General features: G+C 33.8%; 6 protein-coding genes and 1 non-coding gene across 7 annotated transcripts; 6 read left to right on the top strand and 1 right to left on the bottom strand.

Moving 5' to 3' along the window:
* The first annotated feature begins 3,302 nt into the window (after nucleotides 1-3,302).
* On the top strand, nucleotides 3,303-4,893 carry LOC123660857 (28S ribosomal protein S2, mitochondrial). Its single transcript, XM_045595884.1, has 3 exons — nucleotides 3,303-3,356; nucleotides 3,871-3,957; nucleotides 4,147-4,893. Exons 1-3 carry the CDS (start codon nucleotides 3,323-3,325, stop codon nucleotides 4,785-4,787), a joined length of 762 nt encoding a protein of 253 aa, XP_045451840.1. The 5' UTR covers nucleotides 3,303-3,322; the 3' UTR covers nucleotides 4,788-4,893.
* Nucleotides 4,789-14,442, bottom strand: LOC123660856 (leucine-rich repeat-containing protein 58). Its single transcript, XM_045595883.1, has 4 exons — nucleotides 13,815-14,442; nucleotides 9,104-9,320; nucleotides 6,352-6,541; nucleotides 4,789-5,259 (listed from the first exon to the last, which is right to left on the bottom strand). Exons 1-4 carry the CDS (start codon nucleotides 14,309-14,311, stop codon nucleotides 5,084-5,086), a joined length of 1,080 nt encoding a protein of 359 aa, XP_045451839.1. The 5' UTR covers nucleotides 14,312-14,442; the 3' UTR covers nucleotides 4,789-5,083.
* A 24,628-nt stretch (nucleotides 14,443-39,070) lies between these two features.
* Nucleotides 39,071-59,985, top strand: LOC123660904 (glycogen synthase kinase-3 beta-like). Its single transcript, XM_045595923.1, is given in 9 exon segments — nucleotides 39,071-39,394; nucleotides 39,564-39,626; nucleotides 49,371-49,561; nucleotides 49,818-49,943; nucleotides 52,719-52,829; nucleotides 53,754-53,991; nucleotides 55,432-55,529; nucleotides 59,241-59,336; nucleotides 59,769-59,985. Coding segments are annotated over 9 exon segments (1,140 nt in total). The 5' UTR covers nucleotides 39,071-39,252; the 3' UTR covers nucleotides 59,844-59,985.
* A 993-nt stretch (nucleotides 59,986-60,978) lies between these two features.
* Nucleotides 60,979-63,752, top strand: LOC123661256 (nematocyst expressed protein 3-like). The gene is made up of 10 exons (XM_045596243.1): nucleotides 60,979-60,990; nucleotides 61,691-61,930; nucleotides 62,038-62,112; nucleotides 62,184-62,258; nucleotides 62,330-62,404; nucleotides 62,476-62,550; nucleotides 62,622-62,696; nucleotides 62,768-62,842; nucleotides 62,914-63,133; nucleotides 63,643-63,752. The coding sequence occupies exons 1-10, from the start codon at nucleotides 60,979-60,981 to the stop codon at nucleotides 63,750-63,752; spliced, it is 1,032 nt and encodes a 343-aa protein (XP_045452199.1).
* Nucleotides 63,753-78,143: 14,391 nt separating this feature from the next.
* LOC123661024 (vam6/Vps39-like protein) lies at nucleotides 78,144-93,070 on the top strand. The gene is made up of 13 exons (XM_045596039.1): nucleotides 78,144-78,216; nucleotides 78,298-78,447; nucleotides 80,529-80,656; nucleotides 80,899-81,102; nucleotides 81,431-81,617; nucleotides 83,318-83,435; nucleotides 83,852-83,978; nucleotides 86,452-86,832; nucleotides 87,569-87,791; nucleotides 88,225-88,680; nucleotides 88,952-89,181; nucleotides 89,848-89,982; nucleotides 92,877-93,070. Exons 1-13 carry the CDS (start codon nucleotides 78,147-78,149, stop codon nucleotides 93,030-93,032), a joined length of 2,565 nt encoding a protein of 854 aa, XP_045451995.1. The 5' UTR covers nucleotides 78,144-78,146; the 3' UTR covers nucleotides 93,033-93,070.
* Nucleotides 93,071-100,364: 7,294 nt separating this feature from the next.
* Nucleotides 100,365-100,437, top strand: Trnar-ccu. The gene has a single exon. It is a non-coding gene; the product is annotated as a tRNA-Arg (tRNA).
* An 860-nt stretch (nucleotides 100,438-101,297) lies between these two features.
* On the top strand, nucleotides 101,298-116,431 carry LOC123661136 (homeobox protein Nkx-2.2a-like). Its single transcript, XM_045596130.1, has 3 exons — nucleotides 101,298-101,446; nucleotides 110,717-110,928; nucleotides 115,842-116,431. The coding sequence occupies exons 1-3, from the start codon at nucleotides 101,301-101,303 to the stop codon at nucleotides 116,429-116,431; spliced, it is 948 nt and encodes a 315-aa protein (XP_045452086.1). The 5' UTR covers nucleotides 101,298-101,300.
* Nucleotides 116,432-144,179: the final 27,748 nt, after the last annotated feature.

Genomic DNA, 144,179 nt, shown 5'->3' on the forward strand with positions numbered 1-144,179 from the left:
CACTTATTATGAATATTAATACATTTTACTAGAATTACTTGATGATGTGAACTTCGACCATACTGTTTTATATAAAAACTAGCTGTGCCCGCGGCTTCGCCCGCGTTGAAATTAGTGTGTCACAAAGTTTTCTTAGCAAACTTACAGTGAAACTCTCATCAAAAATGGCTTAGCCGTTCCATAAACCTTCCTCTTGCCAATGGTGAAGCCCTCTCTCCAATGATGAAACCGCATGAAAATCTGTTCAGTAAATTTTGAGCGAATCGATCACATACAATTTTGGGGACTTTGATAATACAATTACTGTTGCCCGCGACTACGTCCTCGTGGTTATGAAGATATGCATTACTATTAAGATGTTTAACGCAAATTATTTTTTTATTTCAGTCACTTGAAATGCTTATCAAACTGAGTAACTTTTTAAAAGGCACAATTTAGTATAATTTAATAGTTATTTTTATAAAATCTCTCTATACACCACATTTTTGGTTTTATTTTCAGGCTTTGTATGTTTCATAAAAACTACTAACCCCAATTAAACCCCTTAGCGATGGAATATCGTAAAATCCGTTCTTAGCGGACGTCTGCTAACTATAATCTGCCTCCCTGCCAAACTTTATCTTTGTCCAACCTGGATGGATAGACCATCCAGCGGTTTTTGAGTTCTCGTGATGAGTGCGTCAGTGACCTTTCTCTTTTATATATATAGATTACGATGCATTATATTTGGGCACCTTCTCACCATCTAATGAGCGTACATTTTAAATTTCATGTCTCTTACTTCAAAAACATAGGACTTTCATACAAACTTCCAACCCCCATTTTACACCCTTAGGGGTCGAATTTCGTAAAATCCGTTCTTATCGAATGTTTACACCCTAAAAGGGCCTTTCTGCCAAATTTCAAGTTTGTAGGTGTTATAGTTTCGGAGATTTCGTGATGAGTGAGTCAACCTACCATCCCCCGTTTTAACCCCAAAAGGGAGTTGATTTCTAAAGACACATTATTTGGGTACCTTCTCATCATCTATAAGGCATACATTTTAAATTTCAAGTCTCTTCAAAAACATGGGACTTTCACACAAACTTCCAATCCCCGTTTTACCCCCTTAGGGGTCGAGTTTCGTAAAATCCGTTCTTAGCGGATGCCTGCGTCTTATAAGGAACCTATCTGCCAAATTTCAAGTTTGTAGGTGTTATAGTTTCGGAGATTTCGTGATGAGTGAGTCAGCCTACCATCCCCCGTTTTAACCCCAAAAGGGAGTTAATTTCTAAAGATACATTATTTGGACACCTTTTCACCATCTATAGAGCTTACATTTTAAATTTCAAGTCTCTTACTTCAAAAACATAGGACTTTCATACAAACTTCCAACCCCCGTTTTACCCCCTTAGGGGTCGAGTTTCGTAAAATCCGTTCTTAGCGGATGCCTGCGTCTTATAAGGAACCTACCTGCCAAATTTCAAGTTTGTAGGTGTTATAGTTTCAGAGATTTCGTGATGAGTGAGTGACCTTTCGCTTTTATATATATTATAGATTATAGATTTGGCAGGTTTTCTAAAAATCCAAATTTAAGGGATACATGGAAAAAAATTGTAATAACAGACTAACCTGGACGCCCACAAAAAATAGTGTAATTTGTTCAGATCATATTAATACCACTAACTTTCAAGTGTTGGCGAACAATAGAAGGAAATTAGTCGAGGGCACCAAACCAACACTAACACCACACTGTTTTTGTCCCGTCAGTTTTTTTTTGTCTCATGTACAAGGTAATCAAGATATGGTTCACCTTAGTCATAGTAGTGAAATGAAGCTTAGATTTATCAACTTTGAAAATGAACAATGTCCATCCTTTCAGAGTCATCAACAAATCATTCAATCTAGCAGATGACTAGCGATCTTATGATGACATTAGTGCTACGCTCCCTATTCCCGATTCATTGACATCATCGTGTACATTATCAACTCCTCAAAATGTATGTTAACTTTAAATCGTTTATTGTAGACTGGCATTGTTTGGCACAACAACGTTGCACCAAACGTATTGTGACATATTTATGATAGTTAGACATATGCTATCGCGATACTTTTTAACCGACTTCCAAAAAGGGAGGAGGTTCTCAATTCGACTGTATTTTTTTTAATGTATGTTACTTCAGAACTTTTGACTGGGTGAACCGATTTTGATGATTTTTAATTTAACAGAAAGCTGATGTTTACCATGTAGTTGCGTTCAAATTTCATCGAGATCTGATAACAACTTTTTGAGTAACCTTTGATAACGCGTATATATTACGTATATCGTATTACTTGTCGATGTAATTGAAGTCGGTTTTTTTTTTCGTTTGTGAGCAAATACAATTATTGTGGATAATAATGTATTCTAAAAAGTCTTACTACATTATATATTTCTATTATCATTATTTTTTGCAGCGCACGCAATGTAAGGCATTTTTTAGGTTATTTTTTTATCCCTTGGGTTACATTATTGGAGTTTTAGTAAGGATCACAAATATTTTTGAAAATATAGTATAACCTATGTCGCTCAAGGATAGCGTAGCTTCTCAACGGTGAAATAATTTTTTGAATCGGTCCAGTAGTTTCGGAGCCTATTCAATGCTAACAAACAAAAAATCAAATCTTTACTCTTTATCGTTTATTTTACATGAAGATCTTTGATTTGTAGTATATAATAAATTAAGTCTATTTTATAATAACATCTTACCTTTGTATCACTTTAAAAACCTTATTTCCCTAACCGAGTACTTGAATTTATCGATAATGCATATCGACAGTTGTTACAACCACGGCTGTAAGCAACTTGTTAGTGTAGTTGCGGCGTGTCATTATACTGTAATGACACAGAATGTATCTATGTGTGTGTGAAAAATGTAAGTGGGATTTTAATTTAGTATGTGTGAGTTTCGTAGTTCGTCGTCGCGACAGACGATTATTTTTGTGTGGGGAATTAGATAAAGTGTGCATGTGTGTAATTTCCCCCCGCAAAAAATGACAGACAGTTTTGTATCGGTAACAAACGCAATGGCTACTCCCCTCCGTGTTGATCTATGCCATAATACAAACTAAAGTAATATAACGTAGTAACTGATGCTGTGTACAGAAATAACTAGTTACGAAAAATAAGCAGTTTCGAAACTAGTTACGCGTATCCGCGAAACTACGTATAACCGATTACACATAAAAGACGTTACGACCCACGACTACATCCCATTGTCTCATGTACCCTATATTCACAAAGCATAGTAATACTTACAGAAACCTATATTACATTAATTACGGTCTATGGTCTCATGAAGTTATGACTCGTAAGTCGTCTCGGACTAAGATCAAAGGTAAGTCGTATTCGTATAAGAATTTGACATTGACATGATTTGTACCAAAACTATCTGTATATTATATTTCTTTGGAATAGTCTTAAGTTGTTGAACTTTGTACTACTCAGCATCGCTTTTTGTGTTTTTTTTTAAATAATTACTTTCGTAAAAAGACAGTAAGAAATCGGTGAAGAAGAATGTTGACAAAGTTTTCCATTTTTGAATGAAGGTGTACAACAAGGAATGTCTTTGGCATTAAGTTCGTTTTTTAAGAAACAGTAATAAACTATTATTTATTCGTAAATATTGGACATCCCTATTCGTTAAGTGACATTTCAGTTCTGTCAATTATCATGTGGTACCTGTAAATCTAACTGGCATACACACAGTGAATTTACATTTTGTTATTTTAAGTGAAATTCGTGAAAATATTTATACATTATGATTCGGAGGTATAAATGTAAGTAAAGTAGCAATTTGTTTCTTTTATTATGATGAGATTATTTCTCAACATAATATTCTATAATTTCAGTTCTTCCTTTGAGGAATGGTATTACATTCTGCCGTAATAATTCAACAGCTACTCAGCCTGAACAAGTTGAGTCTGCTGTACAAGAAAGTAAGTTTTCTATATTATACTAATATGTAAAATAAAATTACAATGTCAGAAACTTTTTCTATATACTTTGTGATATTTTTGAATATTATTAAGTTAAAAAACTTGTTAATATACGAGTTATTAGTACAAAAATTAGCAATTGAATATTACAAACTTTTTTATTAATTTAAATTGTTTATGTCATTCCAGGCAACACATCAAAAAGTCCTCTAAACCATCCGGATTATTTTCAAGTACATAACCTGTTCACTGTCAAAGATTTATTTGATGCAAGAGTTCATTTCGGACATAAAGAAGGATCACTAAATGAATTTATGACTCCTTACATTTATGGTTCAAGACAGGGCCATTTAATATTTGATTTAGATATTACAGCAGAACATTTACGTAAGGCACTTAATTTTACAGCACATATTGCATACAGAGGTGGTATCATTTGTTTCTTTAATAGAAATGCTTTGAATGCTCATTTGGTTGAGAAAACAGCTTTAGAATGTGGCGAGTATGCTCATACAAGGTTTTGGAGAGGAGGTATTTTTACAAATGCGAATCATCAATTTGGTGCAGTCACAAGATTACCTGATCTCTGTATATTTTTAAACACCCAAAATAATATTCTCAATCAACACACTGCAGTTAGAGATAGTGCCAAAATGTTAATACCTACTATAGGTATAGTTGATTCTAACTGTAATCCAAATTTGATTACCTACCCTGTTCCTGGAAATGATGATACTCCAGTAGCAGTTGAATTGTATTGTAAACTATTCAAAGCAGCCATTACCAGAGGAAAAGAGGCAAGGATGAAATTTTTACAAGAAAACAACTGAATATAATAATTTTTATAAAACATTTAATTTTAAAAATTATAGCAACATTTAGATTAGGAAAAATATTTGTTTTGTAAACTATAACAATAGATATATTCTTAATTTACTTACATGGTTTAATTTATTTATTTTATATGGTCCTTTATATCATATTTTATGTAAAATGACTATACAAGATGATACATGTTTTTAAATACAATATTACATAAAACAAAAAAGTTGACTATAAAATAGGTAATGCATTGGAATATTATGCAATAAATTTATTATCAATTTAACAAATTATGCTGATTAGTTTAGCCCAAAAGAACCTTACTCAACAAATGAGGAGTTGCATTGCTGTCTATTTCGCGACTTTCCCAACTGCCTGTGATACATTTAGAGCTGCATAGATATTGTAGAAGTGGAATTCGGTATTTACCGCAAAAGTCCACAAACTTGATATGTTCAACACGGTTGTCAAAAAATACACCTAAAAGTAAACAAAAATAAAAGTAATAAACATATTATTGTGATTCATGATGGTGTTTTTAATACTAAACTAGCCACTGCCCGCGACGTCGTCTGCGTGAACGCTATACAGCACCAAAAATACCTACGATTATACCTTTAAAAATAACATTCATTTACCCGTTTTTTCTTTAAAATTCATATCTACAGAAAAATCTCATAGATGGCGCTGCTTTAAAATTGTCTTGTCTACTTATATTCATTTAATTATGTTCATCGGCTTAGTTACTTATATTGCGTAATTTTTATAGTGTGAAGCTAGCTTATATAGCATGGTTATTAACATAATAACAACAACATTCAAATATGCGTCGTTAGATTACACGTTGTTACAGAATGCGTTGAGGAAATAAAAGGTTCACTGCTCGTTCCCGGTAGGTGATAGCATGGTGATAGCATGATAATATGTAGCCTAAATATTGACCCGACTTCTTAATAATATTCGTGCCAAATTTGAAGTAAATCCATGCGGCGCTTTATGAGTGAGTGAGAAACAGACAAAAATTCTAAATACTATATTTTTGGCTTCAGTACCGACTGTAGATCACACCCCAAGTATTCTTTTAAAAAAATATTCAATGTACAGTTTTGACTTTCCTACCATTTTTTATATGTATAGATAATAATATTATGAAATTCTCATTGTGTATATAAAATAAAGGTCATTAAATGTTTTGGTGATTTTTTTTTATGTAAGTATGTTTACAGTTCTCGTATAGCTGTGTGATCAATCCTTTAATAGTGACATCATGATCATGGGTTTGATTCTTGATAAAATATTTATTTCTGCTCTGTACTCTTGAGTTTCTCGTTATCGGTCCCACCATATATTTGTCGTCAGTGGGACTTTGAGGTGTAATGTAGAGCATATAAATTCATGGGTCCTAATTGTTATCTTAAACACTTAATAACTGTTACATTTCTTATCCCTATTTCCCGCTCAGGACAAGCGTCGCGTATTAGGTTTCAAGTCTTCTACAAAAGAAGAGGATACCTTCGACCAGCAATTAAGATACAGGCTGAAATTTTTTTTTTTTGCTTTTAATTTATTTACCTTTGCACTTTGGGTTGACACAACACTGAGCTGCTTTTAAATATCTATTCAATGTTGTAGGAATATCACCTGGTTGAATCGGAATATTGTAAAGTTTGATAGTTCGAGCAGCTAATTCAAGCAAAGAAGCTGGCTGCAAAGTCATATCTCTTACAAATCTCACCACGAGAGGGTTGTCTCGAAGACTTAACTGAAAAAATAAAAACGTAAATATATATATAGGCAATAATAGTAACAAAACGTTATGTTGGTGTTGTGTATGGGATGTTGTAACGTATGTTATGTAAGGATAATATAGATAAGTATATTTTGTGCCACTCATCATCAGATTAGATCGTAAAGTTTGGCGAGATGATCATTAGTTAATCGATACAACTCGTTCCACCCTTGTGCTACATTTATAGCACTAAGCAGACAAAAAAAAAATGGTTTTTGAGCTGGAAAAACAATGATTAGAATTAACATTTTTATCGCCAACTTACTCGGACTCATGGCCAAGGAATAAATTAATGATTAAACAGATGTAAGGCAAAAAAATAATGGTTATACTCGTATACCTATAATATTTTAATCCTAACTAGATCGATTTGTCGCCCCCCCAATGCACTGCATGTATATATATGGATAAAAAATTATCGTGTCACAATGTTTGTCACCATACTCGTCCGAAATGGCTGGACCGATTTTTATGATAACAATTTTATGTCAACACAGGCAGGACGCATGCTCGAAGATTTTTGTCTTAAAGCATTGCGGAATTTTCGAAGTACACTTGATGAAGACTTGATGAAGCCGCTCAGTTAAACCGAATTTTCCTATCGGCTTCTTTCTCAAAGTTGTTGCGGCCAAGTTGGATGGTATGACCTGGATAGACATGATCCTAAACAACTTCGAGAAGTTGGTATAACTTGGTTGTTAAACATAACTTTCGTTGTGTCCAAGTTCATACCGAGATCGACTCATCGGGAGAACTCGTTTAGGCCACACAGAATATAGCCTAGCTTCTCCAACGTCTCTGCAAAGATAACGATATCGTCGGCGAAACGAAGGTGCGAGATGTATTTGCTGTTGACGTTGATGTTTTGTCTCCCCTCCTCCCAATCCAACGTCTTAAAGACATCCTCCAGCGCAGTGGTAAACAGTTTCGTACGGTCATCGTCGCCGCGTCATACATACACCTCAGTACCTCGATATATCATCGCCAGTCGATTTGACATCTCTGCAGAGTATCCAGGACAGCTCAAGTCTCGAATTAAAGTCAAAGGTTTCTCGTAAAAATATGCAACAAATGCCATACAAGGCGGCTGATTATACTGTTGATTTTGGGGTTTCAGTTGGAACTACTCGGAACTACATGTTTTGTATTTGGGGCAGCGTAGATTGGAGAATTGCTGTGTGGCTACGGTAATAAAGAATATAGCTACCCCCCTCTCTTCCCGTGGGTGTCATAAGAGGCGACTAAAGGATTCACTACCACCTTGGAACTTAAAAAGCCGATCGATGGCAGGATAACCATCCTACTGCTGGCTTTCAAATACACAGGCCGAAGACGGGCAGCAGTGTCTTCGGTGCGATAAAGCTAGCCCTGCGGTCACCAACCCGCCTGCCCAGCGTTGTGACTATGGGCAACACACATGAGTTCACGCCATTTTTGGTGCGAGCTTGTGGAGGTATGTGAGTATTGGTATGTCCAGCAGTGGACTGCGATAGGCTGAAATGATGATGATGAATGATGATAAGGTCGGAGAAGAGATTTCATCAAGGGGTTTTAGGGGTTACTCCCAGCGTTGAAGTCTCCTATATCAACGTTATAAAATGCCGAAGTAGTCTAATGTTTGACTTTTGATATATCCTTCAGACAAGATTGCGACCTTAACGTCCGATAGCGTGCCGAGGTCAGCGCATATACCTGTATTACTTGCAGGAAGTACTTGTCAGTAAGTTTAAGTGCAAGATACGCTACCGATCGATACACTGCTGGCTTCCACAACGTTGCTAATGAGTTCTTGTGTACCAGAAAACCGACGCCACCTTGGGAAAACCCATCACCTTCACGTAAGTAGAACTATTGCCCAGAGCCCAGTCTCAGCGTGTCCTCGCCCTCTCTTCGGATTTCAAACAACCGCTGTATGCTCTACCTTAATGTGACTCAGTTCTACTCACAGTGCCCGTGGGCGCTCTATGGACGAAGGCCCGCGGACATGGCGGGCCAACCATTGGGACGTCGCGGTAGCATGCGAAAGCGATCCCGTGGCGCCCCGCTATGTTCATGAGGGCACCGCTAGGTTTTAGTAGGTAGTCTGGGTTTTTCACCGGGCCAGGAGCCCCACATTCCCACCGGCCTCGTCAGCGGGGTGCGTAAAAGCATTTCCCCGCAAAAAAAAATGTTGTAGTATTGGGTAGCAGCCTACCGTAACCTAATGATTCCTAGCACCCTCCTCAGTAGCCGGGAATAGTGGGGCTGCCGGGAACTGAGGGGCGGAGATTTCTGCCGCGAATTCATAAAGGTTTTGGCCACATAGTCACCACGGTGTGCAGGTAGATTGGTGACCACAGGGCTGACTTTATAGCACCGAATACTGCCCGTCTTCGGTCTGTGTATTTAAAAATCCAGCTGTAGGATGGTTATTGTGAGTTAACATTTTTCAATAAAGGTAAAGTTTAATAAAAATTAACAAAAATGTATAAATTGTTGAACAGTTTGAACTGAATTTAAGTTAATAACTATACATAAGTACATATTTAAACTTACCTCTGTTAAGCATTTTAATTTTATGATTTGAGTTGGCAACGTTTTCAATTTGTTTTTATGCAGTAGCAGTGATCTTAATTGTTTGAGATTGGCGATGCTAGGTGGTAGTTGCTCTATTTGATTATTACTTAGAACCAAAGCTTGAAGAGATATCAAAGCTCCCACAGAATCAGGTACTTCTGATATTTGGTTGGCACCTATCGATAAAATTTGTAAGCTGAAAATAAAGAAAAACACTTTTATAAATATGTTAAACTAGCTTCTGCGCGCGACTTCGTCCGCGTGGAACAGAGGCGCGCGCAAAACTTAGGTAATCATTATTTTACTGCGATGTTATTTTAAAACTGCGATATCTCCTGAGTTACTCATTAAAATCGAATTATGTAAATGGTAATTTTGTTTTAAATTAAATACTTGTGATGAATAACGTATTTATTTAGATAAGGATTAATATCATGTTTATAAAAACATCTTCGCAAATAATGCATTATTTTAGAACAAACTTGGTTAGCATAAAAAACGTTATAGTGAGCCAACCTTAAAAGATAGATATATGCTGTCGCGGACTTTTTTTAGAACTTTTAAAGAGGATCAATTCTGTCATACATGATTTTTGCGAAACTTTAACTGTTTTCACAGCGCACGCAGCGGAAGCTCTCAAAAGGAAAAAAGAACCCCCGATTTTGAAACATTTTCTTTGGTTCTCAGCTCTTTTTGGTCTGAGCGTAATGATATATAGCTTATAACCTACCTCGATAAATGGACTATCTAACACTAAAAGAATTTTTCAAATCGGACCAGTAGTTTCTGAGATTAGCGCGTTCAAACAAACAAACAAACAAACAAACTCTTCAGCTTTATAATATTAGTATAGATGTCTTTCGTTATCTAGTAAAGAAATAATCATTATTAAACTTTAAATTAAAATTTAAATTTTCAGATAGTTTTGACTGTATAAACTTATGTGCCACAGTCAACTGAGTAATCAATATAAAAGTAATTTTATTTAACATCAAGCTCATTTACCGAAACTATGAAAAGTAGATGTAAAAAAAATGTTAACTTTATTGAGGTAGGGCACATCAGGTAATATCTTCCGTAAATTTGGAGCAGCCCGACAGAGAAAGCACCTCAACTTTACAGTCGATCACGGATAAATAACACTGCTCGCGAGTAGTGTTTTGTTACTGTGGTGAGTAAGGTACTCATAGTTCCTGGGAAGGATCCGCAACGCACTGGCAATGCGTCTGGTGTTGTTAATATCCATAAGCTTGTGGATGAAATGTGCTTTACACCACACGACTAAAGTAAAACTTCTTTAGTTGCCTCTACAGTAATATACGAAACGTTACTCTCTCTCTTTTTGTCTTCACTAACTTATATCTCCCTCTCAACTTCCGTTCTCTTTGCCTGATCACACCTTTCGTCACGCATTCATCAGCTTACTACCTAAGTCAAGCGTGGTTAAAGAAGTTTTACTTCAAAAATATAACTAGCCTACGAGCTGAATACAACGTTTTAAAATATTCACAGCTAATAGATAACGACGGTTGTCAATTTTTATATTTATGCATAAAGATAGCCTGACGAGCAAACGTGCGTTGTAATGGTTGAAAGTGCGTCAAACAGGATAGTGTATCTTAAAGGTAGGTTACGTTTACGTGGGTATCTTAGACGCTATATTATATTTTCGATCATCCATCACAACGCCGTGATGAGAAATTTAGGCACAAATCAACACGAGAGAAACGAATGACAATCGAAATGACACAGCAAATGACGAACAAAGGACGATTTAGATAACAGATCCATAAAGGGCTATTGCCGATAAGCTTTATATAAAAACTAGCTGTGCCCACGACTTCGTCTGCGTAGAATGTAAAAAAAAAAATGTTGTTCAGTTTGCAAAGTAACAAAGTAAAGAAATTTGTACAATAAAAGTAGTTAAGTACTCTTAGTACTCTAGTACTAAGTTACTCCTTGTTACATTAGCTATCTGCTAGGGAAAATCCCGTCAAAATCAGTCCAGCCGTTTCAGAGATTAGCCGGAACAAACAGACAGACAAAATTGTAAAAAATGTTATTCGGGTATATGTACCGTGTATACATTCATATGCATTTAGTAAAAAGCGGTTATTTTAATATTACAAACAGACACTCCAGTTTTATTTATTTATTGTTATATTGTATTGATGAATAGATTATCGTATACAGTATACAAGGATACCTTTATAATAAACCCATATTGCAACTAATGCATTTTTTTTATTAACCTAATTAAACTTAATAATATTATATATACTACTATATTATATATATTATATATACTTATAACCTAATTAAACTTAATAATAAACCTTTTTGATAATAAGTACATGAGTAAATAAAACATTCTGGGTACTATATGGGTTACGTGTTGATGAGTTTATGTGTTGTTATATATATAAATGAATGTTTGTCGGTATGTCCTTTATAGAATCGTAAACTATGCATTTGATCATGTTATGATCTTCAGCAGTGTTGTGCATGAGCCCACAAAGATTTCTCAGTTGTTAGGACCAAAAAAAGCGTAGCAATGCGCGCAGGTTACCTACAGCTAGTTGTGTATATAATTTTTTAAAAATTATTCACGAATACAAAACTTACTTCATCTATTTCACGAAAACAGGAATAATTAAAACATTAAACTATCATTTTATTCAACAAAACGCCGCGTTGGCGCAGCGGTCACAGCCATGGATTGTACCTGTTGCGCTGGCGGTTGCGGGTTCGATCCCCGCACATGACAAAGATTTGTATTGGCCATACAAGTGTTTGCCGTGGTCTGGGTGTTTGTGCAGTCCTTGTGGGTCTCCCCACCGTGGATCGGAGAGCACGTTAAGCCGTCGGTCCCGGTTGTCATCATGTACACCTGATAGCGATCGTTACTCATAGTAGGGAATATATCCGCCAACCCGCATTGGAGCAGCGTGGTGGATTATGCTCTGATCCTTCTCCTAGATGGGAAAAGAGGCCTATGCCCAGTAGTGGGATATTACAGGCTGAAGCGATTCAACAAAAGCATGTTAATTAATATTTACGGTGTGAGACCAAATAAATTATACTTTTATAGGAATTGTATTGTATACCAATAAGATAAAGTTACCCGCTCGCCTGCTTTGATTTTTAAATGACTTTATAAAAGGAGGAGGATCTCATTTCAACTGTATTTTTAACCGACTTCCAAACAAGGAGGAGGTTCTCAACTCGACTGTATTTTTTTTATTTTATTTTTATATATGTTACATCAGAACTTTTGACCGGGTGGACCGATTTCGACAATTTTTTTTTAATCGAAAGGTGGTATGTGTCAATTGGTCCCATTTAAATTTGTTTGAGATCACAAATTATGTATTGTGCTCCCGTTGTTGCACGTTTTGTTCACGTGATTTGTAGCCTAAGTTAATTCTGGATAATATAGTTTTCTAAGGATAAAAAAATGAATAATATCTGTGCAGTAGCTTGAGAGTTTGCTAATTACTTTCAACAATTAACACGCCATTGGGATTTTTTTTTTTGGTATCGCAGGGGAACCCATTTACGGGTGATATCCAGGATGCCCGGGTAGGCATTCCTAGACCGTATGTCGGCTTCAGCACTTAGGGATGCAATACCGACCAAAACCCCTACGAGAGCCTTCAGCCGCATTAATTGGACGGTCCCGGATCTGCAGGCAACAGGATCCCTCCAGTGACCGGCTGGCCTCGGCGAAAAGGCCAGACTTCTCCTCCATGGGGACTGTCCGGCTCACCTCTGAACAATCCCGACGACGCCATGTCTAGCAGGCCAGGATCCCAGCCCGGTCCGACACGAGCACAGGGGCGTTACTGGAGACGCATTAAGTAGCGCCTCCTAAGCACCCCCGTTCGTCGCCTGCGGACGGAGGGCTCGTCGGTGGCCTCCTCTCTCATCCGCTCGTCGTTCTCCTTCGGGACATTCTCGTCTCGCAGAAGGAGATCATTGCCGTCCAGGACTCGTCGTCGCCGAGCATCGCGGTGATGACGCTAGGCAGTGACAAGTCTTCTCTAAGGACTGTCGTCAGATCACGACGCAGCGCCGCCCATCTCGGGTACACCTCGAGGGTGTGCTGGGCAGAGTTCACCGCCGCGCCACAATCGTGACATCCAGTCGTCGGCTCCCTTTGGGCCATCCGACACAAGTATTCACCAATCAGCCGTGCCCGGTGAGAAACACCATTGGGATAATAGGAATAAAACAGTGACTAAATTGATAGAAAAAAAAGGATATTAGCGCATTTTAGTTTACGTCGTATCTCGTTCTTTTTTATGAGATTATCCTGAATAGATGTAACCCCTTCATTAGAACAAACAAAAATAAGAGTGTGTCGTCAATATGGACTTTAATAATTCATTATTAAAATAATAGCTTATCTCATTCGGAGAAATAATGTACCTGTACAAATAGAGTAGTAGCATTTTGATAATTTTCAATAAAGCTCGTGTAATTTCTCAACACGTTTCTTTCGATTCTCAAGTTATCCAAACCAGATAATATAATCAGTTTATTTTTAAAATTACGATAAGCGCACGCGTACGGTTTTATTTGCTTTAATCGTTACAAAGAAATAAAGATAATTTAATATATAGAATCATATTTCAAAATCAATAAATTTAAATTATCTTTTCGTTCATCGTATCGTTTTAATACCAACCTATTTAACTTCCATATATCCTTTGGTATATTGACGATGTTGTTGCCTCCTAAATAAAGATATTTAAGTGACTTTAATTGTAATACTTGTTCTGGAAAGTAATTGAGCTTATTTCCACTGAGGTTGAATTCTCTTAATGTATTTTTCGTTGAATAGAAACACTTTGGTAAGGACTCATTGGTTAATTCATTATGCTTAGCTATTAATGATGTAAGTGGACAGTTTCTTAATACATCAGGGAGTGAAGTTAGTCTATTGTTGCTGACATCCAAGATCTTAAGGTTGCAAAACTTATTAATAGCATCCGGCAAAGACTTGATTCGATTGCTGTAAAGTAGCAGTATTTCGTAATTATTACTATCTGCACAATCCTTCTCGTCTATTAAGCTCTTCAATTCCGATGATACGGTCCTGCAGTCCAATGAACGATTTGAGAGGTCGAGTGTTTTTTGTTCTCTGCTATCGCTGTCGCAACTATCAGACGTATAGCACTCCATCTTTGTTCTGATGAGACTGACGGGTATTTAAAATAGTGAATTTGGAAAAAAAAATGTTCTACAGCTTACATGTTCGGGTAAACTATAAACTACAAACGGGCCACCGACCCGTTTCGCGGTGCACGCGCAACTAATGTGATTTTTAATGCCTCCTTGTGAAACGATAACTTGCTGTTGTTAAACACAAAGAAAATACGGCTGTACGTACAATCACACACACTGTGAAGCGATAACAGAATTTTCTACTGCGTAGATACAGTATCTATGTCATATACTTTAGCATCTTAAATTCTTAATTAACTAGGACTTTTATTTTCAAATCTTTATTAAGTTTCTGCTCTATGCTTTTTTATAGTTTTCAATCAAACAAATTATTTAGTCATCGGATACTTTTTTTTATCTAGGTCGGCAAACAAGCGTACGGCTCACCTAGAGTAAGGTAAGTTATTACCGTAGACGCCTGCAACACCAGAAGCATCGCAAGCGCGTTGCCGACCATATCCCTAATCTCCCCCCCCCCCCCAGGAGCTCTGGTCACCTTTACTCACCAACAGGAACATAATACTACTTGAAAACAGTAACATTTAGCTGTGGTCTTCTGTAAGGTCGACGTACTACTCCAGTCGGGCTGTTCCATATTTTAAGCAGGAAATTATTGCTGTGCCCTACTTCCTTACTAAGATGTATTTAATAATACATATTAATAGTGCTACTATAGAGCTAAGTAGCTGTACCTGATTTTTTTATAAATAATTGTGATTGCAATCAAACGTAAAAAACTGACTTCAATTAGGTACATCGACAAATAATATAACGTACACATTATCCGAAATAACTCAAAAAGTACTTGTTAAATTATGGTCAAAGTTAAATTAGACCAAAGGACACTCACAAGTTTTCGAATAAAAAAGATCATCAATATCGGTGTACTCAGTAAAGTACTGAGAAAAAAAAACCAACATAAAAATACAATCGAATTGAGAATCTACTTCCTCCGTTCATATTAATTGTATTTCTGTGGGTACAATACAACCATTTTAAACCATTATTTTATTTTTAACCGACTTCAAAAAAAGGAGGTTTTTCAATTCAACCGTATATCTTCTATCTTCTATTCTTCTTTACATATATAAAAGCGAAAGGTCACTCACTCATCATGAAATCTCCGAAACTATAACACCTACAAACTTGAAATTTGGCAGGTTGGCTATGCATGATGTTCAGGCCATCCACCAAAAACAAATCCTTATAAGACGTAGGCATCCGCTAAGAACGGATTTTACGAAACTCGTACCCTAAGGGGGTAAAACGGGGGTTGAAAGTTTGTAAGAAAGTCCTATGTTTTTGAAGTAAGAGACTTCAAATTTAAAATGTAAGCTCTATAGATGGTGAGAAGGTGTCCAAATAATGTATCTTTAGAAATCAACTCTCTTTTGGGGTTAAAATGGGGGATGGTAGGTTGACTCATTCATCGCGAAATCTCCGAAACTCTAACAGCTACAAACTTGAAATTTGGCAGGTAGGTTCTTTATAGGGCGTAGGCATTTGTTAAGAACGGATTTTATGAAACTCGACCCCTAAGGGGATAAAACGGGGGTTGGAAAATTTATATAAAAGTCCTATGTTTTTGAAGTAAGAGACTTGAAATGTAAAATGTATGATCTATAGATGGTGAGGAGGTGTCCAAATAATGCATCGTAATCTAAAAATATAAAAGGGAGATGCCACTAACTCACTCATCACATGAACTCAAAAACCGCTGGATGGTCCATCCATTCAGGATGGACAATGTTGAAATTTGGCAGGGAGGTAGATTATAGTTAGTAGAAGTCCGCTAAGAACGGATTTTGCGATATTCTACCGCTAAGGGGGTTTAATTGGGGTTGATAGTTTGTATGAAACATATACAACAGGGTCGGTTTAAAGGAAAATAGCCGCGTTTGCAACCTTAAGTGTTCAAGAAACATTTATATTGATCACTTATAAGTAGAACAAAAAAATATATTTTATACAATATCTAACCTTTACGTTACTAGGATAATATATTACTAGGATATTTTATATACCCCTGTCGTCACGGAGTCACGGAGGAGCGTGCGTTACGCTATTCCGTGGCATATATTTACGTAGAACCATATTAAAAACTAAATTGCATGCAGTATATTTTAAACATATTTACACTACAATACTATATTATTACTACATTATTTTATACCACAGTTCTGATGAATTCAACAAACCATTTTGTTCGACGCGACGCGCTCTTCACGCGGACGTAGTCGCGGGCAACAGTTAGTGTATTATAAAACAAAGACCCCAAAAATGTATGTGATCGATTCCCTCAAAATCTACTGAACGGATTTTCGTGCGGTTTCACCAATGTAGAGAGGGTTCTAGAGGAAGGTTTACGGAACGGTTAAGCCGATTTTGATGAGAGTTTCACTGGAAGTTTGCTGGGAAAACTTTGTGACACACTGATTTCAACGCGGGCGTAGCCGCGGACACAGCTAGTATATATATACTGTCTGTGTATATATATATATTATTTTTTATTTTTTTATGTATGTTCGGGGATAACTTCGTCGTTTATAAATCAATTTTGATAATTCTTTTTTGTTGGAAAGGAGATATCCCTTGTGTGGTACTATGATAAGGAAAAAATCGAGGGAAACTCAAAAATCCGCATAACTTTTTACTGGGTGTACCGATTTTGATAATTTTTAATTTAATCGAAATCCGATGTTTATCATGATACTTTTACATTTGATCGAGATCTGATTACAACTTTTGGAGTAATCTTATAATGCGTATTTAATTGACTAATTTTTCGTCTACTTACGTTGTATCGTTTGCCTGCAAACACAATTATATTTCAAATGAATAATGTTATTATTATCTGTAATTATATCTGTTTTATCGACATTTAAATTTGATATTTTAAAATAGATGGTGCTTATGTGCATCAGTTTCATAAAATTGTGATGTCATTTTTTTCGTTCCTATTCTAGCAATTTAAATATATTGTTAAAATTATTTTTAGAATTATGTCAAATCAAGTTAATAAAAGATAAGTTAAGAATATATTTCTAATACTTAAATTTTCGTTATATGCAATTAATGTCAGTGACAATAAATATTTCTTATTTTTTCTTCTGTATTGGCATGAATAATTTACTATTTCCATTTCAATAGTTAAAACAAAATATCAGCGTTTTTTTTTCTGTATTAGCTTCGGAAATGCCGGTAAAATAAATTTTAATAAATTTCGTATTAAAGAACTTTGCATCAAAAGAAACGTTGGCTATTACGTCACTGATCGAAGGTCCGAAGAAGATCCGAACGAAAACCGAAATTAGCCGAACGAACGAGCGAGCATAAAGTCTGTGAAGTCCAATGAAACTAAAAATTCGTCGTTCACATTATTGATGTAAAATTAAAAAATCCAACAAAATGAACTTGTAAAGCGTTATAAAGACAATTTTATTGTTATTTAAACAATATCGTAGTGATATAGTTTTGACTATTGAATCCTTAACTTTGTATTTCGTCGGCAAAGTGAGAGAGTTCAGTGCGAGTGCAAGGGTGGTAACAAGAAATGTGAAGTAGTATCTATGAAGTTCAGGATTCGGTCGTTTATTTTATACCTATAATAATGAGCGGACGCCCTAGGACCACGTCATTCGCCGAGGGCAGCAAATCCGTTCGAAAAACATTTGAAAATCAACCACCAAAACCATTAGGAGGCGTAAAAATTAGCAGTGAGTACCACCTAACCATTCTTTGTCGGCCATCGTGATTTCTTAGTGTGACATTTCTCTGTACCTGACACTTAATTGAGGCTGGTCTTAAATCGACGTAAACTTTATTAAACCTGTAATGTTTTAACGAAATCGATAGCGATGTCTTAATGTCCATCGAAAATGTCGAAGTTTAAAATGGCTACAAGTTTTGGATTAGGTTTGCCACATAAGCCCTAGTTGTTAAGTGACATATCATGTCAAAATAATATGACCATAAAAGAATTGAATAATCTTTCTGAATACGTCATTTTTTACATTCTATATCCCATAAGTAAATAATCAAATAATTTTACTATGCGTTACGTTTTGTATATACTCAATAAATTGTTTTTGAGGTTACTTTTTAATGACGTAATTAAAGATAGGACCACTGATTGTAATTTTTAGTACACATTTTTTAAATTAAAAAGTACATACTGCAGTAATTGTAATTTGTTGGCAGTTTTTTCAATTATAACGTAGTATTTATTAAATTTTTATTCTTTTTTACTCACAACCACAACACCTTAACATTATGATCTATTAATTTTATTGCTATATTGTCTTCCAAAATGTTTTAAGGTATATTATCAATTATTTAATTTTTTTAAAACAAAACACGTAACTGCTTTATACTGGAGTTAAAAGAAAAAATACATATAATCCTTTCATTTCAATAAGAATAAAAAAATAAACATATTATTTAAAATATGTTTATCACAGTGTTTTTTTATTACATTTATATAAGTAGGTTGTCAATGTTATATTTACTAAACCTAACTTTAGAAATAATTATATATGTTAATTTATTCTTACATAAATTCAGTACTTACCGTTCTTTCAAAACGTTGGCTATAAGACATTTACAGTACATTACTATGGGTGTCGTAAGAGGCGACTAAGGGATAACACAATTCCACTACCACCTAAGAACTTAAAAAGCCGACCAATGATGGGATAACCATCCAACTGGTGGCTTTGAAATACACAGGTCGAAGACGGGCAGCAGCATCTTTGGCGCGACAAAGCCAGCCCTGCGGTCACCAACCCGCCTGCCCAGCGTGGTGACTATGGGCAAAACACATGAGTTCACTCCATTTTTGCGCGAACTTGTGGAGGCATATGTCCAGCAGTGGACAGTAATAGGCTGAAATGATGATGATGATGAAGACATTTACATGAGAATAGGTTAGTTGTACTTTTATAGCCTATTTACCTTAAGCCTTTTGTTCCTAATGGTACTTATAAGTAAATTTTCCTTTTTCGGTGGATTTATTATAAAAGAAAACAATTCATATTTATATTACATGACAATCCATGAGAGTACTGTTTGTGAATAAAAATTGACACAGCATTGATTGATTTGCCACGAAGAGCTAGTTAGTAATTTGTATAGCAAGTGCACCTTGCATTATAATGTTTTTGTAAAAAAAATTATAAAGATCATCATCATCAGTTTTCATAAACTTTTATTTCAAAAAATTTAAATCATGTGTTTATTACTTCATTTGATATGAGTAATTTACATAAGCTTATGTAGACTAAAAAGTACCATCAGGCATTTTCGGTTTTGTAAGTAAAGTTTTTTATGAATTATTTTCATGATAGTTATTCAAAATACACGATAAATCAGGTATTTTCTTCCTATTTCAAGAGCTAATTATTTATTGTTATTATTGTTTTATTACTGGCTTCATATTATTTTAGGTTAAATATACAAATATAATTTTATTGTCCTAAGTAAAAAATATCAAAGAAACAAGTACAAAAATTATAGATATAATAAATGACTATCACTGACATCATCTTAATTATTTTTGTTTTATTATAATTTCCATAACTAGTGTGGTCGACGTCCTCATCCATGTGATGCAGATCATATATGTATTACATGCCTCCGAGGAGGCTGTGTTTTACTCTCACATAATAAAAATATGCAAATCGTTTACTCTAAAACCTCTATATTTTATTATTGGTATACTATAAAATACACACTTTTAATACAGAATGCACATAAAACTATAAATTAAATATCATTTGAAGTCTTTTTTATACAATTATAGTAAAAAGTATCATTAGTAAGTTAAATAACCTGGCAGAATGTCGCTAATGGCGATCGTATGCCAAAAATAAAAGAAGAAGAAGAAGAAGTTAAATAACTGTGCGACCCGCCCCGGCTTCGCACGGGTGCAATGCTTTTACTAAATATACTACAGAATGTCTTTATTTATAGTGTGAATGAAATATACATTGGTTGGGCCGTAGCCATAATATGTAATATCTTTGGCGTTTAAAGGTTAATCATATTTGAAAAAATTGTAATTACTAGTTAATTTTAGATTATTAGAATAGTGCTATTGTTCTAAGTCCCATGCTAATTATTTGATTTATTAATATGATTTCATACATCTTGTTTTGCCTCTAATAATTTAGGCTTTCCAATAGCAATGTTCTTTTCATGGTCCTTAGCAACCAACATAAAATTCCATAGCAATCACTTGAGTAGCAAACTACGAGAATATACAGATTGAGATCTTAAATAAAATTAAAAGTATTTTTTCGATAAAAGAATGTAGACAGTGCTCCAGCATGCTGACATGAATATTTGGCTAAGGAGATTTTTTTGTATTTTGTATATTATAATTAATAATTTAGGTATTACTAACTTCATACAATGAGAGGGTTTCGTATGTATATCTTTTGTATTTTGCTGGTAACCAATATTGCAATATCTTTTTTTGCTTGAAAAGATCGACAGTAGAAAAATTATCTTAGAGATAAATTTGATTCAATTGTTTAGTGGGATTCTTATTCGTCATCTCAGACTAGGAAATTTGGAACATTGATAGTGTTCAATTAGTATATTTTAGTTATTTCCATATTGTTATGTTTAACAGATTGTTATTATGGGGTAAAGCCAGTTATTTAGATTATATTTATCCTAAAGCTGTTCCACTAATATTGCTGAATTTATGATCTTAGACCACGATAAGGATAATATATATATACTTGCAATTGCATACAGGCATATAAATATCAATTGCTTAAAAATGTAACAATTTTGGTAAAAACACACAGAAGAATCAAATTGTAAGTCCCAAGTTTCTGACTTAGCAAAGTTAATGTTTCATTTCTAGGTGAAGGTACTTGCACATAATATAAATAAATCCCACAAATAATTTTAGAATTGCCAATAAATAAAAAAAGTTTATGTTAATGCTTTAAATATATACTTATGTGTTATATAGATATAGACTTATAGATATAGATAGATAACTATCTATACTTATAAAGAGAAAAAGTTTTTTGTTTGAACATGCTAATCTCAGGATTGACTTGATCAAACTAAAAATTATTTTTGTTTCTGACAGTCCCTTAACCGAGGAAAGCTATAGGCTATATAATATTTTAGTATGTTTTTTCCTTAAATTATTGCGGGTGTAACCACAGGGCACAGCCAGTAATATAATATTTAAGCCTTTATAGCTAATGGATATTATTTGGTACAAGATTCATATCATCATTACTTCATCATCATCATCATCACTTCATCATCATCATCACTTCATCATCATCATCACTTTATCATCATCATCGCTTCATCATCATCATCATCATCACTTCAGCCTATTGCAGTCCACTGTTGGACATAGGCCTCCCCAAGTTCACACAAAAAAAGTCGCGTTCGCGTTCGACATTCGAAAAAGTCGCGTTTGACAGTGTATCTCAATACTACCAAAAAAAAAAAGAAAATAATTTTTCTCTCTGTCTATGTTTTTAACTAGGATCAACTGATCAAGTATGCTACTAGGATACTTGATCCTAGGTTTTTAATTTTTCGGCTCACTGAATTTAGCCCCACTTTTTGATTTTTGAACTTTTTTACTTTTAATTTTAATTGCTTGTTCGTCGCTTGTTCGTTAACGTTCGAATGTAAAAATTGTTTGTTCGTCTTTTATTTATTTATAATTAATTTAACAAATGTTCACCCTTAAGTTGGCCCCCCTAACTAGATATCTTGATTTTTGTCGGTTAAGTCCTCATCATCACTCATCATCACTTCAGCCTGATACACTCCACTGCTGGACATAGGCCTCCACAAGTTCGTGCCAAAAACGGTGTGAAATCACGTTTGTTGCTCATAGTCACCACTCTGGGCAGGCGGGTTGGTGACCGCAGGGCTGGCTTTGTCGCACCGAAGACGCTGCTGCCTGTCTTCGACCTGTGTGTTTCAAAGCCAGTATTTGGATGGTTATCCCACCATCGGTCGGCTTTTTAAGTTCCAAGGTCGTAGTGGAACTGTCTTATCCCTTAATCGCCTCTTACGACACCCACGGGAAGAGAGGGGTAGCTATATTCTTTATTACCGTAGCCACACAGCAAAAAACAAGAAATATCACTGAATTTATACCACTATAAATGTGACCAAAATATTAAAGATTTTTAAAAGTGTTACTGTTGAGTTTCTTGCATGTTCTTTGCAGCACAATCTACTTTCTGAATTGGTGTTAGCTTGACAATAACGATTCAAATTAACAAATTTTTTTAGTGACAATTCAAAACAGCTTTCAAATCTACTTGCCTAAAGAAATTTTCGATTTTGACTATTACTTTTTCCATAAATCCGGATACACTAACATGTGATAATTTTCCGATTTGCTAAGCGGATTTTCGTAATTCTTTTTATTTAAAAGAAGATACTTCCTGAATCTCCTGGGAATAAGGTGATGATCTAAGAAGTAATCCTAAGGCCTATTTTTTAAGTAGGCTTTTTAAAATGGACTTACTATTCTGTGAAACTCTCTTTTATAATATTTAAGATTGTTTTGTCTGTTACGTTGCCTAGGCAAGTGAAGAAGGATAATAATGTAAAAACAGTTTGTGCTTATGAAGCCGTATAAAAGGGCACCTATAAGCTGATGTGTTCACGAAATAAATTAAAATGTGATTGTTATCGATCATCAAACAATTACTCAAAAAAATCAATGCTTGTCACTATAGAGTTGTTCCTAATACGCATATATTATATATATTATACATTCTTTATTGCACTTAAAAAAAACATAATTAAAAGTCATTTTTACTAAGCACGTTGGCAAGGGCGAACTTATCTCCACCAGTCTACCCATGGTGGTGAGAAATGATGTTACCGCGGGACTCATAAGCGCAATTGAGATTTAGTGAAAAAAAAAACTGAACAAGAGGGTTAAAAATAATAAAAAAGCCTTTTTATAGAAAGTTTACTTAATATGTTTTTTAAAACTGTTGATATCATAAAAATCGTATGAACAATATTTATCTGCATTATAAGGTAGAGGTAAGATTTTCTATTAAATATTTTATTATTATTATTATTTTATTTCGTTTTAAATAAATGAAAGTGAATAAATTCGTTTATAAATAATTCACTGCCTAAACTTCCATATCGGTCAACACCTTGCGGGGGCGAGGTTTAAATTTTTGATAAAGTTGCAACGCAACCTTGGCGCCAACGAGTCATGGTTTACTAATGAGGTTGTTACAACTCCGGTAAATATTTTCAACGTGGCAATTGATATTAATATTCGTACTCGAAATTTTGCTAATCACAACCAACAAAATTTAAAATACCTATAAACTTATAATACTTCGCGGATTTTGCGGTTTCACTAATTTTTGGTTTTACTGCGTTTACTATATTGAAAACAAAACTTTTATACAAAATTCGTACTTGAGAAAACAATTGTATGAACAGTCTTTTTCAACCTTAAGTCAAAGTTTGAACAGGCAATGAATTGTTGAAAGGATCTCCCTACTTGTATGATTTTAAATAGATTATTATAGACCATATTCAATATAACATTCTCATACTATTGAATTATAACTGATTAGTCTTCTATTACGATTGACAGAAAATGATCGGCGCTAGTTACTAATAGTGGTTAACTCGACCATTTGTCAACGTTTATCGGGTGCGTTATCAGTGAGTGTCGTCGATCTCACTATCTCGCGGTCGAGGCAAGAGCGCTCCATCCTGTCATTCGCGTCATAACTGTGCCAACGTACTCTCCGGTTTTCGCCTTTCGCTTAGGCAACCGTTCAAACTTGCGTCGCGGACGTGGTCGCCACAGGTGGTGCATGTTGCTACTTCACGGATTTTTCAGTAGTATATTTTAGTTCGTGATTATTTTTATACCATGTAACATTGTAATGATGCACTCATTTCATTAGCATTACTCGATGCGTTCATTGATTTGTGAGTGATGTTACTTATACATACGTATAATTCAATATATCCAACCGTACTGATTTTTACAAATTGTGAATGAACATGATTAAATACCTGGTGAGCGTGAGTGGTTTAATGTTTTGTAGCAATTGTCGAATTTGCATTAAAGATGTTGCGGCGTCGAGGTACTTATACAGTGAATGCCGAATCTGACATACGTCATGGACTTACGAAGACTTCCGAGTCAACAACAGTTGTATCTAAAAAAACTGGTACGTTTTTTTACGTTTTAGTAAAATGTAAGAAAAATAGCCTCGATATTAGTTACGAGGTTTATTTAGAGATCCCTTAATTACGTAATGTGATTTTATCACAACAAAAATTTCGTTCTTACGATTTCACATTTATTTATTCACAGTGCTTAACACATAATGTAGTGTTGCTTTTACTTTGCATTTATTTATTTAAAGTTAATAAAACACGTACGTTGTCTTTTATTTATATAAATGTAACTTACCCCCTTTAACCTTTGAATATTTTAGTCTTACTGGTCTTTAGATTGGAATATAAGTGTTTTGAGTTAGTTGAAATTGAAAAGAATTTATGTAGATAAATATCTATAAGAGTTTAATAACATTTTAACGGATAGTGCACTAATACGATAAAACCATTGTCATCACAGTTTTATGACTGATATTCTAAATTATGCGATAACGTTTTTGTAATCTGATAAGATCGGATATGTTGTCAATAAAATATAAGATAAAATCACTTTGCCGATTCAATAATTCATCGTTATATAGATCACCAATTCGCGCACATTAAAATGTTTGACATAATTAAGTGCCCTGATCATAAATTGACTTCATAACGCCGCTTTTATTTTATTAATAATTTTTTTTTATAACAAATTTTAACTTTATTTTTATTAGTTGACTAGCTGTGCTTGGAATTTAACTAAATATTTATTGTGCACGCAGCTATAAAAAAAAAAAAAAACAAAAATACACATCATTTATTATTACATCAGCTATCTGCTAGTGAAAGTCCCATCAAAATCGGTCTAGCCGTTTCAGAGATTAGCCGGAACAAACACAGACAGACATAAATTATAAAAAAATCTTATTATGGTATAGGATTTAGTAAAATATTACAAAGAGACAATCCAATTTTATTTATTTGTATAGATTATTGAATATAAAATTAATGACATAAAACACTGTTTTTTTTCAAACTTGTTTTTTTGGATGTTAGCAGTTTTAAAAAGATGTTATTGTAACGGACACCTAAGTTCAAGTATCAATTGTGGTTGAAGACTTGAAACAAGTACCAAAAGTGGGTGACAGTACTAAAAAGGTGACAACTTGAAACCAACACCTATTTAGTATAGATAAAAAATCAATTTTTTACGTGTACAATGTTATCATGTTATTAATTTCAGTTGTTCGCTTTTTAATATGCAGTGGAACTTTTTTTACTGAGTCTTCCATGTGAACATTATTGAAATTACAGAATTACGCAACTATTTTTTTATGCACTTGGAAATACAAAAAAAAAGTTGATATCCTAACAAATAAGCAGTAGGAGTACAACTAGTATACCTATAGAATCTGTAAAGAAGATCTGCTGTGTAAATACGGATTACGATGCTACTTGTTTTCCGAAAAAAAAGTTTTTTTTTGTAATGTACCTACAATATTTCCTGGCGTTTTAGCCCTAACCTTTATAACTGTTTTTTAACCGACTTCAAAAAAGGAGGAGGTTACTCATTTCGACCGTATCTATTATATAAAATTCTCGTGTCGCGGTGTTTGTAGTTAAACTCCTCCGAAACGGCTTGACCGATTCTCATGAAATTTTGTGTGCATATTGGGTAGGTCTGAGAATCGAACAACATCCGTTTTTCATCCCCCTAAATGTTAAGGGTAGTCCAACCTTATTTTTTTTTTCATCATCATTACAGCCTATACATTCCACTGCTGGACATAGGCCTCCACAAGTTTACGCCAAAAATAACGTGAACTCATGTGTTTTGCCCATAGTCACCACGCTGGGCAGGCGGGTTGGTGACCGCAGTACTGGCTTTGTCGCACCGCAGACGCTGCTGCCCGTCTTCGGCCTGTGTATTTCAAAGCCAGCAGTTGGATGGTTATCCCGCCACCGGTCGGCTTTTTAAGTTCCAAGGTGGTAGCGGAACTGTGTTAATCCTTAGTCGCCTCTTACGACACCCAAAGTTTTTTTTTAATTTTTAGATAAATTATTTATACATATAATCACGCCTCTTTCCCGTAGGGGTAGGCAGAGACCACTTCTTTCCACTTGCTACGATCCTTACATACTTCTTTCGCTTCGTCAACTTTCATTATTCCCTTCATACATGCTCTTCGGTTTAGGGTACTCATGACCTGGCCTTTTTTCAAGACGTCCCTTATTTGGTCTCGGAACGTCCGCCTTTTTTTTACGCTGGAAAATGCATTTACGTACTAACCCCGCCGCCGAACTGGGCAGCGGAGTGTGGGGCTCCTGGCGGTAGGTGCAATGCCGGACTACCCACTAAAAACCAGCGGTGCCCTCGTCGTCCTAGTGGGCGCCACGGGGTCACTTTAGTATGCAACCGCGACGCCCCGACGGATGGCCGCAAGTGCTGTGCCGCCTTCACTTTTAGAGGCCGGCCTCCGCCACAGCCTTCGCGGCAGGGATCGGACACCTTAGTATAGAAGCGCCTATCCTTCCAGCCATTATTTCGCCAGTTTTGATGGCGCCGACATCGCATTTGCTTGTCTTGGTTGCCGCCTCGTCCACCATTTGTTTAGTGACGAAGTTACAAGTATATAATGCATATGTTGTAAAGATTACGAATGCAGCACTGTGACTCGTGTAACGGAACCCCAAATCCAATGCAGATATAATTAAGGTCAAACCATCCTTGAAATTGTCTTTGCTGTTGCCTTGTCAATAATCCACTGGGAATTTCCAACGTTTTCCCCTGTTGTATAGATTCGTTCAACCACCTACCCGCGGTTATTTACCATTACATTTAAGGGGCTACACTACCTCAGCTCGAATTCAGATTTCACCCGTACTAGCACACATGACAATTGAGAGCGCTTGGTTGCTCATCGCGCGAGTTATATGTATTTTCTCCCCACAAATATTACTAATAGTTATTTTAAAAAAAAACGCAACATATAAAATGTTTTTCATACTTATTTCAATTACCATGCTTAATCTCAAGTCTATATATTTACTGAGATATTAAGGTTTTAATACAAAAATAGAGGTAACTTTGCGATTTTTTTGTATCGAGAAAATTTTATGTAATCGTGTTTTCGAAACATATAAAAGATAGTTTATGTCCTGAACTTTACCATACATAAATTTCAAACTTAAATATTCAGTAGTTTGGAAGATATGGACATCCTGCCGAGTGGAAAATAAGCAATTTGGGGTAGCATACACTCTTAATATGTGGAAAAATAACCAGATACTTTAAAATGTGCTGTTCTTTAAATAGATAATATCTAGTCTTTTGTTATTTACGAAAATGCAATATCTTCATCTTAATAAATATTATAAATAATATATAGACGTTTTTGATAGTATAATCTCTCATCACGCATTTCAAGGATAGGATGTTAGGTTAGGACTCTTGATAAGATCGAAAACTGCTTTTTAACACAAATAATAAGAAAAAAGATTCGATAATAGTGCATCTATTTCAACTTATAAACTTTGAACGTTTATAATCGTGTAATACTGTTGTATAATACTCTGTAATACTTATTGTATCCATTAATTGCGCCTAAACCTTAGCCACCAATGGTCATCGATGAAAATGTGCCAGCTGAAGTGAGCAATTGCAAAATTTTGTTATTTTTACACTACGTATTTTAAATAATTTTGCATACTTTTGACCATCTCTATTCGTCGTGATCTTAATTTTAATTTGTCGTGATAGAGCGTTAAATAGTGCATCTAGTGACGTAGGGGATGCGTCAGAGACGTGACCGGTTTCTCTATTATACGGGGATAGTGTTTCGACAACATCGCCTTCGTTATATTAATAAGCGACTAGCGTGTGCCATGCTGCATGCAGGCTACGCCTACGTGTCACCTTACATTAATAATGGATGTGCCACGGACTATGACTAGGAAATGAACTAGTCTCCTTAAAACGTTCTATTAAATATCTTATACTATCTGTGTATTTTCCTTTCAACTAGTAAGAATTAAAATATTTTTGTATACAATTTTTTATAAGAATCAATTTAATAGTTTCCACACAGACACAACAAGACAATAGTTTCAGCAGCTACAACATACGTTAAGAGATGAATTTTGATTAACCAGGGAGCCATAGATACTGCGTAGCCACATATAAATCAATACTCAGCTAGAAAACGAAAGCGTATCGTATTCTCGTGGATTATCGCGTGCAGAGAATCCTTCCAACTTCGCCAAAAGTTAAAATCCAATTGTCTATGTTTTACCTACAGCAACAAACAATGCTTCTTTTTATCATTCAATATTTACGCAATCATGTTTTGAATTAATTATGTTACAAATAAAATATACTTATCGACCGCTGGCGCTGTTAGAATGCATTCCCGACACATGTTATTAACGATTATAATTAATAAATAGTACTTATGGTACTAGAGCTGCTATACTCAAACTGCGGCCCGCCGGGCTTTTGTTGTTGGCCCACCTGAAGTTATCAATTTATTGTAAGCCAATTTAAATTTTGTTCCCATTAGAAAACCGGCGTTCTGATCAAAAATTTTTGGATATTTGGTTTTTTTTTTGGATCTACGTATGTGTGCGAATCGGCTTTTTCAAAAATGAAATATACAAAGAACGTTTATAGAAATACACTTACAGATTCTCATCTGGAAGATCTAATAAAGATAGCACGTAGCGCTAAGCCAGATCTTGCAAAAGTTTTAAAAAGTGTTCATAAATACAAAAATCGCATCAAAATACGAATTACATTGTTCTGTAAATTTCGACTTCGAAACAATATTATTTAGTCATATTTTGTTATTCGCCATCATATGACACGTTGATAAGACTGATTAGAAAACATTATTTTTTATGTTTAGTTTTAGCTTGATAAGAAAAAAAACCATCTTTATCAAAATAAACATCTTGCTTTGCTAAAAAAATGTTACTTTTTAACATCTCTTGATTAGTTGTATAGACTGGTCACTTATACCACCTGTAGTATTTAACAATACAATTCTGAACTACAGCAAGAATGTTAAGAATTTGAGAGTAACTCTAGATCAGTTTCTCTCCTGGTCACCTCAATTAACTGAACTTAGTAGAAAGATATTTGCAGCCGTCGGGTCACTTCGTCGTCTTCAGTTCTTTCTTCCTTTGCCTACTAAAATTGCACTAGCCCAATCACTCCTTTTGCCGATTCTTGACTATGCAGATGCATGTTTCTTAGATCTTACAGAGGAGCAACTGAATAAGCTTGAGCGACTCCAGAATCTTTGTATAAGATTCGTATTTAGGCTTCGCAAATACGACCACGTCTCCGATTTCCGCAAGAAACTCAAGTGGCTCCCGATTCGTTTTCGCAAGAATACTCATGTACTTTCCCTACTTTACTGTGTACTTTTCAATCCTGATGCCCCTCAATATCTTAAAGAACGGTTCACGTATCTTTGCAATTCCCATGAACGTTTCCTTTAGATCTGTTTACAATTTACTTCTAAAAGTTCCTTCCCATAAATCCTCCTTCTATTCTAATTCCTTCACTGCTAAAGCTGTCCGCCTTTGGAATTCTCTTCCGCTTTCAATAAGACGTTCTTCTACTCCAGCCTGTTTTAAGCAACGTCTAAAGAAGTACTATATGTCCCTTAACATATAATAATATTCAGATTTTAACATGCATATTTTATATTATCAATATATATTTTACATTTATACACGTATATTAATACTATTTTGATTATTTATGTATGGATATTTGTACTTATATGTGTATTTGTATGAATTAATGAATCTATCATACACTATTTTTATTCATCCTTAAGGATATTGTACACTTCCTATCCGTCACTACTATATCATGTCCTGTGCCCAAAGGTTATCTGGAAGAAATCGCTCTTCAGCGATAAGATCGCCTCTGTACATCTTTTTTTTTGTAATTACTACTGTTTGTTTATATTTTGGTGTACAATAAAGAATATATTATTATTATCTCTTAATAGTCCAACTATAATTTATAAATCGTTGTAAAAGTATACATTGGCTTTGCTATAGTGATCACTATTAGGAGCTTAATATACCTTTTGTATTGTTATAGATCAGGCATTTAATAACATATTGTTATTTTTATTTTATTTTTTATTTAAGAAAATTGTGTTTGATGGTTATATCACACACACACACGCTTCAGCCTATCGCAGTCCACTGCTGGACATAAACCTCCAAAGGTTCGCGCCAAAACTGGTGCTCACTCATGTTTTTTGCCCAGAGTCACCACGCTGGTCGGGCGGGTTGGTAACCGCAAGGCTGCTTTGTCGCACCGAAGACACTGCTGCCCGTCTTCGGCCTGTGTATTTGAAAACCAGCAGTTGGATCGTTATCCCGCAATCGCTCGGCTTTTTAAGTTCCAAGGTGGTAGTGGAACTGTGTTATCCCTTCGTCGCCTCTGACGCCACCCGGAATAAGAACCACGGAAGAGAGTACTCTTTATTGTCGTAACCACACACACACACACACACACATATATATACAGCACACACATATATATATATACAGCGCACACATATATAGGGTATATTGTAGTTTTGTATTTTTTGTTGTAGCCTATATTAAAAAACGAATTGACGAATTGCAAACCCACATTATTTTTAATTATGTATGAGAAATCTTCCTTTCTAATACTAACCTCTTTCTCCAATAAAGTAACAATAATAATGATTTTCTTTTATTTTCAACCGACTTCAAAAAAGGAGGAGGTTAGGTATATATTTTCGGGGATAACTCCGACGTTTATGAACCGATTTTGATAATTCTTGTTTCGTTGGAAAGGAGATATCCCTAGTTTGGTACCATGATAAGGAAACCAGGATCTGATGATGGGATCCCAGAGAAATCGAGGGAAACTCTCGAAAAGCCGCATAACTTTTTACTGGGTGTACCGATTTTGATGATTTTTAATTTAATCGAAAGCCGATGTTTATCATGTGGTCACATTTAAATTTCATCGAGATCTGATTACAACTTTTGGAGTGATCTTTGATAATGCGTATTTACTCGACATTTTTTTTGTCTACCTACGTTGTATTACTTGTCGATATAATTGAAGGCGGTTTTTCTTCGTTTGCCTGGAAACACAGTTATGTTAACTTCTGTGCCGTTTTTGGCACTGCCACAGGAAATGTGGTTTCTAATTTTTTTTTTGGTGAACCAGTTTTTTTTTTTTTTTTAAGAACTGCAGCCAAAATTTAAACTGCTCTAATCCTAGTATTTTGTTTTAAAGTTAAAGCATGTAAACAGAATAAACGTCGAGTCGTCTCGAAAGAAACTAGAGATCGTGAAAACTGAAATTAATAGTTTACTTTTACTTATTAAAATGTATTCAGTAAGTGGACAAGTGGAGAGTACTTTAAATTACTCCGAATACCAACTCTTACATTGTAGTTTAGCGTTATAATTTTACATGTAGTTATGATATTTGGTACATATTTTCTTAAGTTGATAGTAAGGAAACGTTAAATAATTGAAAAGTTAGAGTATGGTTTACGATCAGCTTTAAACAGGTCGGGTTTATAAATTTGCAGAATTTGCTACAACATTTTAACCTTCTAGTAAACAGTAATAAAGGTACACTGTTATATAAGTATATTAAGCTTTAGTAAAAAGATGGATTACTTAGTAACTATTGAATATTTAAGTAATACATTTATGTATATTATTATGTGACTACATATATAGCATTAGCATGACGTAAGCTATCACCTAAACCCCTACAATACAATAATTATACTTGTAAGCCATGCGTAAGAATCTTGCTTGCATGGTTTACATTACTATGGGATCTTTTTGTGTTCGGTATTACATTTGTTCTTTAAAAGCGTTATTATTTAGCTTAAAAAAACAAGGTTACGGCAAATATTTAATGTATTTAAAAGCAATGGGCTATTTTACAATGTGAAAAATAAAGTGTAAATTACTGTTATCAGTATATATTACGAATTTCAAAATGGTTATTCAATAATGTAAGTTGAAAGAAAATAATTAATTAATTTAAAAATCAATAAATACAAATTCATTTTTTAAGTGTACGTGACACAGAACGTTCCTGATTAGTCGGGTTTATGATGGCGCCACTTGCTTGTAACCGCATTTATCTGCTTGTTGTTTATATGCTTTCGAATTTGTTTTAAAAGATTATCCTATATTATCCATTGTTTTTGTGTGATTTATTTGGAATATTTTACAAATTCTGTCAACTTTATCATGGATAACGATTTTGTAAAAGCAGACAGCAGAAACCTACCCAACTCGACGCAATCATGGTCAGATTATTTTTTTAAAATAATTTCGATTTCTTTGCTTCGGAATTAAATAATTGTGTTTGCTCGCAAACGAAAAAATACCGACTCCAATTACATCGACAAGTTGTAGTAGTGTGTCGTAAAACGTAAGTAGACAAAAAAATTAACAAACGCACTAGGCGTCCCTACTATTTTCGAGGGTTTCTCTCGATTTCTCTGGGATTTATACATCATCATATTATAGTTTCCTTATCACGGTACCACACTTGGGATATCTCCTTTCCAACAAACCAACAAAAAAAGAATTATAAAAAACGGTTATCAGTTATCGAAATAGCAAAGTAAGTATGATGACAGTTCAGCGGTAACTTAAATTATATCATAAAAAGGTAAAATAATGATGAACTTCACCGCAAGCAATAACTTTTATAGGTTGTATTATAAATGATGATAGAATCTTTTTATAAAATTTTGAACGACTTTTTTTTGTTCTCAGGAACAAAAAAAAAGTTTTTTGAGGTTTATTCACCGAACGGAATAGTTTTATTTAAAACTCGCAAATATAAATTAATTAAAACAAACAGTCCAAAATTATCTTCATGTTCAGAAAAAGTACCATTTAATTTAATTTTTTTCAAGCATATTAATATATGTTCATGTGCTATTTGGGTGTGTTTATGTATTAAATGAACCAAAAAATAGCAGTCAACAGGGATTCTAATAAACATCATTGGCTTCTTTTACTATTAAGCGCAAAATACTCTGCAAACATTGCATTTAATCAACATCTTCATTTGTGCGTGCAATGCTCATACTGGATTCAGTATGAGCATTGTAAGGAAGAATCTTCTTGTAAAGGATTTTCTTTATATAAAGATACATCACTGTCTGATTTTTCGTCATCCATGAAGTTGATCCTTTTCTTTATGTTAATAGCACCAGATTGCAGATGGCTTTTTATGGAAAAAGCATGAATTAATTTACAATGGAGAAGTATAACTATACAAAACAGTAGGTTTGAGAGGAGAAATAGCTGTATCTCTTGTTAGGGACTTAGTTTGTTTCTCTTGCTTCTTATACGGACTTTATTTAAAAAATGTCACTGGACTGATTTTTCAACTGTTACAACAGGTTCTGTTAACGTACTTTTCTCACATTTTTAGGAAAATTCTGAAATAAAAAAGGATTTAGTAATTTATCAATAATTTAGAAATTATCTGATATTACTGTCTTAGTTAACTGGTATAAAACTCTGGAAGCGTAGAAATAATTTCAGTATGATGTAGAGACTACTTTTGCACACTTTTTGTAGCTTTGACTGCAGTAGCAGTAGGCTCATCATTGTTTATTGTAGGTTTTTGAATATCTTCACTTTATTTAACAAGTTCCATTCTTTGCCGTTTGACAATTGCAGATATGGAAGTACCAGCATCATGCATTCTTTTAATGTGATCTGGTTGGCAATGAAATTTAGAAGGCAAAACTTTATCTTTTAAAATTATATACTGGCTGAAACCCATTTTGTACTGGTAGTACTTTGCCATGTCATTTTCCACCTGTGACAAACAAACAAGTTTGGCGGGACCTTTAAGTATAATGCTTTTTGAAATCATAAGTATGTTACAATTCGTAATTAATATTATTGAAAACAGCAGAAATATTGTAGCAGTGAAGTGTTGCAAGAGACATTCTGTTAAAAACATTAGTGGTGTTATAACCTCAAATCAATACAAATTATTTACATTCAATATTATGTTTACTTACATCGAAATGGTCTTCACAGGAGAAAATATTTATACTATTCGCTATGTAATGATCCCTCCGAGAAAGTTGCAACTACTTTTGGCGCACTTTTACTGTCTTTGGAACACTTACGAATAGTTTTTATGGAGTTTTTATCGACGTATTCGTACCTTTTGGAACTGCACACCATTTGTAACTCATTTTATTACATAAATCACTGTTATAATAACACTCGTTTTTTGTTTGCAACAAATGTATGTAAATGACAGGTGCCACAGATCAAACTACAGGCAAGTGACGTCACCGACCCCGTTGCAGCGCCATTTTGTCAAAATAGCGTATTGGCGAGCTATTTAAGGGGTTACACTACCTCAGCTCGAATTCAGATTTCACCCGTACACACACATGAGAATGGTGAGCGCTTGGTTGTTCATCGCGCGAGTTATATGTATTTTCTCCACACAAACATTACCAATAGTTATTTAAAAAAAAACGCAACATATAAAATGTTTTTCATACTTATTTAAATTACCATGCTTAATCTCAAATCCATAACTTCTATATTTACTGAGATATTAAGGTTGTAATACAAAAATAGAGGTAACTTTGCGATTTTTTTGTATCGAGAAAATTTTATGGAATCGTGTTTTCGAAACATATAAAAGATAGTTTATGTCCTGAACTTTACCATACATAAATTTCAAACTTAAATATTCAGTAGTTTGGAAGATATGGACATCCTGCCGAGTGGAAAATAAGCGATTTGGGGTAGCGTACACTCTTAAATGTTGTACTTTTCGTTTGATATTTTTCAGCAAATATGTACAAGAATTAAAAAAAAAACTATTACTGGGTTTTTTAATCTCTACTAAATAATATAAAATGGATTTTGAAAACCAGTCAAATAGCCTATTCTGTGTTTATAAAAATATCACTAGGTTGTTATACTTAAATTTGAATTATTAAAAATATGTATCACATAGTCATCATAAACAACCGCCATCATAACACTACATGAGTGGTTTGGTAGTGTCATTCAAACTAGGTATTAGCTTTAGACATTCAATTTATAAACAAATAATAAAAACAAGTCTTTGGATTATATTTCTTATAATATCTATTCTTAAATATTTAACTGTAGGGTAGTGCTCCATGAAATGGAATTCATTAACTTTTAATTCGATTGAAAACAGTTTGTGTTTGGATATATTTTATGCGTTTCTAAATACTTTGACATTTAGGCTGTGTCCGATATGCACTGCGATCACTGTTCAGTGCTCTTAATGGGGAAAAATTCGTTCCGTTATGGACTGACATTACACTGTCACCCCAATGGCGTGTTAATTGTTGAAAGTAATTAACAAACTCTCAAGCTACTGCACAGATATTATTCATTTTTTTATCCTTAGAAAACTATATTATCCAGAATTAACTTAGGCTACAAATCACGTGAACAAAACGTGAAACAACGGGAGCACAATACATAATTTGTGATCTCAAACAAATTTAAATGGGACCAATTGACACATACCACCTTTCGATTAAAAAAAATTGTCGAAATCGGTCCAACCGGTCAAAAGTTCTGATGTAACATACATAAAAAAAAATAAAAAAAAAATACAGTCGAGTTGAGAACCTCCTCCTTTTTTGGAAGTCGGTTAAAAATACAGTTGAAATGAGATTCTCCTCCTTTTATAAAGTCATTTAAAAATCAAAGCAGGCGAGCGGTTAACTTTATCTTATTGGTATACAATACAATTCCTATAAAAGTATAATTTATTTTGTCTCACACCGTAAATATTAATTAAAATGCTTTTGTTGAATCGCTTCAGCCTGTAATATCCCACTACTGGGCATAGGCCTCTTTCCCCATCTAGGAGAAGGATCAGAGCATAATCCACCACGCTGCTCCAATGCGGGTTGACGGATATATTCCCTACTATGAGTAACGATTGCTATCAGAATGTACATGATAACTGGTACCGACGTCTTAACGTGCTCTCCGAGGCTCGGTGGGGAGACCCACAAAGACTGCACAAACACCCAGACCACGGCAAATATCTATGGCTAATACGCATGTTTGTCATGTGCGAGGATCGAACCCGCAACCGCCAGCGCAACAGCCACAAACCAGTGCTGTGATCGTTGCCCCAACGCGTAATATAAATGAGGTAATAAATCGTTGACATTTTCTTAATGTAAGCACCGGTATTTTCGAGGTAAGGTGGTCTCAGTGCTTTGACGTATTTATCAGCACAACACCACAAACGCAAAAAGCAATTTTGAGTCTTCTAATAATGAATTGGAAAATCGATACTGCTCAACTTTTATCAATCTTTAATAAGTGGCTACTTTATGGATTTAACGATTTTCATAGTAAATCTGTAAGGCCACATCCTTCAAGACATTTCTAATTTTTAGTATAAAAAATGTTACATATGTAGATCTAGTGAGTAAACATCCTTTAAAGTAGTTTATGTTGGTTTAAAGTAGATTTTGACGCCTAGCTGGCAGTAAATTTTTGTGTGTGACTTAAAAATATGACGTCACATGACTAAATTATCAGTGACAGTATAAAGAGATGAACACGCGCGCATGCATTGTGATACTGATCAGACTCGATATATTACGTAACATACGTACATAATATGACGTCTTAAATATATATATACATATATTGTGTCATTTCGTTATTTTATTTAGTTACATAGCCTTAAAAAAAAAAAAACAAGATAATTATGTTCTTAAAAATGTTCAATTGGATTAAACTTAATATGGATGTTTTTTTTGTATTTGACGTCTAGACTCGATAAGAAATACATACCTATATCAGATAATTAGATAAATCTAAATTATGAAAATATTTTTATATTTTTTATTATTATTAAATAAATTATTAAAATATATTATTGTTTATTTCCTCATGACACTTAACTAAAACCACCACCTTAATTTTTTCTAATCACATCTTGGGTGAAGATATCGTCTGTTTTCCATTGGTATAAACGTCTATATATCTATACGTTTTTCTATAAAAATGTCCTTTTTTAATGTGATCGAGCTTATACCGCCTACATGAATTTACATTACGTCGCATCTGAAGACAAAAATTTAAAAATGTTCGTCTTAATGTCCTTTTTTATTTTTCTCGTTTTAGCAGCTTTATTTTTTTTTTGTCGGCGCAATTCTTTAAATCCTTTGGGATACAGTGTTTACACCTGTTGTTGTAGTGGCTTATCGTCCTATCTCATTTACAGCCATGTAAAGTTTTTCTTGGACGACAAAGAGAGGTAGTTAGTGCACAACATCTGGGGGCACGGTAGTGCCCCCACCAAGACGAGCCAAAAAAAAAAAACAAAAAGCACTACCTATCTTTTCTCGAAGCGCTTCGTCGTTTTTTTGAACCCTCATAACTTGGGTTTGGATTATACCAGATAAACAAAATTCTCGGGATATGATGTCAATAGTGGACTTATTAATGAAATAAAGTTTCAATTGCATAGCTTATTGATATCTAAAAAACCCCGATTTCGTCACGCACTGATCATCAAAATTCTAAGAGTACTTCCTGAAGTCTCAGAAAGCTGAAATTTTGCATGTAAGCTAGTATTAGTGCACAAACAACAAAAAAATTCTAAAACTTGGAACTTTTACCCCCCAACCCCTTAAACTAGGGGCTGGAAGTTTGTATGAGACTTCTGCAAATTTTGATGCTATAGGTCTGAAAATTGATGTAGGGACTCCTTGTTACTCCTTGTTATAAATAATAATAATAAAATACATAAAAAATAAAAATCGTATCGTCATTTTGTAATTTTGGTATTTAAGTTTTGGCGGAGGTCACCGTTTGCATATCAGTTCAACATAAAATCAAAAACAGCGTGCTTAAACCGAATATGGTGAAAATTGGATGATATTTATGGTATAAAATGTGTCGGAGGTAAAATGCAGCTATCTGCAGGGAAACTGCCATCCAGCTGACTGGGATGAAAAGTTGTGGACGTTCCTCCTGTTAATTATGAAAACCACATTCCTAAGCCTAACATTGCACTTTATTTCATTGAAATCCGACTGTCTGTTCAGAAGTAATTACCACATTAGGGAAAGACGGCGCCTCTGCCATGCAAAAAGATTAAGGGAACCCCTTGAGGAAATTCGTGAAATTTTAAACACGTCCCTTCAGCTTATGATTTGAAGGTCTCGACGAATTCTGTTCAAAAATAGTTACTTATAGTTGTATATCTCCATTACTTACAGAAATATACGTGAAAAATTTTTCACATGACATCCTGTAAAAATTTATGAAATCTTTAAAATCTAATCAACTTAGCAGACATCGAGTCCTCTCGACAAATATTTTGGACAATTTTTTTTTAAATTGTATTTTTTTTTTAATGAAAGATTAACAGTATTTTTTATTTTATTTAAGGGTAAATAAATTTACCTACGTGTAGTGTAGAGCAGCAAAATTTAAAGTTTCAACCCTAATGGTAAAATACCAGAAGTACGATTCTTAAATAGTTAGTAGTCGTATCACTAGCGAGAATCGAGTTTCGCGGGGCGGGGTGTCGATGTCGCACTGTTTACTGGCAGTTTGCAACGACACGCGGGCGCGTGCGATCCTACGTCAAACTGGAGTGTCCCGGCGGTCCAGTATGTTTGGACACTTTAAAAGTTTCCGACGGCCCCGCTGCTATGGCTCTACGGCCCGTCAGCGAAGTAGCTGCTCGCTCCGAAACTTCACTGCTGCGTTTACTTGACAGCGACAAAAGTGGCCAATTGAGTCGCGCACGTGATCGTCTTTCTTCTTTTTGTAAGAAATTGCGACGCACTATCAGTGAGTTTCGTTATAACTGTTAAAACTAAAGCTGCTTATAAGCCAGTCAGTTTTCGTTTCACCAATCAGGTTTACTGTGTTATCCCGTTATCATATTAATTGTACTATTTCATACATTGATGTCCATTTCAGTGTTCTAATGTTGCTTTTGTATTTTCGCGGCACACAGGCGACGTGGATACTCCTAAAAAGACCGAGCTGGCTTCGGATAAGAAAACTGCCTCCTCGCATCGTAAGTGCTAGATGTGGCGCACAAATTAGCTCGGCTGTAGTTTTAGTTTTGTCACATTTTCATACAACTTTCCAATCTTTTTCAATCATAACCGTAATAATCCTCCAAATATTAAAAATTTATACATACATAAATTATTTGAGGATTGTTACCTGAATGGGTTATTATCATCGTCATAATAAATTATATTTTTATAATACGTGTGTGTTTCTGTGGTAGATAGTAGATCTTTTATGTTATGTTTTTATCATTAAAGTTAAGATAACACACAATAACTTAAAAAGTCACATTAGAAATAGTAGGATAAACGAACTAGAGACGAACGTACTGCTTAATGGATAAAAATTAATTTATTTTAGTATATTAGAAAAATAATCGCGAAAATTTGACTCAAAATGCCTGGCCAGGCTATATTTAATTCAGAATTATTTTATTCAAAAATGCACATACGAGTTTAAAGAATAAATTTAATACCTTCCGGTGGTATGAAGCCTGTAGAAAATGCAAACGTTAGGTTGTCTATAATTTTCTTGGCTGGGTTAATTACTGGGTTGTTGGTATAATTATTATTATTTATTTTATTCTTTATTGTGCACCACATAGAGTAATTTAATACAGAATTGTAAAGAGAAAAAAAGAAGTATAATGCACAATGAGGCGGCCTGGCCTTATCGCTCGATAGCGATTTCTTCCAGGCAACCTTAGGGTTAGGATTAGGGGAAAAAAAGAAGTCGGTGGTGTAAAATAAACGTACATCAAACAAAATAAAATACAAATAATATAAATAAATTATATATAATAAACTATTCAATATATTCCTATAGGTATAAATATACACGTACATAACAATATATAATATAATATAGCCTGGCCGGGACAGGATTTTATTCATTAAGCAGATGGGTCAAGATCATGTCTATTTCGTTTCTTAGACTAAAAGTAAATCCTTTCGTATTGCATCGCTGGTTTTAGCGTTTTTATTTTGATTTGTCCACTATAAAATAACTAGCTTTTTGAGAATGTGTTTTATTTAGCGTATTAACTATCACAAAACCATCATTTAATTCTCTTCATGATATGTACAATCAACTAAGGTTGATAGATATTTATTAGATATTTTTTTTCCAAATCATCAACATATTTAATTTGTTTTCCTTTATGAGTTGCAAATAGTGTCACTAATACTATAAGATTTATTTATTTCCACCAGAAAGTTACTTTGTAGTAGATATGTGTCACTTTAGTGATCTGTTTGTCGTCGTTATTTTGTAGTCACTATAAGAATAGTTTTGTATTTTTTTTTTATTCCGATTGGACAAAATTTTACTTTTTTTGTATTTAATTCTTTTGAGTCCTCTAATCTAGTCGTTTATTGTGCTGTTGGTTTATATATGTACTCGCTGCCCGGACAGACTTCGTTCTGTCAAAACTTGTAGTAAAAATTTAATTTTTTAAAACTTTTTTTAGTATTAAAATCTTCCGTGGGCCTGAAGGAGCATACAAAAAAAAAACAAATTAGCCGATTTGGTCCAGCCATTCTCGAGTTATGCGCTTAGCAACATTCATTTTTATTTATATAGATATATACCCTATACTGAGTGTTTGATTCCCTAACTGTTCCTTCAAATGATTCTGTAGATGAAATGGATCACGTTCCACGTGTTAAAAATGGTGTCATCACCATGATGGTGATGACACCATTTTTGTGTAAGTGGTGATGAAAAATGGTGTACACTGCTGTTACTGCTATTTATATCAAAACAATCAATATTATTGTGAAGTTAGTATAAAAAAAGAAGTACTATCCATGCTCGATAAATATGATTTCCATTATTCAAAAGTTTTTTTTTTTGTTTTCAAATAGGATTTACTAGAACATGGTAGGTGCAAAAAAAAGTTATAGATTTATAAATATTTGTATCGACGACAGCGAAAAAGTATAAAGATTTGTATGTCAGTAATAATTTTTTGTTATCGGTAAAATAAATGTTTATTTGTTAACAATCAAGATAAAAGGTAATTTGTAGTGAAATTACGTACCTATGTGTACGAATAAAATCGATATGCAATAAACACTCAATGACTAATTTAACGTGTTTAGCAGTTTGTTACATTTAAAAGGCCAGGTGGGAAACAGTTCTCTTTTTTTCGAAATATGAGTTTCATTGATTAATATAGCTCGTAACGAGTACTATTATGTGATATAGAATGCAAGAAAATGCTGTATAGCCACCTAAAATCCCGGTTTCAAAATAGAGTCAAAGAGATAATATGAGTGATTTATTTTGTAGTTGACTTTATATATTATTTGTTGTTTGGTTCTTACTAATGTAATTTTTATGAAGTTTTAATGTAAAAAAACTAATAAGTTTAACCTTAAAATAGGTCTTCTGAAAAGTTTAGTTAAAGTGACTTAACCCCCTTTCCCCTGTCCCTTCGCTTACTTCTTTATTGTTTTGAAGATTTTTGTTTTATTTCGATATATAATGCAGGGTTTAAATATAATCCAGTGTATACGAAAATGAATTTAATTAAGCTCAATTTATGGTGTAAGTTATGGGTCTATTTCAAAGCAATATCTACAATTCTACATATTTCACGCTCTAGTAGCAGCGTAAAATTTACTTTTATGTTTTATCTAATGATATATTCTTTGTAACTTATTAAATATATATTAAATTAGTTAGTCACCTGGTGCTTTAAAATTATTTTTGGGAATGTTTTATAGGTCAATTGTGACTTCCAAATAATATAGCTTTGAAAAGATACACATACAACAAATGTTATAAAAACGTTGTTAATGCTTTATCCGCTGTGCCTGCAATTATTTTTTTAAATGTTTTGTAAAAGTCAATAAAAGTAATAATTTTTAAAACCGTCTAATATTTGTAAAGTTTTCTTTAGTGTGTCTCGGTTTGTTCATGTCTCGTTAACTTGAGGGCATTAGTATCCATCAAAGTCAAATTGAAAGACTCCGTAGCCACACCCTTGTAACTATTGACGCAAGCCCAACCGTTCTACACCCTTGTTTATCGTCATATTTATCTAATATAGTTTATTCTCTTTATGGCGACATGGAAAGGTTACCTGTACTTATTTCAGTTTCTTGAGTGTATTCTCCATAAGAATAGGTGGTTTCGTGTAAAATACTTTTACATAGCTATCATAATTTAACCACATTGATTGTAGAAGTTTGTTTTGTTTGGATTATTAAAATCGACATAAATTTTGATTGGAGCTACTAAACTCTGTTTTAGACGATCTAATCATTTTGTATCCGTCATTTTAAAAATGGCAAATAATACCTTTCTTATTTATTAGTTTTTTTTAAAGTAACTGTAAAGTCTATATTCCTATAAAATTTATATACCTATCAAATTGGGATGCGACGATTTGCGCATCATTGAATGAGTTATGTAAACGTTTTGTCGACTTACCATTCATATCGGACACAGTCATATCGGGTTGCGAAGTAAATCGTATAATTTTGACAAGAGAATTTATACCTACCTAATTTATTTCCGTGCTTCAGTGGTTTTTACCGCCAGGGGTCCACCGAAAATTTGCCACCCTTCCTAATTAATTTTTTTAACCGACTTCCAAAAAAGGAGGACGTTCTCAATTCGACTGTATTTTTTTTTTAATGTATGTTACTTCAGAACTTTTGACTGAGTGCACCGATTTCGACAAAAAAAAAATTTAATTGAAAGGTGGTGTATGTCATTCGGTCTCATTTAAATTTATTTGAGATCTAACAACTACTTTTCGAGTTATATCTAATAATGCGTTTTTACTTGACGCTTTTTTCGTCGACGTACGTTGTATTATACCGCATAACTTTTTACTGGGTGTATCGATTTTGATAATTCTTTTTTTTGTTAGAAATGAGATATCTCTTGTTTGGTAACATGATAAGGAAACCAGGATCTGATGATGGGATCCCAGAGAAATCGAGGAAAACTCTCGAAAATCCGCATAACTTTTTATTGGGTGTACCGATTTTGATAATTTTTAATTTAATCGAAAGCTGATGTTTGTCATGTCATCATCACCATCATCATGATGTTTGTCATGTGGTCACATTTAAATTTTATCGAGATCTGATAACTACTTTTTTAGTAATCTTTGATAACGCGTAGTTACTTGACTTACTTGTCGATGTAATTGAAGTCGGTTTTTTTTTTCGTTTGCCTGCAAACACAATTATTCACTTAATTAATTTAACTCTCATGTATTTTTTTAAAAATACTAAAATTAAAATTTTCCAGAATCCGTGGCAGGAGCAATAGAGAGGTGTATAAAAAAGATTTTTATATTTATCAAATTTCAAAGGAATCGGTAAAGTAGATCATGACAACCACCTCAAAAAAGTAGTTTTGAGAAAACGTGTTTGAAGTTTGATAAACAATTCCAATAGAATAACTCCGATAATAATATTCAATGCTCACTGAATAATCGGCGATCCAACATCTATACATTGGGCTTTCTTCTTTCTTTTTCATAATTTAATGTCTTGCGAAGTTCTTTCTATTAAATATTGGCTAAATATTAATTTGTTTTGATGTGAATATTGTTCTTTCTGAAGATTTAATTTGATAGATATGCAGTTGTTAAATTAATCATTTACTAAATAGATTATTAAGAATGGTGTGCCTTTTTATGTAATGGCATTTATAAATATAAATGGTTTTTTTTTATATTGAGTATATTCTCTCATATAGTAAAGGTAAATTTTATCGTATGGCAACAATTGAGTGTTTATATTAGACTAACTTCCAGTCGGGCTTTAAATAGTGTACCACTAACATAAACATTCAAACCGATTTTCATAACGAGAATATGCTGTAAATAATTATTTTAGTTTTGCCTTTTGTCTAATTTGGACGAGTGCAAAATTCAATGTTTTTTGTTTTGGGAATAGTTCCATATGTGACAATTTCTTACAAATATGAAGCGAACATCATAATATTATACTCGTTACGTTTTCTAACATACTAGTGACCCGCCCCGGCTTCGCGCGGGTGCAACTGGACTTTGTTTTATGTAGTTATTACTATGTAGTGATTTACGTTTATAATGTTATGACTCCTAATATAATCTTTTGTGGTAAATATTATTCCGTGACTAAAATAGTAGTGAGATTCCGTAATCCCGGTTTATATATTTTTTTCGTAGTTGTTGGTACATTTTTTCAGAATCGCTTTCACCATCAACTTTAGTTAGGTACATTATCTAGAGAAAAAAAAAACGGTCAAGTGCGATTTGGACTCGCACACAGAGGGTTCCGTACAAACAAAATTTTTTAAAATATATTATATGATGAAACTAAAATGCTTTATGCGTTTCGCAAATTTTTCTTCTCTTATCTGTGCTATAAGACGTTATTTCGCACCCAATTTCAAGATTCTGAGTTCACAAGAAGTAACATTGATAATTGAGTATTGAATTGAATTGAGTATTTGATATGAATTTCAGCTTGATACCTCCACAACGCCTTTCTGAGAAAAAGAGTTGACAGACGGAGAACAAAGAGTGATCCTATAAGGGTTCCGTTTTTTCCTTTTGAGGTACGGAACCTTAAACCATATATTATTTTTAAAGGTTGTTATGTAGATTAAATGCTTAATATGGTGGAAAATTTAAGTTTAGCTTACAATATCGATCCTTTATTTTCGTCCCTAACTAATTGACCGCTGCTCCGTGAACAAACGTGCATTTTACCACCGAGTGCACGTTCTAACTAATAAATAAAATGTTATTTATTGGTTTCCGTTTTACTAAAATTAATTTCATCAGGAATATATATACGCTTACCTTTCGTTTTAATTCTCTTTAAGGACACTATTTTTAAAGTAAAAGAATATCTTTAATTATTAAACTAGGAAAACAAATACAATGCTTTTGTTTGCAACGTATTGTTTATCATTCTAATAAAAAGCTGAGCTTATTAATTTGAAATATGTTTTGTAATGTAAAAATAATTTAACTAATAATTGTAAATACACACCGTGAGCAATGATAAGTGACTTACTTACTTACTTTTACAATATCATCAATCACCGTGAATAATACCATGGTGATGATGTTTTACAAAATATTTATTTATTTATAAGGAATAGTACACAGCGCATAAAAATTTATAAAAAGAAAACAAATCTTAATATATATAAATTACGCGTCACGTTGTTTGTCCCCGATGGACTCCTAAACTACTTAACCTATTTTAATCAAATTTGCAGACCGTGTGCAGTTTGATCCGACTTATTAGATAAGCTATATATTAGATAAGGCGGTACGAAGTTCGCCAGGTGAGTGTAATATAAATATTAAGATCAATTACGCTTGGATGGATATTCGTTTAAAATTAAATTAAGTATAACAAAGGATCAAATAAAAAAAGGAAAAATATCAAAACAAACATTATCTACGAAAAAAATCGAAAAAAAAAAACTTATTTTCATATTAAACTAATTAATACCATTGGGAAATTTAAATAAAGAAAAGACTATTATTGGAAAGTAATATACATATATAAAAATGATAATAATAGTAAAGAATACATAAATACTTATAAAATATACAAATCTATATCAAAAATTTCTTGTCACGATGTATATTAGCGCTAAACTCTGAAACTACTGAACCAATTTTTATCAAATTTTGTAGGCATCTGTAATTTGGTCGAATTTGGGAGATAGGGTAGTTTTTATCTTAATTTGACCCGGTAGGTTGCGTTGCTATCGGTATGTAAGCAATTAAATTTGGTAGCTGTTTTCGGGGCAGAACAACGTCTGCCGGATCCGCTAGTAATATATTTATTATATTTATAATAAATTTATTAGTAGTTCTTTTGATTATGTATTTACCTATGAATTTTAATTAAAGGCATACCCATATTTGTTACTAAATTTTCAAGGTTATATTCTCGTTGGCTTTTTCCTTGTCAAATTATTGAATGTAGGGAGTAGTTGTATATGCCATAATTTTGTCAAATTACAATTTGTTTTTCATATAACAAGAGAAGATGGACCAAATGTACCTTAAAACTGTTTTCAATGATAAAAATAGTTATCTGAAACTCGAATGTAAATCGTCAAGTTTAATTTCATCCAATATTTATTTTTACATCAGATAAAAAAATAACAATTATGAAATTTCTAATACATTTATTTCTTACTAGCTGTGCCCGCGACTTCATACGCGTGGAATTTAACAAAAAAGTTATTGTTCAGTTCGCAGAGTTATAAAATGAATAAATTTCTAAAATAATAGTAGCCGCAGTTAAAAATAAAATAAAATAAGCCTTTATTACTATTCCACAATTTTTAGAAATAATAAGATTTTTATATTAATTTTTATCGACAATCTGTTTCAAACAGCTTGTCCTTCGACATAGGCCTCCTCTAAAATTTTCCACATTGATCTGTCTCTCGCTATTCTCATCCACACTGGACCAGCCACCTTCTTCAGGTCATCTTCAAAACGTTTCATTTGTCGACTTTTGTTTCTTTTTCCACTCCCAGGATACCACTCCGTTATCATTTTTGTCAATTTCTCGTTTGTCTCTCTTATGATATGTCCCGTCTATCTCCATTTTAAAGTCTTGCATGTCTTTTTTGCCTCCTTAATATTTAATTAATTTTAATTAATTTAGTAATATTTTTTATTTTTTCTAACGTTATTTTATCCAATCTTTTTACCCCAATTACAATTCTCTCTATTCCGTTTTGATATACGTTTACTTTGTTCATTAATTTTTCTGTAAATGCCCATGTTAGGCAACCATATGTTAAGCATGATAAAATGGATGCAATGCACGCAAAGAGAAAAGAAATAAATGATATACTTGTGTTTGCTGGCAAACGAAAAAAACCGACTTCAATTACCTCGACAAGTAATACAAAGTAGGTAGACGAAAAAATAGTCAAGTAAATACGCATTATCAAAGATTACTCCAAAAGTTGTAGCCAGATCTCGATGAAATTTAAATGTGACCATGATAAACATCGGCTTTTGATTAAATTAAAAATCATCAAAATCGGTACACCCAGTAAAAAGTTATGCGGATTTCGAGGGTTTCCCTCGGTTTCTGTAAGATCCCATCATCAGATCCTGGTTTCCTTATCATGTTACCAAACTTAGGATGTCTCCTTTCCAACAAAAAAAGAATTATCAAAATCGGTTCATAAACGACGACGTTATCTTCGAACATACACATAAAAAATGTCGAAAATGAGTAATCTCCTCGTTTTTTTAAAGTCGGTTAAAGTATACAACATAAGTAGCCTCAGTTACACCTTATTGATTCAGATATCCCCCAGTTTCAGAGAATAGCTGGAACAAACAGACAGACAAAAACTGTAAAAAAAATGTTGTTTTGGTATATTATGTACCGTGTATACATCCATATGCATTTAGTAAAATTCGGTTATTTTATTATTACAAACAGACATTCCGATTTTATTTATTTTTATTGACTAGCTGACCCGATACAGGTTGCGTTTTAGCTTGCGAAATGTCCAGAAACGCGTAAAAGTATTATTTTTAAGCTTGCCTTGCATTATCCTAAATTTTTAAATTTTCTTCGCAATATTCTTTATTTCCTTGCGTACGAACCTTCTACGTATAACGAACGTATAGGTAATTATTAAGAGAAACTTACAAAAAAAAACGACATTAAACCACATGACTGAAGTAAAACTTCCTTAGCTCCTACAGTAATATACGAAATGCAACTCTTTCTATTTTCACTAACATATCTCTCTTTCAACTTCCGTTCGCCTCGCCCGATCACACTTTTCGTAACGCTCTCGTCACACATTCACCAGCTTACTCCTCCAAGTCAAGCGTGCGTAAAGAAGTTTTACTTCAAAAATTGCTGATTTGGTCCAGCCGTTCTCGAGGTTTGCACTTAGCAACACATTTAGCAATTTATTTTAAAGCACGAAATTTTGCACTTCAATTCTTTCGACAAATACATTAATAACAAGGTTTATACACTACAAATCAAACATCTTCATGTAAAATAAACGATTTTAAAGAGTAAAGATTTGATTGTTTGTTTGTTAGCATTGAATAGGCTCCGAAACTACTGGACCGATTCAAAAAATTATTTCACTGTTGAGAAGCTACACTATCCCTAAGCGACATAGGTTATACTATATTTTCAAAAATATTAGGGATCCTTACTAAAACTCCAATAATGTAACCCAAGGAATAAAAAAATAACCTAAAAAATTCCTTAAATTGCGTGCGCTGCAAAAACTAATGATAATAGAAATATATAATGTAGTAAGACTTTGTAGAACACATTATTATCTACAATAATTGTATTTGCTCGCAAACGAAAAAAAACTGACTTCAATTACATCGACAAGTAATATAATATACGTTAATATATACGCGTTATCAAAGGTTACTCAAAACTGTTTAACTAAAGTTGTACTAACTAACTTGTACTAATTGTTGTCATGAAGACAATTTGCTACATAGACGGTCCCGCTACCTATATAATTTTCAATGTTGGCAACATAGAATTAGGAGACAGTAAAACAAAATATACCTGGAAGCACTTACACAACTATAGCTAGCCATTGGTATGTGAGCTTTCTAGGAAATAACGAAAAGACTACATGGTTTAAAGTTAGAAAAATCATTTTTTCTATTTGAACAAATTCTGTATTAATAATAATATTAATATAATATAAATATTAATATTAATATTTATGATGACCTTCATTCCAGGCAAGGACGGCTCAAAGGTGACGACCGTGGTAGCGACGCCGGGGCAAGGGCCGGACAGGCCGCAGGAGGTGAGCTATGCCGACATGAAGCTCATCGGTAACGGCAGCTTCGGCGTCGTATACCAGGCTAAGTTGTGCGATACCGGCGAGCTCATCGCCATCAAAAAGGTGCTCCAGGACAAAAGGTTCAAGGTTAGCTACTTTACACTCCTCCTAGTACAAGTTGTAAACTACAGAATATTTTTTTATTTAAGTAAGTATTCCTTATACTTCTTTTGTTTGATAAAAAATGTTAATTTAATTTCAATTAATACAGTTCGTATTACCCATGTTACCGATTGATGAGTCACGGTTTATAAACTAAAGCAAATCACGCATCATTATTACGTTCGTCACTACGAACGTATGTTACGTTAAAGTTTATTTAAAATTATTAATCAAATTACAGAACCGCGAGCTGCAGATAATGCGCCGACTGGAGCATTGTAATATCGTCAAGTTGAAGTACTTCTTTTACTCTAGCGGAGAAAAGGTATATTTGCACTACCAAATATTTTGCATATATTAACCCAAAGTATATTTGTTTAATTTTGGTTAAATGAGTATCATTATATATGTTGTATACCATGTAATGCTAATAGAACAATTAATAAGAATGATTTGTATGTTTTATTTGGGGAAAGGTGGCAGTGCCCGACGCAGTTAGCTCTCTGCTAAACGCAATGCAGTCTCTAGAAGTCGCAGTACGTTTAATGAATAAATAAGATTATTAAGCTAGTGTGCTAACGCACATATAGGTCTTTAAATTTCTGGCAAAGGTTACCGATTTATATGTTTCATTGTCATCTCTCATTTACTTTCTTCATAAGCAAAATATCGGTCGGTGACCTACGAGCCTTGTGCGGTTGTGTGTTGATGCAACTTTGTTATCGAAAGCGAGTTTTAATCACGTCATCAGCCATGAGCTTTTTTGTTTTAAGTCGACGGAGGCTTGAAATTGCCATTATCATGATCATCTACAACGTCGACTTTTAAACATCAAAATATTTGTTTCAGAAACTTGAGTTCCGCTTGAGTTTTGTTTTTTCGAATAGTTCGAAATCATCATTGACTTTTTTTGCACTTTTAATTTTATGGGAATTGTTACAGCGTATTGTTTGTAACATGTTATTTAACACAATAAAGGTATTTTTACCCTCTAAATATGCATATTTCATCATAATAAAATTGAGCTTCGAACACAAACACAAATGTAGCGTTCATAAAAATGAACATTCAAGACGTTTTTATAACATCATAATATCAAAAGGTGCAAAATTAATCGCTTTATATAGTGTGCTTCAATTTTGTCTACTAATGTTAGAACTAACCTCGAATTATTTGGTATTATTCATAAAAATATATATATATAAATAGTCCGACGGAACGCAGGAATTGTATTGACTAGAAACTAATATTATAAACCTTTAAAGTTGTTCATTAAAAATTACTTTATTCGTATCTTATTTATATTATAGTTTCAACCAATATTTAATTGAGTTATAAAATAAATGAAAAGTAACTTAATTTAATTAAATAAAGTTATGACCTTCTCGGTCACATTATGATTTACTTAGCCGTGAGAACTTAAAACTTATTTGTAATTGTGGCTTCGTATAAAACTCGTGCAAATGGTTTTATGAATGATGTACTTGTTAGGTCTATTAATTGTAATAAAGTTTTATTGTCTATTAATTGAAGAAGTTTTTAGTTAAAATGGTTTGAAACCGAGAATTTATAACACATGTGAATGCATAGAGAATAAAGAAAATTCACCGACATATTAAAATGTTACTATAAATTACACGAAGTAAACGACATTATTTGATGAATAGTTTTTTTCCAACAATTTGTTCTGCGTAGTCGCAGCAAGTCACGTTATTAGTTCAAGGCCAAGATTAAATCCTTAGTAGTTTCTAAGTACAAACGCCAAAAAACCTTTAGACGTGAGCCAATTTAGTTTGTAGGCAGTTATCTATGCGCCAACTTCAAATACTTTGTTTGAGTTAAAAATTATTTGTGTTAATTCTGCAAAGACACTATTGTTTTCTATGGAGTTTCATAAAAACAGAAATCTACGATGGAGTTTTATTTCTACATAAAAATTATGTGGTGTCATGGGACACCAGGTAGGAACGAAGTTCCTTCGGATAGTATAGAAGCAACACAATTTGAAAAAAAAAATGTTGAATTTTATATATATTTTCTAGTTCTTGATTATTTTTTTTAATTTTGTTGATTCGTTTTTAATTAAGTACATAAAAGTATTTGGGGAAATTTAGTATTTTAGAAAATAACAAATACCGTAAAATAAAATAAATCAAACAAAATAGAAGTAATAATAATAATAATTCAAACTATTAAGTGAAATAAAAAACATATGGCTTTATTTTTGTCGACAGTATAAAATTACATAAAAAATTTAAAAAAAAAGTTTACTAGTAATATTTTAGTTTTACAAACGTTATATTATACAGTCGTGTGACTGATATTACGTCACTTCCGTTATATATTTTTCTTACGGTTTTAGTATCACATTTTTTTCAGTTCGCTCGCCCAGCCAAATGTCAAGCCAGTCGTAAGGAACTTCGTTCCAATAAAAACAAAAATTAAAAACCTAATCGTTAAAAACAGTTTCTTTTTTATTACAGCTTGACTTTGTTTCTCGGATGGTATGTGTATTTGACATGTTAAACTTATTAAGGACTACTATGATTACGAAATAGAGTATTTAAAGTGTAATTTGAAAAATTATTAAGTTATTTATATTTGACCAAGGTCAAATATAAATAACTTCTACAAAATTTAATAGCATCAATATGCAATGTTATACTTTTATACAAACATTAAGTTCTAGTTGAAGTAAAATAGCCGATTTTTACGTTATTATTAGTTCTCAGGCAAAAAAAAAACTATAAAATATGTTCAAGGTTTCTAGAAATACAAATTACAATGAAATAATTCGGTTTATACGTTCTACGCTGTTAACAAAATTAAAGATCCTGAGAAAATTCATATTTGTTTTTCTTTATAACATACAAATATTATTATACTTTATATACATATTAATTTACTTGTGTATCTCGCTTATGCAATTTTATAAAATGTATTATTTATGAAGATGTAATTATAACTTTCTAAAACTTTCACGTTCATATTTTTATACATATTATGTATGTATTTAGATTTAATTAAAATTCACTCGTTGCTAAACCCGCCCAATGTTACTTTATATACCTATATTATAACAATAGAAAAATGTATTCGTTTAAAAAAAATCTCTATTATAATATTTTATTTTTGTCTACAGAAAGATGAAGTGTACCTGAACTTGGTGCTGGAGTACATACCAGAGACAGTGTATAAAGTTGCACGTCACTACTCCAAAGATGAACAAACCATACCCATTAGTTTTATAAAGGTAAGAAAACTGAATCAGCGGGAAAACCTAGGATAAACCTTGTTGTGTTGTGTAAACCTTGTAGAAGAAAAAACAATAATATATTTCCTTAATTGTTAAAGATGAAGGTAAAGGTTGAACGAAAACGCTTGATATAGCTCTACAATTAGACGAATGGTTTTATTGTTTGTTTTGTTATTGTATATGTATATTCTTTAGGGTTATCTTTCATATGCAGTATTTAAAATAACTTTTTTACATTAAAAGTCGGTCGATACATTATTCAGTAGTCAGGTAACTGAACTAACTCCTTTCCCAGCATGATACTGAATTGTAATATTAAAATAGGTATTGTAATATCGTTTAACGTACTACTGACACTGGACAAGATCATTCCCCTATGAAGGAGAAGGGATGACATTTTTAACCGCGGTAAGGACTATAAAAATTCTCTTCCATAATAAAAATACGTTTATATTTTTATAAAAAAAATTCGTTTTTGAATTCTCTTTGATACATCTTCAATATAATCGACAGTATCCGCACAATAAAACGATTACAACGCATTTGACGACAAAAATGCTGAACCCCTGAACACATAAATCATACTTATACATAATATGTACACACAAAAGCACATGCACATAATTTTAACTCAGGCCTTTCAGAGACTTATCTAGTCTATATACACAAGTTTACAAAAAAAAATTATACCCAACTAGGTCGGCAAACAAACTCATCTGATGGTAAGCGATGACCATAGCTTATATACGCCTGCAACATTAGTAGTATCGCAAACGCATTGTTGACCCTACCCCCCAATGGTACACAATACCACACTGCTTGAAAGCAGTATTAGTTAGCTGTGATCCTCTATAAGGTCGAAGTGCTTCCCCAGTCAGGACATTTCTTTCCGTGTGCCATACCTATGTTGAATCGTTCCAGCTGTACATGTACCAGTTGTTCCGGAGCCTGGCGTACATCCACTCGCTAGGCATCTGCCACAGAGACATCAAGCCGCAGAACCTGCTGCTGGACCCGAAGACGGGCGTGTTGAAGCTGTGCGACTTCGGCTCGGCGAAGCACCTCGTGCGCGGCGAACCCAACGTGTCCTACATCTGCTCGCGGTACTACCGCGCGCCCGAGCTCATCTTCGGAGCTATCGACTACACCACGAAAATTGGTGAGTGACGCGTTTTTTTTTCCGTCAAATAAGGGGTCGTCCGTTAATCATGTGACGCTCGAAAGGCGACAGAGGTTCGGGAAAAATCACAATAAGGTGGTGGAAGGGCTTTTAATGCGATATCTGTGTATTTATTTTTCGTTGAACGAGTAATATACACTCTGCAACCTTAATATTTGCCTTGATGTTATCGCGATGCTTAGTTTTCTAAAATATAATCAGATTATACCTGTATTTAGAGATAATGTTCTAAAAAATTAAAAATACTTTGTACCAAAAAAATATACGTGAGTTTTATTTACGGGCGAGGAGGGGTAGTATAAAACCTCATTATATACCTATCACCGAGGGGGTTAGAGGGTTCCCCTAAAAGAGGAGTTAGTAAACAAATACTTCGACGCTTTCTGGTTCTCGCGTCGTATAAAGTTTAGCAGTAAATGTTTGACGCTGTGTAATTGTTTAAGCTTTCTTACACCTTAGTGACCAGTTCATTATGATTTTTGTTTTTGCTGTGAGTCATTTCTAGTCTCCGATATTTCGGCACTGTTATAAGCGCAATTGTACAGTACATGGTAAATATAATATAGTTTTTTACATAATTATATATTTAGTTTTACACATTTATTTCATTATCATATATTAATATGCTAAGGTTAAGATGTTTGCCTTCCTTTTTAGTAAAAACCTCACAATTACTCGACATAAATTATATATCATTTTATAGATGATTGCTTGCTCTACCGACATCAACATCTAAAAAAAATTATTATTGCTTTTGATTTTGCAAATTAATTAATTATTAAAATTACATATATGACGGCTTTAATTTTGCAACCAACGTCAACATGATTGACGTTCGGTAAATTTTTTCTGTCAATTTCAAATCAACTCACGTACTTTTTTGTAATTTTGTAAAGTGATAATTATTATACTTATTTAGTGCGAATTATTCGCACGGGTATAGCTAGTTTATTATAATTATTTTACTTTTGTATTACTTGTCGGAAATCTATATTTTTGTGAAAAACTTTAAACTCTTGTATATTCCATTTTTGAATGGAAGCTAGTTCAGTATAGTTTCAAACCCACCTTATGATTAATTGACTTTATTACGTTCTTAAATACAGTAAAGTTTGGAACTTTTATTAATCTCATGCCTCTAATATGGCACACTAAGATGAATGTTATATCTATTTTTATACTTATGTAGAGGCAAAGCCAGTCTAAAGGAGAAAATCTAATTTTTATAATTTATTTCTATTCTTTTAACAAGTGTTTTAATAAATATGAAAGGAATTGAGAACACTAAAAAAATTATTGTTTGTATTAGAACTATTACGATTCGGTAATAAAAATTTAATTTTAAATTATAAATATGCTCTTATTAATATTCCTTAAGTAAGTCGTGTAATTACGTGTTTCTATTAATAATATTTGCAGACGTATGGAGTGCGGGCTGCGTGGTCGCGGAGCTGTTGCTCGGTCAGCCGATATTCCCGGGAGACTCTGGCGTGGACCAACTCGTTGAAATTATCAAGGTCCGTACACATACCTACATTAATCTTATATATAAAATTCTCGTGTCACAATGTTAGTTACCATACTCCTTCGAAACGGCTGAACCGATTTTTATGAAATTTTGTGTGCATATCGAGTAGGTCTGAGAATCGGACAACATGTATTTTCCATACCATAAGTCCCTTACTGTCGTATTTTTTCATGTTACGCTTACAAATATGGTTTCAAAATGTTGGAAATTTATTCAAAACAAGAAATAAAAAAAATTTGGGTCCGTAACACATTTTTTGTGTTTTATGAGTTTGAATTATGAATTCTGGAGATTTTGTAAAAAACAATTAAATGCTGCATGAAAAAAAAATTAAAAGGGCAATGCCTTAGTTAAGTGGCTAGATATATTGGCAATGACCCTCTCTTACCCTCTGACCGTTTGTCCAACCCTCCACCAAACAACCTGTATAATACGCAACTCAGTTACATGTATCAACTATAGTCGTCACAAAATAAGAGGCCCGTTTGGACATATGTTACCGGGACGTAAATAGCGAAGTAACCATACCATATGAAACCAACCATATGAAATTGCCGTTTTTGATAAAATAAGTTAACGCACTTTTTTCTATATTTTTTATTTTTAATATTCAAAGTAATTACCCATGGAATCAATGCATTTTAGCCAACGTAGTGGTAACTTATTGATGCCTTTCTTGAAAAACTCTGCTGGACGGGAGTCAATAACCTATTCAAAGGCATTTTGTACTGCCTCTCGGGTATTGAATGTTTTTCTCGCCAAAAAGTTATCCAAATTCTTAAAAAAGTGAAAGTCTGTAGGGGCAAGATCTGGTGAGTACGGTGGATGACGAAGAACTTCCAGCCCCAGCTCTTATAACTTGGAGACCGTCTGCTGTGCAGTATGAGGTCGCGCGTTGTCGTGCAGGAGCAGCGGAGCCGAGCGATTGACCAAAGCTGGTTGGAGACGTGCGAGCTTCCCTATTATTGTGTTTAATTCTTCGCAGTACACATCTGCAGTAATGCTCATGCCGTTTCGTAAGAAGCTGTGATGAATTACACCGGCGCTAAACCACCAAACAGTTACCATCACTTTCTTAAGGGTAATTTTTCGTTTAGGGCATTGTTTAGGTACTGAACCGGGATCTAACCAACTAGCTGAGCGCTTGCGATTGTCGAATAGAATCCATTTTTCATAACAAGTAACAATGCGATTCAATATGCCTTCGTTTTGTGTGTCTGTTGAGCAGCGTTTATTCAATTCGTGAGGCACACATTTGTCGAGCTTCTTTACCTTGCCAATTTGACGCAAATGGACCAATATTGTTTTAATGCTAACTTCGAAAGCTGTTGCTAACAGCTGTAGTTTGAGAATCATCAGCCTCCATAATCGCCCTTAATTCGTCATTGTTGACCAACATTTTCGGTTGGCCACATGGTTCATTTCTTAGGTCAAAATTACCGGAACGAAAGCGAGCAAACCAATATCGAGTGGTAGGATCGTTAGTGGTGTTCACACCGTAAAGGTCGGTGTGCGTGTCGCTTGTGCCCCTTTGCTACCACGATGAAACTCATACTCCATAATCACTCGAATTTTTAAAATATCCATGATGACGAAAAACGTACAAATGCGATGTAAACAGAACGCTAACTATTAAACAAATGACTAATTATAAAAAAGAATTCTATATTTTGAAAATAAAAATAATTTTAAATTCGAGATCTTAGCAATTTTTTTTTTTTTACGTTTAAAATAGACAGTACGACGAAACGGCAATTTCATAGGTAAAACCCTAATATATTTTTATGCATAATTTAAAAAATATATAAGCATTCTGCTTCAATATAAACTATAAGCATACGAAATTTCATACAACTGCGTCATAATTTTCGTAAAATGGGGTACACAGTTTTTGCTTCACGTATTAATATGTATATATATAGTGGATCAATGGTTATCAAGGTATCCGGTACCTAGAAAAAGTAGCCAGTAGAATCAGATCCGCTACAAATCACACACATTGTACACACTCATTTTCATACATAACTTTTATGCCACTCCACCACACATGTTATACTTGAATAGGAACTACTCATATATACTAAACTAATATATGTAATGTATATGTTGTAGTTAAGGTTTTTTTTTTTGGTCTGTTGTTATGTTATTATTGTGTTATGACAATGTAAGAACGGAGTCTCCTGATACAAGCTGGTCTCGAACCCATCGATTTTTCGGTATTTCTACCGATATGGGTCCTACCAAAATGCAATGATTTTTTCACGAATTTCCGATTTTTTTGGATATAATCCCGATTTTTCTACTGATTTTACTTTTCAAATCGCAAATTAAGCTCTGTTTATTCGTGAACTAATGACTAAACGACGCATAGAGGGTGATTTAACCCAAAAAGCTGGTCAAAATTCAAAAATTCAAATTTATAAATATTAGAAAATTTTGCTACATAGTCATAGATAAGGACATAATGAATGATATGTAAACTTTTCATTGATATTGTCCCTTGCAAAAGAGTTGCAAGAGACTTTGTAAAAGAGTCAATTTAATTAAAAAAATATCATTCCAAAAGTGGCACTTAGTGGCACCTAAATTTTATGTGATTCTCTTCACAACTCATTAGGTTAATAGTAGAAAAAAAATACAAGCTGGGACCATTCGGGAAATATATTTAAAAAACTTAAGTATTTAATCTTTGAATAAAATAAATAATATGTTGAAGGTAGTTAGAAAAAAAAACTTGTTTCTAAACATACTAAGCAATATAATACCAAGTTACTAATAAACATTAATTACACATACCTGGTGCATAAAGGTCCATTGTATAAAAAAGTTCAGTTTCACTTAATCTTGTTTCAAATAAAATATAAATTTCAATTGTTTTTCGCAGCAAACCGTATAGAACAAAGACGATCTAAACGAGACGGTAAAATGACGATTGATTGATATGTTTAACGAAGCAAGAGTGAATGAAAGTTTACGGTATATCATTCATTATGTCCTTATCTATGACTATGTAGCAAAATTTTCTAATATTTATAAATTTTGAATTTTTGAATTTTGACCAGCTTTTTGGGTCAAATCACCCTCTGTGCGACGATGGATTGGCGCAGCTGTCACAGTATTAACTGTGATGGCGGGTTCGATCCCCGTTCACGACAGACATTTGTATTGGCCATATAGATGTTTCTCGTGGTCTGGGCGTTAGTGCTCGTGTATTATGTATATTTCCGGACCCTCAAAATAAGAGAAAATCCTAGTGGGCCCCGGTGAGTGTGAAGCGTTTAAATGACACTATTTACTAATAAAACATTAAAGGGTTAACCGAAGTATATTCTGGATATTTTCTCTTCAATTTTATATTTGGAGAGTATTGGATAGAGGTGGCCTAAAAAAAGTCAAACAAAAATATTTCAATGTCTTTTATGGAAATTACGACTGTCAATTAGTTTAGTTTTTATTTATTTTTTTATAAATAAACGAATTTGATTGATGATATTGTATTTCTTTGTCGTATACCGATGTTAAGTACAAATATACTAATTTTAGTAGGCATCTCTATCGATTGCGCACTATGACGTTTGAGAGCACTGATCAGAATAAATGCCATTAAGGATTAAGATTATCGTACACCTACAACTTTTTAATAAAAAATACACTTGTTTTATTAAAATTTGATAATGTTAGTGTTAATTTATTTCAACAGGTCCTTGGTACTCCTACTCGAGAACAAATACGCGAAATGAATCCGAACTATACAGAATTCAAATTTCCACAGATCAAAAGTCATCCTTGGGCAAAGGTAAGGTTACTCTTTGTTACCAACCATCTTTATTTATATATAGCAGATTCTTTATTTTACATAATACATCAATATTATATATATACGATATTGAAAATTATTAAAAAAGCTATCTATTGCATTTTTTATAGAAGTATTAATCATATATCATATAATATGCTCCCACATATTGTTATAAATATAGCACATTTACAAATCGAAAATAATATTTCGGCATAATACATAACTAAATTAATCTAGTACATGAGCGGGCAAATAGAGATTGACAGTCAGATATATATAGATGTTTCAAGTCTTCTCGGTGGGGTGGTAGTGCAATGTATGCTGCATCAGTGTGCCATAAATGAAAGCAACGCTTTTACATGTGTGCCGTGTGCCGATAGAGTTGAAAGGTCTATAAATGTAGTTTGACGATGTCGCCCCGTATTGCAGTACATGTTGGAGAGACTGACGATGCCCAAGTCTGCCACTGACCATCAGCGCATCCGAGTAAGAAACGTTATCTAACCAGCGGTCGGCAACCCCTTACGCCCGGACCACGCAATATTTAGATTTTTTTCTCTGCTCACTAACAGAATCACATTCTGCTGAGTATAATAAAGGCGTCTAGTTGATTAGTAGTAATAATATGTAGTGGTACGATTTGGAATAGTGTTTTTTTTGTTGTTGTTGTTTTTTTTTTACAGTCCTTAAGTATTTTTAACGTTACATATTATTTATTTTTATATGTAAATTAACAAGAACTGTTTCTTTGGATTATTAAAATAATTCACAAACCGTAAGTGGTCCGGGGACTACAGGTTGCTGACGGCGGCTCTAAAAGAATTAAATGCTTTCATTGTATCACAAAAAAAAATTTACTTGTGTCGGTTAAATGTATACATTAAATTTAACTACCTACCTCAAATTAAATTTGTAATTCTGACATTACGTTAAGGATATCCTTACTAATGTTTAAAATTTTTAAAATAATAATTTTTTGGTTTATTTTGTTTGCCCATCATATCGCTATTATCTGCCGTCGTTAGATTTGCTGTATTCAAATTCAATATTTTATGTTTAATATCATATTTCCTTTTTTTGTTACAATATTAAAAATAAAAAAAGAGGCAAGTTAAAGATTTATAGGCTTAATTTTATTGATAATAGAAATTTTATTTTCATCAAGACATTATTAATTCTATTTAGAAATATAACCAATTTGCACATCATAGTTAACTTAAAATAAAAATTACAGTAAAATTAACAAATCATTCATCACAAAAAATTGTAAAATTTCTCAGTAGTTTATAGCGGTTAAAATGAAAGCATTTAGTTATTATTCGCACTACGGACAGTTTTACACGCCTTAATACAACAAAAAAGTTTTTATAACACTGACCTAATTATATATGTAATAAGTAATGCGAATAAACAGTATAGGTCGGTTTATAAATACAGTCTGACGTTCGGCATGATTTAACTAGAGGTCACGACTAATCGTTTTAAAACAATACTTAACTCATATATTTTCGTATTTATTGTTGGTGTTCAATGTCCATACTTGCCAATGCTACGAGTGTTTCTGTTACAAATGTGCTATCGTTTTGTAACAATGCTCTTAAGAAAGTGTAATCTTACGTTGACGTGGGATTTGTCTAATATGCAGTGGGGAGTATAGTATGTATGTAAAAATACACTCTTGCCCTCAGTTTATGAAAATGGTCTGATAATGAGACAGAAAATCATCTTTCTGCAACGTAAATCTATTGCTGTCAAATTCATTCTAACACTTAACATATTTTACATTGTTTATACCATCATTATTATTTTTTTGTTATTGCTTTAACATCATGTGTGTAATATATTTTAATATGCTATTAAGGATTATTTAAAAATTATTGTGTATTACAATAAGTTAGGAGTATAATATTCAACAGTTATAACATATAATGAAGACAAATAAGTATTACTTCATCATAATGTATAATAGTTATTTAAAACTTTGTAAAAACTATTGCATGTTATTTTAATTTTCGTAGTAAATAATATTTAAAAAAAGAAATTTTACACTAGTTTAGTATATAGTTTACTACCCAATTTTTTTCTTCAAAAACACTTGTCAATCAGAGAATTTATTTATCAATAGTTTTTAATTTTAGTTTTAATCAATATCGATTTCTTGACTTATTCGATTAATTAGTCCTCATATTTTCGAGTTCATCGTTTTTCAATCGTTTATCCTGTAATTCAAACGTCTGACTAAAAATTCACCATGTATAAAGGTTTAATCTCTTATTTTTCCACATAACCAAAAAAAAGAGAGTTGTTATGTTAGTATAAAGTAAGTGAAATGTGCGAGTGCGGCGTTGCAGGTGTTCCGCGCGTGCACGCCCCCGGACGCCATCTCGCTGGTGTCGCGCCTGCTGGAGTACACGCCGGGCGCGCGCCTGTCGCCGCTGCAGGCGTGCGCGCACAGCTTCTTCGACGAGCTGCGCGAGCCCAACGCGCGCCTGCCCAACGGCCGCCCGCTGCCGCCGCTCTTCAACTTCACGGACTACGAGCTCGCCATCCAGCCCTCGCTCAACGACTTCCTCAAGCCGCGCGCCGCGCCCGCGCCTGACGCGCCGCCCGCGCCCGCCGCGCCCGACGCGACAGGTGCTCCCCTCCCCCCCTAGTACCCTAGCGCTCACACCACTCACATTACGAGCTCGCCATCCAGCCCTCGCTCAACGACTTCCTCAAGCCGCGCGCCGCGCCCGCGCCCGACGCGCCGCCCGCGCTCACCGCGCCCGACGCGACAGGTGCTCCCATCCCCCCCTAGTACCCTAGCGCTCACACCACTCACATTACGAGCTCGCCATCCAGCCCTCGCTCAACGACTTCCTCAAGCCGCGCGCCGCGCCCGCGCCCGACGCGCCGCCCGCGCTCACCGCGCCCGACGCGACAGGTGCTCCCATCCCCCCCTAGTACCCTAGCGCTCACACCACTCACATTACGAGCTCGCCATCCAGCCCTCGCTCAACGACTTCCTCAAGCCGCGCGCCGCGCCCGCGCCCGACGCGCCGCCCGCGCTCACCGCGCCCGACGCGACAGGTGCTCCCATCCCCCCCTAGTACCCTAGCGCTCACACCACTCACATTACGAGCTCGCCATCCAGCCCTCGCTCAACGACTTCCTCAAGCCGCGCGCCGCGCCCGCGCCCGACGCGCCGCCCGCGCTCACCGCGCCCGACGCGACAGGTGCTCCCATCCCCCCCTAGTACCCTAGCGCTCACACCACTCACATTACGAGCTCGCCATCCAGCCCTCGCTCAACGACTTCCTCAAGCCGCGCGCCGCGCCCGCGCCCGACGCGCCGCCCGCGCTCACCGCGCCCGACGCGACAGGTGCTCCCATCCCCCCCTAGTACCCTAGCGCTCACACCACTCACATTACGAGCTCGCCATCCAGCCCTCGCTCAACGACTTCCTCAAGCCGCGCGCCGCGCCCGCGCCCGACGCGCCGCCCGCGCTCACCGCGCCCGACGCGACAGGTGCTCCCATCCCCCCCTAGTACCCTAGCGCTCACACCACTCACATTACGAGCTCGCCATCCAGCCCTCGCTCAACGACTTCCTCAAGCCGCGCGCCGCGCCCGCGCCCGACGCGCCGCCCGCGCTCACCGCGCCCGACGCGACAGGTTCTCCCCTCCCCCCTAGTACCCTAGTGCTCACACCACTCACACTACAAGCTCGCCATTCAGCCCTCGCTCAACGACTTCCTCAAGCCGCGCGCCGCTCACACTACTCACACTACTCACACTCTATTCCGGACCGAGGTCGCCGTAGGCGTGCAAACGAGTTTTTTTTTCCAAATATCTTTATATCGTTCGTGAATATCGATGTTTTTTTTATGTCACTAGGTCGACGACAAAGAAGCGTACGGCTCACCTGATGGTAAGCGATTACCGTAGCTTATAGACGCCTGCAACACCAGAAGCATCGCAAGCGCGTTGCCGACCCACAATCCCCAAACCCTCTCAAAGCTCTGGTCACCTTACTCACCAACAGGAACACAATACTGCTTGAAAACAGTATTATTTAGCTGTAGTCTTCTGTAATTCGAGGTACTACCCCAGTCGGGCTGCTCCATATTTTGAGCAAGAAATTCCTGCTGTGCCCTACCTCAGTTAATTTTAACATCGATCCTAGTTGTTTTAACATCGATGTCCACCGATTCTTTCATATTTTTTCTGGGTCGCTCGGTTTAAAGACTATTCGGCCGCCCCGACCTCTTTGAACCGGGATATATTAGTTGTAATCGAAAAGGGACGGTGGCTCGCGCTAGACTCGTCGGACCTCCGTCCCGCCGCTGAGTTCCCGAAGTGTACAGAGCATGTTTGCGCAGGCGAGACGGCGGCGAGCGGGCCCAGCGGCGGCTCCCCGGGCGCGTCGTAGACGGCGCCCCGCGCGCCTCGCAGCGGGCTCCGGGCTGCCGGCCGCTCCCCGCCCTCGACCCGAGACTCGGTCGTATGCTAATTAGTGATAGTACTTTTCGTGTTGGCCATCGGGAAAATTAAATGCATAATAGGTGTTTTCGGCGAGTAATCGTGTGATACTGTAGCGTTATCGTCGATAAAGCTTGAGCTGTCGTAGTCGGTGAGAAGGGTAAATCCACTGTAGAGTCTAAACCGTCGCAATGTGATTACTTTGTACTTTTGTAAGCTCAAATTCCTTCCTCGTGTACATACCTTGAAGCTGAGTTTTAACTGTGATTATTTATCGACAATTCGAAATTCGAGTAATTTGTACATTACCGTTTATTAAGTCGTGTAATATTTTCACTTTCTTCGTCCCTTTCTCAAATGGTCAGCGATATAAAATTTCTTTTAAACCTCATAAACTAAAAGTAGTCACATACTCGTTTCACGTAAATCACCTATTAAGGTAGCCACATGATATAGCGTGGATCGTAACTTTGCTTGGGCCGTGTAATCTGTAGTAAACTTTCAGTAGCGCATTAGAATATTAACTACGGGAGCGTATTCCTGACTTGCGATACGCGTACGCAGCGTACGCCTGGTATTGCATTGCATATTTCAATTATGATGAACTTATCAGAATGAGCATTTTGTTGCAAATAAAAAAAAAACATACTTGTAAATTTTTATAACTAGCGTAAACTGATCTCTCAAGATAATTTTAATATTTAATACTATTTCAGAATATTATGTATTTGTATAAACAATTTAAAAAAATTTTTAGATTTACTACATTATAAATAATTGTTTATTTGGGCAACTTTACATTAGTACTTTTATTGCAGTGTACCTCACATATATATCCAATGCTAAATAAATGTAATGTATTAAATAAGCACTGTCGGTGTCCTATTGTAACGTCATAGTTTTTTTTTTTTTTAATATAATATCGTATTATATATTCAATAAATATTTCTGCTATGTAAAAAAATGTCATTGAGAACACATTAATAGTAGTCATTTATATATAAAAAAAGATGTTAAAATAATGAAAATCATTGTCATAGTTTTAAGTATTTTATCTATTTCATTTTGCACTTTGAGACGGCGTACAAGTTATTAGGAAGGTATTAAAATCCTCTACACATAGAGAAAAAAATCTTATTTATGATTTTCAAGTAGCTATTATTATCAATAAATAATGTTCGGTGAAAAATGATTTCCACCAAATCTAAAAGAGCACCTACACGGGTTAGGCAGCTGAAAAAAGACGAGATTGCAACTGTCTGGTTTAGACTTTGTCATAATAACACATTCTGTTACATCGATAAATGACGTAATCACAAAACATCTTTAGCGTGCCAAGCTATTACAAAATTTCCAATAATAATAATATGAAAATGGCCCCGGTAACGTATGTTAAATACGCTCGTATTATTACATATTTGTATGTACTAATTACTTATAAATTTTTAGTATAAGAGGTATATTGCGCTCGGCGCACGATTTCAAATCACATAGTTGAGCTTAGCTGTCGTCCCTGCGTCTATTCATTTGCTGACACACCTTTATAATTCGTGTAAATATATTATAATTATTATCTTTATGGTATGACTCTGATAAAGTTAATCGGTAGAGAGCGGAGACGCACTCGGTATTACTATTCGCGGTCTTTTCGTGCGCCAGATGGGGCGTATTACTATACGAGAGAAGACCGTATGAATTCAGTAAGGTAATACGATAGTTTAGATACGCATATTTTATTAAGTCTTATCTAATATGAATTTTGTAATCGACGTTGCTTCTAAAGACCCTCTGTGTAAAAAGTTAAGACATACTAGTGACCTGAATGTTTGAAGCGATGTTATTGGAACGTCTTAATCCCACTGAATTCTCACTCTCACGATTTGCGTGCACTTATACTAAATGAGAATTTCCCGTTTAATACATTTCTTCGAAATGAGGTTGACTTATATAAATTATTTAAAGTAAAAGAGTTTTCTTATTGCTAGTACTGTAATATTAAATTTAATAGTGAGTGAAATTTGTATTTTGTTTTAATTTGTTTTACTGAATTTGAATACATCGTAACACCCATATCGTTGTTAGTTATGAATGAAAATAACATAATTATAAAAGTAAATATTAAATGAATAGTAAATATGGTTTTTTATTTTATATGTCATTTAGATTTAATTACCTATAATTTTTAACTAATAATTTTACATATTAAGAAATTTAGTATTAAAACCGACTAGATGAGTGAGAAATATAATCTATACATATAATAAAATGGTAGGAAAGTCAAAACTGTACATTGAATATTGTTTTAAAAGAATACTTGGGGTGTGATCTACAATCGATACCGAAGCCAAAAACTTAGTTTTTAGAATTTTTGTCTGTTTGTCTGTATGTATGTCCGGGATAAACTTAAAAAGTACCGCATGGATTTACTTCAAATTTGGCACGAATATTATTAAGAAGTCGGGTCAACATATAGGCTACATATTGTCATGCTATCACCTACCAGGAACGAGCAGTGAACCTTTATTTCCTCAACGCATTCTATAACAACGTGTAATCTAATGAAGCATATTTGAATGTTGTTGTTGTTATTATGTTAATAACCATGCTATATAAGCTAGCTTCACACTATAAAAAATCATGCAATACAAGTAACTAAGCCGATAAACATAATTAAATGAATATAAGTAGACAAGACAATTTTAAAGCAGCGCCATCTATGATATTTTTCTGTAGATATAAAAAGTAAAGAAGAAACGGGTAAATGAATGTTATTTTAAAAGGTATAATCGTAGGTATTTTTGGTGCTGTATAGCGTTCACGCAGACGACGTCGCGGGCAGCAGCTAGTTATTATTAAAATTAAAAAACTTGAAATTCTTACTAATAGTAAATCTTTATAGGTTGTAAATTGAAAAGTGTGTTTTTAAATATTCCATAACAAGTTAAACGCCATGGGGGACACCAGTTGGGCCACACTTGTTTAGTCCATGGGGGTAGTTTGTCTTTATTTACAAAAAATTTATGATAAATTTTATTGCACTACCACACCTATTATTGTAAATCTTACTTCTTTTTCCTTACACTATATAACATATTTTTCTAAGACATATTTTTTAAATTGACACTGGCTCGCGGTCATGTGGTATCCCTCGCGACACCAACGGAAAAATTGTGTGGCGACTACATGGTGTGCCCCATGGCCCAAACAGAAAAACTAAAAATCAAGGTGGCGTTCAATGTGTTTAAGCCTAGTAACAGTAAAGATCTAAAACTGTTGATATTAAATATAACAGTCCGCGACAGAATACACTACACATTTTTCATTTCAACTCTTAGTAAGATTTTTTTTTAACTCTGACTCTACCACTAAAGACTGTTATAGTCGTCACAAAATAAGAGGCCCGTTTGGACATTTGACAGATACCTACCCTTGAACGTTACTTGGTATGAAAGAAAGAAACAATAAAAGAATTATTAATAACAATTTTTTTTAAAACAAACGTACATTTTTTGGCGTCTTGAATAATATGATAGAATATAGGTACCTATTGGGAGTATTTTTTTCACGCTTACTTTATAGTAATAGTAAGCATGCAATTTCTAATTATTATGAAACGTCTCAAAAATAGTCACATTGGTCTGGCCGATGTAACTTTGAACTGGCGTACAATTTACGGCAAATTTTTTAAATATTTTTTTATTTTTCTTATTAACGAGTGATAACATTAAATTTCGAATAATTATGCCAACTTATAATAAATGTATTAATTTCGGGCTAAAAGTATTACAATTACTTAATTAACAAATATTAAAACAATAGCTTTTGAAGTCAAACCATGTTAAGCGGCGCTGTTTCAAGGTTATGTCAACAACTGTTTGTTTTTGTAGTGATGTAACAAAATAACGAGGCAATTGTAATCGAATATTTTTGTAATCCTAATATAATCTGTCGGTAGAGTATAAAATAAAACCTTATAATTTTATAATATATAATGCACTTAGTATTTAATAAAGTTAATAATATAATAAAGTACGCCCAAACAAAACTTAAGAAAATTAGTGCCAAAATACCAGTCAGACGAATGAAAAAAAAAATGAAAATAACACCATTTATTACTTTATATTTCTGGTAGAAAATGGCAACACAAAATCGCCTTGTGGGGACCGCCATTTTATGACATTTACAAACAGTCGTCTCTTGTCGTCTCGCACCACAGAGTACAGTAAGTATACCTGTCTCGCACGCATAGACTACGTTATCCAGTGTTTCTCGTTGTGTTTATCTTGTGACTGTTGTTTTGACTTAATTACTTTTTTAAGAGAAGCGACAAAAATCGATAATTGGGACAATGCTGTTTTCATCGACGAGACATGGCTGAACGCCAATCGCACACTTTCTCGTTCTTGGACAGATGACACTCAAGCGTCAACGTCGAAAGTGCCAATGGGTAAAGAGCACGACTTATAATATGCCACGCTGGTTGTCCAAAGTATGGTTTTGTGGTAAACGGTTTATTGGCATTTGAGTCAAAAATCACTACTGACTACCACGAAGAAATGAATGCGATTTCATTTTAAGGAGTGGTTTCATGATGTATTGCTACCTGGGCTGCTAGAGCCTTCAGTTATATTAATGGATAACGCACCTTATCATTCGGTGCAAAAAAATAAAGCACCCACCCAAGCTAATGAGCTAAAAGATGAATTGGTGGCTTGGCTGCAAAAAGTGGCATTAACGCAAATATGTTGTGGCGTACACACAAACTCTATTTTTATATACAGTCTTTAAATTAAAACCTTCATGTTGATTTATATAATTATTTTATATGGAAGAAGAAATTTGACATGTCACTAGAATTATTTAATTTAATTGTCATTCTGTAATTTCTTAACTTACTGAAGAATAAAAGACAGTGGATTTATATATGATTTTTATTTAATCGATAAATAATAACAAGACTTAATTGCCACTACACTGGTGACCCCGTATTGAAAAATAGGAACGGACTAAAAAGTAAGCATTTAAACTTTATACAAAATGGAAAGAAAAAATGTCGAACCTGTGGTCGAACCTACAGAAACTGACGTTTTTCGTATCGGCGTAAAACCACCTCCATTTTGGGCCGAAGAACCTACAGTTTGGTTCTCACAGCTGGAAGGAAATTTCACATTATCTGGTATCAAAGATGACGATACTAAATTTTACTATGTTATTTCTACTTTGGAACAAAGATATGCTGCTGAAGTTAAAGATATAATTGTATCACCCCCAAAAACAGGCAAGTACGAATTATTAAAATCCGAATTAATTAAACGACTATCTGCGTCTCGCGAGAAAGAAGTCAAGCAGCTACTCATTCATGAGGAACTGGGTGACCGTCGACCTAGCAATTTCTTACGTCATCTACAGCGCTTAGCAGGACCTTCAATTCCAGACGACTTTACAAAAACGATTTGGATTAGTCGCCTACCTATAGCACTTCAACCCATTATTGCGGCCCAGAAAACATTAGATCTACAATCTCTCGCTGATTTGGCTGACAGTTTGCATGAGATAGTACCACGTACACCACAAGTTGCGTCGACGTCTACGTCTCAATCCGTATTAGAATCCATGGCTAAACAGATCGATGAGCTGTCATGCAAGTTAACGCACTTAATACATATAGTTATACAAGAAGATCAGGACCTAGACGTCATCGTAGTCAAACTCGCGATACAAGCAGTACCAGATCACAATCCAACCATCAGAAGTTTCCAGTTTGTTGGTATCATTACACTTTTGGAAAAAATGCGAATAAATGTATTAAACCATGCGACTTTAAGTCGGAAAAACTGCAAGGGCAGTCGGTAATGGCGACATCCGACAGCCAAAATAACATTCCAGGTCGCCTTTTTGTCACAGATCAACGCACAAAAATGCAATTTCTTGTCGATACTGGTAGTGATCTATGCGTTTTTCCTCGTACGTGTCTTAAAGAACGACGCTCGCCAACAAATTACCAACTATATGCTGCCAATGGATCAGCAATAGCTACATATGGTTTTGCTCACCTGGAATTAAACTTAGGGCTTCGTCGAGGCTACAGCTGGCGTTTTATCGTGGCGGATGTAACCAAAGCTATAATTGGAGTGGATTTCTTATCACATTATGGTCTTATAGTCGACTGTCGTAACCAGCGTCTCATCGATAGCACTACGACGTTGACAACACAAGCTCATTCGGTATCATCAAGCACGATTTCATCAGTCAAGATTTTTCTGGGTAACTCGCAATACCATGAACTACTACATGAGTTTCTTGACATCACCAAGCCAGCGGGAATCGAACGTGTTCCTAAGCATAACACTGTTCATTATATTAAAACTACTCCCGGACCGCCAGTTTCTAGTTCACCACGTCGCTTGTCTCCAGACAAACTACTCATTGCTAAGAAAGAGTTTGAAGCCATGATCAAGAATGGAATAGCGCAACCGTCAAAGAGCCCATGGGCGTCACCGCTACATCTAGCACCAAAGAAAGATAACGGTTGGCGGCCATGTGGTGATTATAGAATGTTAAATGCAAGAACCATTCCTGACCGGTACCCGATCCGCAACATACACGATTTCACGCACAACATATCTGGTTGCCATATCTTCTCCAAAATCGATTTAGTAAAAGCATATAACCAAATACCAGTATATACTGAGGACGTTGCGAAAACTGCTATAACTACTCCTTTCGGCCTATTTGAGTTTCCATACATGACATTTGGACTCAGAAATGCCGGTCAAACCTTTCAACGTTTTGTCGATGAAATGACCAGAGGTATGGACTTCGTTTTTACATATTTAGACGATTTTCTTATATTTTCACCTGACGAAACAACTCACAAGAAACACTTACGAGATATTTTTAACAAATTTCGAGATTATGGAATAGTTATAAATACTTCCAAATGTATCTTCGGAGCAACAGAACTATCATTTCTAGGATACCACGTCTCGTCGAAGGGAATCAAGCCTCTGGAATCAAAAGTAGATGCAATCAAACAATTTCCTGTGCCAAAAAACGTTAAAGAGCTGCGTAGGTTTTTAGGCATGGTAAATTTTTACCGTAAATTTCTTCCTAATGCAGCATCTATTCAAGCACCACTTCATGCCTTACTTACTGACAATGTGAAAGGCGCAAAACCTATAGATATATCAGGCAAGTCATTAGAGGCATTCCAAAATTGTAAAGAAAGTTTGTGCCGCGCCGCTCTTTTAGCGCATCCAGACTTCAATGCAAAAATCGCAATGGTAACTGATGCCTCTGAAAACGCAATTGGCGCAGCGATACACCAGTGCAGGGGAGATTATAGGGAACCTCTTGGTTTTTTTTCACGAAAGCTTAGTCCATCTCAATGTAAATACTCTCCATATGATAGAGAGCTTCTAGCGATTTACGAAGGAATCCGTTATTTTCGCTACATGTTAGAAGCTCGACATTTCACCGTTTTCACGGATCATAAACCACTATGCTACGCGTTTGCTACGCAGAAAGAAAAATGTTCACCACGACAATTTCGCCATCTTGATTATATTGCTCAGTTTACTACAGATATACGACACATTTCTGGAAAGGACAATGTTGTTGCAGACACGCTGTCACGCATTGAGGAAATCTCACAACCAATCGACTTAACACTTCTGGCGCAGTCACAGAAGAACGATTTAGAATTGAAGTAATTGATTCAAGGCAAAACATCGTTGAACTTACGGAAAGTAGATATTCCTGGAACTCAGCTGCAATTATACTGTGATGATCATAACAACACATTAAGACCTTTCGTTACAAAGTTGTTTCGCTACGACGTATTCAAAAGTTTACATTCCCTAAGTCACCCAGGAACGAATGCGACAGCCAAGCTGGTTTCACAACGTTTTGTATGGGCCGGAATAAGAAGAGATTGTCGTAAATGGGCAAAATCTTGTCAGGCTTGCCAGCAGTCAAAAATAACCCGTCATGTAACAACAACCCCTGGGACATTTTCCTTACCACGTTCGAGATTTACGACAGTCCACTTAGACCTGATAGGAGCAATGCCTATTTCTAACGGCTACAAATACTGCCTTACAGCCGTGGACCGTTTCACAAGATGGCCAGAAGCTTTACCTATAATGGACATTACAGCAGAGACGGTGGCAAAAGCCTTTATATCTGGCTGGATATCTCGTTTCGGTTGCCCTGCCACTATTATAACAGATAGAGGAAGACAATTTGAATCAGCTCTTTTTAAGCATCAATCTGACATGGCTGGTTTTGAACACAAACATACAACTGCATATCACCCTGCATGTAACGGCATGGTCGAAAGATTTCATCGACAGTTAAAAACAGCTATTATTTGCCATTCCAATGCTAGTTGGACGGAATCACTACCATTAGTACTGCTTGGTATTCGAAGTGCACTTAAAGAAGATATCGGAGCATCCTCTGCCGAATTACTATATGGCGAAAGTCTTAGACTTCCTGGAGAGCTATTTCAATCTTCTACAAATAATACTCAAGACGTAACGGAATTTATAACACGATTAAAATCTATCACTAAAAGCGTCAGACCTCAACCAGCTTCCAGACATTGTAACAAGTCTGTCTTCATTTTCAAAGACCTTTTTCGGACGAGTCATGTTTATCTTAGAGAAGAAGGCACAAAGGGAGCTCTTCAACCTGCTTATACCGGACCACACGAAGTGTTAGAAAGAAGCAGCAAAGTTTTTAAGATCATCATAAAAGATAGACCAGTTACTGTATCAATCGAAAGACTCAAACCTGCTTATATTTTAACAGAAGATTTCGAGCACAGAGACGATAAACAGCCCATTCCTACTCCACCTCAGATAAAAAACAGTGAAGAGAATAAATGCCAAAACGTGAAATCACGTTCAGGAAGAACAGTGCGCATACCTAAGTATCTAAGTATTTATACCTAAGTATCGCCCGTAACGGTCTCTGGAGGGGGGTGGTGTGGCGTACACACAAACTCTATTTTTATATACAGTCTTTAAATTAAAACCTTCATGTTGATTTATATAATTATTTTATATGGAAGAAGAAATTTGACATGTCACTAGAATTATTTAATTTAATTGTCATTCTGTAATTTCTTAACTTACTGAAGAATAAAAGATAGTGGATTTATATATGATTTTTATTTAATCGATAAATAATAACAAGACTTAATTGCCACTACAATGTCAATGCTAAAAGAAGAGCTGATGAAATTAGTCAATGATCATAAGTCGACAAATGTTCAATATGAAATAGATGAGTTGGCTCTGGAGTACGGTCATCGCATTCTCCGAATTCCCCCGGACCACTGCCAGTACAATGCCATTGAGCTAATTTGGGCTCAAATTAAAGGTTATGCAGCCCATCATAATACTTCTCCGCCGTATGGCATAAAAAAGATGAAGATGCTTTTAAAAGAAGCATGCGGAAAAGTCACAAGAGATGAAGGTCGTTAAAAAAACTAAAAAAAAAATATATTTGATGACGTTGGCCGCGATATCCGTATAAACCAGGGGTTCCCAAACTTATTTTGTCTTCTGCCCACTAAGAGAATAAATTATTTTATAGTGTCCCCTTTGAGCGATATTTTAATGAATATTAGTTGATGTTCACAAGTTGTAGTCGAGAGTCCTTATAGATTAAATGATAAATCCCCAAGCCTCTACACAACGCCAACATATTTTTTTCTAGATCTCTTACCGCCCCTTTAGTACTGCAGTTATCGCCCACTTTAGGAAACACTGGTCTATACCAGTGTTTCCTAAAGTGGGCAATAAAGTGGAAGATACTATTCAGTTCAGTTCAGCCTGTTGCAGTCCACTGCTGGACGTAGGCCTCTCCGAGTTCGAGTAGATACTATGATTGACAATAATTTGATTATACACGTTAGTGATGATGACAGCGACTTCTCAAGCAAATTGGGAGATTAAATTGTTTGATACAATCTTTATTGTTTAAGGCTTAAAACTATGTATTTCATAATATTTTCCAATGAATAAAGTATTTTTATTTTTTCCCCTTCGTTATATTCAGAATAATAATAATAATAATAATAATACTCTTTATTGTACACCATTAAAAGAAACAACAGAGAAAAAAACATAAAATGAAAGATGTACAAAGGCGGTCTTATCGCTGAAAGAGCGATCTCTTCCAGACAACCTGTGGGTATGGGACACGAAATAGAAACTGCAGTTAGGAAGTAAACAAACGATTGGTGTGCGAATTAGAATACTCGAACAAAGTACTAATAGACAATATATAATAATAATAAACATACATAACACTTACATATATAAAATACACACACACATATATATATATATATATATATATATATATATAGTAAATATATATTATATCATACAAAGACGATATAGGCGATCATGACGTGCTTAGTGACAAATAATGTAGTTTAAGGTATTTTTTGAAGGAGAAGAGAGATTGAGCTTGTCTAATAGGAAGAGGAAGAGAGTTCTTTAGAGGGACGACCAACACTTGATATTTTTTTTCTCGTCATTGATATTGTCCCTCACAGTCAATCTCGATTCATTTTCAAAAATTTATCTTCTGTTCTTTTTGCAGCTATCCACCGTGACTTCATTTCCGACTTTAGCTTTGAACATTTAATGATAATTTTTTTCCTTTCCTTACTATTTAAACTGTATTTATTTATTATTATTTCTTGTACCTTATCTATTTTTTCGCTAAAACTCTTCTCATTTATGTTCTTAGTCATCATATATATACTGTGTCTTGATAAAACAGTTAACCCAGAAGAACCTACAACCATAAAATACGGTAAATAAATATCTGAACGCAAATAAAATTTTGCTTTGTAAAAGAGTCAATTTAATTAAAAAAATATCATTTCAAAACTGGCACTTAGTGGCACCTAAATTTTATGTAATTCTCTTCACAACTCATTATGTTAATAGTAGAAAAAAAATACAAGCTGGGACCATTCGGGAAACATATTTAAAAAACTTAAGTATTAAATCTTTGAATAAAATAAATAATATGTTGAAGGTAGTTAGAAAAAAACTTGTTTCTAAAGATACTAAGCAATATAATACCAAGTTACTAATAAACATTAATTACACATACCTGGTGCATAAAGGTCCATTGTATAAAAAAGTTCAGTTTCACTTAATCTTGTTTCAAATAAAATATAAATTTCAATTGTTTTTCGCAGCAAACCGTATAGAACAAAGACGATCTAAACGAGACGATAAAATGACGATTGATTGATATGTTTAACGAAGCAAGAATGAATGAAAGTTTACGGTATATCATTCATTATGTCCTTATCTATGACTATGTAGCAAAATTTTCTAATATTTATAAATTTTGAATTTTTGAATTTTGACCAGCTTTTTGGGTCAAATCACCCTCTGTGCGCTCCCTATTCCTGATTCGTTGAAATCACCGTGTACATCATCAACTCCTCAAAATGTGGGTTAACTTTAAATCGTTTATTGTAGACTGGCATTGTTTGGCACAACAACGTTGCGCCAATACATAATATAACATAATTATAATAGTTAGACATATGCTGTCACGACACTTTTTAACTGACTTCCAAAAAGGGAGGAGGTTCTCAATTCAACTGTATTTTTTTTATGTATGTTACTTCAGAACTTTCGACTGGGTAGACCGATTTTGATGATTTTTAATTTAAATAGAAAGCTGATGTTTATCATGTGGTCGCGTTCAAACTTCATCGAGATTTGATAACAACTTTTTGAGTAACCTTTGATAACGCGTATATCTATATTACGTCTATTGTATTACTTGTCGATGTAATCGAAGTCGGTTTTTTTTTTCGTTTGCGTGCAAATACAATTGTTGTAGATAATGATGTGTTCTACAAAGTCTTACTACATTATATATTTCTATTATCATTATTTTTTGCAGCGCACACAATGTAAGGATTTTTTAGGTTATTTTTTTATCCCTTGGGTTATATTATTGGAGTTTTAGTAAGGATCCCTAATATTTTTGAAAATATAGTATAACCTATGTCGCTCAGGGATAGTGTAGCTTCTCAACGGTGAAATAATTTTTTGAATCAGTCCAGTAGTTTGGGAGCCTATTCAATGCAAACAAACAAATAATCAAATCTTTACTCTTTATAATCGTTTATTTTACATGAAGATGTTTGATTTGTAGTATATAATAAATTAAGTCTATTTTTATAATAACATCTTACCTTTCTATCACTTTAGAAACCTTATTTCCCTAACCGAGTACTTGAATTTATCGATAATGCATATCGACAGTTGTTACAACCATGGCTGTGAGCAACTTGTCGGTGTAGTTGCGGCGTGTCATTATTACTGTAATGACACAGAATGTATCTATGTGTGTGTGACAAATGTAAGTGTGATTTTAATTTAGTATGTGTGAGTTTCGTAGTGATAGACGATTATTTTTGTGTGGGAATGTGTGGTAAAAAACGCCAGAGCTACTTCCCTCCGTGTTGCTCTATGGTTTTGAGACTTTAGTAATAGATCTCACTATACGCGTTTTTACACTTTTTGTGTAAATACTATAGTAATGTAGTAATAATATAGTATTGTAGTGTAAAATATGTTTAAAATATACTGCATGCAATTTAGTTTTTAATATGGTTCTACGTAAATATATGCCACGGAATAGCGTAACGCACGCTCCTCAGTGACTCCGTGACGACAGGGGTAAATAAAATATCCTAGTAATAAATTATCCTAATAACGTAAAGGTTAGATATTGTATGAAATATATTTTTTTGTACTACTTATAAGTGATCGATGTAAATGTTTCTTGAACACATAGGGTTGCAAACGCGGCTATTTTCCTTTAAACCGACCCTGCTGTATATGTTTCATACAAACTATCAACCCCAATTAAACCCCCTTAGCGGTAGAATATCGCAAAATCCGTTCTTAGCGGACGTCTACTAACTATAATCTACCTCCCTGCCAAATTTCATCTTTGTCCATCCTAGGTGGATGGACCATCCAGCGGTTTTTCAGTTGTCGTGATTTTTCAGGTATATTAGCAGCGGATGGAGCGAAATAAAAGATTACGTTGGATTAATTGCGTTGTTTTATTTTTTTACTTTCGGCGCTACACACAAAATGGATGATCGCCTTGACCGGCGCACACAGAGAGAGTTGCCATACTTAAAATTAAATTACAAACCACCAAAACTATTATAATTAAAATATTAATGTTGCCACATTCTTACAAATATTCAATAGTGATGAATGAGTTAGTGACCTTTCCCTTTTATATTTATAGATTACGATGCATTATTTAGACACCTCCTCACCATCTATAGATCATACATTTTAAATTTCAAGTCTCTTACTTCAAAAATATAGGACTTTCATACAAGCTTCCAACCCCCGTTTTATCCCCTTAAGGGTCGAGTTTCGTAAAATCCGTTCTTGGGAAATGTTTACGCCCTATAAGGAACCTACCTGCTAAATTTCAAGTTTGTAGTTGTTATAGTTTCGTAGATTTCGTGATGAGTGAGTCAACCCACCATCCCCCGTTTTAACCCCAAAAGGGAGTTGGTTTTATAAAGATACATTATTGGGACACCTTTTCATCATCTCTAGAGCATACATTTGAAATTTCAAGTCTCTTACTTCTAAAACATAGGACTTTCATACAAACTTCCAGTCCCCGTTTTACCCCCTTAGGGGTCGAGTTTCGTAAAATCCATTCTTAGCGGTAGTTTACGCCCTATAAGGAGTCTACCTGCTAAATTTCGAATTTGTAGGTGTTATAGTTTCGGAGATTTCGTGATGAGTGAGTGACCTTTCGCTTTTATATATATTATTATAGATTATAGATTATAGATATATAGAAGATAGATAATTTAACAGACTTCCAAGAAAAGAGCAGGTTTTCAATTCGATTGCATTTTTAAAAATATATTTTTTACCTAATAACTTATTATTAGGAGGATTCATTTTTGTGATTCTTTATTAAATTGAAACCTGGTCCTGGTGCTTGTCATTTAGTCCCATTTTGATACCGTAAAACGGGACTACTATTAGTGACTATTAGTTAAATGACAGCCTTTATTGACAGCGACAAAAAACGGAGATGTGTTGTGATCATTGTGATTGTCAATAATCCTTATATACTCTGGTCAATAATCACTATTTAATTTTGAATATTTTTTCAGGATTACTTTATTAGTTGAATTTTATTAAACTGATTAATTAAAGTACATATTTAGTTTAGTAGTTATTACAAATGCTATGAAAGAACGACAATTTTGCCTGCTGAGTAGTATAATTTTATTTTAATCATGCATGAAGCTTATGAAGTATCGCATTTACTAAATGCTACAGTCCAAATAGAAGCAATTGCTGCTTACGGTAAGAAATTGAATGTAAAAATAAAAGATTAAATCACCTAATAGATCCAAAAAAAATTATACTCTTGACAAATATTTGTAGATGGAAATCTTTTTTTGGGAACGAGACAGGGGCATTTGCTTATGTACTCTTTATCTTCAAACAATGGTAATCAAAAGTATGAATTGCAGTTGTTGAGATACTGCAAAAACTTTAGTAAAAAACCTATTCAGCAGATTGAAGTTGTACCAGGTAAGGAATACTTTCAGTTATTGTAAGTAAATGCATAAGAAAATAATTTGCTTAAACTTATTGACTGAATAAGTAAATATGAATAATATATATTAACTGAATGTACAATTAGCCATTTTTTATAATAAATGAAATATAAATTTTGTACATCTAAATTATAATAATTACTGGTCTCAACTGCACCCACTAATCTTCTTCGCGCGTTCTCCGCTCTCCGTGACATTGTGGAAATCAGTAAATCAATAATTACTGGGCAGTAGTATGTATTATGTGAAAGTAACAATAATATTGTAATTCTGGTATGTATATCTGTAAAGACTGGTATCAAACTCATATTTATGTTAAACCAAGGCTGTTCCAAATATTATGATTACATAATTAATTGAACATGATGTATAATATTGTATTTTAATTTTTGTATTAAAAAGACTTAAAAAAGAAAATGATGAAATGTTTATATACATTAGTAATAGTACTATTTAAATTGATGAGCAAAGAGCCTAGTGATATGAGTCTTATTTATATTTTATTGTTTTCCCTTAAGTTGGGTGTAGTTTTAAAAGTTAAAGGATATTAACTATAGTGCTTCAATAGTTTTCAGTGTGTATGTATGTGGTATCACTTGATATTATTCTGAGATTAAATATTCTAATATATAAAATTCTTGTGTCGTGGTGTTTGTAGTTAAACTCCTCCGAAACGGCTTAATCGATTCTCATGAAATGTTGTGTGCATATTGAGTAGGTCTGAGAATCGAACTATATCTATTTTTCATCCCCTTAATGTTAAGGGTCATAATGGTCACAGGTTTAAGGGTAATTAGTCCACCACTATATTTTTTTTTAATTTTTGGATAAATTATTTATTTTTTATTTCATTATGATTTGGCGTTAAAAAATACATACAACCCTAAATTTTCACCTTTCTACCACCAACCCTTATTTTTTAATAGCATTTAGCGGCAAGACAATGTTTGCCGAGTCAGCTAGTTATAATATAAAATTATAAATTCCAATGAAAAAGTGATAGATGATCTCTGTTTTTTTCGCCACTACATCTTCTTGACTATGGCAAATAAGTAAATATTTGTTATTTAATTTTAATGAGGCTCTTAATGCTCAGATTCTGAGTTTTGATTGTCGAAGTGGGGCAGTGTGTTAGATTAAGCTCCGACCCTAGGTGGAGACGAGGCTTTGGCTGAGCTGTAGATTAAATTGTTCATTTATCATAATGAGAATTACTGCTAAATATCCTTAAATAAAATACTATATCATGTCATTACAGCACAGACACATAATCATTACGTAGTATAAAATAAAGTCGCTCCCCACTGACTGTATGCTTAGATCTTTAAAACTATGCAACGGATTTTGATGCGGTTTTCTTTAGTAAATAGAGTGATTTCAGAGAAAAGTTTATATATATATATATAATACATGCATAATATTGTAGAGGAACACTGATAGCTTTAGAGGTTTGTAATGTATTGTCGTAAATAAACACATTTTTGTTGCGCTTACATTGCAAATATTTATTTTATATTTAATATTTTGTATCAGCATTGCATCAGTGCGAAGCCGGGGCGGTAGTTCTAAATAATGATTGGTTACAAATGTACAACTAATTCCATACACACCACACACAAAATTGCTTAAAGGTCGCTTGTCCTTTCAACTTGGAATCTAGAGGTGTTTTAAGACTGATGTTTTTTATGATAATTGACATTGAGTGTATTGCAATATTTATTGTATAAAACAGAATAAAAAATATTTTGTAAACATTTTAATAAGTTATATTTCTTAATCTTATTTAAAATGAGTAAAATTATAGAAACAAATTATTAATTGTATCAGATTCGATTTAAAAAATTACAACTGTAAAAGCTGAATTAAAAAATGAATGTATATACATTTTATTTGTATTTGCATTTCAAATAAATAAAGTAGAAAATTGATATTATTATAACAGATGATTTTTTACTTACAAATTAATTACTAATATGTCTTTCAAATATGCATTATTTTGTACATACCCTTATACTGAAACATACTATTACTAAGATATATACTGTGACTTTGCAGAGGACAACTTACTGCTTTGCCTTACTGATAATGTTTTGTCCTCCTATGACATAAATGGGGTAAATTTTCCATTAATAAAAACCTTTTCTGAAACAAAAGGAGCTTCAATTTTTGCACTGGACAACAAGGTAAATAAAAAAATGGTATAGGCGGCATTTAATTTTTTTTCTGTGGATTAAGATAATAAAGCTATGTTTGATAATACTTTTTATTCAATGTTATATGCACATGTTATGGCAAAATTTTCCAGTCATCAATAGTTATGATGATATTTTAGTAATGACAATTTTTATCAAGTAATAATTATCTATCTATCTATCTAGGTATATATATATATATATATTTTATTTTAATAATGTTTTAATTTCAGTCAGCAACATCAATGACTGGTGAATCAAATTCTGTAGTTCACCTTTGCGTAGCAGTAAGAAGGAAATTGCAATTATATTATGGGAAAAATGGCGAGTTTAAAAAACATCTCTTCGATTTTACTATACCTGACGTGCCTAAAGTAATGGCCTGGGGACAGCAATACTTGTGTGTCGGGTTTAAGGGCGACTACACTTTGTACGATGTTAGTATTTTTTAAACATAGAACAATTTTAGGCTTATAATAATAATTGTTTGCAATTAAAAAAAATGATAATTGCAATTTGAATTAATATTTTGTTTTGCTTGGTCTTTTACTTTTGATTAATTAGAAATAAATTTATTTGTAGTGTTGAGTATAATATGTTTTAAATAAAATACCTATTTCTTAAAAATGGTAAAAGATGAATTGGTATTTTTTGGGTATGCGGTAAGCTGTATGTGTACATACAACATAGGATTGGAGTATGCAATCAATTATCATGTCTAATGAAACAGTAGTAATAGTAAAATATTATAATTTAATTCCCCAGTTATCTTCACGTGAACCAAAAGAACTATTTCCAACTAGTAGTTCCAAATCACTTGAACCAACTATAGCTAAATACTCAGAGACGTCTTTCTTGCTTGGTCGTGATAACACATCTGTGCTTGTAGAAGAGGCTCAGGAAATTGAGATCAAGAAGACAATCAAATGGCGAGAAGCCCCAATTGCTGTTGGTAAGACACTTTTTAATAATATAAGAAAGAGGAAATATTCGAATGCTGAAAATAAACTTACTTTGAATCTAAGATCAGAAACTAATAAACCAATTAAAATTGTTGATTGATTGATTTGTTCTGAAATAATTAAAAGGGTCTGTCAATATTATTAGGCTGTTTATTTCAAGCACAATTGTGTTGGCAGGCAAACTATTTATTATTATTATTTTTTTTTTGGCTAAATAAATAACAATGTTTAAAAACACATGATGTACAGAATTAAACACCATAATTTATTCTTCTAAACATCTCATTTTGGATAATGGGAATAAAGAGCAAAAAGTACAATTAATATATGAATATTCGCTTCGCTTCAGCCTGTAATATCCCACTTCTGGGCCTCTTTCCCCATGTAGGAGAAGGATCACAGCTTAATCCACCACGCTGCTCCAATGCGGGTTGGCGGATATATTCCCTACTATGAGTAACGATCGCTATCAGGTGTACATGATAACAACACAACAAACAACAACCGGGACCGACGGCTTCACGTGCTCTCCGAGGCACGATGGGGAGACCCATAAGGACTGCACAAACACCCAGACCACGGCAAACACTGTATGGCCAATACAAATGTTTGTCATGTGCGGGGATCGAACCCGCAACCGCCAGCGCAACAGGTACAATCCATGGCTGTAACCATTGCGCCAACGTGGCGTCTATAAATATGGTAATGGTAAATATAATAATTGTGTTTGCTCGCAAACGAAAAAAAACCGACTTCAATTACATCGAAGAGTAATATAACGTAGATCGACGAAAAAATAGTCAAGTAACTACGCGTTATCAGAGATTACTCAAAAAGTAGTTATCAGATCTCGATAAAATTAATATGTGACTACATGATAAGCACCATCTTTCGATTAAATTAAAAATTATCAAAATCGATACACCCAGTAAAAAGTTATTGCGGATTTTCGAGAGTTTCCATCGATTTCTCTGGGATCCCATCATCAGATCCTGGTTTCCTTATCATGGTACCAATCTAGGGAAATCCCCTTTCCAACAAAAAAAGAATTATCAAAATCGGTACATCCAGTAGTAAGTTATGCGGTATAATACAACGTAGGTCGACGAAAAAAGCGTCAAGTAAAAACGCATTAGTAGATATAACTCGAAAAGTAGTTGGTAGATCTCAAATAAATTTAAATGGGACCAATTGACACACACCACTTTTCGATTAAAAATTTTTTTGTCGAAATCGGTCCAACCGGTCAAAAGTTCTGATGTAACATACATAAAAAAAAAAAAAATACAGTCGAATTAAGAACCTCCTCCTTTTTTGGAAGTCGGTTAAAAACAGCAAGGGACGAATAGTTTTCATAAAAAGTTCTTGATGTACATAATTTAAATATGTAATGGAAAGTAAATTCACTTATCAATTTTGCACACTAAATTTTAATTTTTTAAATACTAATATTAACACATTTAATTTACTGGATTATAATCGTAAGCCTTGAAAATAGACAATATAACATTCAACATCAGAATAACTTAATTATTAATAAAATATATCTTAAATCAATACTTATAATTGATAACAACTTTTATTATATTTAATTATTAAATATTTACTTAATAGGTTTATGTGAAAACAAAATGATTTTAAAAGCTTAACTGATTGTGAGTGTAATATTCTTTCATGAACTATGTTTTAGTCTGGGATGAGCCATTTGTACTTGGTTTGATGCAAGATCAGGTAGTGGTGCAAACAGTTGAACCTGCGTTATTTATACAAACTTTACCAGATTTAAATAAAGCAAGACTTATGTATAGGTAATATTTTTTCTGTTTTATTTAGTTTGCTAAAGTAATCATAATTGTATACTAAATATTTACTGTATAAACTTTTAAGTTATTATTATTATTATTACTGCTGTGTGGTTACGGCAGTTGGTGACCGCAGGGCTGGCTTTGTCGCACCGAAGACGCTGCTGCCCGTCTTCGGTCTGTGTCTTTCAAAGTCAGCAGTTGGATGGTTATCCCGCCATCGGTCGGCTTTATAAGTCCCAAGGTGGTACTGGAATTGTGTCATCCCTTATTCGCCTCTTACGACAGCCACGGAAAGAGAGGGGCTGGCTATATTCTTTATTGCCGTAGCCACATAGCCTTAATATATATTTTAGGCTATATTTTTGCTTCACATAGGTATACTTAAATTAAATTTATTGAATAAAATATATTGATTTCAGATGCAAGCGTGGTTTAATATTTGTGTCCTCAGTTGGACAAGTATGGTGCTTGAGCTCTGTGGATGTCACTAAACAAAGGCAGCAATTGTTAAAGGATAAGCAGTTTCAAATTGCAATAGATTTAACAGTAAGAATTATTTTCTAATTAATTATTATATACAAAACTTTAGAATGTATTTTTATCTGTATTAATTTATTTTTAATCCAATCTCCGATTTCCCATTTGTTTTGTTACTCCTTGATTACTAAATATTAATATTTTTTGCCCGTAATTCACGGTATTGCGGGTATTTTGGAATAAAAAGTAGCCTATGTTGCACTAGCACTACCCATTTGTGAATCTAAGCTGTTTCTTTTTTTAATCACAATTTGTATTAACAAACAATTGTACGCTTCCTGCATTTTTCTTGTATTATCTGTTCTCGTTTTGGATTTTCCTTCCTTATAAGTATTTGATGTTAAATACCGTACAAATAATTACGCTAGTTTTAATTTGTTTGAATTGTGTTATTAGTGTGTTATTTATTTATTATTTATTTTTAATATAATTCACACTTTTATTGTATTATAAATATTGAGAGGCCATTATTATTTTTAATATGAATCTATATCTTAAAGGAAAAATAAATAATGTGTATTAATAATAAGACAAATAAAAGGCCTAATTTTGTTTTTGAATTTCAATAGAATTTGATTTGATTGAAATTCATAATTAAAAGTAAGAGCCCTGTCCTAATATAAATAACTACTTTTTATATTTTTACACAGTATACTAATATTATAAAGACGTAAAGTTTCTAACTTTGTTTGTTTGTAGGGGGTAATCATCGTAATACTGACCCTATCACGAAAATTCTTTCACTAATAGAAAGCTACACTATTCAGGAGTGATATTGGCTAAATTTTGTTATTGAACGAATAATATTTTATTGTGGTTGAATAAAAAATTCAGTGAGAAATCTTATATATAATATTCTATAATATATTTATATAATTATAAAATTCTCGTGTCACAATGTTAGTTGCAATACTCCTCCGAAACGACTGGACTGGACTGGACTGGATCGGGTAGATCTGAGAATCGGCCAACATCTATTTTTCATACAGCTGTTATAGGGGGAGGGGGGGATTAAGGAGGTTTAATAACATATATGGCAAAACAACATTTGCGGGGTCACCTAGTTACAAATAAATAAAAAAAACTTTATCTTTTTGTAATTCTTACTTTTTTAGCCATTCTTACACTCATTATTTTATTAAACGTGCCAACATAAGTGACTAAAATATATGTAACATGAAAAGCTCATTTTATACCATAACTACTGTTTTAATCAATACTATTTATCAAAAACAATCAGTGAATTCGTACTTTAATTACTATGTTTATTTTTATTTTTATCCTCAAACGGTATGTAGTAAAGGGCTAAACAAGTTGTCACTTTTTAAATTAAAATGTTTAGTTTTAAAGGAAAGACACGACAGGCGAAAATTATTAGTCTTTTAAACGTAAGTACATAATTAATTGCTGTATTTTACTCAATCAGAAGATTTTAAATTAATTTGGTTTTAAAACGTGTGAAATTTATGCAATAATGATGCTACGGGCTGTTAATACAAAAAACAAAACAGGAACTATGGCACTCTTGCTTCAGGTTGTTCAATATTTTGAATAATGAGCGGCTTCTATGAGCTTATTAGTGAATCTCTGTTGTTAAAAACTTGTTGTAATAATTTTGAAAAATTAGCCCCTATGTATAATATATATATATATATATATATATATATATATATATATATTACTCGTATATATATATATATATATATATATATATATATATATGTTTCCATGTTACTTACATTTCATTAAACGAAAGTGTTCGAATTCTTTAAATATTCTTCCATTCATACTAACTACAATTAAACACATTTACCTAACATTAACTATAAACATGACATATTTTGTTAAATATTGTTTACTATTTTTTATTTTTATATTTTGTAACTAAGTGATATGAGAAATATATGACTATTATTATTTATTGTTAATTAATATTTGTGGTTATTGTTAACTAATTACCATTCACGTTATGTAGATACTTTATTACCTGTATATATAATTATTTATCCTTATCCATTTTATAAATGTGTAAATGGAAATTAATACACTTAAAAGCTGAATTGTTTGCAATGAAATTTTTATAACCAGAATTTTCCATGGGTTCTGAATATATACGCATACGCAGCACAAAGGAATGCACACACCGAAACTAAATTAATTATTTTTTGGTGTCGCATTTATTTTAGTTATAACATATGTTGTTATAGGTAGGTAATTTAAAATTAAAAACGCCGTTTGTTTTATAATATAATGCTTCAATAATTACAGGTACCTACTTCAAATATTTTTAGAAAGTACTACGCATGGTCTTTGTTTACGGTGTTTAGTAATATAAATAACTAATACATTAGCAAGTTAGGAACTGCGTTGTTACTTATTGTAAACCCCGTATTTATGTTAAATTGTTGAGGGGTAATCAAAAGCTATTATAGCCAAATATTTTAAACTAAAACTGACTTTTTCTTTATGTCTGTTTTGGCAGAATTTGTCAGAATGTTCAGCAGAAGAAAAGAAGCAAACGATACATTCCATACAAATGCTGTACGCTCTCGAACTGTTCGATATCAAACAGTACTCGCAGTCTATGAAAGAGTTTATAAAACTGAACACTGACCCGGCTGACGTTATTAAACTGTTTCCGGAACTCGATAACAAACCGGGCGCCGATAACACAAAGAAATTAAAAGGAAAAGACTTAGAGAACGCCTTGAACGCCTTGATAGAATATTTAGTTGAACTGAGATTAAAAATTTTAAAAAATACGAATGACGCAAGCGGAAGTAAGGAGGAAGCGTCGGTACAAAGGAATGTTACTCAACAACTGGAGTTGATTGATACAACACTGTTGAAGTGCTACTTGCAGGTGATGTGATACACTATTAACAGGGTTGGTAGTTTAGTAGTACTTTATAAATTAAAGTCAGTTTTAGGCTTTTTTATGTTTGTATTTTTATGCTGTTTTATTGATGCAGGTAAAAATATATCCTATATCGAATATAGTTTAGTAATTCGAATTAGCTCATCTGGAAAAAATAATTGGGAAAATCTAATATATAAAATTTTCGTGTCGCGGTGTTTGTAGTTAAACTCCTCTGAAACGGCTTGACCGATTCTCATGAAATTTTGTGTGCATTTTGGGTAGGTCTGAGAATCGAACAAAATCTATTTTTCATCCCCCTAAATGTTAAAGGTATTTCACCCCAAATTTTTATTAATTTTTAGATAAATTATTACTTTTTTATTTTTTTTATGATACAACATTGAAAAATACCTACAACCCTAAATTTTTAGCCCTCTACGATCAACTCCTATTTTTAAATAGCGTTTAGCGATAAGACAACGTTTGCCGAGTCAGCTAGTATTATATAAAAAACTATTTTATATCACGAGCACTAGCTAGTTTTAGGCATGATTTTGTTTTTTGATTGTAGATATCGATATTACATTTTTATAAATTTTACATCAAGCTCTAACCTTTTAATGCCTTCTTAGTAAAATTATCTGAGTATCAACCTAGTAAAATTACAATTCTCTTTTGCTAACGATTTTGAAGCAACAAAAATTGTGTAAAGTTTTGGTGAGAGCGTGAGTATTTGCAGACGAACGACGCGTTCGTGGCGCCTCTGCTGCGCCTAAACAACTGCCGGCTGGAGGAGGCGGAGCGCACGCTGCAGGCGCACGGCAAGCACAGCGAGCTCATCATCCTCTACCAGACCAAGGGCCAGCACACGCGCGCGCTGCAGCTGCTGCGCGAGCAGGCGGCGCAGGCGGACTCCTCGCTGCGGGGCTACCACCGCACCAAGCACTACCTGCAGCACCTCGGTGAGTGGCCTGCGGTGGCCGTGTTGCTGTCACCGCACCGAGCACTACCTGCAGCACCTCGGTGAGTGGCCTGCGGTGGCCGTGTTGCTGTCACCGCACCGAGCACTACCTGCAGCACCTCGGTGAGTGGCTGCAACGTTGGGTAGTGATGGTGACAGCAGAATATAAATTTTGATTTCATCGATGTGTACTTGTTTTCGATGCTCGTCAGCACTGGTATGTTATATTACTAGTTTTTTGGGATGGTTTACTGAATCATAACGTTTTAGTACTGGAGTTGTAGATAGTTGTCCATGACTAGTCTTTACAATAAATCTGTTTATGTGTTTAGTTACAAGCAGCAGATGCATAAAGTTTTAGGCGTGGAGTATGTTTTAAAACGTCGAATAGGTATAATTGAATAATAAATTTTATTAAAGATACTTGGTTTCAGGTGCCGAACATATCAATTTGATATTTAAATTCTCAGATTGGATATTAAAGGAACACCCAGAGGAAGGCTTAAAAATATTTACTGAAGATATTGTCGAAGTGGAAAATTTACCTCGCGCTAAAGTACTGGATTTCCTTTTGAGAGAACACGAGACATTGGTGATTCCGTACCTAGAGCACGTTATACACACTTGGAATGATACGAACCCATTGTTTCACGACGCTTTAATTAGTATGTATAGAGAGAAAATAACAGACAAAAAAGCAAACTCTACAGAAGAAGAATTACAGCATATAAAATCTAAATTAGTGGCATTTTTGGAAAAATCATCGCACTATACGCCCGAAAGGGTCATATTACATTTTCCAAATGATACCCTATTTGAAGAAAGAGCCATTATTTTGGGCAAACTCGGAAGACATGAACAGGCACTGGCTATTTATGTCCAGATACTTGGTAACGTATTTAAATATTGTTGATTCTTTTCTCTTTAGTTTAACGGTTCTCTTTGTTTTAATTGAAAATGTACTTTTAAATTGTGGCCTAAGAACATGTGAAACCGCGAAGGCTAGAAAACTAACCCGTAGAATTAATCTCGTGCCTGAAAACGTAATAAATGTGAATATGTTTCTTTATTATTTTTATTCCAATATACTTTATGCCTATTAATATTGAATAATATATTTATATGAATGTAAAATGCTTTGTCTTATTTTTTTAATTTAAGGTGACGTCGATAGAGCGATTCGCTACTGTGAAAATATAGGAGAGAAGTCAAACGACAAAAATGTCGACGTGTACGTTATTTTGATGAGGATACTCATGAACCCGGATCAGTGTACGTCATTGATCGGACCGCTGTCCAATGTACAGAGACATCCGAAGTCGACCGTCCCAGATCTGGAGACGGCTCTTAGTATATTAGAGAAACATGCTGATAAAATATCACCAATAAAGGTTTGTATCATCTTCTTAAGAAGGTACTTAGTATTTGACCTTGAAATCTGATATGAGATTACATCTTACTGTGTACGAATTCTTGAACATCGATCAAATATACGTTTTTGAACTAAAACTCCTCTACGCACGCTTGACTTGGAGAGTAAGTTGGTGAATGCGTGACGAGAGCGTTACGAAAAGTTTAATCGGGCGAGGCGAACGGAAGTTGAGAGGGATATATAAGTTAGATGGAGCTAAAGAAGTTTTATTTCAGTCGTGTGGTTTAAAGCACAGTTTTTTTACTACAAAAATTACTCATAGACGACATCAATAAGCACAGATTAATTTCAACACTTCTCCTTTTAGAAGAGGCATATAGCTTTTACCCTATATACAGTACGATATAGGATAAAGATCCTGCAAAAGTATCTTTCTTTCCCTTAGTGATTTGTGGTGAGGCTTTAGACTACCTCCCCCTATACTCTAAAGTGTGAATAAGATTTAGAAATCGCGCACTTAATGAAAAATGAACACACGTGATATCTCATTACAGCCCCTTCTGGTGATATTTTGTGATTTTTTCCGAACTTCACCTCCCTTTCGAGCCTTACGTAATGAATGGAGTATCTCTTAAAGGTTCCTAGTGTAAAATAAAAGAGACGAGAGTCGCTTGTGCGGTCGCAGGCGCTGGCGGTGCTGCCGGACGGCGTGTCGCTGTCGCGGCTGGCGCGCTTCGTGGCGGGCGCGCTGCAGCGGCAGCTCGCGCTCAAGCGCCGCACGCAGCTGCTCAAGGGGCTGCTGTACGCCGAGCACCTGCAGGTGCGCACGTACAGGCGTACACGTACCCACACACGTACACGTACCCACACACGTACACGTACATACTTATTCACATGCAGCAGGTGCGCACGCACGCGCGGGCCCACACACGTACCCATACACGTACACGTGCATACTTAACACATGCACCTCATTGGAACGACGTTCCTTACGGCAGGCTTGGAGGAGTTTTTTTTTTTTTAATATATACTTAGATTAGCGCTTGCCTGCGATCTCACCTGATGGTAAGTGAAGATGCGGTCTAAGATGGTGCGCGCTTGCTTAGAAGATGCCCTCTTGATTTAAAGATACCCAAGTTATAGTTAGTTGGAAAAACGGAAGCCGCACGGCGCACGCACGCGCGGACCCACACACGTACCCACACACGTACACGAGCATACTTATACACATGCACCTCAATGGAACGACGTTCCTTACGGCAGGCTTGGAGGAGTTTTTTTTTAAATATATACTTAGATTAGCGCTTGACTGCGATCTCACCTGATGGTAAGAGAAGATGCGGTCTAAGATGGTGCGCGCTTGCTTAGAAGATGCCCATTCACTCTTGATTTAAAGATACCCAAGTTATAGTTAGTTGGAAAAACGGAAGCCGGAAGGGCATTCTAAATTTTTGCGATGCGTATTAGGAACGAGGAGCAAAGCGCTTAGTGCGAGATCGTGGGATTTCAACCACGTAGCAGTGCAGATTCATGCGATGCCTTGCAGTTCAGTGGTAAAAAGGTGATGGCGAAACCAAATTTTATAGTTCTTGAGCACACTCCGAAATATAACATGTAAAGTACCGACAAACAGGCAACCTTACGCCGATGCTCGAGACTTTGAAGTTTAGAGCTAGCCAGCGATTCGACACCGATGAGTCATCTGGTGCGTCGAACCACAGAATCCAAAGCAGAAAGCTGGTACTTGGCAGAGCCATCCCATAAATGGCTGCAATACTCTATGCACGATCGAACTTGTGCTTGCACAAGTTCGATCGTGCATAGAGTGTGTAGTTTTATCATGTAGTTTTATCGTGCACAGAATAAGAAGCTGTTCCGGTGTGAAGTACTGCCTGACTATTGAGGATACCAAATTTCTTACTCGCTAGAGCGAAATTTTTTTGATATGATAATTTTTATACATCATTCCATAGCTTAATTGGTTAGAGCGCCGACACGGTCTGTCGGAGACGCGGGTTCGAACCCCGCTGGAGCGGTCAATTTTTGATATAATATTCAAAAATGTTTAGAATTCCTAATGTGTGGGTAACACAAAAATAAAATCGTACATATTAAAAATAGCATGGTGTCGTCTCCTGTCAAAGATTTTCATTGTAATATGAAACTTTGAATAGTTACGGGTCTCTGTAAAGAACTCACTATAGACGGCGCCACGGCTCGCTTAAACCGAAAATAAAAATCATCATATCAAAAAAATTTCGCTCTAGCGGGTACATCGTTCCATAGCTTAATTGGCTAGAGCGCCGACACGGTCAGTCGGAGACGCGGGTTCGAATCCCGCTGAAGCGGTCAATTTTTGATATGATATTCAAAAATGTTTAGAATTTTATAATTTTTGTAAAATTATTTCGGTAAACAAGCGCGCAGTTTACCTGGTGGTAAACGATTACTGTAGCCTGCAATACCAGAATCATCCCAAGCGTGTTGCCTGAATCGCACCAGGAGCTCGGTCACCTTACTCACTACAAAAACACAACACTTTGAAAGCAGTATTATTTAGCTGTGATCGTCTGTAAGGTCGAGATACTTCCCTAGTCGGGCTGCTCCTGGTTTTGAGCACTATATATGCTGTTGTGCCCTAACTCTGTTCAGTTGTTAATAATGAAACAAAGACAGGTGAGCGTAAGCGTTGTATGTGAATAGCAGTTGTTTCAAAACGTATACAATAATAGTTTAAAGTAAAAGTAACATCGAATAATTTTAATATTAGTATGCAAATACTGAGCGTAATACGATTATTATAAACATAAGGAAATTTAATTATTTCATAGATAATAAAAATTGATAAATACTAAATTACACATCATGGAAATTGAAATTCAAAAATATTCAATACACAATAATTAAATACATTTTAATACTATTTTATATGTTTACTATTAAAAGTTATTTTACAAAGGTATGAGTAAGTATATCTATAATATTCGAAATAAAATTATAATATGGCGATGAGTTGTTAGATTGACAAAAAGAATGTGATTTAATTTTAACTATTTCTTTTATACATATAAGTGTTAAAATTAAAATGTTATATCATACTTATTAAATAGTTTAGAAATGATGTTATAAATGTTTGTACAATAAACGTAAGTAAAGACTGTAACACCCACGCAATTTCACAACAAACAAACTTCAGCACTTTTACTTGTGAACATACCGCGATTTTTAACCAACTTCAAAAAAGGAGAAGGTTATCAATTCGTCTGTTTTATTTTTATGTGTGTTAGTTTCCTCAGAATCTTTTACTCGATGGACCAATTTCGATGATTTTTTTTAAATCCAAAGTTGGTGTTTGTCATGGAAATGGAACCATCAATTTAAATTTAATCGAGATCTGACACGTACTTTTTTGGTTTTCCTCTATTAATGCCTATTTCCTTGACTATTTTTTTTTTTTGTCGATCTACCTATTACTGGTCGATGTAATTTGAAGTCGTTTTTTTTTCGCTTGCAAGCAAACACAATTATTTATTTGAAACTAAAAATATTTCGATAACGTTGCAGAAGCCATGACATTTGTGTTAATTCACGTACAAGTAAAAGTGTCAATATCGTGACTACGAAAGCCTAAAAGCTTTTAATAAACTTGTTGTTAAGGGGCCTGCCATATTTGCCATATATTTGTATATATTAATTATATTATTTGTTTTACAGGTTCAAGAAATGAAGCAATTCCACGAATCTAAAAGCATAGTAATAAATGACTACAATGTGTGTCCGGTTTGTAAGAAGCGTTTCGTTAACCAAAGCGCTTTTGTCCGCTATCCCAATGGAGACATCGTCCATTACTCGTGTAGAGTTGATAAATAACAGGAATTGTAAATTAAATAATATAATCTCTTAATGTATTGGTGTATTATTTATATAAATTTGTTATCCGTTGTATAACTTTTTTTGTAATGCAGCTTTTAAAAATGTATGAAATGTATTATTATTATTTATTCTTATTATATTTGAATCCTAAAATTCAATAAAAAATGATAAGGTCGTGTATAGTAGTTAAAATATATTTTGTCGTCTGTTGAATAAACTATACCATATAGATGTAAAAAAAGAAGGCAATCAGAACGCTTCTGATTTGCAAACGTAATAATATTATGTATTTGTATGATACAACTTAATATTATTATAATAAATACATAAAAATACATCATTACAGCCTATACAGTCCACTGCTGGACATAGGCCTCCACAAGCTTACGCCAAAAATAACGTGAACTCATGTGTTTTGCCCATAGTCACCACGCTGGGCAGGCGGGTTGGTGACCGCAGGGCTGGCTTTGTCGCACCGAAGACGCTGCTACCCGTCTTCGGTCTGTGTATTTCAAAGCCAGCAGTTGGATGGTTATCCCGCCATCGGTCGGCTTTTTAAGTTCCAAGGTGGTAGCGGAACTGTGTTATCTCTTAGTCGCCTCTTAAAACACCCACGGGAAAAGAGGGGGTGGCTACATTCTTTAGTACCGTAGCCACACAGTACATAGTAGTAATGATGATAAAAATACACAACACTGTCACAAAACACCTGTATTTTAACATTCAATCATAAATCTTTGAAGCTGTCTATCAAAATATTAATATTTTAACGTGTTTTTGAACAGTCATTTTAATTATAGGTACTATTAGAATTCAAGGTTTTAATGACATTTTTTGTAGTCAAGGAATATATTGAGTGTGTAGAATGGCTTGTAGATTAAACTATTTCTACCCTTTTTTATGCTAATGTCAGTAAGATAAGTATATTTGTTTCTTATGTAAAGTAGCTAGTAATTTTAAATGCTTTTAAATAATACATAACTATGCGGCCGAGGTCACTGTAGGTACGCTGTAAATTCTTGTACCGACTTTGAATTTTGTATCGTAAAATAAGAATTATTGTACAGAATGAATGATAATTACTCATCTACGTCTTTTACCACTGTAAAAATATAAACAATGTATAAACTAATAAAAACGTATATATAAAACGTTTTTTTACAAGGTTTTTTTATTTATTTTCCTTTTTTTAAATAAGCTTTTTTATTTGTGTACTTACAGATACTTATTTAATACTCTAATAAAAAAAATGTGAGCCGTCACGTGACGGCTGGCAGATGTGAAACATAAATATTTATTTTCTTTATATACAAACATTTTTAATTGCGACTTGGGACACCGAAGATCCAAGGGCACCATTGTTGCGCCATTATTCGGAGTGTATTAGTGCAGCGCTCGAGCAGCTTAAAAACGGAAGGGTCCCGGGGGGATGACGGAGTTACCACTGAGCTCCTTAAAATCGCAGGGCCACCTGTCCTAAAAGCCCTGGCAAGACTCTTTAACGCCGTCATCCACCGAGGTACCACGGAGGCGTGGTCCAGGAGTGTGGTGGTGCTGTTCTTTAAGAGAGGCGATAAGTCTCTGTTGAAGAATTACAGACCGATCTCACTTCTGAGCCACGTCTATAAGTTGTTTTCGAGGGTTGTTACGAATCGTCTCGCCAAAAGACTCGACGAATTCTAGCCACCAGAACAGGCTGGGTTTTGAAATGGCTACAGCACCGTAGACCACATCCATACTGTTCGGCAGATTATTCAAAAGACAGAAGAATATAATCAACCGCTGTGTATGGCATTTGTGGACTACGAGAAAGCCTTCGACTCTGTTGAGACCTGGGCTGTCCTGGACTCTCTGCAGAGATGTCATATCAACTGGCGACATATCAAGATATTGAAATGTATGTAAGACGCGGTGACGATGACCGTTCATGTCCAGGACCAGAGAACAGGACCTATTTCCCTCCGGCGCGAGGTAAGACAGGGAGATGTAATATCACCGAATTCGTTTACCACTGCGCTGGAAGATGTCTTTAAGACCTTCGATTGGAGGGAACGAGGCATCAACGTCAACGGTGAATTCATCTCTCACCTTCATTTCGCCGACGATATTGTCATATTTGCGGAGACGTTGGATGAGTTAGGCCAAATGCTGGCTGGCCTAAACGAGTCCTCCCAGCGTGTCGGTCTCTGTATGAACTTGGACAAAACGAAAGTTTTGTTTAACAAACAAGTCATACCGAGACCGGTATGGGTCGATGGTGGTTCTAGAAGTTGTTCAGAATTTTTTTTTACGTGGGGGAAATCCTTCATGGACACCCTCGGTGCGGGGGCACCGACAGACTTACTGAATAAAAATTGCCACGTGTGTTCCGCCGTACGCCTATGTGGTGGGGTCGCGGGGACGCTGCTGCATGCTTCCGCAAACAGAATTATATTAACCTAGGCCATACTATCCAACTAGGCCGCAACAACTTCGAGAAGGAGGACGATAGGAGGATTCGGTCGAGCTGTGCGGCGTTTGGCAGGCTTCGTCGAGTCTTCACTTCGAAGATACCGCAATGCTTGATGACAAAAGTCTTCGAGCAATGCGTCCTGCCTGTGTTAACATACGGAGTCGAGACGTGGACACTGACGAAGGAATTAAGCTCTGATTCTTCTCCTACATGAGGAAAGAGGCGTATGTCCAGTAGTGGGATATTACAGGCTAAAGCGATACCTAATTGTGATCTACCCACAAGTTTTTATAACTGAATAATGATTTAGACCTTCTTTTTAAGTGGAGTAGCTTGTACGGGTTAAAAATAACCCTTATAAGTCTCAAGTCATTTTGTGAGTAGTCCAAATCTAGTCAGAAGCATTTGTTGGTTACTTGTACCACCTATACTTTTCAACAACGTTGTATGAATTATAGTTATGTCTCATGGTCACTGCAATTAACTGAGCTCAGCCGGAGGATTGCTTGCAGCCGTTGGTACACTTCGTCGACTCCAGCACTTTCATCCCTTGCCTCCCAAAATTGTGTTAGTACAATCACTGCTTTTACCAACCTTTGACTATGCAGATACGTGTGTTTTGGATCTTAAAGAGGACCAACTAAATAAGCATGAGTACCTTCAAAATATCTGTATACGGTTCATATTTTCGCAAATATGACTATGTGTCCGATTTTCGCAGTAAAATCAAGTGGGTCCCAATTTGCCTTCGCAGGAATATTCACGTACTTGCTCTACTGTGTACTTTTTAATTATAATTACCTTAACGGAACGGTTTACGTTTCTTTGCAATTCCTATGAACGTTTAGATCTGAATCTAACAGAGACAAGCTCCAACGCAAGCTTGCTTTAAGCAACGTCTTAAAAAGCATAAGACGTCGCTCGATACAACATAACTCTCGTGAGAAGGAATAGAGCTCTTAATACAGCACGCTGCTCCACTGCGGGTTGGCGGATATGTTCCCTACTATGAGTAACCGGAACGACTGCTTTATGTGCTCTCCGAGGCACTGCGGGGACCACAAGCACAAAAATCCTAACCGGAAAGAAATATTTGTATAAATTCAAATATCTATCCCGAGCGGGAATCGAACCGCAAACCGTCGGTGTTTTAGGCGAGTACGTGCACGAGTTCACTAGAGCAGTGGCTACTTACATATCATCTATACATCTATACAAATAAATAAAATTGGAGTGTCTTTTTTAATATTAAAATAACCGATTTTTACGAAATACATGTTTGCTAAATACACGGTGCATATACCAAAATAACATTTAAAAAAAATTATGTGGTGTCATGAGACACCAGGTAGGAACGAGGTTCTCCAATAAAGATAATACATAAAAGGTTTTTTTAAATATTATATAATCGACAGAGGTAGAATAACTATAAAAAGTAGTTTTTAAATGATTAATATGAAAAGAAGTTAAGTACTACATTCTAGTAGCTATTTTTTTTAATATTTTTTGGAATATTATTTACTTTTAGGATGAATTTCGATGCGGATAACGTTAATAAGATGTTTTAATAAAGTATGTCTAAAAGAAAAGGTTTAGCACTTTGACTTTTAGCACTTGAAGGACAGAAACTAGTGGCATCTATTTCGATAGTATACCAATTATCTCTGAGCCATACATTTAGATATTGACTGTTTATCGTTAAATAAAATAATTAGACTTATATCTACTTACAAAAGTTATTTAGATCAATGTCTAATAAATTGAAAAAGGTCATGTTCTACATATTTACAAAATTTTATGGTTTTTTACTTGTAATTATGACTGTCTGTATGTGTGAGCTTGTTTATAAAGATAACAATATATTTATATCCATCAAAAACATGAGTGTGGAATGAAAGCCCAGTTTAATACTGAATAATGTGTCATTCTCAACTTCACTGACCAAAAAAATCAAGCAATCTATATGGGTGCCAAGTTCTGTGTACGTTCGTTCGAGACGTAATTCAAGTTCAAGATTTTACTCCACTATTTTTTATATACAGGCTGGTTCATATTTGCAAGTTAGTGTACTTCCTGTTTGTACGGGACTTAAAATATTAGGCAAATCAATCAATAAATAAATGCTTCACACTCTCCCACACGCCTCCAGTAGTGTTTTCTCCTGTGTCAGAGGTCCGGAATCACACACAATCACAAGCACAACACGCGCCCAAACCACGAGACCGTCGTCAAACACATAGTTGACATATTTGGTTTCTTGGTAGGTATAGGTAGAATGCCGGGTTTTAGAGTAGAAATATAAAATATATCAAAAACTTAATAAGCTAAATTAGTAAATTTTCAAATCATTTACTAGCTACGGTGTTTTAATAAATGTGCTGAATTCATGTATCGAGATTAGTCTGCGACTTGAGACGTTGTTAAAAGTAGCTCTTAATTGTTCGTGTAACACAAGGCGCGTTGACAGTTTCTTTTATTGAACTAGGCTGGACACGCTGTGCGTGTCTACATATTAACATATGATGTGTTGTACAAACGAAACGACTTCGAAAATAAAGTCGATAGGATAAGTCGGTTGGATTGGGTTACATTTGGCAGGCCTCTTATTTTTTCACCTCAAAGATTCCACAATGCTTGAAGATAAAAGTCTGTGTTAACTTAAGTTGCCAAGACGTGGACACTGACAATGGGATTGGTCCTATAAGTTTAAATTCACTCAACGTGCTATGGGTAAGAGAGATGGAAAAGGCTTTGCTTAGGGTCGCTCTCAAATATAGGATAAGAAACGAAACTATACACGAAAGACATAAAGTAACCGACATGGCCCACAGAACTATCAAGTCGGAGTGGCAGACGTGTCCTGGAGTAGAGACCGCATCTTGGCGAACGCTGTGTGGGACGTTCTCTGGCCCGTTGGACCGACGATCTACGTAAGATAACCGGATTAGGATTTTTTCTCAATAGGATTTGTTTATAACATATAATTATTTAATATATTTTTTTACGTACAACAAAAGACTAACCAAAGTTATATTACTTTAAAAATATGTTGATTATTTTCCAATGTCTTTTTTGCTTGAGCAGTGGATAATTTTATGTGGACCTATTTATTTATTTAATATTTTATATATTTTTTTTACAATATATCGACACCTGATATAAAGAACATTGTATCTGATTTTGTTAAGTTTTTAGGAGAGTGTTTTACAATTTTGTTGCATTTAAAAAGTGGCCAAGTTATATAAATAAAGACACATCCGTAATAACTTGACCACGTTGTGATACATCAAACGGAAAGCTGTTTTTATTTCAGTTACAATGATATAATATATATACAGAATACGATTTATAGTTTAAAAACATTGTATGAACAGTTCCAATAATGTAGTATATCAACTTAATGTATATAATAAGCTGCTGTAATGTTAAAATTTGAGTAAAAAATGGTATTTGTTATTACAATGTTACTGCGTTCAAACAAGACCAATATTATATATATATATTCTTTTATTTTACTAAACGAAATATTACTATTTTTTATGCAGAAATCTGGATTATCTTGAAATTTTTTTCATCTAAAAATATTTCTAGTGGTCGAATAAATACGGTTCTCAGATTGAAAGATACCTTTTCCCCTCAGTATTTTGATGGTATAATTACAAAACATTGTTTCATTAGTTACAATGTTCTTCATATTATGTGTCGATATACTTCTATAATCGATGCGCAAAGACCTTATAATTAAAAGCGATTTCTGATAGGTAACCATGAATCATCATTGGCCTTAGTCCATCTATTACAGATGATTTAGACAGTGTCAGTCCGACACTGTGTCGCTTAGGACACTCTTCAGGAAAACGCAGAGTTGCCCAAGCTCTACGCCACCCTCTCGACCTCACTGGCTAGGCCCACAGGAACGACGAGTCGATACGTGTGGAGCCAGATCGCCTGCAGGAGTTTTTCGCATTTTAGAGCTATGCCACGAATGCTTGACGGAGCCCCGATTCCGGATTTCAAATGAAGTTTTCCTTCTCCAGGACCCTAATGATTTTGAGCCAGGTTTATCTCTCGGTCCCCTTTTACGACCCCCACGGGAAGAAAGGGAGTGGTGCTGTTCTACTCGGCCGACACCACACGGCAGTAACCATGAATAGAGTTTCATTTAAAACACAATTATTGAAAATCAACAATTGTGTTTTATTTATACGTGAGTCACATTCTAAATAAGTATATAGGTATTTTAATTTGTAAAATGACGATTCGATCTAAAATACTTTTGAAGCCTATTTGAATAAACTTATTTAGATTTGATTTGTATATATATTTTGATATGAAATATTTCATTTAATTTCGTGTATATATTCATCATCATCATCATCATCTCAGCCTATTACAGCCCACTGCTGGACATGGGCCTCCACAAGTTCGCGGAAAAAATGGCGTTTACTCGTGTGTTTTGCCCATAGTCACCACGCTGGGCAGGCGGGTTGGTGACTGCAAGGCTGGCTTTGTCGCACCGAAGACGTGTTGCCCGTCTTCGGCCTGTGCTTCAAAGCCTTGCTGTACAATAAACAAAATAGAATAAGGGCACATTAAATATAAAAAAAATATTCTACTTATTTTGAAGCTAAGTATTGCTGATTTTGATGTACATAATATACCTTTTCATTAAATAATTGTGTTTTTTATTTATTTATCAAGAGTGCCATTGATGCTAAGTGAATCTCTTCTGAACTGAGAAAATGAAATGGTGTTCATTAGTAAGGTACTTATCAGTGCTAATTGTGAAATTAGCGGGCGTGACGCGTGGTACACGTATGACGCAACATCGGCAACGCCGTAGAACATGAGCCGGCTCTCGCGCCGCTCCGCCGCACGCCTCTGTGGCCCAATGGATAAGGCATCGGCCTCCTAAGCCGAGGATTGTGGGTTCGAGTCCCACCAGAGGTACAGTTCAATTTTTATATACAATATAAACTTTGTTGAAGAACATTGTGATATGAAAAGCACTCAGTGTGAAACTTGCTACAACTCTACCAACTACTATTTTGTTTTATATGCTAGTATTGTATTTTTATATTTTAACTTTTTTTTTGTTTTAGTATGATGTAAATTAATTGGGTTTTTCAAATTTAAAATTCATTGATTAAAAAATCATAGATTTTTTTTTTATGTATACATGATTAAGGCACCAAAATTGCGAAAAAAATTGTAGCTGTAGTTGACTATCTTTAAATATAATAATCGTTATTTTGTATTGGGACTTTACTGAAGTTGTAAAGTAGAATGACGCATTTCCTGATTCTTTTTGATTTTTTTACTACATAAAAGAAATATATTGAAGACTAAATACCTACACAATATTACAGTATCAATCTACTATTTTACAAAGCCACAGTTCAACTTTATTCAGTAGCCTGTCATTTCAGGATTTTATAACTTCGTTTTCAGAGATACGTTGTACCATCTGAAACAGATAGAGCTATCTGTTATAATATAGCTGCGTCGATGCGAGTTGTCACATTATAAAAGTCCCGTATCGTTAGGAAAAGCTGCTAGATATGATAACGATATAATTTTATTGATAACGCCCAGTGAGGCATCGATCAGTCGATATGATCGCCTGTATTTTGTCGTACGGAACAGACCGTTCAATATACAATTAGGCATCATACTTCTTATCGTCAGATTTGAGGCAATTAATGGATTATATTCTTTCGTCTACACAGATATATAAACAGTCATATTGTTATTAATTAGTTTTATTGGCGGTTTGCGTTGTGTATAATTGTTGTGTCTGGTGTATTATGAAAATGATGGGCGATGGAGAGATGGGCTACGGTGATTATTACACCTACGACAACAACTGGTCTATCATACCTTCAGATTATGGCGCTGATCCGAACTGCCCCTACAGACAACCGCAGCCAGAAGAAGACTATCGTTATGGTACTTACGCGTAAGTATTCATCTTTAATATATTTTATTATACTTTAAACTAGTTAGAGACTTATACATTATTAAGATGTATTATATTAGTTAAGACGTATGTATCATTTATTAATATGTCTATTGAAAACGTGAAGCAATGAATACAATGATCATTATTATTTTATTTAATATTGTTATGTTTGTAGTCTGTATATGTACTAAGCATCATAAAAAATACGATGAGGGATACTGGTAGATTAGTAAATAATCGGTTGCGTCGCTCTGCGAAAATACGCTCTTTCTCTATCATAAAAAAAAAATAGAAAAGAAACATCAGTTAATCAACTAAGTAAATTATTATACGTAACTTTATTAAGATATATATATATATATATATATATATATATATATATATATATATATATATATATATATATATATATATATATATATATATATATATTAAATGTAACTTTCATGACGTAAGGAAACGCCTACAATGTAGAATATATATAATATTTTTACACTATTAAAATGTAATCAATTTGTTGAAAATAATAGCTACGTGACACTAGATTATCAGTAACTAGAAAAGTCAGATAACCGTAAAACTTCCATACAAATGGGTTCCTGTTCTACCTGAGTGCATGAAAATTTTCTCTAAATATAACATACTTTGTTTCACTATGTGTTCTTTAGTTATTTTTAAATAATATATTTGATCTGATTAAAAATCTCATTTGATAGTTTTTTCTTGTAAAGGATAACAGAATGAGAAACAGTTACAAATACATAAAATACAATTTGCGATGCACAAATTTAATTTCAAATATTTTAGAAACCTAATTAAGGATTTATCAAATTTACCCTTACATCATATTTCAATTGATTTCTTGAAAGTATTGTATCATTTATCAGCAGCTTGATAAACTTTAGTCCTTTATATGATATTATATAATTGTAGCTAGCATTTACAATTTGTCTTTTAATTATAGTGAAATTGTTTATGATCAAAGTTAGAGCAAAAAGAATTGTTTAGAAATTGAAGTTCTTCGATACTACATACTTTTGTTTACAATAAATTTAAACATACTTGCTATTTTAAAAACATACATTAGGAAAATAACTGTTTTCGGTTGGTTGACGTTCCTTGCGTGTTCTACGCCAATCGTTCCAGTGGCAGTGAATCGCCGTGAGTACCATCGAACTCATAATCCGTCAGCTGTGTCTTCTCCCATGCCTTCGTGGAGCCCTTAATTGGTTTGGAAGCCCTCTTCGCGGCTTATCGTGCTTGCGATCATTTAAGCACACTACGCCTAACCAGATTGCCATAACGAAATATTCGTGAAATCTCATCGACATTTACTCTTGCTCACTGTAGCGAAGTTTTGGTTATTGGGAAACTTTGTACATTGTAAATTTTCCTTAATTAGAAGAGGTGCTGACAGGTGAATGTATACATCATTTGTTTTCGTCACGAATCGTGAAAAGAAAAGCTCATTAGAACTTCGTGGTTAAGCTATGTTAGGCTTGATTTTGTTGGCCTTCGGTTGTTTGCTGTATCAGCATTATGTACTAAAATAGTCATGTAATTTGTATTGTCAGCCGGTACAGCAAAGAGGTAATGACAGTCTGGTCATGGGGTAGTTTTTTCTCGCGATAAACGGTGCTTGGTACGAAGCGCGCAGGGGGCACGGTACAATATAATATGCCGTCTAAACTTTTACACAAATTACTTTCCTATCGTGTCGACTATCAGCCCCTATTATTTCATCATTACCATTGCAAATATGAAATGATTGTCTCATCGAATTTTGGGGTTAATGATAGGTTTTACGCTAATATAGGCCACAACACACACCACAGCACCGCTATGGTTACACTATTGGGATATCATGTGTTTTTGAAGTCAATAAAAAAGCAATATTTTTTTTTGTTTTATTTGAAATATTTAAAACGCAATGAGTTCAATAATAAATCATTATTACAAAACAATACTAAGTAATCAAGAACTGAACAGACGTTAGTTGAACACCTGGCTGAGTAAATACGTTTTGTTGTCTTTGTAATTTCATTTTTTATATAATACAATTTGAAAGGTATTTCTCAAAATTTTACAAATGTGATGTAAGTGTTGTCTAATAGATTTACAGAAATCTTTCTATTAGCGTACTTCTGCTTTTCGTGAGTAAGTTTCATCAGTGGTTCGGTAAGCTTTCATTGAAATTGTTCAAATACTTAGTAGTATTTCGTGTAGTTTAAATCTATAATAGTATATTTATATTAGAATTGTAGGTCATATTTAGATTTATATCTTTCAGTTTCTGAGCATTCCCAAAATACAAAAATAAACTGTGTATTCGTTAAGATTTCTATTTCCATTTTATGATTCCAAACGTTGTAATTTATGAGTGAATCTGGCCCTAATGTTCTAGTTTACCTTATGTAGATATAGCTTATGTTCAGAAATAAACTTTTACCTCCTTCATAAAATTGTCGTAATAGTTGTAATTAAAAACTTTCAATTTTATGGTTATTTCTAAAAATATTATGAAGTATGTAATTATTCACAATCACAAAATACTAAATGATAAAAAATGAATATCACTGAATTTTATGTGATCAATACTTATAGTTTATTTATAGGTATGGTAGGTATGAGATGATCGTAGAAATGTATTAGAGGGCGCGAACACCTGCCCATTGCCCCTCAAAAATCTGGCCCTCGCAGCTTACCTTTATACAGTACAGACAAAATATGCATGCGGCGTAGTTTATTTCTATGGCACTCATATTTTTAATATAAAATCAATTAAGATAATAATAATAATAATAATAATACTTACTATTTAGGCGAAAACTGTTTGCTATGAAGTGAAAATGTTTTAATTTTAAAATGAGACAGTATTCACCTCTTTTATTTTTGTAGACTTATTAATGAGCTAAGAGCTTTAAAGAAAGTACACATTAAACATATTTTACACATTTTTGTATAGTAAAATATCCTTACTTTTTAGTTTTGTAATAATATCATTTATTTGCCTAATCACACATCAAAATTACATTTTTTATTAAATGCATTATGTTTATTACGCATATACAACAGAGTAAAACGTCGATTACAAAGCGATGGATAGATATTTAAAAAACCCATTCTCAATAAGTCAATTAAACATTTTACATCGGTGCGTTGCACGCCACTTAGGGGATGGTTCCTAATATAAATAATTGCCCTTTGTTATTGTTGCCCTTTAATGCACCGATTGCTTTAAGCTTATAAATTTCAAAATCATCGCAATATGTTAGTATAAATGTATTTCATTTCCTCGCACGCATTAAATCCTGAGTGAACTGAAATGAACCTGTCCCACAGCTGGGCAAAGACATCTAATTAAGTGGGAATGGTGACGAGAATCGCAAAATCTAGACTGAAAACAAATATACACAGAGAAATATCCATTCCGAGCGGCAATCGAAGCCGCAGCCGGTATTTCTGGTACTTTTGGAATTATTAAAAGAACGCCAAGATGCCGAAAACTTGGAAGTTATTTTTAAAGATGTTTTCAATAAAACAAGTAAATACCTACGCATGGAGAATAATGTACTTTTGTAAGATGTCGGTTTTATAAATTTAGAAAGATTTAAAAAGTAGTCCTCACTCAGTCACTCACTGAGTCATAACTCATTACAAAGGAATATACATATATGTAATAGTAATTCAAATAAACGAGTATGTATATTTATTTAGTTAACATATTTACATATGATTTTATTTGATCAGTTTTAGTACCTATAGCGCTTGTATTTGTAAATAGGTATGTACATCGTACAAAGCTTTACAATTTTGGATAAATCAGTATACCATCAAAGGATAAAATTTTATTTAAAAGTTTGTGACAATGTTAGTAATTTAAAAAAATAATTATGCCTACAGTTTTTGGAACTAAGCGAACACTCGTTTATCAATGGTTAGTTTTACAACAATTCTCAAGGTATATCTAAATATTTTAAGGAAAATCGTTCAGTCTTTTCGGTAGTTTCTTTAGATATAGTTACAATAACTTGCAACACATGGAACGGATTAAAAACACCTGGCCCGGTACCCTCAAATCTTTAAATGTTGGGAAACAATAAGAAGATTCATTTAAATTCTTTGGTGGTTACAAAATAAACGTTGATAACAACGAAGCAAAAATAATGACACCATTTTTTTTATAAATAATTAATAATAATAATAATATTATTTATTACACACCATTAAAACATACAAACAAAAGTAGTACAATAAGAGGAAGATGTACAAAGATGGTCTTATCGCTAAAAGACCGATTTCTTCCAGATAAACTTTGGGTATAGGATGAATGATGAGGCATAGAAAAGCGGTTAGGAAGTGTACAAATAATTGTTATAGAAATTAGAATAAATTACAATAGAATATAAAATTATACATATACACATACATACATACATACATATGCATACATACCTACATACACTCACATATACACACATACATATATATACATAAATATAAACAATTCATACATATTTATATCATCCAAAGGTCAATCAATAATTATCTGATATTTTACTTCAAAACTAGTACTTTGATATATAAAACTAAACATATATAATTGTGTTTGCTCGCAAACGAAAAAACCGACTTCAATTACATCGACAACGTAAGTAGACGAAAAAAATTAACAAACACACTAGTCGTCACTACGATTTCCAACGGTACCCCTCGATTTATCTGGGATTCCATCAACAGATCCTGGTTTCCTTACCATGGTACCACCCTTGGGATATCTCCTTTCCAACAAAAACATAACGATATAAGATAAAATATATATATACGAGCGAATTGAATAATCTCCTCATTTTTTGAAGTCGTTTAAAAATAGTGTCAAAATCTATCAAAAATTTATTTATTGTAAGTTAATTTATTTATTTGTAGTATTGTAAGTAAATTTATTTATTGTATGCTTCAAAAGCATTTACACAATAGTCAATTTAAAAATTATAATTGAAGTCATTTTATTAAAACTTATTAAAGGTATAATTTATCTACGATTAAATATAATTTATATTTCTCTATGAACTAACGGTGCAACCGTGGCACAATGGTTACAGCGTCAAGCAGGTATGCTAGCGGTTACGGGTTCGGACACCGCTTATGACAAATATTGACGTAGAAGGTAGATTGCTGTGCTATTTTATTAAATAGCATGTGAATGTGCTAAGTTTATTTCACTAATTTATTTATTAATTGCTTATCGACTGATAGCTTAGCTGAAGCTTTACAAAGAAAATATTTTTTTATTAAGTACGATATTCTTATATAGGTACATACGTACGATATGATGATCAAATAACCCACTAAGAAATAAGAAAAGTTCAACAGAGAGAAGTTCAACAACTTAGGAAATGGATGTTTATCACAACCTAATACGAGTAAAAATTTGGGGATTACTATTTTAATATTATCAATATAATTTATATATTTTGAAATCCTTAGAAATTCATTTTTTTTCTTTCCTTCGTTAATTTGAAGAGAGACAATAAATGCTCAAACAAGCGCCTCAACAATGCGCCGCTCAAGAGATCAAACAATGCCCCTGCGCACATGTGCAAGTCATAAAATTGATAAGTTCAGGTTTTGTACCTGTTCCCATTTTATTTTTCATTGTTTAGTGAACAATGTTGTGCTAAGTAGTTACACATGTGCAACTTTGCATTGAAATCAAAGTGGAATGTTTAAGAAGATAAACATAATGGAGTCTGTTAAAGTGTCAATTTTTTTTTTATAAATACATTTCTGCATAGTTTTTCTAAAGTTCTTTTAATATCACTCTAGAGTTAATAAAAAATTTTGTGAATGTGTTGCAAGAAATAAGAAGTGTTTAAATATATTCCCATCACATTGCGATAGAAAAAGCATTAAAAAATCACCATGAGCTTACGTCGCGTTATTAAAAACACTCTAAATGAATATTGTTATCCGGGCATTTAGAGCGGCGTCCATAACGAACTCGGCTCAACAATGGGCTTAAGCGCGCGCACTCATTACAAAAGCAACATAACGTAACGTGCTACGTCGAAAGCTCCTCTATTCAAAAGTATACTCCAGTTTTTTTGTGGGGAAGGCTTTAGGAGCGGTGCGATTGGTCCGTCCACGACCCGCCCAGCCGAACGAGAGCCGCTATTGGCGGAGGTCAGTGGAGCACCCTCAAACTAGCTGAGTAGGCTGTCAAAGTACGAGGGCGGTGCGGGGTGTTCTTCACCCGAGGGCCACTCGAGGGTTGTTTAGTGCGATCGCAGCGTCGTGTGACGCAGCACGTGTTCACGCGGGTGTTTCGTGACAATTTTCAAAATTATCCCGAAGGCGACTTCTCCCGGTCGGGAGATGAAGTGCGAGGAGGGTGAGAGTGCACGATCGCCGCCGCCACTACTACCGCCGGCATCGTTACTAGCTTGGAGTCCCATACTGTTGCCACCATGGGGCCCAGCTTTCTTACCAGCTCTTTACCCGGCGGCTTTTCGTTCCGCTTTCCCTGGGTAAATGCTGATCCATTTTTTTCACTATGATAATCCTCATTAGACTTTAAAATGTATAGAATGATTTAGATTATTTAATATTAAACGTTGCTTAATATTAGATAGACTCTAAGAGAAACTTACTTTGCTAACTACCTATGTAACTAGCACTTCCAACTGACTTATCTCTATATATTAACTGGCATAAATCACACTTGTGTTTTTATTGACTAAAATATGACTGACTCATTTTTTGGATATTCCTTTGGAACGTAACTAATTATAGTTAATTAATTCTTATAAGTTATATATTAAAAATATAGACAAACTATAATAATATTTCGCAATGCGTACACAGAAAAAGTAGAAACTCCTAGAGTGTTAGTTAAGTGTTATCAAAAAAATAATTTAAAATAAATATTCGATTGGGAATAGGTATAAAAAAAGAAAGAGGTATTAAACTACATTCTTAAGTATTTACAAAAAAAAAAAAAAATGTTTGGACTCATATTTATTATATAATTTCTGGTAGTACCTTATTATATTTACTTTGCTCGTGAAGTCAGCGTATATTTTTATTTATTTATTACTTTCTTGCATAAATATAGTCAAATACTTTTATATAGTAAAAAAGAAAAAAAAAAACTGCAGTACAAAAATAAAATTAAACAAAAAGTAGTTACACTGACAGCATGCGAAGGCGGTCGTATTGCTTTTACTTACTTTAATGAAATTTTTGTTTTACCTGTTTCGGCGAAAGAGCTTCTTTAATTGTATTATGTAGCTGATATATGCATAGTTGAGACAACTTAAAAAAAACGAGTGTGGTTTAGATCACACGACTGAAGTAAAACTTACGAAATATAACTCTCTTTCTATTTTCACTAACTTATATCTCCCTATCGACTTCCGTTCGCTTGTCCCGATCAAACTTTTCGTAACGCTCTTGTCACACGTTCCCAAGCTTATTCAACGAGTCAAGCATGCGTAAAGAAGTTTTACTCCAAAAATATTACAATAATGATTAGAGCCGTCACATGTCGCAGTTTCGTTGTACCCCAGTGAGAGCTCGTTAATAGTTGTGTTTACAACCTGCTAAAGGCCGCCGCCGGACGCTTATAGGGCACTCCTTTTATCATGTCACGTACGACACCCAGGAACATTTCACAGCTATATGTAATTCTGTTATTTTAATAGACATCTGACTGTTAAGTCCTTCTTCAATATTTGGCAGTTCTTTTATATGGGTCACGTTTTCTGGAGAGGTTCTCACTTAAGAATGTACGGTTGAATTGACGGGATTTGTGTTTTTTTTCAATTATTTGCCCTTGAGCTTTTCTTATTGTGTAAAGTTAATGTTTATTCGTTGGCTTACAGAGAGATTGAGGATGTATTTTTAAAATTATATTTCCGAGTTGGCTCTGTAGTTGTAACACGTGAGTTGATACCAGACAACCGCAGGTTCAAATCCGCGATGGCATTGCTGCTTGTAAAATGTACACACATATTCTAAAGGCAATTTAAAAACAACTTTCCGTCAACATCCATATATCTATACTCTAATCTTTCTGATGGATAAAATGTATGTGGCCTACAGTGGGGCTTGCACAGTTTGTTAAAATAGGTATAGTAAGGCAATACGGTAAACGCGTTTAAGTCTTTGTTTAAGACACTTTGTGTAATTAATGCGTCACAATTTTAATGTGTAATTTAAACTAGTATAAATGGGCCACTAACACCTTTATATGATGTATTATTTTTTACTCAAAGTATACCAAACACCCAAGACCCAACCCAGTTGTAACAGGATTGTACATGTTGAACTGTCCAACATCTTTTCATACGAAAACTTGCTATAAAGCAGTGCATGAAACTTAAATATAAAGAAATTTTTCAAAAATTAAATAAATTAAGAAGACGTCTTAATTAATTTATGTTTTCTTGGCAGGCCTTTATAGGCCTGCTCAATATCAAAAATACAAAATTCAAATCGAGTCGATGCCAAACCATATTTATTCATCCATACCCTTGAAACTAAAACAAAATAAACAGAAAATATTGTTATGAAAGTTAAATAATATAAGAATCTCCCTAAATTATACCATAAAAAGAGCTCTTGCCACCATCGACGTTCCTACTCTTATCGAGCCTACTGGAACTAGTCACGATGATGGCAAGAAACCTGATGAATTGACGTTTGTTACCTGGGAAAGGGGACTGGCGCTTTTATAGGACGCAGCCTGCGTTGACACACTTGTTCCGTCTCATGTCAAGGGAACAGCCTTAAAAGCGGGAGCCGCGGCGGAAAAAGCTGAAACGACTAAACGGCACAAATATTAGTTACTAATTCTAAATTACATCTTTATGCCGTTTGCAGTCGAAACACTTGGACCTTGAAGTAGCAGTGCTAAAAAAAATTTAAATTAGATAACTCCTCGCCTTATTGCCTCCACTGGTGACAAGAGGGCTTGTGCATTTTTTGCCCAGAGAATCGGCATAGCGATTCTCGGCACAAGCACTCTTGGCACAATTCCACACGGACATGATTTGTACCAAAACTAAATGTAAATATTTAGTTCTTAAGCTGTGAATTGTAAATATGTATAATGTTTAATAAACTATTGTGATCCTAAAAAAAATAATAAGAAACCGTTTCTTATTATATATCAAATCTGGAATGCGACCAGACAAGAAATTTACTGGTCATCTTGGAATAAGTTGAGCAACGAAAAAAGTCCAAACGTAATAATTATTGTTTCAGGTTACTAGACAGTATGAAGATGCCTGGTCAGCGGCCAGGGTTTCAGATTTCCGATATTTTGGGGCTAAACGAAGCTAAAGGGTTAGAAGCACCAGCGCAGAGCAGCTTGAATTCCCTAGAGCTGCCTCCGTATGCGCCGCCGCAGCACTACTCCCATGAACTCTTGAGACATCACCAACCTTGGTTGTCCATAGATCAACACGATGGTACCAGTAAGTGATATTCATAATATTAAGCAATTGTAGTATTGCATCACTTTATTTATTATTATTCTAACAATACGTATAACTAAATACTCGAGTAACGTACATGAGGAGAACTCGGCTCCACTTCGTTAGGACATAATTTACTCTGTAGCTATTATTTTAAGTACATTATAATAACCAAAAGATTTATTGACCTACATTAGCCATTGGTAGATACCATATGAGTATATTAATGTTAACATATAAATATACCAACCACTAAATGCAAATATTAAAAAAATGCTTATCATTGTACCTATAGTTAGACTGTTTTATTAACGTATTTGAAAATGTAGAAATTTTGTTGTTTAACGTAATAGAGTGATTTCAAGTTACTCTTGGGTATATTGATAGTGCTTTCTATGAAGAGCAACTTTAGATAATGATGCTTGGCGCGAGTTTATGACAGCTTTTATTTTATACAAGTGTGGCCGTGCTACACAGAAGCAGAACTACAAGAGCGTAGTGAGTAGTCTTATGAATTCCACTTCTAGCAGAGGTTCGTTAACCTAGGATTTATTTTAATTTATATTCATACTGTTTATGTGTAGATACTAATTATCTATAGGTGATGTAGCATTATAACAATTTTACAAATAGTAGCGAGCAAGCTACCTACTCGTAAGCTGCGAAAATAAATAAAGTAGGTATTAAAACTGAAACAAGGTAATTTAAGTGTTAAGAATTAATATTTTGATGGTTATCTTATTATTAGTTGTATGTTTATCAAAATTGTTTATCATAACTGTTTTTTTAAAGATATCACGCTAAACTTGAAAGAGAAATATTTTAACATGTCTGTGTGAAATGACATTTTTCAAAGATAACTGATAAAAATTGATAGACTGAAATTTCGTTTATATTACTGGAAAAATCCATCAACATTGTGATACGTGATCTATCAAATACAACATTTAACATCTTTGAGGCAATTATTTACAGTTCCTTAACAAATATGTAATGTAAGTTCTGTAATGAGTCAATGTTTTAGCGATAAAATGTCAATTTGGATATCTTCAAATTTATCAATCTCAATGAAGACAAGTACCTAGGTGAATTATCATACACAAATATATTGACCCACTCGAAAATAATAGGTGTTCGGTAGTTGGCTTCGAGAGGCCGAGATTATTTTTTGAAATGCTCCTCCAATCGAGTGCCTTCAGCCGCTAATCTGTGGCTGTCATTAATTATGTTTATCGCTTATCTAATATTTCGGCACTCGTCGATATATTTGATTGCTTGTTCAAAAATACTAATCCTATATGTAAACTAAATAAAACCGGTAAATGACGGACAATTATTCAGAGCATTTAAGACGTTCTTTTGCTTCATGATAGGAAGATAAAAGATTTGACATTAATATATATTTCTGAAACTAAATTTACATATTGGGTAATCGGGATGGTTCGATTTTTATGATTATTTATTTTTTTATCTTATACATCTCACAGTAAGTATATAATTTTATGAAACATTTTAGAATTGGTTTTTTATTAACTTTTATTTACTTTTTCATTGTGATTTTGTTAGAAAGGTTTTACGTAACTGATCGTATGATCTTTTAGGTATGTAATCTCTTATACTTACTTCGCAAATTTGATAGTTTTATTAAATTTCGTTTTAAATGGGGTGCATAACGTCACGCCCTCAGATCGGGGCCTAACTGATTGTTTAATTTTAGTGGGGTGCGATGCGGAACGAATTTGTCACCAATAGAGAATCGGGAGGCAGCTGGCTATCAATTACTGTGTTTGCGGCTGTTAGGGATGCTATTTGTTCATTATTTGATGACAGTTATAGATCCCTTTGTTGTTTCCGTAATGGTTTATCGTTAGCGAAAAGCATCATGGATATCGATCAAATTAAAAAAAAAACGTGAATATGTTACCTTTTCTTTATTTCAATTAAATAGGATAAAGCATAAGAAAAAAGAAATTTCTTTAATTCTTTTCTTAGAAATATGATGATGATACTATTGATTTAAATATGTGTCGTTAATGTACTCATTGTGCTAGGGTCGCCATTAACATTGATAAGCCAAACATTAGTAAAGAAAGTTCACTTCGTTCAAAGTGAGTAACAATAAAAAAGGTAGGTAACTACTACAAAGAAGTTTTGCCTTAATGCATTTTGAAATAAGGTACATATTAGGAACAGCCATCACTATTTTATAATTTTATTTTTTAAGGATTTTCTCTGTTTATGAAAATATCGATGTGTATATTAATAAAGGCCTGTTTCGCCAGTTGTGGATAACGTTATTTGACGGATGACGATACAAATAAACTTTGACAGCGGGAGGTAGAATAGATCACTAGGATCTGTTTCTCTTCAATTAATATACAACTTTGAGATTATTATATGCTAATAGAAATATCTTATATAGTAGAACCTCTTTGTTTCAGAATATTTTATTTAGCGGGAAATTTTTTATTGAAATCGATGTCTATGACCAATAGCTCACTCATACAAATATTAGACAAATTTATATCTTCAAATTTAGTTACTTCGTGGAAAAGAAAGCGTAAGCCGTTGTTAATTGAGGTCTACGATATTTTAAAAAATGTTGAGATCACTAAAAGTAAATCTTTGGATTTCTTTTCACTTGACACGTGGCCGAACATTATTCAAACAGCAAATTTAATTAAACTAGATATAATGAATATTAATAAACCTAAAAGCAACTATAGTACATCATATTTAAATAACCACTGTAAGAACTTTATTAACGAACAGTATAACGGATTTTACAAATTTTGTTACTGACGGTTTTAAGGATGGCCTACACACATAGGTGCAGCATTTTTTGATGCCGAATCTTTAGCTTCAATTTACTTTAAAATTAGTAGTAATATTTCTATTATGCATGCTGAGCTATTGGCTGTTTCTGAAGCTTTATCATACGTATCCTTCATTGATTACGACAAATTTGTTATTTTCTCAGGCTCTAAGTACACTCTTCAACATGTAGCTCGATGTACATCTAACGCTAGAAGTACTCCCGTAGCATACATAATTTTAAAACAAATATGTAGTTTGAGAGAACAGACTAAAACAGTTTTTTTGCAGTGGATTCCATCTCATATTGACCTATTAGGTAACGATATGGCGGGTACTCTAGTAAAGAATGGAGCTTGCGATGGTATAGAAATGATTATTAAGCCTATTTTTTCCGAGTGTTTACACATAGTAAAAAAAATGCATTGATTTGTGGAGAGAATATTTTGATAAAAGGTCGAAAAACAAAGGCATCTGGTACCGGACCATACAACCTCACCCGGCCAATGTACCTTGGATAGACACAGTGTTATTGAACAGAAAAGACGTCACTGCTTTACGGTTGCGGTCTGGACATATTCCATTCAATAAATTTGGCCATTTGATGGGTATAACTCCACACCCTAATTGTTCAGTTTGTGGAGTAGTAGAGGATGCCTGTCATATATTAATGGAATGTGCTAAGAACGAAACCAGAAGACGCCAAATTTTTCCTAATAAACTGTTTTATACGAATATTGGAGAATGTAATAGTGTTTTGACAAAACCAGAATCTATTTCGGCAAAGAAATTGTATAAATTGGTCGATGAAGTTCAATCAATCATGTAATTGTAATAACATAAATGTATACATAGACATAAATGTGTACAACAGAGCGACATAGTCGCAGTAGCGGCAAAGCTCTTTAATAAAGAAAAAAAAAGACCGACTCCAGGTGTAAAAAATTAGTAGGTATTTATAGACACAACATAATGAAAAATTAATTTGTTTTGCTTTGTCATGATTTTTAGTAGCATTTAGAGCGAATGTTTACTATGCAAATATAAATGATTATTTTAATCCTAAAAGCTAATAAAAACAAAAAATGCTTATGTTCATAAACACTATAAAGAATGACGTTAAGTTAAAGTGAAAATTAAAACGTCTAATTGGGACTGATTTCGACTTTTCTTGTTACCGTTCATTTTTAAATTAGGGCATTCTAATTATCTGAAGTAGTAAATCTTCATGGATAAATTAATATTATTTCACATTTACACGATAACTAATGAAAATTATTAAAATGGTCCTTACTATCTCGGCGATATATATTCAGTAGTAAGGACGTTCTCAGAACAATAACGCAGCTGCCGTTGGGTGGGAGTCTCTCCCCACTGCTACCACGCCCAGCCTCCTCCCGCCTCCTGACACATCCGTGTGAAACTAACTCCGAAATGTATGGGGAAAACGGGGAACAAATGAACAATACTTTATTTGCGGTGATTTTTTCATGTCCTATTATTCTTTTGCGAACGTTCTCTAGTTGGAGTTAAATAGAGCGACCCTAACAGATTAAGTGGAGATTTAAATGCGCGTGTAGTATACGAATTACATTGTATTTGTATAGTAAATACAAGTAGTTCAATAGAGTATAATTCTTAACATAAACTGTTGGTGACACCGAAATATTAAGGCGACACTTAGGTTAAAATTTAAATGGTAGAATAAATATTTTTATTAATAACAGCTAGTTAGTCCGCGACTTCGTCTGCGTGGAATTTAAAAAAAAGTTATTGTTCAGTTTGCAGAATTATAAAATAAATAAATTTCTGAAATAAATGTAGCCTGATTTACTCCTTATTTTATCAGCTATCTGCCAGTGAAAGTCCCGTCAAAATCGGTCCAGCCGTTTCAGAAATTAGCCGGAACAAACAGACAGACAGATAGACAAAAATTGTAAAGAATGTTATTTTGGTATATGTACCGTGTATACCTACATCCATATGCATTTAGTAAAAAGCGGTTATTTTAATATTACAAACAGACATTCCAATTTATTTATTTGTATAGATTTGTTGTCTTAATGTATAGAAGCTTAAAACTATAATTGTTGTTATAGGTGTTATTGGTCAACAAGCTAGTCCCGACAGCACATCGCGTGCATCTGAGTTGTCGTATGTGGGGCCGGCAGCGGTATCTCCGACCGTTAACGATGGCCGCCACGAACAAGACCACGATCTCGACCACGACCATGACCACAGCTTAGAGCACGACGACGACAACGATCACGATCAACCACCTAACTCAGTCTCTCACAAGAAACGGAAGCGTCGCGTTTTGTTCTCCAAGGCCCAAACGTATGAATTAGAAAGGCGGTTCAGACAACAGCGATATTTATCGGCTCCAGAAAGGGAACATCTAGCGAGCTTAATACGTTTGACGCCAACGCAAGTGAAAATTTGGTTCCAAAACCACAGGTACAAAACAAAACGTGCCGTTCAAGAAAAGGGTGCTCATGATTTAAACGTCGGTGGTTTGAATTCCCCGAGACGTGTGGCGGTACCGGTACTGGTAAAGGACGGTAGACCTTGCATTGGAAAGCCCGACGGGCTCCCTCCGCTTGGCATGTCCCTTCCACCATATCAGCCAATGCACCACCAGCCCCCGGTCACAGGGCACGCTCCTCAGCCTAGTGGGTGTTGGTGGTGAATACCTGCCTAGAATTTATAAAGTGGTTTACTAGTCGTTGTAGCTGTTTGCGAAGACTTTGCAATATTTAATGACCATTTATTTTTATTTTTAGCGTGTATTTTGTTCTTGCGAGTAGGTACATTCAGTACACGTAGAGGTTCAGTGTGTGCCAACCGAGCTTATCTGTCTGACGCATGCAATCGGTTTACAACAAACTGATAAGTGTGAAGGTAACATAGAAACAGAGTATTGGCATTGGTCTCGTTAAATATTTTTTGCAAACTCTACGCAAAATTTATTTATTACTTAGTTTTAAATATATTGATTAATATTATTTTTGTTCAGAATCGTTTGGTTATTTTTGAATATTATCTCGAATACTACAAACTGGACTGTAACGAAATCTGTCATGTAAATGTTATTATTTCTCATGAAATGACTGTATGGTTTTAAATGAGAAAGTAAAGACCTTAATACCAATAATGTAACTTGAATTTTAAGTTATATAATTATTGATAGTTTTGGTTCATATATTATTATAATACCTTAAAAGTGATCGGAATAGAGGTTGAAGGTCTAATGATCGTTAGTATTTCGAGAAGAATAATAAAAGAGAATTGCATAATTATATTTTTAAAAAGTTGTTGCAGGTTCTCAGCAAATCTGTTATTTTCATAGTAAAGTATTAAGAAAAAATTAAATGTTGAGCAATCTCAAGACTTCTGTCAGACAGCAGGTATATTTTCTGAAGGAATCAGAATAATAAATATAATCAAATTAATATGAATCAGATATGAAAACCTTGCATTTTTATATTCGTTTGTAAATTAATGTACAAAACAGGCAACAGTTATTATCTAAGATAACATTATGAAAATGACCAGATTTTATCAGATTGCAATATATAGATATAAGTGTCAGTATTATCATAGTCGAATACGCCTAGTGAATAGTTATTTATATGGTACATTCCGAAATATATATATAAAAAATTATTTCATAGTTAAAATGTATTGTAGAATTTAGAAAATGTATATTGTGTACATATTTGATTTACGATATATCTTTGATATAGAAGAATTTTTCTTTTTACTAAACTCGTTGTTTTTTTTTAAATATTTTTTTGTGATTGTAATCATTCCGTTTTATACTTCCTAACCATTCCGAATAAAATTTAAATTAAGTGTGTTTCTACAATACCCCTTCGTATTGGATTTGTAAAAATGTTTAAATATAATATAAATTATGTGAATATTAAATTGATTGATGATTTTAAAAAAATGTTTTAATCAATTTTTATAGTTTAAATATTTTAAATTGAAAAGAAATAACTTAGAGACTCCCATTTTAAATATCCATATCAGTAGTTCTGATATAACAAACAGACATTTAATGAAAATAAACATAGAGACATTAAATTATCCATATCTTTCTATCAAAACAAGTTTTTTTTTATTAATTAAAGATTTTGTTTTTCTTATGTATCTATAGACATATCATGTTGTTAGTAAAATTCCATACCTACGTATAAAATTTTCTCAGAAATTTATTCAGGATTTAGAAATTATAAGGAATTTTTCTCCATACTCTCTCATACTCTACTCTCTCTACTCTCATCTCTTTCTTACTGTTTCGCTCTTATGAGCTTTAACATGAAAATTAAACTTTAAAATTATTTTTCCAAAAAAAACTGGTATGTAAGAAAAAAATTTACCCTACAGTAAGTACACATTAATAAATCAGTAGGTACACTGTTTTCATTTTTTTAAACTTTTAATACAAAGAGAGGAGTATTGTGATTTTGTTGAAGAAAGGAATTTAAAAAAGCAGTTTATTTTTAATTATTACAAACACAATGTAATATAAAATGTCTCTGATATAATAAAAGGAATGTTTGAAAATAATTAAGGTATCATAAAAACTTTCTCATTTATAATTGTAATTGAGAGAGGATTGATATACGCAGCACTGTGGAGGATGACTCGATGTGATATGTAAGTAACCATTGTTTACCCCACAAATATTTGCGGCACCGTCATTTATCTAATCACGGCTGCCGATAGCTCGCGACCCGATTACTGACATACTTGTTACGATATGTTTTCTTTACACCTGCTCTATTTTGTTCGATGCCTACTTCTAGATTGTATGTACCGATATGGTCTACTCTATATGCTTTTATAGAATACGGCGCTTATAGTGAAGTTATTTTAATGAAAGAAGATGTTCCACTGCATAAATAACTACAAATAATACTTTATTATTTATTTATGTAAATGTATCTCGTATTATATGGAATTAATAGATAAGCTGTGTTCAAGCATCCACTTATGAGATTATAAGTGATCATAATAACACCAAAAATATCTGTAAATCGCTATGAAAGATATTTGTTTTGATTCTTTTTAGTTCCATAAAAGTATTACGAGATACTTTTCGTGGGAGTTCAACTCCCTCACAACTAAGGCTTCGCTATATACCCGTTCGTCAGAAAGGACGTCACGAAGTTGAATTTATGGAATTGTAGCCTTTAGATTTTGTATAAAATAGTTAAAACCCACTAAGTTTCATTTTATTTGTATTTGTCATACAGGTTATATTCAGGATCAGATTGACAGGATCTTAAAACAATAGTCGTGTTTTTCCGCATGTTGAGCATGACCTTAAAATAAATAAAAAATAAAAGTGTTTATTACCTGGTGAGATAACAAAAGATCCATAATAAAATATGTGATTAAAACATATACAGTCGTAATGCTACGTCGTAGTCGAGTCGTAGTGCGATCAAGAATGTTTTGTTATAAAAACAACGTTTTAGTATCGGAAAATACTTACACATCTTGACAATAATCTCAACATATTTAAAAAGTGGTCTGTGGATTACGTTAATTGGTTTATCTAATTAATAAAATTTAATCTCTAATTATAAAATTAAATTTTTTGTTGTGTGGTAGATGCTAAGGTGCAGTCTTTCAATATACTATTTAATATTTTTACTGAAATCCATGTGCTTTTATTATAATTGAATCTGCGAATGTGTAAAAACAGTTCCTTTATATTTTCTGTTACGAATAAAAAAATACACAAGTATTTTTGTACAACGACTACTTATTTGCTTTTCCGTAATAAAAACACGCAGTTGTAGAGAATTTTTCTGAGATACACATAAGTATGTGATTTCAAAGGAGTGTACATTTCTGATAAATACCAACTTTAACAAAGAGCTAACGCCTTCGTGCATTGATTGAGTAGACATCTCACAAAGAAATGTCGCCGTTTATTAAATAAATAATAACCCACGTACAAAGGGATCGCCGTCGGTAGTTCGACAATAGGCAAACAAACTGAGAATTAATTTCGATAAATTCTCAAAACGCCTTCGATTCAGTCGCACCAAAGACCCAATAGAAAAGTGTCGAATCGACGGTTAATCCGATTAGCTCGATACACAACAAATACAACCTTCAGTCAGTCGGGGGTTGACTGCCGATTTCGATTTTGACCCATGTGTTCTCCTTATTCACGCTAAAGATTTTAATTACATCTTTAAACTTTATAAATTGATGTTATTTTAATTTTATTGGAACATATACATTTAAAAGCTATACCGTATATTTTTTTAAAGTTTAAAAGCCAAATTTATTAAAACTTCTTTAAAAGTGTGTTTGAAACAGTGATTTCAAATACTTTATTCAAATTCGATACGTTAAAATACAATTTTTATCTGGATATTATTTCGATCCAGATAGGGTCTATCAGGATCCTCAGTGGAACTTAATATTTTATACCGGAGTTTTTCCACAGGGGTATTTTTTTTTATCAGAACAAATTGTAAAACTGTTCACTGCAACTAATGTCACTTACTTTTACCAATTTTCAATAAAACATGTATTGTGTTTTTTACACACTAATCAAGTAGACTTAACAAGTAACAAGCACTTTTCATTTTCAGCTTGTAGTTAAATAATTTTCGTAATGAGAAGTTACAAACAGTCAATAAAGTTCTGCTAAGAAAAGTCGGCGATATAATCAAGGATTATTCTTTTAATGATCTGCTTGGAATCTAGATTAACAAACGTTGTAAATATTTTGTACAATTTTGTACTGATACAGTTTGTAAAGATGATGTTTTCGTTTAAAAAAAATATACATACCTAATTTTATAATGTAAAAGTAACTTCTTTACTGACAACAATAAAAGTTAGCTGAGTGTCATCGTCAAACAGTGTATTATCACAAATATATTTTAATTAGATAGTAAAGATCGTCATAAAAGTCGCGTGCAAATAACTAAAATAATAAAAAAAAGATAGAAAATTAAAAAAAACAAGCCTAACTTTATTTAATCATTCATCAATAAACTTTCAGTATTTGTAAATACATAGATTTGTGTGTTTTATTTCAAAAGAAATACAGGAAAGTTCTACAATTACTGTACTTTTATTAACTTTAAGCCATGTTACACATTTTACACCTTACGCATCGAGCGTACGCGGATCGCCAGGTGGGTGTAGTACACCCTGATGGTAATCGTAGGGTTTTAATACAGTATTATTTTTATTACTTAATTAATTGAATATTATATTGGTATTTACTTAGAAATAAAAAGTAACTTAATCATGTTACTTTTTAATGGAAGTATCTGGTAGTGGTATTTTTAGTAAATCATGTTTTTTGGAAATCATATTTAAATACGAATTACAAATTGATAAAATATGAATAATATTTACCCATTTTACCAACAATAATAACAAATATTAACTGGTTATTTAAATAAAAAATCAAGAGTGCAATTAGAAAAAAAGGAGAAAAATAATCGATCTCAATCAACCCCGAACGTTCGATTTCCCACTTGAGCTATTACAATTTTATTGACATTTGCGAATTTCCCCTGCATACTAAATGAAATTCATGAAAATCGTTGGAGCCGTTTCCGAAACTGAGATTATATATATATACAAGAATTGCTCGTTTAATAGTATTAGATTAACTAAATTAACGATTTCAATACACTACTTACTACTTACTACATTACTTAAGGTACATGCTTGTCACTTTTTGACCAAAAATTATGAAAACAATGTCGAGTTAGGGTTTTTTTTTCAAGCGGACGTAACAGAACAACTAAATAATAGTATTACTGTATTATAAAAATATATTTATATATAACTAATATTTTTTTTAAAGTGCAATAAAGAATGTATACATATATATATAATAAAAATGATAAAAAAATACCTATTAATCTTGAGATCTTATGCAGTTATCACAGACGAAAATGATATATTATAAATGTCATAAGTAAATAGTGACTACATTGGTAACAACGTATTAAGTTAAGCGTTTCTTTTTGTTGGATATAATTCATTTCTTTCTACATGTCTGTTTATTTTTTACCGAGTTGATGTGAGTCATCATCATCATCATTTCAGCCTATCGCAGTCCACTGGTGGACATAGGCCTCCACAAGTTCGCGCCAAAAATGGCGTGAACTCATGTGTTTTGCCCACAGTCACCACGCTGGGCAGACGGGTTGGTGACCGCAGGGCTGGCTTTGTCGCACCGAAGACGCTGCTGCCTGTCTTCGGCCTGTGTATTTCAAAGCCAGCTGTTGGTAGTGGAACTGTGTTATGCCTTAATTGCCTCTTACGACACCCGCGGGAAGAGAGGGGGTGGCTATATTCTGTAATTCCGCTACCACATAGCTTATGATGTGAGTGGTCGTGATCTTTGCAGGATTCACTAACAAGATCTTGGAACCTTTTACGAAGTTCTATTGGTAAACAAAGATTTCGAGGAGAAACTGAAAGTATATCTGCTCAAACGATGTTCTTTTGGTAAATGTAACAAAAGTGGATCGCTGATAAATCAGTTATTAAAGATTATGTTACGGTTAGTACTTGAAATTGAGCTAAAAGTACCGCGTCAATTGCTTTACTTTACTTGTTAGATTTTTTCCCGGGCTAATTATAACATTGTTGGAGTAAAACGACTTCCAATTAGGGACTGCAATCTGTTGTCGTCTTTAATTCAGCCGGATCCGATCAAATTGTCGTCAATCGTATCCGATAGATCAAACCCTAATTATTTAACTTTTCTTTTTTTTTAAGTAAACCGTTAATGAAGCGTAAAAAACAGTACATGTTAAATGAAATTATTTTTTATATTAATAGAAAACAAATTAAAAAAAAAAGACAACGATAATCTCAGTTACAACACAAATTATTCTTCAAATTAAAAGCTAAAACTAAGAATAAACAGGATTTCTCTCGGAGCTTTATATTTATCAATATAATAAGTTGATTTCCTTTATTCAAAAAACAATTCTTTTTAGACATGAATAGTTTAATTTCGAACGCGTCGTGTTAACACGTGGTGAGACAGAAAAAGGCTGGATTTTTAATTTTATTTTTTCTAGTAACGTTAAATTTTGTGGTGATTGTAGATCTTATTTCAGATTATCCTTTAGTTTCGGTTACATAGGTATATATTCGATTTTGAAAGTAATGCCAAAATATTTAATATTTACTTTACTTTTTGTAAGAGTAATTTAGTTATTACAATGAGTTAATAATTTATATTTATTGTATTAGTTACCTACTGTAACAAATTGTTAGTACTCTATGTAAATGACAGATGAACTCTACAATTATTTTGATATGACTTTATGGTAATTTTATTTTAGATATCCGATAGTTTTGGTTTAAATCTTAATATTAATTGGTGTCCTGCAAGTAACCACAAAGCATAGTTCTTTAATTCTCGCATAATAAATCAGTAACACAACACTTCAATGTTTTTTCAGCTGTAGATAGAGTTGAACACCTTTACCATACTACGCATCATTAGCTAATTAAAACGGCTGAAAATTAAAAAATTATCACGGCGTCAAAATAATCGTACACTTAATAACCACGCTCTATCTTTCAATAGAGCGGTAATTTTTTTCAAAAATGCCATCACCGGATCCGGTAGTTTGAAAATGATCCCTGATCCGCCGGATTATTGGTTCCAGTTTTCCGGCTTGCAATCCCTACTTTCAATCCACTAAAGCCTATAATTATAAACCATATTTTAAGGGTTTGTTCGGTATCTATTGGCGAAAACTGCAACCATAATGAAATGAGGGAAGTTGTTAGTCAATATCGTTATTACTATTTGTCGGATTCGTCAAAAGAACTGAATAAAATAATAGTTATAAGGCGTTAGCTTGCGGGTTAACGTTGGGCTACTTTCAATATTTATTAAAGATAGCCTGTATGTCTAAGAATCAAAATATCAAGAAGTATTAACAAGAATTTGAAATGTTAACGTACCTATCAATTAATTGTGCTGCTATAACAATTTTTGGTGAGGTTTTTGTCTTTTCGTCAGTGGCAAAACGTACACACTACAATAGTACGGAACCCTTTGTTTTCTAACACCAAAACTACTCGTGCTTAAAATATCGCACACCTCGAAGAGGTTGTAGGGTATTTGCCTTTAACACGCATAGTATAACACGTTTACAAAACACTATAACCAAACATCTGTCATGACTTTCATTTAATTACATTACCGCTTGTCATCTTGGAATAGCAGTTGAAGTTTAGTTGGTTGGACACTAACTTGTCATTCAGTATTAAGGGAGAGTTACATTAACACGTTGTTTCTTTAGAGCAATTTATCGCTTATACAAAATATAATATAAGGTTCATAATTGTTTGTCAGTGTATAGATTCAAACGACAATATTGTTGGTGTAAGCGCAATATCGTTATGATGGACGATGGGTGTCCGGTCAGCGTGCAATCGAGTTGAAACGCGATAAGGACATTGATGCACTACACTTCACACCTTGCTCGTTTGCTTGTTCCTTGATATGATGATAAAGTAAATCATGTAAATACATAAATATAATATTCGCACTATTGTATTTGAAAGATGAGGCCATCTACGGTTTTCCTGTAGAAAAGTACTAATCACTTAGCATACCTAAGAGCGAAAACAACTATAAATAATAACAGTAATCTATTTTCAGCCGACTTCCAAAAAGGAGGTTCTCAATTTGATTGTATTTTTTTTTCAAAGATAAAAAAAAAGATCTATGCAGCGCACAATTTGATCATTTTGGCCGTCTGTTTCTTTATTAACGTATGTGTAGTACACAAATTGTATCAAACAGTTTAATTATTTCGTAAGAGGCATAAGTATATTTTCTTGTCTTATCTTTTGATTATTGTGTTCAGCAGTTTTACTAGATAAACATGTATCGATCTCTATAACCAAGGTCTACAAGTACCTACATGAACAGAGTAGTCGTTATAGTATATTTTTATGAAAAAATCTCATAATAATATCGTAGTACGTGCTGATAAATACATAAAAATAAAAATTGACGTATTATTTACAATTTTTTTACCAAATAATATATTAAACGACAAAAGTTTGAAGCTAACTTGTTTTTTTATTGCGTATCTCGATAAATATTTTAAGTAAAGGATTTGACAAAACAATAAAGTAAAACAAATGTTTCACATTTTTTTACATAAAGATTGCTTGCAAATGTTGACGTTGTTTTACAATAGAACTAAAGCTTAATCTATTAAGCGAACAACGCCGCGCTAACAGTTATAAATAATATCTGTTTTACAAAAGTAAAACTAGTTAAATCTCTGATTATCAAATATCGTACATTGTAAATTCTAGCAAGATATAAAAAATGCACCCTAATGCTATTATCGGAGTTACATTACACTGGAGTCATTTATGAACTACACAAATTGCATTTTCACAATTTACACGGATCGTAGTTTAAGCCAATAAGTAAATCAAAGTCATCAAGTAGGTACGGTACTAGGCTTGAAGAATATTGTAAGAGCTTAGGCGGCACGCGCGGCTCCCATTTTGCGGCTAACCCGCCCTCACCCGTCGGATTTATAGCCGTCGCTAATAAACACGTTATGTACCTAACGAATATTAATAACTCAGTTCGCTACAATGATTTTCGCTTTGAATATTGCTTGTTGACATGATTCTAAGACGCAGCTATGTGGGTTAAATTCTACTTTCTAAATGTTCACAAAACGATTTATATTGAAAGAATTCTTTACAATTTATCAAAATAATAATGAAATGAAAAATATATTGGCCAACATGAAACACATTTAACAAATTATTATTATACCTCACTTATTTTTATATTACAAAAATAAGTATTGAATTATTAATGTAGATTATCACATACGAATGTAAAAGTTAGATAATGCGTAAGATGAAGATATTAAGGAAATGTTAACATTACACGAAGAAAATGTTTTAGCACAAGAAAGTCTATATGGTTGAATACACGTGGGAAGCGCTTGAATATTATCACTATGTCACAAAAAATGGTAACGACAACCATCATATGTTCAAAGAAAAATATTTTAGTTTTCTATTTGTATCGCAAGACCCATTTTTCACGTGCCGGCTACAACGCACAGACATAAAGGTTTACGACAGGCCGTCATATTTATGGCGCTGGTATTGTGATACATTTTTTTGTTGTTCGCATTAGGTTTTATCTGACTTTCCGCTAAATCAAGTATCTACTGGCCGGTGCACGGTGTCAGGAAATACCCTCGTATATATCATCGACGGCGGATGCGAACATTTTGGGGTTACGATTCGATTCCGTAGGGCCGCCGTAGGCCGCGATTAGCCATTTGTTTTGTTGAATAAGTAAACTAACTAATCTTCCATTTGTTGGTTATATTTAGTAAGTTTAATGACATGCAGAATAATAGGTTACATCTAAGAATAATTTTTTTAATAAAACTTAATTATATTTACTTTGTCTTATAACGGTAAATGCAAGAAAGTATCTACACATTTAAAAATATTTTTATTTATTTATTTATTTTAGGCTAATTCATAGTTTTGTTACTTAATTAAATACAATACAATTTTTTACTAAATTAATATACACATATTCAAAAATTATTAAACCAATTAAAACTTCACACAGGTAGACATAAAATAGTAATTAACGCATAAGTTGAGCTCACAACAGAAACAACTTATACCATAGACATCGATAGTAGACATGGATAGTAAGTATTTATGTAAGTAAGTAAGTAATAATTATATTAACATGTTTTTATTCTAATTTAAAATACATATTTGAAAGCTTGCCTTTAGTTTAGTGATATGACTTACATTGAAGAGGTCGAAATCAATAGTCATAAGTCATTGAAAAGTCTGCCGGCTCTCAATAACAATAAATTTTGCCTATAATTGCTTTTTGTCAAAAGAACATAAATAGGTTTAAAATTTCTAAGATTTTAGAGCAAGACAAATATTTAATGTAATATAAATAAATATAATTGTACAAATAAAGCTAAAACTTGCGTCTCCTTTCATACGCGATATGAAAAAACCGTGTCCTGTCAGCGGGGGTCCGAGAAGCTCCAAGGAGTAGTTCGATTAAGTTGTCTCGCGCCCTTTTTTTAGCAAAAAAAGGGAAATGAATAGTCCGAAGCGGAAATATTACAGAGTAACGGCATTTCCGCACGATAAATCGCCGCCCAATCAAAGGAAATTCCGCGCTACATCGTCGTATATCTTTATTAATGCTATACTTTATTTTATTAGGCTTTTTATCGACGCTATTGTCATTGCATTGTCTAATTGTATCTCTTATCCTTCTTTAGAATAATCTATTGTTTATGTTTCAAAAGCATTCGTGAAGTCTTTTTGATGCGTGTGGGGTTTTGTTATTCGTTACTAATTGTAAAGTAAAACTGAAGAAATTGTGTGCAGTATTGGTCATTTTGAAAGATATATGAACCGCCTTTTTTATGTCACTAGGTCGGCAAACAAGCGTACGGCTCACCTGATGGTAAGCGATTACCGTAGCTTATAGACGCCTGCAACACCAGAAGCATCGCAAGCGCGTTGCCGACCCAATCCCCAATCCCCCCAGGAGCTCTGGTCACCTTACTCACCAACAGGAACACAATACTGCTTGAAAACAGTATTATTTTGCTGTGATCTTCTGTAAGGTCGAGGTACTACCCAGTCGGGCTGCTCCATATTTTGAGCAGGAAATTCCTGCTGTGCCCTACCTCAGTAATAACCCTACATAAACTGTATCATACCGACTATCTAAAACACTCAAGACTCACGTGAGGAGGTCATACCATGTTAGATATAAAAAATTGGTTGTCTATAAAGTTGGTTTACGGACGATAGTTTAACATGACAACGTCATAACAAAACATCTCCTCGGATGCATAGGCCAATCGAGTGGAAGAGAGATAGATGCGGCGCAAGCGTACAATGAGCGTAACGGGACAATAAACGTAACGGGATAGAGGACAAGGAGTTATCCTTTTTCGTGCATGCATCCGGCGTTCATCGATTTATTAGATGTTTTTACGACAATTTTTTTTTTGAGAATAATATAAAAACTTAAGTGCAAAATATATAAAATTATGATAAGTCGTTTTGTAAATAGATTAAGAATTAAAGTTGGTAACTTATGAAATCTTGGCATATAAACAAAAGTCAAAAAACAAAAGCGTTCTAAATCAAGATAATGATTGTGTGTTCTTAATTGTATACAGTATAATATTACTTACAATAAATAATCCACGATGTAGCCTGTTACCTGTCGTCAGTCGTTATCAGTAGCGGGCGTCTAAATCGAAAAATCAATATGGAGCGAGCGCGTTTGTTACGGGTCTGATCTATTTGAAACTTTTATGCTCCGCTTGTACCGATGGAGAACTAATATAATAGTTTCAGATTGAATTTATATGAAATAAAAAATAAAGCAAATTAAAATATTAGAGTGTGTTTAAAGTTGGTAGTCCTCCGGCCCGTTGGACTGACGATCTACATAAGATTGCCGGTGTAGGCTGGATGAGGTTTGCGGAAAACCGGGATGTCTGGCGCGAACTTGGGGAGGCCTATGTCCAGCAGTGGACTGGAATAGGCTGAGCTGAAATTTGAATTTCAATAGATATAGTAGTAGATTTTTGAAGTGAAAACTTCTTTTGGCGCAATGCACACACATTTTTTCGTAAGTAGTAGGTTAGGCTGATCCGTCACGCTCTGATGTAAAAGGCTCGATCGGGTGAATTCGGGACCACCGAGTGTATCCGAGCGAGAAAGATACAGACAGCAGCTCCTTGCTGCTGAGCGGTGAAAGGCTCGAGCGGGTTAACTCGGGACCGCCGAGCGGAAAAAATACAGTCAGCTGCTCCTTGCTGCTGAACGGTGAAGGGCTCGAGCGGGTGAACTCGGGACCGCAGAGCGAAAAAGATATAGTCAGCTGCTCTTCGCTGTTGTGTCGCTGTGCTTAATATATTCACAACAACGTTTTCACTTCTGCTGTGCGGCCTTAAGCACACACTCTATTTTTTTAAACATATAAATACGATTGTCTTTTCCTAAAGTGAGCAACTTAATGCTTGTGATTTACGTAATAGGCAGCCATAGGTGTATATATTAATATTTTGCCATAAATGTACATATAAATTATAAAAATATAAATACACCTATATCACACCGTCAATCGAAGCAGGAATCAAACCCATGAACCTCAGAAACAGGAAGCAGTGCCACTATAAACTGCGCCATCGGGCTTGTCAAACAACAAAAGATTCATAATGTCTTAATAAATAAAAAGAGATATTTTGCAAACAATCTCATTAAAATTGTACTCAACGTGTTTTATTTCAAGTTATTATATTTTGGTGAACGAATAATGCTTTATATTTACACAACGCAACTTATAGGGGAATATAACACTGTTACAGGAACAACGGAATTGAGACGTCAACGTTAACTCGCTTCCGGTTTCTGATACGATATAATTGCATCCCGCTGATTGTTGTGAAAGACCTGTCAAATACCAATTAACGAGCCCCATTATGATTACTGTAGTACCCAGCACCCACCAACGCACATTGACAATTTATTGGCTCACCGTTGGCCGTAATTCAATTTGGTGGCATCTGGTAGTGTCTCAATTAGTTTTTTCATTGCTTTAAAATCTTGGCTAAGAAAAAATCTTATAAATTTGTATTATCAAGTATTTGGTATAAGCTTTATCGTATTCAGTTGTCGGTTTCGACCACCGTGTTAGGCGAATGAGTCAGCAGGCGGCTAATGGTCATTTGGTTTGTTGAGACATGATTAATTATGGTTATCAAAACTCGACCAAATCTGCCCAGCTGATGGGTTAACGATGAGACTTGTATGTAGTAACGAAAGTTCGTTAATACAAAGTCACGATATATTAAATATTTTAAATTGTCGATTCTTGAATCAAAGTAATTATGAAGACAATTATTTTTTAGTATTCATCAACTTTTTAACCGACTTCCAAAAAAGGAGGAGGTTCTCAATTCGACTGTATTTTTTTTTTTTTTTTTTTTTTTTTTATGTATGTTACATCAGAACTTTTGACCGGGTAGACCGATTTCGACAAATTTTGTTTTAATCGAATGGTGGTGTGTGCCAATTGGTCCCATTTAAATTTATTTGAGATCTAAGAACTACTTTTCGAGTTATATCTAATAATGCGTTTTTACTTGACGCTTTTTTCGTCGACCTACGTTGTATTATACCGCATAACTTTCTACTGGATGTACCGATTTTGATAATTCTTTTTTTGTTGGAAAGGGGATATCCCTAGTTTGTTACCATGATAAGGAAACCAGGATCTGATGATGGGATCCCAGATAAATCGAGGGAAACTCTCGAAAATCCGCAATAACTTTTTACTGGGTGTATTGATTTTGATAATTTTTAATTTAATCGAAAGCTGATGTTTATCATGTGGTCACATATAAATTTTATTGAGATCTGATAACTACTTTTTGAGTAATCTTTGATAACGCGTAGTTACTTGATTATTTTTTCGTCGATCTACGTTGTATTACTCTTCGATGTAATTGAAGTCGGTTTTTTTTTCGTTTGCGAGCAAACACAATTATAACATATTTTTACTTGTTAGAATTGAAACGTAGGTATTTAGTTTTTTATATTGTTTGATACTTAACTATTATCTAAAAATATCAGTTAATTAATATCAGTTATATTAAAAATAAAACTTGTTCAATTTTATTAAATTTTATACGTATAATAAAATATTTAATGCATTAAAAAATTTTGATAAAGTGTTCTACAAGTATAAATAACTTTTTCAGATTTTTTGATGGAAATCTTTTGAAATATAGAGTGTGACCTATTGTAATCAATACAAATAAATAAATTTGGAGTGTCTGTTTATAATATTAAAATAACTGCTTTTTACTAAATGCATATGGATGTATACACGGCACATATACCAAAATAATATTTTTTACAATTTTTGTCTGCCTGTCTGTCTGTCTGTCTCTTTGTTCCGCCTAATTTCTGAAACGGCTGGAGCGATTTGGACGGGACTTACTCTGGCAGAGAGCTGATGTAATAAGGAGTAACTTAGGCTTTAATGTAATATTTTATAACGGTGCGAACTAAACAATAACTTTTTTGTTAAATTCCACAGCACACAGGCACAGCTAGTCTGTAAATATAAATCACTTTTCGTTTTGAAGAAAACGTTAAATCTTACTAAAGTTGACTAATTTGTTTGTTTACTGTACGTTTAGTTTGAAAATTAGATTACAGCGGGGCGTCCGTCCGTCCGCTGACAAAACCATACGCTGGACTTTGCCGTAATAAAAAACTTTTATTTTGTTCTCATTCTTAAAATAGGATGAAATAAATTTATACTTTCCGTAAAAAAAGGTCATTTTTTAGCAAATGACAAATAACTGATAGTCTAAGATCCGAACTAGACGTCATCTTCAGCCATCTGCTTAATGAATAAAAATTAAATAATTATCTTCTTTAGTATAATAAAGATAAATTGCGAAAGGGTTGACTAGAAAATTCATTGATAGGTTATATTGTATATGCGACAACCACATTTATACCTGACTTTAGGAGGCAACCTTATATCATCGTATTCGCAATGAAACAGCGCTCACTTTGATGTAAGATTTATTTATTAATCATGTGGGTGAAAGTAACTATAACAATAAATATTAATATACCTGTTATGGCAGGAAAATTATAGACAAGCCAACGTTTACATTTTCTACAGGCTTCATACCGCCGGAAGGTATTTTCGTTTAAACTAGTAGGTGCATTTTAAAATAAAAAAAACGAGTGTACTTTAGACCATACGACTGAAGTAAAACTTACGAAACGTAACTCTCTCTCTTTCTATCTTTACTAACTTATATCTACTGCGCAACTTCCGTTCGCTTCGCCCGATCACATTTTTCGTAACGCTCTCGTTATACATTTTCCAATTTTACTCCCCGTGTCAAGCGTGCGTAAGAAAGTTTGACTTACAAAAAAAATGATTCAATTTTAAATTAAATATAACCCTAGGAATTTTTTGTTGACCCTTTTGCGATTATTTTTGGAACGAAGTTCCTTACGGCCAGGTTTGACATTTGGCTGGGCGACTGAACTGAAAAAAATGTGATACTAAAACTGTAAGAAAAGTATATAACGGAAGCGACGTAATATCAGTCACACGACTGTATGATATGACGTTTGTAAAACTAAAATATTACTAGTAAACTTTTTTTTTAATTATTTATGTATTTTTATACTCTCAACAAAAATAAATAAAGACACATGTTTTTTATTTCACGTAATAGTTTGAATTATTACTGTTATTATTATTATTTTGTTTGATTTATTTTATTTAACGGTATTTGTTATTTTCTAAAATACTAAATTTCCTAAATACTTTTATGTACTTAATTAAAAACCAATCAACAAAATTAAAAAAAATCAACAATTAGAAAATATACAAAAAAATTCAACATTGTTTTTTCAAATTGTTTTGCTTCTATACTCTCCGAAGGAACTTCGTTCCTACCTGTTGTCCCATGACATCACATAATTTAAATATACTTACTAAAATAAATATAAAATAATTTTCATCAATTAAGCAGATGGGTGAAGTTCGTCTCTAGTTCAGATCTTTTACTGTCAGATATACGTATCAACACATAAATAAACTATATTTCGTTAATCCTCAAACTATTCATTGCCGACGTTTCTTTGAAATTCGGAAGTCGGACTGAAGGGCTTTTAAAGATAGCTACGCGTGGGTTTCGCTTATAATTGGCTCCATTATATTAGCCACCGGAAAGAAGACCCACGTCATGGCATCGCGCCTTAAAAGGATTTGTAATCTCAACATAAGAGGGAATGTGAATATGCTACCATTATATTCACAGCAGACAGACTGTCGCCAGAGCCTACCTTTTAAGAGTATCGCGAATCATAATGAATTGTACCTGTTCTGATTCTATTGGAACTTTTCTTTATCTTATTATTAATGTTTTGTAAGTAAAGCAATGTAATAATATTGTTTTATATAGATGTAGGTAAGCCTTTATAAGGAGACATGCGTAGATATAATTTTGATAAGAAATACTGATTTTATCTATATTGTGAAGTACTTTTACAATATTTAAAGATGATAAACAATATTGATAGCAACGAATTAATGTCTATCTATTGGTATTGTTCGATAACATTAAGTATAGCAATGATTGGTACCTAATTGGTAATAATATTGATTAAAGCATTGATATTTTGCGCTACTACACACCTACATAATTATATCTACTAAGAAAACTTACCCGTGATTAACCTATATATTACCTACATATATACTATTTATTTTGTTTGGAATTTTCCATCATATGTTGTAACAATTTTTGTACCGATTTATTAGTATTGATAATATTAATTCATAAAAATAATTTAAAATTGTAATTCAGAAAACCTAAGAATACATGAATAATTTTTTGAAAAGTTGTCTTTTAGTTTAAATTTTTGTAGCTTGTAATTTGGTAGTTTTAAAGATGACGTGTATGATCAATAACAATTTGTATAATACTCGCAAACCTTTGGTTCAATGTATTCTCCAGAGGCGTTCAATCGTATAATTTGTTGTTACACGAGGATCAACGCGGGTAACATTAGCGAATTTCGTCCATTGATAAACACTATTACTATCGTAAAGTTATTTGAAATAACTTTTATGCAACCGCGTGATGCATTAAATTGATTGGGTTCAGTTATTGAAGAAACGGAAGTTTCGGCCCAATCATTTATTCACGTTTTTCATTCATAAGTTTTACAACTCGTTGTAAGGGCCACTCGCAGGTAGTTTTTTGTTACGCTGTCCATTGAACATATTTCATTCATACTTTTTTTTTTGCATTTCTTCAATGAGTTTCTTTGGTGCCTTAGATAAGTGCTAGTAAGAGTAATTTATTTTACCTTTAGCTTAGTCAATCATAATTAGAATTACGAATTACATTATTAAATCAAATTGAGAATTGAGGTATACCAGTAATTTGTTAGTAATGTAATAATATTATTATCACATTTTGTATCTAGCTTTAATCAAATATAAAATATTTGTGTCGCAGTGTAAAGGGCCAAACTCCTCCAAAACGGATTGGTCGTGCATATTTGGTATGTCTGAGAATCTCTAAGTCATAAATTATTTTTTAAGCCCCCATGTTGTATGGGCGGCTCACCCCAAAATATTTATTATTTTTTTGGCGAAATTTTTTATTTTTATTTTATTATGATTTGGCATTAAAAATACATACAGCCCTTAATTTTCATCCTTCTACCACCAATCCCTATTTTTAATGAATTTTAGCGGAAAATAAATTCTAATATCTTTTACATATACACAACATGAAGTAAATAAAACTGAGCATTTATTTGTCAAATAAATATTTATTTTTATAACTAACTATTAAAATTCAAATTATTATTAATTCGATACAATTTTTTTTTTCATTACTTGACAACTATACTCGTCACATCATCATCATTACAGCAGCCTTTCGCAGTCCACTACTGGACATAGGCCTCCACAAGCTCACGCCAAAAATGGCGTGAACTCATGTTTTCTTCATTGTGCCCATAGTCATTACGCTGGGCAGGCGGGTTGGTGACCGCAGGGCTGGCTGGCTTTGTCGCACCGAAGACGCTGCCGTGCGTCTTCGGCCTGTGTATTTCAAAGCCAGCAGTTGGATGGTTATTCCGCCATCGGTCGGCTTTTTAAGTGCCAAGGTAGTAGTGGAACTGTGTTATCCCATAGTCACCTCTGACGACACCCACGGGAAGAAAGGGGTTGGCTATATTCTTTGATTCCGTAACCAAACAGCATACTATACTCATACCTGCAACTAATTTATCGCTTTCTGCTTCGGGCTGTCTATTGCAAACAGCATTCTATTAGAAGCAAGCTGGATCTGAACAAATCATACAATTTTTACCAAACAGTGATGGCAATAAACTATAAACAAAAAAGACGCCCACAATCAAATATATGAAAGCTATCAAGAAAGAAAGTGACTTTTAAGTTTGCTTTTTAAATTAAGTGGCGTTAATACTTTTAATCAATTCAGACGGTAGATTATTTATTAATCGAGTCACAAAATAAGTGGTAGTTCGCTCGCAGTACCTGTTGTTTGCGCTTATAAAAGTCTACAACCGGTTTTTTTGTAATAGCACGGGAATAAGTAAGAAATTACACATATTTCTAGAATTCTTCACTTAAATAATTTTACTTTAACATTATGTTTTTAAATTTAATGTGAACTAGTAAGATATTACAATGTTTGAAAAGATTTAGTTCAACACCACAGAGTTTTTGGTTATTCTTAAAATTTAAAATTATTTGAAGTTTTAATATCTTTTCAGTGTAAGTTTTGTAAGTCCATCCGTAGCTACTTAATCCGTGTCTAATGTGAGATCTAGCAAGTGCGTTGTACAATAAAATGTTGACTTTAAACGGTATCCCCTTTTTACCCGACTGCCAAGGAAGGGTTATTTAATATTAAAATATTAACTAAAAACTGGCGGAGCTTGTAGTAGACGTTTTCGTTGTGGCAATTCCAATCAAAACTACTGCGTATTGTTATGTTATGCTCTTATACGCGAGCTCACCTCTTCAACAGCTGGGGAACTGCAACAGCTGGAAGAAGTGGTAGAACTCGGATTATGTAAACAGCTGTGGGCGTGAGATCAGGAACTGAACCCATATTATGAGGATTTTATATGTAATAGTTTTGTTTTATTAGAATTAATTACGATGCCAGAATCATGACACCATTTCGTTAAACAGTCAAAGTCCGATTGCAGTGAGATAAGGGCACTCCGGCGGATTTTATCAGTAGCAATTAGACAAGTGTTGTCTGCAAATTGGTAACAAACACAATGTTTTAAGCTCTTGTGCATATTATTATGATAGGTGATAACAAAGTTATAGGGCGGTATTTATAATAATATGTAATTTGTTTACCATTTTTGTAGAGCTAGAACAACTGCAATTTGTTTGCCTATTATTTGAATTGAGCTTTCTTTGGATTTAATTTATTTATACTTAGTCTTTAGAACCTTTTCCCTAGTAGATTTTTAAATCTAATACTACGATTCACTTCTGTTTGACATTATTCGCTATCTGTTAGTCTCACTTGATAAAATCAATTTGGATGAGTTTTCTTTGAGGTTAAATATTGGTTTTTATGTTCTAAATCTTATTTTAGAGTCGTGGTTTTTCTCGCTTAATAATTTGAACTACGTCTCCAAGTTGCGTTCCTCTTTAAATGTCTTTTTAATTTCACAACTGATACCCCGAGCTAGTTTTGTTTTGAGTTTTGATCGCCGGGATGTACTTTTCAAGCAGTCGTCACAGCACCACTCGATGCAATGGATTGCTGTAAGCTGTTTTTTTGTAATTTAGGTACATCGATTATACGCATGAACTACTTTAGAACATCGGCTACATCCCTTTTTTTTTTGTTAATATTCTTCTTGCACTTTACAAGTGTTAGCGTTTAAATTTGCAACTCTGACGATTATTAAAATTTTGGATTTTGTAGCGATATTACTCTTATTGTTTATTCGTTTAATACCGGAACAGTACAAAGATGGTGACACTGTCTTCTAAATGGTTACTATTCATTTACGATTAGTCAGTCGCTATCTTTGTTATCTGTTTTGTAGGGTAGTTACACAAAAATACTGTTGTTATTTAAATTTAAGCTTCTAATAATTTTATATATTTGTTCTTACTGTGATTATTATTTGTTGAAGTACTGGAAGAGCATAAGGATAGAGACACCATCTTTCGAATAGTTAACACTAATTTTTTGATTGGTTAGTTGCCATCTTTCTCATCTATTGGTGGGATTGTTGTCCTATAAATATGATAATTTATAAGTGAAGAAGCAGTTATTGTTTAATTATTGTGCGGCTAAGGTTGCTGCTCGATAAGTGGCGTATAAGTGATTAGTATGATAACTTATTCAATGTACTTAGTTAAGTGTAAGTTACTTAATTAATTTATTTTAACTATGAAATGTAAAACCATATCGTATATGCAGTAAAAGTTATTTATGTCTTGACTAGATCATTTGTTTTGAATTTTAATAAGTCATTAATTGTTTGTAAGAAAATAATCCTCTCGAGCACAAGCTCGAGCACAAACTCGAGATGACTATTTTCTGACCCATTGAGAAGAATCAAAGGCGAACACTCTTTAAGAAATTTGAATGGACATCTATTAACAGCTTACAAGTGTTTTAGTACGCAAAAAATCTTAAGTCAGGGACAGTGTACGGATGCGAAAGCGTTCGAGAGTCGATTCCCACGATGTAGCCACAGTTTATTAAGTGACGACTCCGACACTTGTTTGTCCTTTTGTTTATTGTTATAAAGATTTAAAAAAATATTTGAAAAGATGTGCAACAGGCTAACTTTATAAGTCATATAATGACTCTATTTTACTACACAGTTTTTGAATACTTATAAATTCAAAAGGTTTAACAAAAAAACAGAAGATCGGAATGATTTCTTGAAACAAAAAAAAGATTTGCGTGTACTTGGATGTAAATTTATAGCGTTAATTTTTGACCGACAATTTTGATATTTTTTTTAGCTATATCAATGCCTTGCCATATTTCTCAGAATTTTAATTGTTCCGGCATCCGCAAGGAAACGTCCGGTTGTACTACAGTTGTGGTCGGCTGTTTATATTTACTATACCATAATTTGAATCCATGATCTGACCACCCAGTGAGCTCGCGTGTTGGCCTGTGGCATTGTGTAGCACCAAGAAAGTGTTTCATCTCATAATGTTCTTGATGTATCACATTTATGTCGTTTGAACATAAGTTCATAAGGTTCAAGCAACATTTTGTGGTGTGTTTTTTGGCATAATAAGCTTATTATTGAGTTTAATTTAAGTTTGATAAACAATAGACATTTCCTACCTTTTCTTGTTAGCAATATTAATATATTATTTACATATATTATAATTTTTTTATAGCCATTTTTTGTTAAAAACTATATTGGAGCGAACGAAAGTGTAAGTAGCACCTACATTCATTAAATTTATACTCGTATTAGCAAAATAGAACATTATAATGGCGATAAAATATGTAATTACAAAATTGTTGCTTCTCTGAGCAGCATCGCTGTACTGAATAGTCATTGGCGAGGTGTGTGCCAGCATTTATCGACCTTAGCCTTAATACACACTGTCCCCGTTTATTGACGGTCAATTTATTTTTAAGCTCTACAATTATCTAGCTTGCCAAGGGAAAGCATTTGAAAAAAATCATTATTTATTTCATGTAAAAGAAATAAGCAATACGATTTTTTTTGTTTAATTTACAAATTTTTAAACTTTTAGTTAAATTTACATATTTATTAACCGACTTCAAAAAAAGGAGGAAGTTACTCAATTCGACCATATATATATTATGTATGTTCGGGTATAGGTCCGTCGTTTATAAACCTTTTGGAGTAATCTTTTGATAATGCGTATTTACTTGAACATTTTTTCGTCTACCTACGTTGTATTACTTGTCGATATAATTGTAGTCGGTTTTTCTTCGTTTGCCTGCAAACACAATTATTTTACTTGTTAACACAATCATCTTGATATGAAGTATTTTGATACTATAATGTACGTGTCTATCTATATATTATGTAGGTTTGTATGTTGTATATGTGTTCAAAACTTTCTTGCTTCTGATCGTATGATATTTAGGCACGTTAGTTACGTACATTTATCACACCTTTAATTCCAGCCCACATTATCCTATTGTAGACAAGCGTTATTCTGTAAACGGTGCTTATTATAGAAGCTTACTTTGTATAAAAATATGTGCTCGAGTATAAAGGTAAACATTGATTTTTTCAACTAACTAGAGAGAATACGTATTTGGGATGCCACTGACAGATGGACAAAAGGACAATGAAGGATGTATCTTGAATGCCGACCGCACACTATGCGCGTGAGCACCTACCAAAAGCTCTTCAATAAACGTACAACTAGCTGAAGTGATAAAACGGAACGTTTGTCATATTTAATTATCTGCTTTTATATAAATAAATATTTTCTACTACAACAGTTTAGCTTGATGATGATGACTCGCGTATATGCTGTCTAAATGTGATCTGCAAAGTAATATTAAACAATAAATCCTTTGGGGAAAAAAATAATAAAGAAAAAAAAAACACGCAAAAAGATACGCAATAAACAAATTAAAATTTAAAATACACAAAAAATATTAAACATTTGGAATTTACGGTTTCTAGTTGACATTGAGGAAATGAAACGAAGGATCTTAGTACTATACTAATTTTAACCAATTGAAAGAAAAAAATATAAATAAAATCATGTAGGCTTCAAAATCATTCTTGAGTTGTTATTTTCGCAATCATTAATTAATTAAGTTAATCTAAAGCTATTGTCAGTTCAGTATATAGATTCTTAATAGCTCTAATAAACACAAGATGGTTGTTAGAAAAAATTAAAATTGAAAGAAGTAGAAAATAATTTTTTAATTCTACTTTTAGTGGTAATAAATAAAGGTTATCGAATATTTTTAGCTACACGTTTCGCTACCATTAATAAAATAAGGAAAGTGTTATTATGTAACAACATAAACCAGGTATTTCTATTTTCCTATAATAGGCCTGTTTTATATTTAAAAAAAAAATAAAGAAAAAAATATAAATCATTTTTTATTTTTCATGTAGGTATAATAGGAGAATATACAGAAATATAACGAAATTTGGGACAGAAATGTTCAATGCTGGAGATCACACCCACTTCTAAATGATGACTTCTCCGCCCCTTATAGATTATTTTTTTGCTGACCTTTTTTAGAAAACTCTTGCACCAGTTCTGCCTGATAGTCTGCAAAAGGTCCTGATTTAAGTTATAAGGTTAAAAGTGGTAGGAAAAAGAGACGATGTCAAAATGGTTGGCTTTAGAAATAGATATAGGAAAATTTCTTGTGAATTAGTTGGACGTCTATCGTGAAAGATCGTTTCTATTCACTGTATTATTTGTAGTAGAAAGGCATAGTGTAAACTAGGTTTTGAAGTTTCTGAGGAAAGTTTTCATAGTATACCATCTAGGAAATCGAATGCAGCCAACACGAATGGCCGGTTTTTAAACTTTTTTATCGTCTTCGACGAAACATTTGAAAACGTTACATTTTTTATATCTCATTGTAGTTTCTTCAGTAGACTTTACTTTTTATAATTATTAGAAAACACTTCTAGAGAATAAGAAAGAGCAGTTATCGTTAATAATCATTGATTGTGTCTTGTTTCGAGTTTTATCTTCTTAATATATATAAATTACGCGTCACGTTGTTTGTCCGCGATGGACTCCTAAGCGGCTAAACCGATTGATAGGCTAATTTTATTTTGATATATGTAATTATTATATTTAATATAAAAAGATAGGCGGTACGAAGTTTGCCTGGTCAGCTAGTAAAAACATAAAAAATAGTCTCAAAAAGACAAATTACAATTACTCTATTTATGAAGTCATAATTAAATTTAAAAAAAAACACGCAATTTTTGGCTAGAACTTGTGGACTACGAAAGGCAGATGTGATAAATTAAATCAAATTGGAACAAAATAGCTTTGGTTTGTAGAGTTCCTTCCCCAATTTTCTGTTCTTCCAATGGAGTCCTATGACTAAGACTCCTAAGACGCTGCGCTTTAGCTATTTAGCTAATTATATGGGTTGTCTGGAAGAAATGGCTAATTAGCCATAAGTCCGCCCATTGTACTTCACTGTCTGTAACTATCTTTATGCTTTGTTTGTAATATATTTGTGGTGTACAATAGAGGATAAAATAAAATAATTATTTCTTCATAATACTTTAACTACGACTTTCTTCATAAACCCTTTTTATTTTATCAAAAATATTACACACTATTATTTTGTTTTTATTTTATTTTTGTCTTTGGATTTAAATGTTTGCTTTTAAATTATTTGCTGTTGATTCACTACATTCACTTTAAGAAGTGAATATATAAGAACATAATATATAAGAACGTCTAATATTGCGAGAATGAGACGGAAGCTATATCTTGGGTACCACTCACCCCCTTACTGAAACAAAAGGCTGTCGTCGCTGTTACTTAGCAAATCAAAAAGAGGCAGTACATGTGAAATTGTTACATTAAACTTAGTTATGTATTTGAATTTGGAAAAGGTTATGATTTTAATATGTATTTTATATCAATTACAATAAAATAAATGGCATTAACATTTTCAATAAAATGTGAGAGAATAGTAAGTTAAGGTTAAGGCCCTGTGTTGCAACAAGAGGCACTTACGTTGTTCTATAGATCACTATTTTTCTTTGTACCCGGAACTGGTAGACATATTAAAGTTTACAACAGACTTAGTATTAACAGATCTAATATATATGCTGTGTAGCTACGGTAGTAAAGAATATAGCCACCCTCTTTCTTCCCGTGGGTGTCGTAAGAGGCAACTAAGGGATAAACCAGTTCCACTACCACCTTGGAACTTAAAAGCCGACCGATGGCGGGATAGCCATCCAACTGCTGGCTTTGAAATACACAGGCCGAAGACGGGCAGCAGCGTCTTCGGTGCGACAAAGCCAGCCCTGCGGTCACCAACCCGCCTGCCCAGCGTAATGACTATGGGCAAGTCACATGAGTTCACGCCATTTTTTCCGTGAACTTGTGGAGGCCCATGTCCAGCAGTGGGCTGTAATAGGCTGAGATGATGATGATGATGAATATATACACGACATTAAATGAAATATTTCATATCAAAATATATATACAAATCAAATCTAAATAAGTTTATTCAAATAGGCTTCAAAAGTATTTCAGATCGAATCGTCATTTTACAAATTAAAATTTTAAAAGTGATTATTTTTAAAAGTGAAGCTACCACCGATACATTATTTGTAGTTAAATTTCAAACGATATGTAGGGTTAAGTATTGTATGAATTGATTGAGTTGTTATATGGTTTAAGAATTAAATGTATACACTTGTTAAAATTTGTAAATAATAATGATTAGAATAATCTTAGAATCTTACCATATACTATGCACTGATCTTACAAATCCCTGAAAATCTTTCTCGAGTAAATTGAAATTAGAGAGAGATAGGGAATTCTTGACGACCACCTCGTAGCGTAGGTGTGAAAGGGATAGCCAGCTGAGAGTGAGAGCTCAATAACGAGGCAGCCAAGGGTTAGTTGTTTCTCTTCGGCCTGATACTTGGTGCGAGGCAGCGAGGCAATATGGGAAGATTTATGTACCTCCCTATGTACGGGGAATACTTACGACGACGTCTCACAATGCAACTTATTTCCATTGTCGTTCCTCGACTCCTTTATATCTGCACCATGTTATTAAATCTATACTGATGTAAATGAGAATATATATTTGTTCCAATATTAGCTGTTGTGTTCAAATTTTAACACTAATCTACTAAAACTAAAGGGTCACAATATATGTACTCATAAACGAAAACCGAATATAGGTATTACATTTAATTTGCACTTTTAGGTGCTGATAATAATATGTATTTTCTCAATAATAAAATAAATGTATTTGAATTATTTGCAAATATTTTATGAAATAAAGGTTGTGTTATATATTTTAAATGTTATATCAAAACAATATTTTGTTGTACGAAATCATTAAGCTATTTATGTAAAACACAAATTGTGTTCTATTGTCATGTATTATTTAGATGTATAGGAAATAATGACTGGTATATAACAATGAATAAAACTCTACCTCTACGCTGTAATTATAATGGAAAGCACTTAATTTTTATGATGGCGTTCAACCAGTCAAAGGGCTGTCTCGCTAATGAGGATGGATGGAGCGGTTATTGCGCTGATAATATTGCACCTTCTTTGTGTGTGTGTGGGAGTGAATTGTTACTCATAATATCCTATATGAAAATGTTATTTATTTTTACAAATAATATATTATTGTGGGTTATTGGTCCGTTGGAAATAATTTGAAACATTTTTTTTTAGATATAAATTCTCTAAAATATAGATGTGATACTTTAAAAAATATATCGAAAAAAAAGGTATCGCACAGTCATTAATTAATTTATGATTGATGACAAGAATTATGTATATAATACAAGCATAATAAAATAACTTTAGGAGACGATAAATGGCTTTTAAGGGAAGAAATAATTTTATAGAGAATACAAATACAAAAAAAAAATTAAGTACGACGTACGACGTAGCTTGTAGACGTCTGCAACACAAGAAGCATCGCAAGCACCATATCCCCAATTCACTTTCACTCACCAACAGGAAAACAACACTGCTTGAAAACAATATTATTTAGCTGTGATCTTCTGTAAGGTCGAGGTACTACCCCAGTCGGGTTGCTCCATATTTTGAGCAGGACCTGCTGTGCCCTACCTCAGTTCTATCAGTTTTCGTTATATATTTTTAGTTAGGTAATACTCGTGTACTCATTATTTCTCTATCGATACTTAAAAAAATTATAAATTTTGCAATAACTGTGAGATTTCATAAAACGTCAAATAGTTGTTTCGATATGTAGGTAATACCTTACAAACCTTTCTTTTTTTCTTTAAGTTTGTTCGTAGTAATAGGGAGCTACGAGAGGACAAGTCCCTCCTACTTAATCTGAAAGTATTGTTAACAAATTTGATATTTACTCACTCTGACTTATCCTTATAAATTGTCGACAATATTAAAACCGCTATTACATTTTGATTGTTGTGTCGCTGAGGCCCCTACGTATTTAAAAATAGCGTAAGTCATAAGCAATAGTATTAAAAAAAACAGACCAAAAATATATGGTTGGTTGTTGTTTAAATATTTTATTTTGAAAATAAAGTACAACATAGTAGTTTCGTTGATTAACTATTTAATTATTTTTAGAGTTAATGGCTTTCAGTTGTGCGAGGAAAGCACTGTCGATTTCACCAATATCAGAAAAGGAAACAAAAGATACGAATGAGAATGATCAGTGTGGTTGAGATTGTACGCTAGATTGAGTATTGTAGATTAAAATAAAAATTTAGAGTCAGACTTTCGTTCTTAAACCATAACTTGAAACCGCAAACAATTACGTTAAAAATACATTTAATTGTTAAATTATACATATGTAATAAAGAGAAAAAAAAAAACGCGAAAAGTGAAAAAAAGTGAAAAGAATAAGGACTTCAAGGCCATATTGACACAGTAAGTGGTCACAAACTCTTATTTTTACCATATGTACATGTGTATGTGACAAATTATGGATGTAACTCTGCGGTGAGTACGTCTATAAAGAAAAAACCAAGGGCGTCTTGGAATGTCAGGTTGTATTGTTGAGTAAAACTTATCCTTGTCC

The sequence above is a fragment of the Melitaea cinxia genome, chromosome 16 (genome assembly GCF_905220565.1).
Source record: "Melitaea cinxia chromosome 16, ilMelCinx1.1, whole genome shotgun sequence".
NCBI lineage: Eukaryota > Metazoa > Arthropoda > Insecta > Lepidoptera > Nymphalidae > Melitaea > Melitaea cinxia.

Bases quoted from the DNA above. Each gene is read 5' to 3' on its own strand.
- LOC123660857 (XM_045595884.1), top strand. From the start codon at position 3,323: ATGACTCGTAAGTCGTCTCGGACTAAGATCAAAG. The intron at 3,357-3,870 runs GTAAGTCGTATT...CTATAATTTCAG, and splicing joins GTCTCGGACTAAGATCAAAG to TTCTTCCTTTGAGGAATGGT. The intron at 3,958-4,146 runs GTAAGTTTTCTA...ATGTCATTCCAG, and splicing joins TGAGTCTGCTGTACAAGAAA to GCAACACATCAAAAAGTCCT.
- LOC123660856 (XM_045595883.1), bottom strand. From the start codon at position 14,311: ATGGAGTGCTATACGTCTGATAGTTGCGACAGCGATAGCAGAGAACAA. The intron at 9,321-13,814 runs GTTGGTATTAAA...CTTTATTTTCAG, and splicing joins GATATATGGAAGTTAAATAG to CTTACAAATTTTATCGATAG. The intron at 5,260-6,351 runs GTAAATAAATTA...GTTTACTTTTAG, and splicing joins TGTCAACCCAAAGTGCAAAG to GTGTATTTTTTGACAACCGT.
- LOC123661256 (XM_045596243.1), top strand. The intron at 62,113-62,183 runs GCGACAGGTGCT...CTCGCCATCCAG, and splicing joins CCGCGCTCACCGCGCCCGAC to CCCTCGCTCAACGACTTCCT. The intron at 62,551-62,621 runs GCGACAGGTGCT...CTCGCCATCCAG, and splicing joins CCGCGCTCACCGCGCCCGAC to CCCTCGCTCAACGACTTCCT.
- LOC123661024 (XM_045596039.1), top strand. From the start codon at position 78,147: ATGCATGAAGCTTATGAAGTATCGCATTTACTAAATGCTACAGTCCAA. The intron at 80,657-80,898 runs GTAAATAAAAAA...TTTTAATTTCAG, and splicing joins TTTTTGCACTGGACAACAAG to TCAGCAACATCAATGACTGG. The intron at 89,983-92,876 runs GTGCGCACGTAC...TTTGTTTTACAG, and splicing joins TGTACGCCGAGCACCTGCAG to GTTCAAGAAATGAAGCAATT.
- LOC123661136 (XM_045596130.1), top strand. From the start codon at position 101,301: ATGATGGGCGATGGAGAGATGGGCTACGGTGATTATTACACCTACGAC. The intron at 101,447-110,716 runs GTAAGTATTCAT...TTATTGTTTCAG, and splicing joins TATCGTTATGGTACTTACGC to GTTACTAGACAGTATGAAGA. The intron at 110,929-115,841 runs GTAAGTGATATT...TTGTTGTTATAG, and splicing joins AGATCAACACGATGGTACCA to GTGTTATTGGTCAACAAGCT.